This window comes from Xenopus laevis, chromosome 8L (assembly GCF_017654675.1).
Source record: "Xenopus laevis strain J_2021 chromosome 8L, Xenopus_laevis_v10.1, whole genome shotgun sequence".
Classification (NCBI taxonomy): Eukaryota; Metazoa; Chordata; class Amphibia; order Anura; family Pipidae; genus Xenopus; species Xenopus laevis.
In genome coordinates, this window is record NC_054385.1 from 18,026,051 (window position 1) to 18,170,229 (window position 144,179).

Sequence of the window (144,179 nt, forward strand, 5' to 3'; positions counted from 1 at the left end):
GGAATATTTTTTTGGGTGACAGGTCCCCTTTAAGTAGAGAATTGGGTGACATCAATGTACAACTTCTGAATCTCAAGAGAAATGAGGAATCTGTATGGCAATGCCTTGTTAACATTGTCTCCTCTATCAGGCTTAAATCTGCCTATGGTACTAAAAATGGAATAATAAATAAATCAAATTTGTCTGACAACTGAGAGACATGTGAGCCTAGAAGTGGGATCTTTAGAAGCCCCTCTTAAATACTGCAATACAGAGTCAAGGACACTATTACAAATAATAATGTCACAATAATATATTACTAATAAATACCATCAATAGCTACGTTGTATTTAGTCCCCTGCCTTTTCTGTCTGGACAGTTAGACACACTGTTCATCTTTATCTTGTTATTGTATATGTATGTCTGTCTGTGTTTGCAGTAGCAATGTGAATTAAAATATAAACTTTACAATTGCACTTTAATGCATATTTGCTCTGCTTCATACTTATGGAAACCCAACTTAAAGAACATTCGGTGGCCGATTTTTGACTGCTCAAACAATCAGGAAGGAAACCCCATGTGAATTAAGGAACTCACAAAAGGTTTTGGGGGAGAAAACTTTGTTAGTTTTAAGGGCTGATATAATAACTATGTATAAAAATATAAGGGGATCATATAATAATCTCTCTAATACTTTATTTACCAGTCCAGCTGAAGCGAGGTCACTCATTCCGATTAGAAGAAAGGTCCACCAACCAAATCTGTGTCAGTAATACCCTGACCCTTCTCAATACACACACACACACACATTTTTGTGGAATGTTGTCTAGTAAAAAATCGAAAACAAGAGTAAATAGAACATCCAAAGGACAACTTACCTGTGCAGTAAGTAGTCCCCATCACTCTTATGTACAAGGAAAAGCACTGATAAGAGAACAAGGACTTTACTATATTCCTATTTACACTAATATGCAATAAACTTGATTTATCAGTCTGCAGAGATTATGAATAGCATTTTAGAGTTTAAAGTGATATAACCTATGGGAAAATATATCTTGATAACATGAGATAAAGTTAGAACTACCTCCCACCAAATTCCATTATCTAAAACAATCCCAGGTGATCCCAGTGGGAGAAGTACATTAGGCCACCAGCTCTAAAACAGGCTTCACATGGAGCTGGTAAAGAAAATCATTTAAGCATTAAATAACCCCAATAGGATGGTTTTGCTTCCAATATGGATTAATTATTACTTAGTTTGGATCTAGTACAAGGTACAGTTTCATTATTACAGAGAAAACTGAAATAATGTTAAAAAATTCAGATTATTTAGATAAATTGGAGTCTATGGGAGACTGCCTTTCCTTAATTCGGAGTGGGTTTCCGGATAACGAATCCTATACCTGTAGTAGCAGTTGTCACAACTAAAAAATAGACAATAGTGTTAATTGACTTTGCTAAGATATCACATGTGTTTTAGCAGAGGCAATTCTCAGTATTGTATAAGACATTTTGGCGTAGTCACAACAAGTAGCTGCTACTAGTAGCTCCCGAGCTAATAGCAGTTAAGGTGGCCATACATGGATAGATCCGCTCGTTTGGTGATGTCGCCAAACGAGCGGATCTCCCTCCGATATGCCCACCTTGAGGTGGGCAATATCGGGCAGATCCGATCGTGGGCCCTAGGGCCCAACGATCGGATCCTAGCATTCGCAAATGGGCGGTCGGATCGCGGGACCGCATCAACGAACAGATGTGCCCGCGATCCGACGGGATTTTTAATCCCATCCGATCGAGATCTGGCCGACATGGGCCAATAAACTGCCGACTTGGTCTGTCGGCAGCTTTTATCGGCCCGTGTATGGCCACCTTTAGGGATGCACCGAATCCAGAATTTGGTTTGGGATTCAGCCAGGATTCTGCCTTTTTCAGCAGGATTATTCTTCTGCCCGGCCGAACCGAATCTGAATCCTAAATTAGGGGCAGGGAGGGAAATCACATTACTTTTTGTCACAAAACAAGGAAGTAAAAAATGTTTTCCCCTTCCCACCAATAATTAGAATATGTAAATTAGGATTTGGATTCAGTTCGGTATTCGGCTGAATCTTTTGCAAAGGATTCGGGGGTTCGGTCAAATCCAAAATAGTGGATTCGGTGCATTCCTACTAGAAGTAGCTACTTGTTGTGGCTATGCAGTATCTTAGCAAAGCCAATTATCACTTTTGTTTATTTTGTAGCCATGACAAGAAACTGCTAATAGACTAGGTCCCCCTTTTTGTTGCTCCCAACTAGCTCCCTTTCCCCAAATTACCACCATATTCTTAATCACAGCATCCGTGATCGCTTCTCGGCCTTTTGGCTAAGATCAAGTGTAGTGCTAGGCTTTTTGGCTAGGTACATCTTCTGTGAAGAAGGAAAAACACTCTGGCTGGCAAGATCAAGGAGGAGTATATGTTCGTATGATCCTATGTAAAGAACGGAGAAACACTTGGTCCTCTGGACTAGGCTGGCAAGCGGAAGCTTAACGAAAGCTGGGTTGCTGTGCTCCCATGAAGGAGGCACCTGATTTGGTTTTGAGTCAGGGGCTATGCACATGCACCTTTGCCTAATCATGCTTCACTTCCATTGCCCCGGCCATTAGGGGACGGGAAGTTTTTTCTTTTTCCTGCCACCAGCTGGAGCCGTACCAAGGCAATCAATGGCATTGCACCCGCACACTCCAGCACCTTTTTTGTGTTTGAGCACCCTGGATGGGTGGCATATTCCTTTGGGCTTGACCCCAGGCCAAGACTTGCGCCCTGGGGGAAGCTTCGGCAGAACCAAGGGTAGACGGGACTCCCCCTAGCTTCGGTGAAGGGGAGTCCAAAAGGCCCTCAACCTCTTCGGGAGGCGGGGATGGTGGGCCCTCCCTTGCTTCGGCGAAGGGGGACCCATCCGCTCAAGCTGTTCGTGGGCGGAGCCTGGGACACTTGGGCAATGGAGCCCATGCCTTTGGGTAGGACTCGGAAGGATGATTCAGTATCACCCTTTGCTCCATTTCTGCATTGCACTGCACATAAATGTTAAAACTCAAAAGTTTGTACTGGATTTTGCATGGCTCAGTTATGCTGGAATTCTGTCTTTTACACAAAAACAGCAGAATCCCTAGCTAAAAGAAATAAATAATTCTGTTCATAAAGTACAGGACAGGGTGGGTGAGATCTGGGAGAAAAGCTTATTTTTTGTCCTAGGTAGTACTGAAACTTTTTGTATATCTGTAACTATGGTATGAGTTAGGGGTGACCACTCGCCTTCTTTTGCTCCTGTATCTACATTAACTGGGGTACTGCATCGGCCTGTGTGCAGACACCTGGAGCAGATTTCAGCATGAAAATACATACTTGCACATTTCCTGCCCGAAACCTGGTGGTTTTTAATGCAGATACAGGAGTGAGTGGACACCTGCAGTTCAGCTATTGCCAGGAACAGGTATAGAGGAAGACAGCATTAATTTCAATGCAAACTGTGGAGATGTTTAGAGTATATGATGAAAGAAAATATTGAATTCCTTATAATGATTAAGGTTCTTCATTATGACTGGGGACATATTCTTTCTTTAGGGCGCACACATCAGACATTTTATGATTCATACATGATAACTAGGCTAGCATAAATCCATATTAATGGCAAAAGCATTGTTTTTGAATATTTACAATAGCTCATTTAAGCCTAGTACTTCAGTTACATTTTGAAGATGCTGTTCCCCATTGTTACACCAAGTGGCACCAAAGAGCAGAGAATGCTTTACTCTGTAACATTAAATATAAAATCTAGGTATTGGATCTGTTATCCGGGATGCTTGGGATCTGGGACGCAGGGCTGGAACTAGGGATAGGAAGCAGAGGCACATATCAGCATTGGTGAGGAGGGGGCACTACCATCCTAACCACATACCACTGCTGCCTTCCCTAGTTGAGATTAATTGAGATCAATTGAGCAGGTCTGGACTGAGAATCAAAATAGGCCCTGACATTTCAAGTACCCAGAGGCCCCAACAGGCCACACAGAGGCCCAAACAGCCCCCCATCAGCCCACTAAATAGTGAATGTCTATGGCATCTCACATCAGCCCCTCAGAACCCACAGATTGCCAGTCCGGGCCTGCAATTGAGATTGCTGTGGTGAGTGGGGTGAGGTGTATGAGCAGAGTTTGGGGGGTGGTGTTGAGTAGTAGTCACAGCTTGCCTTGGGCACCCTTAGCTTTAGACAGACCAGTAAATTTGTAATATTAGCCCCAGCTTTGGCTGCTATTCTACTGATCAGGAAGCACCCCTAACTGTGTACTGCCCCAGAAAACAGTAGCTTCATAAATGCTTGACAATAATCAACTTTGCCGATATGTTTACCAACTCCTGAAATGAATACAAGTATATCAGATGCAGTTCATTAAGCTTTTTATTGAAACAATGTTTTGCTTTTGCAGTTGAGTGCTGCAGGGGCTTTTGTTCTAGCGTAAACCAGATTTTCCACCTACAGAAACAAATGTTTCAAGTTGTTCCCTTCTAGAGCATAAATTGCTTTTGATTATTCCATGTTTAGGAAAGACTTTAACTCTGTGGATCCCAGTGACAGGGCAGCTGAGAAACTGAACATGCAATCATAGTTCGTAATCTACCCCTACCATAGCTGCCTACCTAGTTTTTTTTAAATAAAACTTAGTGTAATCCTACTGGAGAATCCATGGCTCCAGTTCAAATGGTGGTATGGGCATTCCCATGTGCATGAGTTTGTCAGTGACTATGCCTTTCCCAATACTATATGGTTAAAAACATTAACAATGGCCAAAACTCCCAAACAAGACTGATCCTGAAATCGAACAGTGGATTCACTCTACAAGCAAATTCAAAAAATCCTAAATAGGTGTTGTATCCACATTCGGCTGCTCCATTTCCCTCACTATACACCTACAAGATGCAACATTTTTACTTGCTCATTTATGCCAAAATAATAAAATAAAAATAAAATCTAGACCCTTCATGAATACTTTATAAAAAACTACACTTGTTCTTCTAAGCTAACTGTTTAAAACACAAAGGCAACTTACACCCTTAATCATAGCCCATTTCAAAGCAGACACTACAAAGTTGGACGAAGAAGACTACGGTGTTATTTTGCTAACAACTTATACAAAACCTGGACAGATAATGTTTTTAAAACCTCAGCCTCAGAGGCGCCTGGCGTGTTTATACAAAGACACTGTTGTTTTTGCTCCAGTTCCATATTGCCTGATGAAGCAGGAAATGCCTGCGAAACGCGTTGCAATACTGTTTTGTGAATAAACTATTATTGAAAATTACCACTTTCGTTGGTGTCTGCTTGGAGGAGGTAAGTTCATTACTACCTCCTCTGAATTACCCATTGGGTTTTTAAGTGCTATTAGCTATTTTTTATCCTTTTGGCGCCTCTGTTTTGTCTTACTACTATATCGAGTCCACCCCGAGTGGAGGGGTATCATCCCCTTTTTCTTCTTCTACAGAGAGCGACATTTTATTCCTGAGTGGGGTCAGGATAATCTCACCACCTGCCTATACAGTGGTTGCCTATCGGTAACCCTGGTTTGTGAGTATTAACTTGTTTACTCTACCATTACTCCCTGTAAAAACATATTACACTATTGGGGCTCTTGGTGTTCCTTTTTGTCTCAATTTTTAACCCTTGTCCAGCCTGTAGGTTATCCATCTTGCCAGGCCTCCTAACCAGGTCTGGACTGGGAGTTAAAATAAACCCTGGCATTCCAAGTACAGAGAGGCCCAATCAGCTCCTCACCAGCCCACTAAATAGTGACTTTCTATGGAATCTTATGGCAGCCCCTCTGGCATTTACTAGAACCCACAGACCTGCTGCTAACCCCACTGTAAGCCAGCCAGGAACCTGTGATTCATCAAACAAGTCTCCCAAATATACTCTCATGCCTCCTATCACTATTTATACTCAAAGTTGGTGTTCACATGACCCCAAACTGTTAAATCCCTTGCTTGCAAGTCCTTTATACAGTGATGTTGCACTGCTTCTTTAAAATGCTCTTATGTATTGTTCATAGAAATTAGTCTGGCAGTGGTTATTTGGGCAAGGACCAGGTGATAGGATGTTTGCTGGTATGTCCTTTATTATTATCTACTTTTGGATAGTCTGAGAAATGAACAATAATCGTCCAATGCTTTGCTTTTCTAGATAATTTTCAGTTCTGGCCTAACAATGACAATGGCAGCTTTTAGTTTCCTTTACACAGATCAACAAAAATACAGTTAAAATGAAAAAAAAGAACCTATAACTCTATAAGGCAAGCCTGTTAACTCCAAGGCCCCCAGCTGTTGGGAGCTACAAATCCCAGAGTCCTCAGCCAATCAGCAGCTGGGGTTTTTAGTTCACAGCAGTTGGAGGGTCTCACCTTTTGAGCTGTCAGTTAGAATAAAAGGGATAGCAACTAAAACATGGATAATATGGCAGCCTGCTGGGTGACTACAAAGTCATGTTTTTATACAATGAGCTTTACAAGGTCAGGGATAAAGTCAGGCACTTTAACATCTTAAGTGCCAGAATGGTGCATTGTTTAATCAATTAAAGAAAAAAAATACTTTTTAAATGATTAAGCGTTGGACCACACAGTCATGACAGGGGTCATGAGTAATACATTTTAATTTTAGGACACCTATGAAAAAAAGAGTTGAGGAATTCAACATTAAAAGCCTTCCGGAATAGTGGGCACTGCCCTATCTGGCTAAGGACTGGGGTTTAGAGGTCTTGTATCTCATAAACATTTGTTTTACTTGTCTACCTGGGAAATAAAGGAATGCTAGTTGAGCTGTAATCAGGTGAACCTTCTTTTTTGGATTCTTTTTTTTTTTTTTAAAAAAAAGTTGCAGGTGCAATATGTTGCCTGTGTCTGCAATGTACCCAGCTTCTGCTTCTCATTATAAATAAAGGCCCCACTGCTGGTGCACATTTAAGGTGTGCTGTAATGCAGTTGTGTTAAATGCATTTTACATATGTAGATCTGCTATTTGAGCAGGTGATGTCTAGATAAGCAAAAAATCACATCAGGGCATATTTATCCAAGAGTGAAAATAGACTTTGCCAAGCTCCACTAGAGGGCGATTTCCCATGTCTTAAACTTCCGTGGTCACTGCTGAGGCAAATCATTTATCAGAACTTCATTTTTTATATACAGGTTTTTTAGGTAAGAACATTGGTGTCTGTTTCATATTGAAATATGGGCGCAAAAAGCATGTGTACTGTATGTGTGTCTGATGCTGATAAAGTACCAGGGTATGTGCTGCAGCATCATCACTACAAGTAAAGCCATAGGGCAGTGGTGTAACTAGATATTATTGGGCTGCACAGCAAATTAAATTTCAGGCCCCCAAAATGTCTAGAGGTTAACCAGTTTTAGTAATATTTATTAAAATTGGATAGGAATTAGGGCCTCATGGGGCCACCCTGCAGCCGCATGGTCTGTTTCTTCTGTAGTAAAGCCCCTGCCATAGGGCACATTTTTGCCACCAAGCAATTTTTGAGAATAAGATGCAATTGCTGTAGTCACAGCATAACTGCGGCAACAGAATCTTGCAATTCAGATCTTCCTACTGTACTGAGATAGTATCTGCTTGAACTTCCCCTAAATGCAAAGGTAACCCTAGTGATCAAAATCAATGACTGGTTGAAGTTATCTTGACGATATCATAACTATTTCGACCTTGAAAGCAATACAGTAGCTCCTTCTAAGTAGTATGGATTCAAATATACAGAGAATTGTATAATTAACTGTGAAATGGATGCAACTTAGATGGACATTAAAAGCACAAGGGAAACTAAGGGAAACAAATACTACTCCCACATCTGGCAGACGCTCAAAAGTTATTTCTTTAAAGGCATGATAATCTCACCACTGGAGGGCACTCTTTCTTTAAAGCAACTTTTTGGGATCAATCAGATTTTTAGCCTACAACAACCCCCCCCCCCAACAGATCATAAATATAAATAAACTTTTTTATTTGCATTATAAATATATTTTCACATTATTCTGTATAGTTCCTTTTACAAAACAGACATGCTTCATACTTTATCACTTGGCACAGATTAGCATAGCAGTGTGTCTCAAAAGAGACCAGTCTAAAATGTAAGATGTTAAACATGATCTACCTCAATAATTTAAGTACAACCTTTCTATTATGTTGTTGTTTTTCTTTGTGTGATTGATATCCTGAATCAATGAAAAAAGGAAAAATTCTAAAAAATTCTAAAAAATAAAAATGGAGACCAGTCACAGTGGGGCTCATTTATCAACACTGGGTAAATTTGCCCATGGGCTGTTACCTATAGCAACCAATCAGTGATTAGCTTTTTAAAGCCAACTGCAAGTAGAACAATGAATGCAGCAATCTGATTGGTTGCCATGGGTTACAGCCTATGGGCAAATTTGCCCAGTGTTGATAAATGACCCCCAGTGTCTACAAGCTGGAGCAGAGCCATGTCGGATATCTTTGGACTGGGAGACTGGCAAATATGCCGAGTAGAGCAAGAGAACTTCAGTGTTGCTAAGGGCATTGACCTAGCAGATTTTAGTTGTTATTTATTTTTTATTCTTCGTTCATCTGGATCTCTAATATCCAGTCTGCCATTCATACCGCAGACTGACTGCTACTGTCAGACAACAGTACAAATGCCAAGCTTCCCAAGCTGGAGTAAAATGATTGAAATATTTTACAATAAAAGAAATGCCACAGGGCTGTACTGATTTCCTCAAACAGCAGCCCTTGGGCAATTAAATCATGCACTGTGATTAGCAGGGTCGGACTGGGGGGCCTGTGGCCCACCTGGACTGCTGTCCAGGGCCCTCTCTGGCCCCCCTACTGTGATGCGCCGCTCAGGTTGAAGGTGCTACTTGGCACACATGCGTGAACTATACCATGCACAAACGGTGTGCATGCGCAGACGGTGCTGCGAATATCGGGAGAGGGGGTCTGACCCGCCAGGCCAGTCCGACACTGGTGATTAGGGTTGTCACCTGCCCGGTATTTTGGCGGTCTGGCCGGTAAAAATGTTGATCCCAACGTTATTAATAGGGAAAAAAGATGAACATATAGGAAGGCCGGTATTTTTTTCCATAAAAGGTGGCAACCCTAACTGTGATATGAAACTCTATTTGGTCTCTAGATTCCCAATGCACAGGTAAGAATCAGCAAAGCTGAAAGCATGGATGTAGGTTTGGGGCTAGAGAATGGAGGGCATAAGGCTATCTGCCTTGTACTTCATTTAAAGATAAAGCATTTAAATTATTGCAAACCCTAATGAGATGAATAGTGTGCACAGTAAGCACCTATAAATTATGCTCTGGGGCTTGTTGTCCTTGGCTAATGAGACATGTTTGATGTATAAATGTATTTGATATGTGTTTGGGGGTCGGGGGATGAGAAAAGTTAAAGGGAATATCAGCAAGCAGTCATTGTTTTGGAAGCTTCTGCTGTAGGCACAAGCCAGATCTTTTTTGCTTCGGTAGGTGTAACGTCATGCTCCTCCTCTCTAACTAAACAGGCTGGGAAACAGCAGTCTGGAATCAGTTCACTATCAGAGCTCAGAGAGACAGACAAGGCAGCCTCCTCCACTCCTACCCATTTGCACTGACTGTGCACTGGCGTCTGGCTTACACACTTCTGGTTCCCTGCAACTGTCCTTCATCCAGCACCAGCAGCAATGTGGGAATATAAACACTTTCTGCTCCTCTCTCTGGCTTTTACTTCCACTGTAACAGCACTCAGCAAGGTAGGAAAACTGTCAGATATATGTCTGTGTCAGTTATGCACTGGAATATATCAGTGCACTTAACTTGTGTAAGTGTTTACATAAGAGTCCCTTATCTGTCTTGTATTATCAGCATTTTATGTTACTTTGTTATTACATCTGTAATCTGTCTTCTGGATATTAAGCAGATACACTTATAGCTGTCTCTGTATGATGCATTGATTTTACCTGTGGATTTCCTTCTGACAGTTCTAATGCAAGGCTGCTACTACCTGCAGCACCCGGCACCTTCTGGGTAACATGGGATTAGTAAGTAGGCTGCCCACACATAGGCATTGTTTATAGACAACCTCCACTTCATTATTTGATAAAGAGCATTCCTAAATCCTAAATCATTTAGCCAAAGTATCAAATTGTTAAAATGTCAGTTTTACAATGAAGTACTTAACTCTAATAGATATCTGTTCTATTTTTCGTAACTATATGTTAGAAAAAGTTAAAAAAAATAGTGTTTATCGTTATTTTTTTGAAGAATGTGGCAAAAGTTCTGCTGTCACAATGTAAGATTTAAGTTAATATCGGTCCCCAGCATTTTGTGTCCGGCATGACTTGAAAGATGCATGTAGTGGGTGGATTCTGTGGCAGTTACACTTCATTATTATACTGCTGGGCAGACTTAATCCCTCCATTTGGATGCAGTTTATATAGGGTGGATGTTGGTGAATCTAGATGGAATGTAGCTAGATATGTGGATGGATCACTGCATAGGCAGGATAGATAGGTAAAGTAGATGAGATAGATAGGTAGGTAAAGATATAGTGATAAAAAGGTAGTAGATAATAGATAAATTAAAAAGCAGGCATAGACTGAGCTACAGATACAGAAAGGTTGTTGGAAAGATATAGTGAAGTACCACCTCTTGTAATATATAAGGATATTTGGGGACAAATTTACTAAAGGGAGAAGTGACTAACGCGGTGAAAATTCGCCAGTGTGACTTCATTTCGGTACTTCGCAGATTTACTAATGGTCGCTGGCGTAACTTTGCTAGTGAAGGAGCAGTACTTTGTTCCTTAACGCCATGCGAATTTGCGCTCTGGTGAATGGACGTAACTCCGCAAATTCACTAAGATGTGGATTTTACTGAACATTACTCTTGCGCCAGACTTGCCTTCGCCCAGGAGTTCCTCAAAATTTAGTTGAAAAACCTTCTAAGTTCCAAAAAACGCTAGCGCCTTTTCCTTTTTTCAGGGTGATAGGCTGCAAAAGAGAGTAAATTATTTTTGGGGTAACTGGGTTCCCCCCTACATTTGCTTGCTGCAGTAACACTAGCTCAACTTCGCCGGTGTTCAGCGCCATGGACCGAACTTCGGATTTTAATGATTTAGCATTGTCCTGGCGAATCTTCACCTGGCGAAGTATTGCGATGTGAGTGAAGCTGTCGGTGGCGAATTTTCGGAGGTTAGTAAATTTGCCCCTATAAGTTACCGAGGAGTTCCATGACCATATAATACAGGTCATATTCTGCAACATGGGGTACTTTATTTATTATAATACACAAGTTTCAGTGAGTCAGGTGACAGAAATGACATCACTAAGCTCCAGTTATAACCAATGACATCACTAAGCACGGTTTATAAGGATATCATTTACATGACTCTTCTGTATTATATAGTGAGTAAAGTACTTCCTTATGTAAAATATAAGCATATTATAAGTTACTGAGGAATTCCATGACCATATAAAAAACAAGGTCAAGGCTGAGTGTTTTTATACAGGTCATGAAACTCTGAGGTGACTTCTAATATTCTTATTTGCAACAAGGGGTACATTATTTATTATAATACACAAGTTTCAGTGAGTCAGGTGACAGAAATGACATCACTAAGCTCCAGTTATAACCAATGACATCACTAAGCACGGTTTATAAGGATATCATTTACATGACTCTTCTGTATTATATAGTGAGTAAAGTACCTCCTTATGTAAAATATAAGCATATTATAAGTTACTGAGGAATTCCATGACCATATAAAAAAACAAGGTCAAGGCTGAGTGTTTTTATACAGGTCAACTCTGAGGTGACTTCTAATATTCTTATTTGCAACAAGGGGTACATTATTTATTATAATACACAAGTTTCAGTGAGTCAGGTGACAGAAATGACATCACTAAGCTCCAGTTATAACCAATGATATCACTAAGCACCATTTATAAGGATATCATTTCCAGGATGTTCATGACGCTTGTGTAATATAAACAGATATATGCAGACAGATGTACATAGGCAGACACCAAGACAGATCAACAGATAGATATGGATAAATTGATAAATGAATGTATTGTTAGATATAGATATGGATCTAACATGAATCTACAAACAAAGCCTTAGATATTAAGATTGACAGATAGATCCATGAATTTTTAGATATATAAACACAGTTACCGAATATAATAAATACAAACAAAGGTATTTTACATATACTGTAGATAGCTGTTTAACAATAAATGTGACTACCATCATAAAGTGTACTAATGCACTGAACTCCTAGTCAATGAAATTAAAGCTCATTAACCAGGCACATCAAGCCAATGCTCTGACATAAAGGTTAATGTAGTGCCCTGTATTGTCTGATTTATTTGCATAGCTACTTGAGGATCACATGTGATCACCTGCTTTATGTATCTGATGATATTAACTTGTGCTTTTTAGTTACCTGAATGAGGGTTGTTTGTTTTAAGCGTGCATTTGTTTTACATAGCTCATCAAGTTCGCAATGACCCTCAGTGAGTATATATATATATATATATATATATATATAAATATATATATATATATATATATATATATATATATATATATATATATATACAGGGCCACCATCAGGGGGGGACAGGGGGGACAAGCGTACCGGGCCCGGGCATGAAGGGGGGCCCGGCAGCGCTGCATTTTTTTGAAGATCCGGGCCCCCCTTACGAGCGCCCGAGCCGTACGTCTTGCCTCTTCAGTGCCGAATGCGGAAGTGCCGAAAAGCCGAAGCCGATGCGACGAAAAGACCCGAAGTCACGGAAAAAGCCGAAGTCCCGAAGTCACGAAGCGCCGAAAAGACCCGAAGTCACGAAAACAGCCGAAGCCGAAGTCCTGAAGCAGCGCAAAGACCCGAAGTCACGAAAACAGCCGAAGCCGAAGTCCTGAAGCGGTGAAAAGACCCGAAGTCACGAAAGGAGGCGAAGTTGAAGTACTGAAGCCATGAGTTCAATTCTACTGAACACCAGTTTGTGTTTTTTTTTTTTTAATCCCCTGGCCACCAATGTATTATTTTAATATTCTATAGGCCCCTGCCACCAATCTTTTTTTTAAAACTTTTGTTTTTGGGGCCCCAATTTTTTTTTAACTCGTAAGGGGCCCCTTGCCACCATTGTTTTTTTTTGGGTTTTTTTTTTAAAAAAAAAATTAATTTTCTTTTTGGTGGCCCCAAATTTTTTTAACTTGTAAGGGGGCCCCTGCCACCAGTTTTTTTTTTTTTCAAAAAAAAATTATTTTTTTTTTAAATTTTTTTTGGGGCCCCAATTTGTTTTTAACTTGTAAGGGGGCCCCTGCCACCATTTTTTTTTTTTTTTTCAAAAAAAATTTTTTTTCTCCAAATTTTTTTTTTGGGGCCCCAATTTGTTTTTAACTTATAAGGGGGCCCCTGCCGCCAATGTTTTTTTTTTTTTTTCAAAAAAAAATTAATTTTTTTTCTAATTTTTTTTTGGGGCCCCAATTTGTTTTTAACTTATAAGGGGGCCCCTGCCGCCAATGTTTTTTTTTTTTTTCAAAAAAAAAATTAATTTTTTTCAAATTTTTTTTGGGGCCCCAATTTGTTTTTAACTTAGAAGGGGGCCCCTGCCACCAATGTTTGTTTATTTTTTAGTTTTTTTACATTTTTTTTGTTGGGGCCCCAAGTTTTTTTTAACAGGGGGCCCCTGCCACCAATGTTTTAAAAAAAAAAAAAATTTAAATTTTTTTTTTTTGGGGCCCCAATTTTTTTTATAAGGGGGCCCTGACCATCAATAGCTTTTTACAACTTGTGTGGGGGGGGTGGTTACTTTTTTAGCGCTGATGTCTGTGTGGTCTTTTAACTGCGATGTGGGCGGGATATGGGGCGGAGCTTGGTCGTCAGTGTGGGCGGGGCCCAGGGGGCCCCAAAAATTTTGTTGTACGGGGCCCCGTGATTTCTAATGGCGGCCCTGTATATATATATATATATATTCATTCAGAAAATGCGCGCACTCCAATTCTTAATACTCCATTTAGTTTGATGTAAAACAGTACAGTAAAGTTTCGGTTGTGGTCTACAAAAATGTATTATCATCTAAACTTCACAACAATAGTCCATTTAAATATCTTTAAGCCCACCCATGTCACTGATGTCACTTCCGCCATGCCCCAAGCTAGGAATCATTAAGTATTTATTATACTAATTTATACTAATACTGTGTAATGTGTATATAAATATATATATATATATATATATATATTTATATATATTGTATCATGTTGATGGTCTCTACCCCCATTGTCCCAAGCACGGAGGTTGCTATGATAGCCTCCCTAGTTTAGATGGTAATACATTTTGATAAAGGTTGTAGACCACAACCGAAACGTTAATGTACTATTTTACATCAAAATAAATGGAGTATTAAGAATTGAAGTGCGCGCATTTTCTGAACGAATATATTGCATACAACTAAGTGCAGCACTCGAAGGGGAATTGAAGGATTGAGAGTGTCCGGACTGTTGGGGTATGTATATATACCCCTGCATTGAACAGCCAGAAAAAGATACAACGTTTCTAAAACTAAGAGGCTTTTGGCAGAGAACCCAGAATACATGGAAGCTGCACTTATATACATTTGTAACAATTAAAGATAAGCAAAGACACAATTGTAACAAATAAGATAAGCAAATCTCTTGGGAAAACTGTGACCTGCAGCTTAAAGGGCAATTCACAATCATTAGCAAAACTGTAATAACACAGAAAACCTGACCCTAAAACCCCCAGAAATCTGTTAAAACTTTCTATAACCTGCCAAATTTTGTAAAATGTATTGGGTATTTAGAGGGTGTGGCCATAATAGTGGGCATGATCAGATCTTTCTGTCCCTCTTTCTTTTTTCAAAATGTTTGGAGGTATGACATTCTACCAGTAAAAATATTTCTACCAATGCTTTTTTTGCCCTAAAGGTTATTTTAAGATTTAAAATAAAACTGCTAACTGCTTCCCTTATCGCAGCCATCATTTTCTCCTTTGCAACATCACATTGCAACATTGGCTATACAGATTGAGAAGGTGGGCAGGTGATGCAAGAGCTTACCACCTGATACGCTCTTGCAGAAAGCTATGTGCAAATCCCAGCTGGACTCATTTGCGCAGAATCATAGTCTTGGTCTGAGTCTTAACTGCGGGATTATGGTAAATTTACATCGTTCAAGTAAGAGGTATTTTAAGACATATGACTGTCTTACTGTGGGACCATGCAGGATTAGGAAGAATCAGCAGCTCATTTGACTTTTATAAAAGTAGGCTACTAATATAAGACTTATTTTTTTATTGGGGTTGCCTTGTCCTTTAAATAAACCCAATAGGCTGGTTTTGCTTCCAATAAGAATTAATTATATCTTAGTTTGGATCAAGTTTGGAACATGTTCAGAGAGGCTGCGACTGTTGAGGATAGTACACACTTGGAAGAGTTCACATCAACTGTGATGTGCTACATCACCAAGTGCATTGATGGTGTCACTATCTCAAAGACCATCACTATACGTCCCAATCAGAAGCTGTGGATGTCTGCTGAGGTATGTGAACTGCTGAGGTCTTGGAACCTTGCCTTCAGATTAGGTGATAAGGCAGCCCTAAATACAGCAAGGGCAAAACTATTCCAGGCTATCAAGGCAGCCAAACGTGCATATAGTCGAAGTAAACATAGCCGATTTCGAGACAGCGGTAACACCAGGCGCATGTGGCAAGGCATTCAGGCTATCACCAACTACAGGATGACAACACCAGCCTGTGGTGATGATGCCTCCCTTACAGATATGCTGAATAAATTCTACGCCCAGTTTGATGCAATGAACAACATGAAGGTGACGAAGACCTTCCCTCCACACAACGACCAGGTGCTATGTCTGACCAAGACTGATGTGAGGAACACTCTCCGCAGAGTCAACGGACGATGCCATCACCAATTCCCCTGTACTTGGCACTTGCTCATCTAGATAATAAAGACACGTATGTACGAATGCTGTTCATAGACTTAAGCTCAGCATTCAATACAATCATTCCTCAGCACTTGAGTGTTAAACTAAGCATGTTGGGCCTGAACATCTCTATCTGCAACTGGATCTTGGACTTCCTGACCAAGAGACCTCAGGTAGTCCCAATGGGAAGAAACATCTCCAGCACGATCACACTGAGAACAGGGGTTCCTCAAGGCTGTGTCCACTGCTGACTCATGACTGCATGGCAAGGCATGGGTCGAATCACATCATCAAGTTCGCTGACGATACAACCGTGGTTGGTCTCATCAGCAAGAACAATGAGTCAGCATATAGACAAGAGGTGAAATGGCTAACGGACTGGTGCAAAGTTAACAATCTGTCTATGAACACGAACAAACCAAAGGAAATAGTTGTTTACTTCAGGAGAACACGTGGTGATATAGGAGTTGCAACTCCTTTTTGCTTTAATAAATTTTCACTTTATTTTTTCATAAGCCCTGTGAGTGCTCGCCTTCTTTATGGAGATATATATATATAAATAATAGAGTACCCCCTCTTGTAAAATATAAGGATATTATGAGTTACAGAGGAGTTTAATTATACTCCGAGATAACTTCTAATATCCTCATATTTTGCAACTGGGGGTAGTGTATTTATTATAATACACAAGTTTCAGTGAGTCATGTGACAGAAATTACATCAGAACTCACTGTTTATAACTCAGAACTCAGCGTTTATAAGGATATAATTTACAAGATATTCATAGCTTTTGTGTATTATGTATGTATATATATATATATATATATATATATATATATATATATATATATATATATATATTAGCATCTGCCATCACAACGTCAACCAGCAGGGTCTTCAACAATCTCACTGCCTTCACCATGAAGAATCATGCTTCAAATGAAGGTTCAGATTTTTAATTATTGGTAATCCATACAGTACAGCCTCTAAATATCTTAAATGCCAAGTTATTGGATGATCTGTTGAAGGTACTGTATATATAGGAGTAGCTAGGTCTGTAAAGCTTAAAGGAGACGTAAAGCTTAACTGAAGAAGTAGCTATAAATGTTGTACATTATATTTTGAGCTTCTATACCAGCCCAAGGCAACCATAGCCCTTTAGCAGGGAAGATCTGTGTCTCCAAAGAAGCCCCAGTAGCTCCCCATCTTCTTTTCTGTCGATTCACTGCACATAAATATAGATTAGAAATAGAATATAAATGTCACAATATAAGGCTGATTAGTAATTAATACAGATAATTACTACATGGCAGCACAGAAGCCAGTGCAACTTGCATCAGAATTTAATAATCATCCTTGTAGCATCAGTTTATATTACGTGCCAATTTGCGACAACCCTTAAACATAGCTTCTCAACAGCTGCTTAGAGCCCACTGAGCATGTGAGTGTCACAGGCACTTTCCAAGATGGTGACCCCCTGTGACAAGTTTGAAGTCCTGGATCATTGCTGATACTGACAAGCTGAAACTTTAGGCTGGTACAACAAGTTCAGTATATAAAATATGACATTTCTGGCCATATTCATTTTTAGGGTTAAGTTCTCTTTTAAGGGTAGGAGTACAGCACATGGTAAATAATCCCTACTCTGCTTCTTTGTACAGTGCCTGGTGCTGAAAGTACTGGGTTACTGCTGCACAAATCTTCTCAATAAATGTTTGAAGCTATGGCCAGTCCTTGCTCTCTTTCTGTTTTTCTCTTTATTTTCTTGTTGTTAGGAAGTGGCACTGGTGCTGGCCCCATACAAGGTAATTTCACAGCTAACTGTAAGGCCCATCCATCACATTTTTGATCCACTGAATGGAAAACGAAATCTATCTTACACTACATCTGCGTGCTCAGTTCATTATATCTTTTCCAGTAATACCAGGTAATATAAGTTAAGCGGTTATCAGCTAGTGCAGGACATTTCTGAGTTACCCTAGACAGATAAACTTGCAATCTTAGCAATACTCTATAGGTCAAGCTACTTTTGCTATTTTACATATTTTTAACTTTGATTATACATACCACTGCCAATGTAAATTGAGCTAAGTTTTTTCACTTATAAAATATAAATATATACATACAAACTTCAGACTTGAACTTGCTTTTCAGACAACAAGAAAAAAAGCAACCTTTTGGACCCCAACTTGTATGGCACCCCCTGCTAAGCTAACGAACACAGAATTCTTGGCCATTGCTCCTCTTCTTTATATATACTGTATGCAATGGTCTATGTACTGTATATTACATGCATGGTAGCATGATATATGATGTGCATGATACCTCATGCCTGGCAAAACAGATTTTTTAAGATTCATATTAAGTCAATGTGTAATTCATTTTAGATGAATAATGTAGTAAAAAAGCTCTCCAGCCTTGCGGTTGACACTACTGTTATACACTGTGGTGTATTTATTTTTGTTTCTCCCTGAAGCATAATTTTATTTTGCATTTCTCCTTAGGCTTGGTAGCACAATGAATACAACTACAATCCCTCTTCTGTATTTTTATAAATGTCTTTGAATAACTGTCCTCTGTAACTCCTCCTATTGTTCAGTGATATCTTCCCACTTCTATAAGTCATGAAACAATTCCCTAAAATTTCATCCATCATCCTCTGTAATGTCTTGCCCCATCCTTCCCTCTGCATTACTTAGTTTCTTCCAATAAAACATTCAGGTGTTTCCCATAACTGCTCACTGCATTAATATCTTTTATTTGTACAATCTGTTATGCTCTCGCCTTGCGTGTAGAGATTTTATTTAGACATTTGCTTCAGCTGTACCTCTTGAAGTCCTTAGATCTCTAAATAAGAGTGTTCTGCGCCCACCCTCTAATCTGGAATGAATCCCTCATAAAGCACTCTGAACAACTGAGTCTCCAGTAGAAATCCATTCGTTTTGGACAGCTGTTCCTAACAAGTTCTACTAAAAGTAGATGTTTAACTTTTGCATTTCTGGAGAAGCCAGCAGAATGTGTTCTTAGATAAACAGGTTACCAGCAATATACTAACTTTTAAATAAAGGGCATACGGGAATATAGGCAAGCGATGGGAATATAGGCAAGAGATGGGAATATAGGCAAGAGATGGAACTCTTTTTTTCCTTGTATTTTTAATAATGTAACATTTAACAGCACTAAAACTGAGCAAACAGAGATAATGGGGAGAGGCATGACTGCATTGAGATAAAACTTTCCAATCTCATTCCTATTCATCAAAATGTCAACTGAAGATGGGGCACTGTGGATGGAACTGGAAAACAGCAGACACAAATTTTCTCACTGGAGATGTCTCTGTACTTATATGTATATAACTCACAGTCCTTCAGCTTAGGAATCTGCAACCTGTGGCTCGCCAGCTGTTGCTAAAGAATGCCCAGCATCCTCCAGCAGTTAGCAGGGAGGCATCCGTTCAGCAATGGTTCACTGGAGGAACTAAGTGGATAATTTACAGCATATCCGAAGAAAAGAGATAATGCACAAAGGGGTTATGAAGAGTTTTGTAGTTACTGCAAAGCTGGGTGCACACAAGCTTATGTTCATGTGGCCTGAACACAACTTAATTTTAAATTTGCATGTATACAGGACGTTCTTAAATGACAAGATTTGCACCACGGTTTGACCAACTTCAACCTGTTCGCGTGATGGTTATATAGAATGAGGTCTGGTGATATTGGCCTGTGAAATATCTCAACTGTCTGACTATCTCCTCTCATGTTTCTGGAAGCTTATATGGAAAGATACTGAGTTTGATCAATAAGAACACTTGGGTTTAAAAGTGCAGCAGCAGATAAAGCAGAAGGTTGCAGTAGCCCAGGATGGAAATAATTGGCAAATTTGTAGAAGAAGTCAGAACTCAAACAGCTTTGAGTTTCCAAGAAGAATTTTCTAAAGCAAAGGCCATGAACAAATCCTTAATTTATTTCTTCACAAAGAATTCAGTTATGCTGACTTCTGGAAAAAATCCAGTTGGGGAGTTAGTTCTTTGGCATCCTTTAAAACTCGATAATCCCTTATTGCCGTTCTTTTTGGGTACAGTGAGATCACCTACTGCGGGCCTATCCGAAATGCTTGAAGAAGTTCAGCAGTGCAGTCAGAACACTTTTGCTACTCTCAAGATTAGACTAGTGCATCTACTCTGTTTTTTGGAGACTCTAATGATAGTTTTGACATCATCTTATACGATCGTTCCCATCATATAATCGTAACTAAGCAAAGTTTGTACCACACCTAGTAACCAATAATACATATCACAAGACCTACTGCAAAACTTGATTTTTATTATATTAACCCATGCAGGTGTTTCCTTTACACTAATACACCAGTGATTTTATTTAAAAAAACCAAACAAAACCAAACCATGATGGCTGGTGTAATTTCAGCAACGTGTATCCTTAAATACCTGCATTATTGTGGTAGTTGGATGTTTTTGTAACTGAAGCATACAGTTTACATTTCATATTATGGGTCTTTATATTAACGTTCCAGCAGTGTCAGACTGTCCCACCAGGAAACCAGGAAAACTCCTAGTGGGCCCAGCTGTCAATCGGTCCTCCTGCTTTTAAACATGTGGCCTATTTCATGACCATTCCTTTCTATGACAACAAAGAGGCTAAATGAATGGAATAATAGATTATAATATGTAAAGAGAGAGACTAGGAGGAGAGGAAGAAAATAGTTCTGAGAGTGGGCCCATAGTCTAAAGTTTTTGGTGGGCCTCTGGTCTAAGGTTTTTTGATGGTCCCCTGGTGTGCAAATTATACTGTCAAGCAGGTCAATCCTGTATAACACAGTACCTGTCTATATAATATAGTCCCAGATTATAGTAGCAACCTCTACAATTCAGTACCAATGTATATTATTATAGAGTTTTAAAGCACCAGTGAGTTATTTTACAGGCTGCATATTATAGGACCAGTTTACACAAGGATCTGCACTTTCTGCAAAAATATGGTTTTCCCTGTGTTCGGCAGTGCTGTATTTTTAAGGGAAGAGTCGGGAGATGCATGTAGGCACTGACAAGGGCTGCCATCAACCCACTAGCAATTTTCAATCTGGTGCAAAGTACGTTTAAATGAGCACTATGAGGTGCAAACTTGTGCCGAATAGTGCCAGTTTAATAAGCGCTTGTGTCCCATGTCTGACTTAAGAAGCAATTCTGTAACATGGAGCACCATGTCTCTGTAAGAGCATTTTTGGTGCTTTTTTTTTTTCAATCTCTCCTGCCCGTTTTGGCATTATTTATCTCTGCTCAATTAACATTCCTTTCATTTTTTACTGAAAATGATCATTAGCAGAGAGGCTACCAATCAAATTTCATGTCTAATGCACGGGCAGAAGATTTCTAGTAATGTCTGTTTAATGAGAGTACAATGATGTATATTGCTGGAACTTCCATACTGTAGCCTTTAAGCACTAACTAGAGCAGAGGCTCAATATAAGTCTGCTCGAAGCAGTCAAATGCATTCGGTCAAATGATCACATCTATTTTCTGTAAACTCGTTAATCACTTTCTGACTGTCCGATAAGTTTTTCTATGAAAAAACATGAACTGCTGGAAATGCTTTTGGATTCCCCTATATATTTTATAAATCTGGGACATAGCTGGAATAGGAAAAGGAGTCTGTTTATATCATATTTACAAGGAATGTTCCATAGGACTTTTACCAGAGATCACAGACTAATTTCCCAAATTAGGTCTCAAAAATATAGGAGAGAACATATCTACTCACAAATTTACAATAAGGTAGATCTTAGGCCTGAGGGGTGTGATACTGTTTCCATATACCTCATGCATATTGATTTGGCTAAAATTTTTATCAGTTTCAATAAGAAAGTTGCTTTTAACAGTTGGGATATATCACACCTCCACGTTTTTCTGTGGCAACTACACAACCCAATGCAATGCATACAAATGATCCATGGAATTGTAAGGCATTACGGCATAATGCAACTCATTCTAGTTTTCAAGATAATTGTATGACATCATCTATCATCATATGACATCAGCTATCATCTGTGTAGAGCTGCATAGAAATCAGACGTGGGCCTCAAGCACATCTGAAAGATCTGTTCTACTTTTAGATTGTAAGCTCTGAAAAGCAGGGCCTCCTTTCCCTCCTTTATGAAACAGTACGAAGTGAAGAAAGATGGTTCCCCTGAGCTCCGCTATGCTGCTCTGCATTTTAGTGTCAGATTTTTTCAAACGGTTGTTTTTTGACTAATGCACAGAGATGGGAGAGGGGAGGGGGCAATGGCAGGCAGTTAAAGGGGCAGTATAGGCAGAAACATGCAATTGATCCCTCAATGTCCCTTTGGATAACCAAGCATTTATAGCACATATACAGCCTAATTCAGAGCCATATATCCAAACTTGCAGATAGCCTGTCTAAAGAGATTAATGGTATAATAGGGCACTTTTTTCATTCAGTCATATTAGGATTGATGAAAGCCAGAAAATGTTTTGTTGATCTGATGGATGGTAGCAGCAGACAAACCACTCCATTTGTGGGATTCTTTTTTTTACTAATGCACAGTGGTAAAGGAGGGAGAGAGGAGGAGGGGGCAATAGCAGGCAGTTTAGGGGGGCTTTTGGTACGGGGGAGTTTAGTTAAGGGATGCACCGAATCCACTATTTTGGATTCGGCCGAACTCCCTAATCCTCTGTGACAGATTCGGCCGAATACCGAACCGAATCCTAATTTGCATATGCAAATTAAGGGTGGGAAGGGGAAAACATTTTTAACTTCCTTGTTTTCCTTTGGTGCATCCCTAGTTTAATTATCCTAAAAAAGCTCCTAATTTTGGTCTGAAGGCAGTGCTATGAGTATAGGCATGTGTCTACTTCCGACAGGGTGCTTTGCATTCACTTATGGAATGAACAACGGTGATAGGTCGGAGAAGGGTGTTTTTTCCACTGCTGAGTCCCATTGCACATCAGCGGCAGACAGAATTCCCCGTATGCAATGGCCCTTATGCTGTAACTAGATATTAATCTGATACTACTGGGCAAGTAAATGTGGACACCTCTTTTTATGCGGGCCTCAATTGGCTACTACTAATTGTGTGCACCTTGCTTGGGTCATATGGATACTTTCTACTTACTACTGGGCAAGTCTTATTAATGATAGACTTCTGGGGTCACTTACAGGGTCTCAATCCAGCTTCTCGATATTCAAAAACTCCCTTAAAACTTGTCTGCGTAGTTATGGGAATCCCTTGTCCTGGCTGTGACTATGCAAAACATCAGCTTTTCCTTGCCATTACCGAGACTGCCGTTGGCTGTGTATCAGTTGACGTACACGAATATTTCCAATGCAGCTCGCCTCAATTAAAAACAACCCTATACATCTGAGATTTGAAGTATGCAAGAATGTACATTGTTTTAGTTTAATGGCTCAGTTTAGTGAAGTGTAAACGGCTGCTGTTTTATGCAAGAAAAGTTTCTCTAAACATTTCTGGCTCTAAAGCAGTTGCTCTGGGAGAGTCCTGCATGTTTAATCTGAAAGCACTTAAATGCTGTTGTGTTCTAAGAAAATAACTGTAATGGGAAATACGGCTCTGCTGCTTTTACCCACCCATAAAAGAGGTGGGACAGTGACTAAATGTTCCAGCTGAAGTCTCCTGGGTATAGGTGTTTCTTTGCCTGCTGCCTAAGTGAGGGTAGATATTATTATTAGACTTCAGAGGGGACAGCACATTAACAACTTTACTGCATGACCAGTTTCATAAGGGTTAATTGTTGGTTGGCTCAACACTCATCAGAAGCTGGGTAATTAAAATGTTGGGCAGGTTTTAACTAAAGAACAGCAGCTTCTTTGGTTGAAAATCAAATATACGTATAAAAGGGTGGTTCACCTTTAGGTTAACTTTTAGTATGTTTAGTATGACCAATTCTAACCAACTTTTCAACTGTTCATTATTTTTATAGCTTTATAATGATTTGCCTTTTTCTTCTGACTCTTTCAAGCTTTCAAATGGGGGGGGGATCACTGACCCCCATCTAAAAACAATGCTCTGTAAGGCTACAAATGTATTATTATTGCTACTTTGTATTGCTTATCTTTCTATTTAGGCCTGCTCCTATTTATATTCCAGTCTCTTTTTCCAATCAGTACGTGGACCCAAGCAACCAGATTTGCTGAAAATAAGAAACTAACTCAAAAACCCGCAAATATTAAAAATGAAAACCAACTACATCATAGTAAAAGTTAATTTAAAGGCGAACAACCCCTTTAATATTATGGTGGGTCCCTGTGGTCTCACTCAGTACAGTGAGCTTGCTTTCTATAATATGAAATAGTCCATGTGATAAGGTAAATAAGACAAGGCACATACCTAGTTATGAACCAATAATTGGATCGCAAAGATGTTTCTCTTAGGTGTCCTCAGAAGAAAAAAATACAGGTACTGTTATAAGGACCTTTATTCTTTAATGATGCCTAGATGCAAAATAGTGCTTTTATCAAGGTCATGGGACTTTTGATTTCTTTATATTCATGAGACACAAATGACATCACTAAGCAGATAGGGAAGCAGAGAAAATTAAAAAAAAGGCAAATACAGGTATGGGACCTGTTATCCAGAATGCTCGGGACCTGGGGTTTTCCAGAAAAAGGATCTTTCTGTAATTTGGATCTTCATACCTTAAGTCTACAAAAAAAGCTTTTAAACATTAATTAAACCCAATAGGCTGGTTCTGTGTCCTATAAGGATTAATTATATCTTAGTTGGGATCAAGTACAAGCTACTGTTTATTATTACAGAGAAAAAGAAAAAAAAAATTAAAACATTTGAATTATTTGATTATGATGGAGAGATGGAGTCTATGGGAGATGGCCTTTTCGTAATTCTGAGCTTTCTGGATAACATATTAACGGATAACGGATTCTGTACCTGTACAGGTTTAAGTAAGCTAGAGCCAACAATAGAACACACAAAGGTAGCGTATTAGGTATAGAAAAGTCAGCAGACCAGGCAGGGTGTAGGGGATATTGCATTACTTATTGCTCAGTTTGTGGGGCCACCACAAGCCAGTGGAAAGCATAAGAGTAGACCAAAGTCCACTATGACCAGCAGGAAGAGAACCCTAAGGAAAAAGTATGGCTGGAATAATCAGCCAATTAGACCAGCAGCACAGCCAGCAAGGTGAACAGATCAATGGGCAATAGCAATTGGTCAGACTGAAGTACATAAAGGGAAGGAATCGTTTGCACCTGCTGATCCCAGTTAGAAGATCCAGGGCAAGCACGGAACACAGACTACAGAGGTACATGTGGAAGCCCAAAACCTGTAGCCTGCTTCATTAGCACAGAGGGAATGTCAGGGCAACCCAGAGTATAAAGCCCTGGGTTCAAGATCAACAGCATGTTGTATATTACAGTACGAGAACTTTGAATTTATACCTATGTAGGTTTTATTGTCTAGTAAAGTTGCCACTTTGCTTTATGTCATACATGAGGTTTATAACTTTGATAACATTTGCAAACTGGGCTTAGGCAATTGAGTGTAGCCTACTGTGTCTGCAACGCATGCCCTGCAGACTCCTTTGCCTTTAATGATGTCTGTGTATGCGTGTGATGATACAATTGCTGCCTAATATAAATGAGAACAATAGCTGCATGGTCTTACAGCGGCACACTAGGCCTTGAAGGGACGAGCACATTTTAATTGTCGGATGCCAGATTTCCTGTCTTAAATACATGGCAATGGGAAGGTCTGTCTTGAGAATTCAACACAGACTCTAAGCTCAGATTCATTATGTGAAAGAATATATTGTCTTCTCCAACAACTGTAAAAAATATTAGTCAAGCCACTTAATTAGTAAGCTGTAAATCAGAGCCGATTGTCTATTGGACTTTTGTGCTTCTTAAGATGGCCGTACACGTAAAGATACCGTCTACAGACGATATTAGGAGTGTCCCAGCATTTTTCGTACCATGTCGATTGGTCGTTCAGTCGATTGGACAGGTTAAAAGATTTATATTGGCTACTGATAATATCTCTACATGTATTGCGTATCTGACTATATCAATGGGAGACTGTCACTACTATTTGTCAGACATAACTTTTGTGCGATTACTGCCTGGCAATGGCCCGAGCATAGTGAGATTTGTTCTCTTTACTGTTTTATTTTAATCTGAATGGTTAGCTGCAGGTCGAAAGATTGGTACGGACGATCGTTCGTCCGTCCAACGTAGGAGATAATCTGCACGTCTATGGCCAGCTGTAATTTTATAGTGGAAAGTACAATGTAAGGCAAGTTGCTGGTTTCAGTGTGCAAATTCCAAATGATATATTACTGTCACACTCCCCAAAGTAATCAGAATAATGTATATGACAGGAATAAACAGCATCAAGGCAGTATTTTCAAAACTGCAAGTGTTTCATTTATTAGCAGTGTCAACACTACATGTTTCGGGTATAACCCTTTTTCAAGTGACACTAATTCTAATTCTATCGCATTGTGATACTTATAGAATAGAATTAATCCTAACACATTATTCACTAACATCTTTTAAGCGATAAAAGCATCAAATAGTGCGATCGTTACAGTGAAATTTAACACCTCCTAGGAGTAGGCATTACTACTTTAGATGGATTAATAGAGGAAGATGTAGGGAGGAGCTGTAGGGAAGCAATTAAAGACCTTTATGAGGAACTGGAGCCTTACCTACCTCCATTAACACATTATCATGATACCTCGAGCAGGTCCAGAATGCACTGCGTTGTGTCATGGAAGTATATTACGTTTCCCAGGGAAAGGAATGACTAGAATACTATAAAAAGAGACTTCTACTCTGCCAGTGGTATCCAGAATGTCTTAGGTGCTATAGAATGCACTAACGTGTGACTATATCAAATGCCCTAAAATATCGCACAAAATAACGCATACTATAAAATACCCAACACAATTCAGCTAAAATAAACATAAAAATACCACTTCTGGCCTGGCCACACGGGCAGATTAGTCACCAGGTGACAAATGTCCTCTTCTTTGCGGCTACTTATATCCCGATCTACCTTCCCCTGGCTTCCGCCGGCTAACATTGAAATCGCATGGGGGCAGGCACACGGAGCGCTTCATTTTCTGAAGTTGGCCGTAATTGCCTCACGAGGAAACTTTGGGCGACTTCGGAAAACGAAGAGCTCCATGTGCCTGCCCCCAGGTGATTTACATTTTTGCCAGCGGAAGGCAGATCGGGGAGATTAGTCGCCGCGAAGAAGAGGAGATTTGTCGGCTGGAAACTAATCTCCCCGAATCTGCCCGTGTGGTCAGACCATTTGATAGACTTTAATGAATCGATCCTTAATTCCAAAAATATAAGAGGTGATGAAATTTTTACGCCGCTATAAATAACATTCTCTTTATCAACCTTTAGTGAATCAGCCCCATAGAGGCTGAGGTTAAAAACAACACATGTCCATCAAGTAGTTTTGCTCAAGTAAACCTTAGTTAACATCTAGATCTAGACAAGAGGAAAGATTGAGTGGCTGTGTTAAGTTAGACGTCATTGGCAAACACAAGTGCATTATTTTCAATGCCCTCCTTGAAGTCATTAGTGAACAGGTTAAATAAAGGTGGACCCAATGCAGAATGCTACTATTCCAGTTAGAGAGTGTTCCTCTGACAACTACTCGCTGTAGAAAATGTAGAAAATAGCTCCACCAAGACCAAAAGAGTCAGTTTAGAAATCAAATTCTATGTGGCTCTACTTAAAAAGGCTACATCTGTCAAATTCATAGGCCTATCATTACGTCAGCTTTACCTCAAGTCATTGATACAATAACACTTAAGAAGAGTCAGATATAAAAAAAAGTACTTGTCGATGCATTCTGAGCATCCTTGCACAATGAAGCATAATAAAAGCATAAGGGGCAGGGCATCCCCTGGTGAGCCATAACACTAAGGGGCAATTTGGAGATGTTTGCAGCCTTCCTGACATTTGAGTTTTATCGGAGAAAAAACTAGAATCAAGTCGCGGCACTTCATTTTCCGAAGTTGCCTCACGAGGAAAATTCAGGTGACTTCGGAAAACGAAGTCCCACAAGTGCGATCCTGCTGGCGATTTTTCATTCTAGCCGGTGGGAAGGCAGTTAGGGGAGGTAAGTCGCACCGAAGAAGAGGAGATTTGTCGCTGGGTCAATTAATCTCCCTAAATCTGCCCGTGTGCCCTGACCCTAAGAGTCCATGGGGAATATTAATCGAAGAGTGAAGTTAGAGTTTACCACAGTCCTCTAGAGTGAAATTCTGCCACTCTCCATTCATTTCTATGGGATAAATTACACCTTTCAAAATCCCCTAAAAATGAATGGAGAGTGGCAGAATTTCACTCTAAAGGACTGTGGCGATCTCTAACTTCACTCTTTGATAAATATATCCCTTATGAGTAAACTGCAGGAAGGATATACTAACAATAAAGGTGAGAAAGTTCAGAGAAAACACTACCCAGCAACAACAGCTTAGTCTGTGTTTAATTAACAGTGTCCTCCTCAAGGAAGGAATGTCAGAAAAGTATATATATATATATACACATACTGTATATTAAATATTAATTGACATACCATTTGTGTCCAACATTTCAGACCTCATTAGGACCTTCAAGGATACCAGCTAGTGATCAATGTGTGACTTAATTACTTAATTACTAGAGAGTGTATTTAGGTCACACATTGATCACTATTTGGTATCCTAATGAGGTCTGAAGCGCTGAACACAAATGGTATGTAAATAAATATTTTTTTTTTTACTTATCTAGAGTGTGCTGGTCCTACCTGCAAAACTGTATGTTTTTTTGACCATGCACCTCAAACAAAAAGCAGTGATAGAATGATAGAGACACTTTTTTTCCCAATATATATATACTGTATATATCAAGATTTGAGGCAGCACCCACAAAAGTAGGAGACTGGTTCAGAGGTCAAGCGTTTGGTCACGCGCTCACACACACACATATATAAAATCTACGGTATCAGTAATATAAATTTGAATAAAATGCGTCTTTGCATATTTCCATTACATATTATGTAAATTACATATGATTTTGGTTTTGCATTGAGAACTTATAGATAAAATAGGGTCTCCTTGCATGATAGCCCCTTATAAAGATATGCGGAGGTAATAAACACTACATACTGTACAAACAGGCCGTTATGTATTGCAGTAGATTGCAACAACATAATGTCAACAAACAACAAATCCATTATTTTTCTATACTAAAAAAGCACAATTCTTCTGCATACAGGATTTCAAGAAAACCAACATTTCATTATTATTATGTCAAGTGTTTCAGCCCTATCTCAAGAGAGGCCAACTAAGGCTAGAAGTAAGTAGCAGTGATCTGCTTGGACATAAGGCCTGGTAACCAGCAGCCAATATAAATCCCAGCTTCCTCTACTCATTGTAATGCTGCCCACTTTCCCTTGCCTTCTCCCCGCCTGAAACTAGACACAAATACTCACTGTCAAACAATAAAAACAAATCATAAAAATGTCAAGCAGGGCACTTTTCTTTTATGTTTTTTTTTTTTCAGAAGGAAGAAAGTATTAAGTGTTAAGTGTTTTGACATAAGTGGGCCCTAGGGGAGAGAAAATAGTTTACAGCTATATGTGAGCCAGCTATTGCTGAACTATAGCTCACAACATGCAGATATAGAATTGCTTTTCCCCAATGAATACAGCTCTGCATTCATTCAGCAGCACTGCATGCATAAGGAGGGTCGGGAAGCATACAGGTGAACCTATGCACTTCATGCCAGATGCTTGAAAAAAAGTAAATTAGTGAACTATAATAATGTGTATTTATCTATTAACTCTAATAATGACAAAGTATTATAAGTCTTGGTGTGCTACAGCGCATTGGTGCTCAGTCTTCTCTTGCCACGTACAGTTCCCTTACACAATTGAGAACACACATCGAACACACTTGCAATTGAAAGGCTGCTGGTCTTATCAAGCACATATGACAAGTGACTGAGGAATTTGGCAACACACCCTTTATAGGTTCAACCAGACAACTCAGAATTTGTATGGGATCCTTCCAGATGAAATCTAAGCAGTGCAGATACTGCACAGATTTTAGGGCAGAACTTCCAACTTGCAGGTGCATATTTTTTGATATCCTTAGCTTGATAACAGGAGACTCCTCTGTATAAGTATGGGTTCATTTCCATTTGGGTTTTCCTTTAAAAATCAGTGAGGTATGAAGGCATAGCTTAATACACTGAAAAATTAATTGTCTGTATTTGGAAATGCATTTGGAAAAAGGAGACGCAATATTGCTTACTTTTGGTAAAAACAACATATAGTTGTAACCCTTACTGTGCTATCTATCCAGAATTCCTCAGTCTAGGCAAGAACTAAAGAAAAAACTAAATAAAAAGCTAAGGACATTAGGAAAAATATGAATAAGGAAGCTTACCGCTTTCCATGTAGGATCCGGGTGCTCATACTCCAAACCCTCAGCAAGGGGGAAAAATATAGGCAAACACGAAAAATAGAGATGGCACTATTCCGGTATCCCAAAAATATAATCTAATCAAATGGAATCCAGGAGTCACAAAATATTAATAAAGTAAACTTTATTAACTCCTTTATTATTAACTTTATTAACTTTATTAATATTTTGTGACTCCTGGATTCCATTTGATTAGATTATATTTTTGGGATACCGGAATAGTGCCATCTCTATTTTTCGTGTTAGGCAAGAACTAAGCCGTACTCTAAACATTATGGTCTATGTAATGGTTCATTTAGAAAACAATATAAGCTTCAGTTACAAATGTAGTGCAGTTTTTTTCCCCCTAGAAATCCAGCGTTCTTGTAGCCACACTCTGAACTGCACCTGATGCAATTGTGCCTGCCATTAATACAGCATTAGCATGCAATTATATGGGCACAAGTCTGGTGGAGCTATCAACACAACCCACTGAAGGAAACCTGAAGCTACTGCTACTTCCAGGCAATGTTCTAGGTACTAGAGGCAAATTGTGGTATGCACAACGAATTTTGTCTGAAAAGACAACATTTTGTATCAATTTTGAACTGAGCACACAGTTTTTAAAAACTGCGCATACAAGTTTAAAATTAAAAAGAATTTCTTTGTGCAAATATCCGAGAAGGAATTAAAAGAAACATTGCTTCCAGGGTTCCCCAGTTTCAATAGGTGCACTTGCATACAATTCTTTGTGAGTATCAAATGAATAAGCGCTCAATGCAATGTGAGCATGTTAAGGCTAGGGCCAGATGATTGTGGATCTCGGTCTGTAGAGGAACCCTTTTTATACACACATGCAGTTGCATATATACTGAATTACTTGTGAGACAGGGGACCAGGGATTGTGCAAGGATTAATAGCATGTCAGTTGCATATTTTATTAGCCTAGAGTGCTCCCACTACCCCTCTTGTATTTTTGTAGAGGAACCCTGGCCAAGAATCCGCTTCCCACTGCTCCTGCTCCTCTTGGGTGCTGGCAGGCACGGGTAAATTTCGGCACAGAGCCGTAACATTTTGCATTTCGCTCCAAAACCCGCAGTGCCTACATAAGAGAAGGGGAGCAGCCAGCCAGCAGGCGAATAATCCATATCATGTAGCCCTAGTTTTAATGAATAGTGTCAATACAACATTTGTGTTTGTTTTAGCACAACTGCACTTGGTCGTAAATTACATAAATGCTTGTAAATATGTGTTGAATGACCTTTCTGGGCATACAGTTAAAGTGGTCATACTATGAATGAAAGCAACTGACTTGGTTCTTCCTAACCAAGTGGTCCGCTTATTGGCCCAGAATAGCTTTTGTTAGAACTGTCCTACTTTTTCTATGTTGTGGGTTAATTATTGTGTTTGCAGTAAAGTTGTGTGAGCAGTTTGAGGGCCATAAAAATATGCAGGCCCACCAGCCTTCAGTTTGAAACACTACAAAGATTTTAGGTTAAGGTAAGCTTTGCTTATTAATATTTCTCTCATTCACTGTTCATTCATATTATTTAGGGGCATTAGTAGAGGCGTGGTGGTGTTTGTTTTGGTGGAGCGTAGTTGGATGATTCAGTGTTTTTGGCAAAAGCCTCCATTTTTATTAGCAGTCTTTGTGTGCAGAGATTATGTTTATATCCCCCTCATTTTCACTTTAACAAGCAGTGACTCAGCCTTCTCCACCTCAAATCTGGGAAACAGAGGTTAATTCGAAGGTCCCAAAGGAAGTCTTGAATTAGCTTCTTCATTGTCAGAAAAGACTGCAGGTTTGGAAGAACTGAGACGGGATGGGCGAAAAGTAAAATATACCCTTTTATGACTAGTGCTTTCCTTTCATTACTTTTTTCCCTAAAGTAGTTAAATATCAAGAATTACCTTAGTGTGCACAGTGCATTCTTTCTTTGCAATTTTTAATTACATATGAATGGGGCTAAGAAATGGTCTCTAGAATCTCTCTCTCTCACTTTATATATAAATATAAATAAAATGTAAACATTTATTTCTGTGTGCACACTGTACTATCATCTACTGCCGGATACACACATCATACATGGGTTACTAGAACGTAGGTGGTGGTAAGGAAAGACTGGGGGCACGGATGGGCATGGTCAGAACATGTCAATTTGGAAATGTTAGGTGGAACATCATAGAAACCTACAAGTAGCAGCTACTAATCCCCTGCGTAATATAACTCCTATAACCAAATTACACCAGACTGGACCGACCAGGTGATATATATGGTTTTTACCTATTATGTACATTATGTTCCTTAAGCCTCACCAACAGACCATTTTTAAAACAGCACCAGTTTTATGGAAATTCAATTACTGAAAGATAATATAAAGCTGAACTGATCTTGTTTTTAAAACCGGAAAATTTAACAAAAAAGTGTTGGTATGTATAAAAGCAGTGTGAGATGTCATATTGATAATAATCCCCTATGAAAGGTTTAAAGGTGGCCATACACGGAGAGATCCGCTCGTTTGGCAATGACGCCAAATGAGCAGATCTCTCCCTGATATGCCCACCTTGAGGTGGGCAATATCGAGCTGATCCAATCGTGGGCCCTAGGTCCCAACGATCGGATCCTAACGATGGCTAATGGGCGGTCTGAGGTTTTCCATTGTCTTGTTCCAGCACTGCATAGCTAAATGCATATCTTTTGTTTTCTTAGGTGTTGGGAGATACAGATCAGGTTCAAATGATTTCCGAGGGCTCGGATTGTCGATGTAAATGTATTATGAGACCACTAAGCAAAGAGGCCTGTTCCCGTGTTAAAGGTGGCAACATGCGCGTGGATGATTATTATACAGTGGAAACGGTCAGTTCGGGCTCAGACTGCAAGTGTTCCTGTACAGCCCCTCCATCATCTCTCAATCCCTGTGAAAATGAGTGGAAGATGGAAAAAATGAAGAAACAAGCTCCTGAGCTATTTAAGGTACCAAAAAGGATTATTGACGTCACAATTACAAGCTCTTATGGTTTCCCCGAGATTCTAAACTGTTGGTTTAGTGAAAACTCTGCAATTTCACTCGATACAGAAACAAATCTAAGCCATGCCTGTGGAAAGACAACTCAAATATGCGTCCCTGCGCTTACCAACTAATTTTATCCCTTTCACAGAAAGTCATGGGAAAGCCTCTGCGATTAATGCTTTATCCCATAAAACCACAAATCTGTTTTCTGGGCTAACTCCCTAAGGTTCATCTTAACTCATCTGTCAGAGGATGAAGTCCAACCCCTAAACCTTCTACTCTTGTTTAAATAAAACTGTCTTGCACAGTGGGAAAACGATAATCCATAGCTCGCATTTGCGTCAATCATCTATCTTAAATAACATTTATTTCACTCTCCCATATGTTTATAAGAATCATTCCGGCTGAAATGTTTTCTCCCTGAGGGATCTTTAATGCAGTCATGGCCTTGTCAGATATTTCTTGTAATGTCTTGTAATTTTTTCAAACTTAGATTATAAAGCAGATTTCTACATTAAATGGGAAATAAAACCAAATCTAGCTTGAAACTTCTTTATAATACTCCATGTATTATTATTATCTTTGATGTAGCTCTGGCACATTTATTCAGCACATTGTTCATTAGTCCCTGCCCCAGCAGAATTTATAATCTAGGGTCACATTCATAAGGAGCCAATGTATGTATGTAAACTGGAGCTCCTCTAGGAAAACAAGGCAGACGTGGGGAGAACATACAAACTTTTTGCATTAAAGTTAAAGGAAGCCTTAATTCACAGAGGGGGGTGCCAATACGTTAGGCACTTCCAGATAAATTAAATAGCTATGTTTGTAGAATTTTGGAAAATCAGGTGAGATGGCCAAGCATCACTGCTTCAGAAAGACTTCCGACTAGCATATTTTCCCAAAGAGTGGCGGCCCAAGGAAAAAACACAGCAGTTTCTTTATATAAACTATAGTTGTGTTTCTGAAGCAAAAACATCCGTTTTACAATTGCAGTGCAACAGTACATTATATAATAAAGCCTTTAACCTATGTCTCTGCCCTGCTGCAGCCACTGAGGAATAATCCGGTTTCAGGAGAGGAGACTTATCTGATATAAAATGTAGAAGCCTCATGTTATCTCTCTCCATCTCATTGTACTACTGTAGTGGCTGAAGGGACTTCTTTGGGTCAGTTCAGGAAATAAAACAGCCACAGTGCAACAAAAAGCAGTACTGAGTGCGAGACACAGATTCAGGACTTTGGTAAATTCCACTTCATGGCAATAACGGTCTAATGTTTGGGATCTACAAAGAAGCCTTTGAAATCCAAGTGTGGCAAATGTCACAAGCTCTTACTAAACGCTGTGCTCTGGAAAAATACATGCTAAAGATTCTTGTTTTTTCTCCTGCATGTCCTATACTGAGAATATTAACAAGATTTAAGCATCAGCACACAAAAAAGCAACATAAAACAACAGTTTTCAAAGATTTGGAAAATCGAATGACAAAACCTGCCTGCAAGTTTAAGGCATATTTCAATTTGCAATTTACTAAAACTAGTAAACGTGTAGGAAAATAAACACAGGCCATGGTCTAAAAATTTGTAAACCAACTCCCATCGATGCAGTGTAAATAGAAGCGGTATTGCAACAATTTCTGGTTTGGCAAGTGGCTTATTACACTTGTGGCATATTCCCCCACCCACATGAAAATACCCCAACATATTTTTATGGTTAGGGCATTACCTATATTATTATGAATGACAAATGGCAGGGAGCAGACCAGTCCCTGGATCAACTGGTACTATGAGCTATCTTCCATAACCCTGTATTCCCTCACTTGCTAAAAAGCCACCCAACACCCAAGTATTAGAGAGATTATTATATGATCCCCTAATATATTTATACATAGTTATCATATCACCCCTTAAGCGCCTCTTCTCTAGTCTGACCATCCCCAATTTGGGCAGTTAAATAACTTTTGGTTTGATATACCCTTGTGGTTGCGAATATACTCTTTTGGCAATTGCCATATATATTATTGGATTGTTGCTTAGTTTACTGATAGAATTTCGAACAAGATTTTCCATACCTTTTACCAACTTAGTTGCCCTTCTCTGGACCTTCTCTAATACAATATTATGATTATTATTATTATTATTATTAACATTCATTTATATAGCGCCAGCGCTGTAAAGTAAATGTGTTTATACTAAATCACATTAAAGGAAAACTATACCCCCAAAATGAACACTTAAGCAACAGATAGTTCATATCATATTAAGTGGCATATTAAAGAATCTCTCCAAACTGGAATATATATTTAAGTAAATACTGCCCTTTTACATCTCTTGCCTTGAGCCACCATTTCGTGATGGTCTGTGTGCTGCCTCAGAGATCACCTGACCAGAAATACTTAAACTCTAACTGTAACAGGAAGAAGTGTTGAAGCAAAAGACACAACTCTGTCTGTTAATTGGCTCATGTGACCTAACATGTATGGTTTGTTTGGTTTGTTTGTGAGTACAGTGAATCCTACGATCCCAGGGGGTGGCCCTTATTTTTTAAAATGGCAATTTTCTATTTATGATTACCCAATGGCACATACTACTAGAAAAGTGTATTATTATGAAAATGGTTTATTTACATGAAGCAGGGTTTTACATATGAGCTGTTTTATGCAATATCTTTTTATAGAGACCCACATTGTTTGGGGGGTATAGTTTTCCTTTAATTACATACATAGAACATATGGAGTTACAGTTAATAATGTCCTGTTTGTCCTGTTATTTATAAATAGTTATCATATCACCACTTAAAGGGGATGTTCACCATTAGACTGGAATATGAATAGGAGAGGCCTGAATAAAAAGATAAGTAATAAAAATCAGCAATAACAATAAAATTATCAGTCTTACAGATCATTTGTTTTTAGATGGGGCCAGTGGCTCTCATTTAAAAGCTGGAAGAAGGCAAATAATTCAAAAACTATTTAAAAAATGAAGACCAATTGAAAAGTTGATTAGAACTGGTTATTCTATAACATACTAAAAGGTAACGTAAAGGTGAACCACCCTTTAAATGCCTCTTCTCCAGCATGATCAACCACAACTTGGCCAGTCTTTCCTCATAGCTAAAATTTTCCATACCTTATACCAGCTTAGTTGCCCTTCTCTGTACCCTCTCTAATTCAGTAATTTCCCATTTGAGCGCTGGAGCCAAAAACTGTACAGCATGTTGTAGATGGGGCCTTACCAGCAGGCCCAGAAATAGGGGTAGACAGAAGAGGCACCTGCCTAGGGTGCAACGATAGGGGGGTGCTGGGCAGGTACCTCTTAAACTGTCTTCTGCCTACCCCTAGCCCATTATCACAGCTCTCTTTGGTTTCCCACCCTTTGCTGCTCTCTCCCCTCTGTCGCTCTCCTCCCCTGCGTCCCCTCCATTGCGCTCACCTCTTTCACTCTCTCCCAATCCTGCACATGCGGTCCATTTGGGGCGTATGCGTTCACGTGGGGGGGGGCAGGGATGCTTAAATAAAAGATTCTTAGCATAAGAGAATACACTAATTTAGTCTAATTTGTTTATAGGTCAACCCCTCTAAAGATTATATATATCTTCAGTAACCGCACTCCAATCAAGCAATCTCAGGGGTGCACGGCCAATTCTCAATCATATAATCAGAATTTGGAATAAAGCATCCCTGGGCCAGCACTTCCCTTAGTAAATATATATATACTTTTTCAGAAAGTACCCGCTCTTTTTTGTAGTCCAGTGGTGGGTGCTTGGTCAAGAGTTTAGCATAGAAAGTTCAGATTGAACCTGCACTCCAATTGTGTTTAAATTGATTTTATTAAATCATCACTCATTTTTTCCAATGTTTCAGCCCCCTTTTGGGGCCTATATCAAGGCTTACGTAGGAAAATATGATTTAATAAGATCAGTTTAAACACAATTGGAGTGCTGGTCCAATCTAAACTATATAATATATATTATATATATATATATATATATATATATATATATATATATATATATATATATATATATATATATATATATATATATATATATATATATATATATATAAACACAAGAGCCATGAATATCCTGTATCTGGATATCCTTAAAAACAGAGCTTAGTGATGTCATCGGTTATAATCTGAGTTTAGTGATGTCATTTCTGTTACATGACTAACTGAAACTTGTGTATTATAATAAATAAAGTACCCCCTGTTGCAAAATATTAAGATATTAGAAGTCACCTCGAAGCTCCATGATAGGGACCGAAACGACGGTTTTACATACCATGTTTTTTCTACAAACCCAAGACCCTTGGTGCTGGCATTTTGTTCGTTTTGTATATGAATTTGGATCCGTGCACAGGGGCAGTGTAACATATATATATATATATATATATATATATATATATATATATATATATATATATATATATATATAATACACAGACACAAAACACTAGCCTTGTATACTATGCATGTCCTAGAAGTAAAAGAATGCCTGTCAATAATGTTAGTTGTTCGTTAGCAAGGTGTTGCTTACCAACCCCTTGGATGATGCTCCCAGTGGTCTCAAAGCAGGTGATTTTTTTTTTTAATTCCTGGCTTGGAGGCAAGTTTTCATGTACTACCAAAAGATTATCCTGTAAGCTGCCAGTCCACATAGGGGATACCAAATAGCAAATCACAGTCTTAATGTGGCACCCCAGGAACTTTTTTCATTCTCAGGTTGATCCCCAACTCTTTTGAATGTAGCTCACGAATAAAAATGGACGTGGAATGCCTGTCAAGCTTACTGTTCTTACAGTAAAGGTCCAGTTGCGTTGCTTTAAAAATTTTATTCATCAAGATAGAAAGGATAGATTCTTTTACTCTTTTCCAGCGGACACACAATGACATGCACTTCCAACCTCCAGATTAATACAGCCCCTCTTAGTTATATGCTTGAGTAAAGTAGAGTGGGAAAAGCTCTGTGCACAAAATAACACCAATGAAAATATGATCTAGTTAAAAATGCTCTCAATGTTCTATCAAGACCTATGACATCATCTTTCTTCTCTGAAAAGCTGATCCCTCATAATGAATCATTCTATTATGCTAATTTGTTGCAGTTGCAATCTATGGTTGACCTCCTGGAGGGAACGTTGTACAGCATGGACCTAATGAAGGTGCATTCCTACATCAATAAGGTGGTATCACAGATGAACACTCTCGAAGAGGTAAGATTGATTCCCATGGGCTTCCCTGACCGATAACTGGCGATCGGACAAGTTTAAAAATGCAGTTGGATTGAGGAATCCTTGCTCCTTCTGCCTGCATTCCCTGTGTTGTGATCTGCTTGTTGGGCCTTAGGGACAACAATCGGAACAACCCAATTTTGCCCACTCACGGTGGGCATATCAGGGCAAGATCCTCTCATTTGGTGACCTCTCCAAATGAGTGGATCTGCCCATGTATGGCCACCTTTAGACTGAAAAAATTAGACCCTCAAGGTTTGGTGGAAAGAAAAAAGTCTTATGTGGCTTGGCAGGGGATTTTATAGACTGGGCGCAACCCAAGTGAGACTTTGTGGGAAAGAATGTGGGGAAATAATAAGGAAGGAAGAAAGACAAACTATAGAAGACCTTCAAAGGCACATACAGGAAAGATGTTGAAACCTGAATTTCATCCTCGTTATAGTTAAATTAAGCAGCAACAACAGAAAATAAAAGAAGAATATATTGATACCTTTAAAATACATATGTCTAAAAGGTTTTATAGGAAGTTTGAGGTAGCAGTTTTCACTTGTGACTTCCTAGTATGCTGATCCAAGCGTTTGGTTTGGGTTAAATATAGGTAGTGCTGAATGTTATAGGTGTAAGGCCTGGCATGGAAATAGGAAAGGGCTGATGAAAACGGTTATCTGCTAGGCCAGTCCAACCCAGAGTTTGCCTCATTACATTCATTTCTCTCAAGGCATGGTAATGTCTTAGTACAAACATATTTGTTGTTATATGTTTTCTTTATAAGTGCAGCAGCTTTTGTATATTAGGAATACTGTTACGTGATGAATTCTAATCACTGTCTTTGAAGACATGCATATAAATCTCGAGTACTAAATCTACCTTCCCTCCCCTCTGAAACCAATTGTTTTTTATTGATAAATCAAAGGCTCTGTGCCAGTAAATCCAGAAAAAAGAGGCTATGGATTTTGACAGGTAATTTCCTTCCCCACTTAAAAGCTGTGGCATATGCTTATTTTGATTAGAAAAATATGAGGAGTGAGCTCAACAGCATTCATAAAGTGCAAAATAATAAGAAATATCTGCTGGTGCTAACACGCAAGTTAGAATGGTAACATCAAGAACTATATTTATTATGTAACTTCGCTTAGCAAAATGGGTGGTTTGTATAGAAAGCATTTTAGGCAAAACATTATAAAAAAACTTTCTTTAAGAAGCTGTAGTACAAGGAGAGTATTCTTTCTTCTTGCAACGCCTCACCATCCGAGTAGGAATGAGTAGACATTTGGGTGCAAGCAACATCTGATGCATGCCCTACTGTAATTTGACTCTGATGTCTTCAACTGTAGGAAGAGATATGTAGGGGTAAGAGGTATTGTTAAATGGGTAAAAGACTACAGTATAATCCCTACATACTATATTTTCTAGAATATCAGTAACACATTTTAGAGCCAAACATTATATAACACCAGCACAGGAAGCTTTTTTTTTTTCTCAATAAATGAAGATCATTGTTTACATCCTGTTTTTCAGGCCCCCACACTTTTGTTCCTTGGCATCACAGACAGATGTGTTTTTCTATTGTGAGAATCACTGACATCCTAAATTGGAATGATGGACTGTGTTAGACTTGTTTTTGTGCCTAAATAAAGCATTGGAGAGGTTTTTTTGGCAGAAGTTCTTTTAGATTATTGTTTTTTTACTCTATTAGAAAGACACATTCTCTCCAGGCCTTTTAAAATAGCAAGTATCATGTGACTTGAATTTAGCTTCATATAATGCGGATATATTCAGCAGTGCTTTACAAATCCAAATTTCTTTTTACAGAGATGAATATTAACTGAACGTAGCAATAGTTTAGCTGTCAACTGACTAAAGGTTTAAAGTGGTTGATGTCAACGTAAGGATTACCGTGTAGGCTGAATGATAAATGAAACTTCACTAGCTCCTGCTGTTTGTGGACATGATAATTTAAGCTGGCCACAGAAGCAAAGATCCGATAGTACGAATAAATGTACGATTGGACTTTCCCATCTCCTGACCTGCCACTAACCATTCATATCAAAGTCTTTCCATTCCGACCAAATAAAGTAATTAAAGAACAGATCAGCCGATGTTCTGCCCCTGACAGCAATCGTACGATAGAAAAGCTAGTGACAGTCTCCCACTGAAAATCGCAATACACACAGAGATATTACCCGCAGCCGACAGAAATTTTCTAACCTGTCCGATCGACCAAAGACCGATCTCCGCCGAAAAATGTCAGGACTCTCCACACACGTACGAATCCTCGATTCGTACGATGAGATCTTTGCGTCTATGGCCAGCTTAACACTTTACTTATATACACAAGTCTTTAAGATAGATTATTCAAAGACAGGGGTTACTAGACCAGTGCAGACCTTTTATTAAATTACACGTAAGATTGAGTTTTGTGGAACCCTAAGCATAGGAATGCTGAAGATGACTTTGACTTGACTGATCAGTGCTTGAACTAGTATTCATATTGCACGAACATTATATGCAACACTGTACAAAAGGAGAAGTAGGTATATAGACAGTGCTTTAAAATTGATGCAGAAAGTAGATAACTGTTGGTGTCACATAGAGAATAAGGTATGAGTGGCTAGTGATAAGCTGAGTCATATAATGAAAATATATTTGGAATGGCAAAGGGTCAAGCAAAATCAACAGTTCAAGTTTTTGGGATAGACTTTAGGACAGGAGTATAAAGAATTTTTAAACAAAAGAGAGAATTGGCGTGACATGGGGGTTGGGAAGAGAAGAAAGGCTTCTTTAGACCACACAATTATTAGAGTGTGCCTGAATACAGAGGGAGATAAATAACACTAGCAGGACACCAAGGTTAAAGAAGTGAGTGTTCAGTGCAGTGAGGCAGAGACAGATCCAAGGAAGTGGGTTAAGAGGGCAGATAGTGAAGTGACAGGTTGAAAAGTGCTTAGTAAGCTCATCATCACAGTGGGCAGTTTTTCTATATTTTGCTGACATTTTTTTTGCTGCATCCTTTTTAATCCTGTGTTAGTTTTGTCTTTAAATTGAGAGTTAGTTGCAAACGGGAGTACTTATGCCTCTAAAACAGTTGTATTCAGGGCCAGATTTACATAGCAGGCACTACTAGGCCCACTGCCGGTTATTGCCCCTGTCTCCTCCCCTTTATTTGTGCAAATTTTCATCCTCGGGAGCAAAGGGTATTGGCGCATTGGAAATTTAACACTGCACAACTCCAGTGTTTTTAAACCAATGTGTGTGTGGTTGGGCAGCATGCCATCCCCTAACATCCTGCCGCCCTGGTGGCCTTTCCAAAAATCCGGGCTTGGTCTTTGGCAGGACATAGTCATTGAGTAGACAATGGAATTCAGTTTCAGATGAAGATAGGAAGGGCCTCAGCATCAGAATATTTTTGGCACCCTTAACCAAATGCACTGGGCTGCAGTAAAAGCCTTGAATCAGTTTACAATAATTTCATTACAAGGTATTCTACATACATTTAGAAAATTCTGTTTCTCTTTTATAGACAATAAAGACAAATTTAAGCCGAGAGAACGACTTTATGAAAGAAAGCGTTGTGAACCTGTCCAACCAGATGAAGAAATATGAGAACTATTCTGAAATCATGCTGAGTATAAAGAAGGAAATTTCAAACCTGGGGTATCAGTTGCTACAGAAGGATGCACCGGAGAACAAGGCACAGGTACAACAACTATAGTTCTATTTGCACCCATCGTGCCTGCTACTAGTGATGGGCGAATTTATTCGCCATGCACGAATTTGTGGCGAATTCCCGAGATTCCGGCGTGTATTTTTTTACGCCCCAAATTCGCCCATCACTACCTGCGACCTAAGTATGCCCACTGCTGCCAGTGGTGGAGTTCTTTTATACTGTAGTTTCACGCCTGCTCATCTCCGCCCCTTCCTTGACATCAGAGAGGGGTGGGTGCTTGTGTATAGATACACATAATCTCCTCGGTTAGGGTTGGGTGCGGGTTCCAAAAGGTCAGGTTAGGGCCGAGTGCAGGTCAACTTTTTGTCGACCCGCTCATCACTATTTTTCACTTCTCTTGTCTCAAAGCTTTATTGAGCAGGCAAGGCTAAATTTCAGCTGTAATGCTTGCAATTATATTGCAGTCATGCACCTCCTATACAAACAGAGAGGGGTTGGCAGAGTAAAAAGCGATTATATACTGGCAGTGGATGAATCTGTACAGGGGTACATGCACCTGGTGTTACTAATGGTATAACTGTCACTGCTTAAATCTCTTAATGTGTTTTATTCCACTACCAGAAGTCAGGAGATATCAGTTGTTATTGACTCCATTAAACATCATTTAGGATGTTCAGAAGTCATCACTCAAAGGCCATAAAGCAATTGCTTTATCTTGGCAGAAGAATTCTGCTCATTAATTGGATTTATGATCTGCTGCTTTCGTTTCACAAATGTTTCCCAGTAGTGCTACACTTGAATGTAAAGGCTTAGCCCACATTGCTATTTCTTGACAATGTATTTGCAATTAATCCTTTACAGATAATCTACTATTTTTCTTCAGAACACAGCAGGAGTCAAACGTCTCACCAAATTGTCCAGCAACAAGAAGAATGAAGCAGAAAAGGCTTTGCCTAAAGTTACAAGGGAAAAGCCACCAAAAGCAGAAAAACCCAAAAAAGAAGTCGGCAAAACCAAACAAGTTCCTCCTCAGCCAACACCAAGGCCCAGATCCCCTGTCCTTCAGCCTGTGGTTATACGTGGTGTAACCTATTACAAAGCCAGGCGCCAGGAGGAGACTGAATATGCTGCAGGCAACAGAGGTAAGTACATATTCACTTGAATGTGTTTGTTTTGGCAGATACTGAAAAAACGGAACTCCCTAATATGTACCTATCAATCTCTATTACTAAATTGCATCTTCCCTTAAGCTCAAGCAATGGGACTTGCAGTTTAACGCTAAGTAACCTGCACATCCTACACACACCTGCCTTTGTCTCAAACTAAGGGCCCCTCCTGCCATGAAGCATGGATAGAATCTTGCCTCAGGCGGCAATGAGCAGCCAGTTACCAGCGGCGGCAAAAAGCCGCCTCCTGTAACTTTAAGAGCTTCTAAAATGGAAATTTGGCTAGTGCAAAGAGCACTATAGTGCTCATTGCACTAGTGATGCGGCCCCCCTTTGACCCACTCAGTAAAGGAACTAGGTGGGGGCGGGTCCTGGCGCGGGCCGTGCAGCCGGGCCCCCCCTCCACCCTCGCCCGTGCGCATTTTCTTTTCGGCTGCAGCCGACTCTAGCCGGCTGCAGCGCACACAATCTGCCGGGGGGGCCCTGGCCCAGTAGTTACACCACTGGACCCACTTCGACGTTGCTGTTTTAAGTGCAGATTGGTGTCAGCAGCCCTAGGATCACCCCAGCTCAAACTGCATTGTTTCTCTGACAACTATGAAGTGAAAGGAAACGAAAGCTGTAAACAAACATGTGGCTTCTGGATTATATGTGGCTTCTTTCCACATATAATATTATAAAAAATCGAAGATTGCCCTGGTCTAATAACCTATAGCAATCAAAGAGACAATTCATGTGTTCTGTGTATAATTTATGCTGTAGCGTTGAAAAGCTGCTATTTTAGTATATGAACACTGACCTTTTTTATAACCTTTATTCTAGAGTTAACCAGCTGCTACATACAAAATACAGCCATTATTTATACACTATACCCTGTGTTAATTATAAAATAAAAATGACAACAATGAGGTCCTAGTACCAAATACATAATTTCATGTGCCATGTCAAGGTCCCTCATTATATGGAAGTCCTATACCACCTATTGGGGGACTAAATCTCAAAGTGCATGTTAAATACTTATACCCCCAGCAACCTTGTGCATTAAAGTATAACAGAGCAGTGGAAGTCATGGTTACTTTCCCTTTACCCAGGAGCCCCAGTGGGACCAGAAAATAAACTTTAACTGATTAACCATACACTTGTTATTGCAGCTAATATGAGGCTACAATATGTAGATGACAGAAAGAGAAGTGCAAGCCATCGGACATGTTCCTAATTATCAGTGCTCTGGATGGTGCTCCCACCACTAATGTCACCATGCAGGTTGCCTTAAAGGGATACTGTCATGGGAAAATTTTTTTTTTCAAAATGAATCAGTTAATAGTGCTGCTCCAGCAGAATTCTGCACTGAAACCCATTTCTCAAAAGAGCAAACAGATTTTTTTTGTATTCAATTTTGAAATCTGACATGGGGCTAGACATATTGTCAATTTCCCAGCTGCCCCAAGTCATGTGACTTGTGCTCTGATAAACTTCAATCACTCTTTACTGCTGTACTGCAAGTTGGAGTGATATCACCCCCCTCCCTTCCCCCCCTCCCAGCAGCCAAACAAAAGAACAATGGGAAGGTAACCAGATAGCAGCTCCCTAACACAAGATAACAGCTGCCTGGTAGACACTTTCAGTTACATTGAGAAGGAAAAACAGCAGCCTGCCAGAAAGCATTTCTCTCCTAAAGTGCAGGCACAAGTCACATGACCAGGGGCAGCTGGGAAATTGACAATATGTCTAGCCCCATGTCAGATTTCAAAATTTAATATAAAAAAAATCTGTTTGCTCTTTTGAGAAATGGATTTCAGTGCAGAAGTCTGCTGGAGCAGCACTATTAACTGATGTGTTTTGAAAAAAACATGTTTTCTGATGACAGGATCCCTTTAATTAACATGTACTATGCACATCTGACAACTTACAGTGGCCTAACAAGGATATGACAGATGCTGAACCCCTAACCTTGCAGAAGGCAAAATATGAGAATGGTGCACAAATGCCAATTCAATTGTAGACACTACCTAAGTATGTTATAGTCTAGTAGCAATAGTAGACAAAAGATTAGGGAAAAGAACTCACAGTTCACCCCCAGTCTAACGGTGCATGTAGTACAAACCAAGAAAAGTATATTCCCAAAAGTAACAAAAAAGGTTTAAAAGTAGAAACACATTTGTTAGGACATAAAAGACAAAATCTCACTGGGGCACTTACTCGTAGTCTTGCAGAAGGACCACTGGGATCAATTGGGTACCATGGAGCATATATAGAGGGAAATAGCACCCCATTCATAAGACTTCATGCTATAGAGCATATTATCTTAGGGCTTTAATAAGTGTTATCTTAGGGCTTTACATGACCCTAACAACTGATATTCTTTACAGGTCAATGCTTTAACAATCATTTTATGTTCCATTACACGGAACATTTAATAGCTTTCTTTCCAGGGAACAATTTTTTTCTGCATAATTGTTTTTATGCTTATGAGTAGGACATGCTATATTACTGTATTTGTCTTGGCAGAGGCTATGGCAAAGGTTTTCTAATGATCATAAATATTCCGATTTTGCTGTGATCTGTGAAGAATGCCTCGGCCAAGACAAACTACTGGTATGGCACATCCCACTTATGTATAAGGGCAATTATGCAGACGTTAATGTGCTGCATGCATGCATAAATTTGTTCTTTCACGCTGACCCATTATTTATGGCAAACCAATTAAACAGAAACCGTATTAAAAGGGTATTTGCCTCCCTTTAAACAACGAAAATGTTATCCAGAATGCTCAGGACCTGGGGTTTTCTGGATAGCTGATCTTTCCGCAATTTGGAACTCTCATACCTTAAGTCTTTTTAGAAAATCATGTAAAACATTAAATAACACCAATAGGCTGGTTTTATTTCCAATAAGGATTAATTGCATCTTAGATGGGATTAAGTACAAGGTACCGTTTTATTAATAGGGAAATCATTTTTAAAAATTTGTATTATTTGGATAAAATGGAGTCTACGGGAGACGTACTTTTCTGTAATTCGGAGCTTTCTGAATAACCGGTCACTAAGATTTTTGTATGCCTCCATTACAGTTGCGGCTGATGCATAAAAATGAGTGTGCACATGAACCAGACAAAATTTCACTAAATCTGCTTGGCATCACTTCCAGCATTAACAACTGAAATGACGTCTGCTCCTAATTTTTTAGCTGCAAGCTCACTGTGGCAATTAATCCTGGACACATAAGGAACCCTTTGGAGGTGCCGGGAGCTCCAAGGTTCTCTGTGTGCACTTGCAGAAATTAAGTAGCAGGAAGCGGGGTGAATGTTGCAGCGCCAAGCAAAGCCAAATGGAAGTGCAAAAAGTTGCTTTAGATGCAAATACCTTTAAAAATGTAATTGTTTTGTGCAACTGGGTGAATTTTACTTGTGCATTTTACATGACTACCACCATTTAAATGCTAGCACTTAATTTGACCTCTAGTGTGTAAAACCAGTGTTATAGCACCTTAAATGTAACATTTTTTCATCTATGAAGATATTTAATTTTTTATTACTTTAACTGCCCTTTTAAGTCCTTGTTTATTTCTCTTTGTGCCTTTGTTGGGAGTGTGCCAGATGTGCACGCTCACTGTCCAAGGGGCAAACTTACTTACCTTCAAAGTTGCGCCAGCATTGGCTTTGACGTACTTCGCCAGGCGTAGATTCGCCAGGGCTGCGCAAATTCACGAAGATCCGAAGTTGTGCACAAGTTACCGATCGTTTGTGAAGTTGGGCTAGTGATGTTACGATCAGCGTTCGAAGTTACGCAGGCGAAGGCAAATTTGCATACGGCGTGCAGTTAAAGTACAATGGCCATATATGCAGCAGCAAACACATTACACTACACAAGGCCAGGGAACCTTAAATGTGTTCTAATGTCCTACACATGTGCCCACAGTATAGTTTAGGTTCCGTATGTTATCAAACGTAGGGGGGAAGGAGGGGACCCTAAAAAAATTGTGATCTTTTTCAGCCTATCACCCTATAAAAAGTAAAAGACGCCAGCGTTTTTTTCGGACTTAGAAAAAATTTCAACTTTTTTTGGACCATCCCTATCTACTCTATTGCACTTCGTCTGGTCTGACGTGGCGAAGTAAATTCTGGTGCACGAGTTAGTAAATTGGCGAAGTGGCAAAATGACTTGGTGAATTTTCGCTAGCGTTAGCCACTTCGCCCTTTAGTAATTTTGCCCCCAAGATGGCAAGCGCCTATGCACAAAATCATTACTTTTATAGAGGTGTTGAACTTTAAGCTGAACTAAGTTCAGTTTATGAAATATGGCAATTCTATCCAAATTTATTTTTTAGTTCACATTTTATTTATTGAACTGACGATAATACATATTTATAAAGTACTAACATACTGTGCAGTAGTGATGTGCGGATCGGGATTTTCAAAACCCGCCCTCCCTTCACCCACCGGAGCACGACTTCCGGGTTCCTTTTAATAGACCCACAGCATCCCGCCGATGACATCAGAAAAGGGGCGGGGCACACATCTATAAAAGCTCAACCCAGAAATCGGAAGCTGCCATATGTAAGGTCGGACCCACCCGTTACCCGGAAAGGGGGGGTGCGAGGTCGGCCCAACCCGCCGGATCGGTATCGGGGCGGCCCGCACACAGCACTGTACAATAAATGGGTGTAGATGGTGAACAAACAGATTAAATACTAAAATATACCAATAACAAGATACAAGACTTGAAGAGAGGGCTTGGCCCAACAGAGCTCTGATACCATTTTTGCACATTTCTCAATGGAATTTACCTGGCTGTAAGGTGTGAGGTTGGCACTATACGGGGAAGGGACAATAAACTAGAGTATGCTTGTGTATTGGACATTTATGCTATTTTAAGGAAAGCATAGTCAAAGAATTTCAAAACAAATTCCTCATAATGATTACATTCAGAGAACGATTTCTATATATATATATCCAAAGTTATTTTTTGTAAATTTCTTATTTCCTGGAGTTTGTATATAGTAGAAGAGGAATGTTTGTTAATCTCTAGGTTAGTTTATTTTGCATTTATCTATTTGCTAGTATTGCCGTGAAGGGAGTGATGTAAACCATGATGATTTTCTAGGGTTAATGCCAGGCAGCAGACATTCGTGAGCATAATCCCTAATGAAACAGAGCTTCCTTTTAGTTTATTTCCAGTATGATAAAGCCCTTTGTAAAATTCCAGCGCAACGATGGTGATGGGAAATTCACAGATGTTTCTTTGCTGCTACAGTCAGCTGTTTCTGCACATTTAATAACATACTTCTACTATTGTCTAAGAACTCTGTATCTGGGGTGTAATCTGTATGTAAGTAGAGCCTGACGCCTCGGCCGCGTGCTGCCTGTGGGCGAACAGTTGCACGATGCCTTAGAAAAGGAACACTGAAAAGATGATCCAAAGAGTAGGATGACTTTGAATCCTTAACCTTTCCTAGGCAGTTCTAAAAACAAGACACAATCAGGCACTGATAATGGTAATCCAATCTAACAGTTGTTGGTTTGACATTAATATGGAATGAAAACTCCAGTCCTTCTAGAGTAGGAGTGAGCAACCTACTCTAACTTAGCCCAATCGTCAATTTTGTATAAAGTTACAAAACAGCAAACAGCTGAGCATTAGCACTGCAGAAAAGTTATCCACAGTATCGCTGTTCAACTTGTTGTTATGTCCCTCCAACAAAGCATGTTGTCTGGGTTTCATTACAGGAAAATAATGAGCCTTGTTCATAATCTGACTATGTCTACATGCACAACATTATTTTCTCTTTGCCCAGTCTAGTGAATGATCACATCAGAGCCTATTACATCTTAGTTGTAAGGCCTACTAACTCTTCAGTATGTTCCTTGACCTGTATACTTCATGAAACATTTCAGTAACACAAGCCTATTGTAATGATGTTTGCACCAGGTTTACTAGTCAATCAACAAGTATCATTTACTGGTTTGGAAGCAAACTTTTGATTGGTTGCAATGAGTTAGAAGATCTAGTTGAAACGATTACCTTACCTAAGTAAGTATGGTAAGAGATGTAACTTTTTGTGGGTTATGCACACTAAGACCTATTGAGCAGGTTGAGAACTGGGATCATGAAAACTCTTTTTCTCACACCAATAACTTGTTGCCGTGTACATTTATGTCTTTAAACTGTTAAGATTTTTTTTGTAGGTTTTTAGAACCCCAGCCAAGTGAAAATGCTTGGCACATTTTTTATGCACCCTTTTCTTATCTTGAATATTTTAAAAGAAAAAATGTTAATATAGATGGCCAAAACAAACAGACACACAAAGGTTCTAAATGGAGAAAATATGCTACATTTTTAAGCTACACATAATCTGGGGAATATGCAAGACAGTAGATGTTAGCCCAACCACATTTTCTTTATTTTAAAAATACTATTTTATGGATGGAAACCCGATTGGTGATTTGCAGAGCCCTTTGTGAGAAATGAATGCAGATAAGAGACAGGGAGGTACTTTGGAATTCCTATAAACAAAAATTGCTGGGCAACAGAACAAAAAATGTATGATTGAAGTACCTTCCATTCATGCACATTTTAACACAGGAGCAGCCATAACAATGTATTTGATCAATGTGACTTGCACTTAGACTGGATATTATTACTAATTAGTAGAACATTTGTTAGCCAATTTTTTATTCCTATTACTGAATACCAAATGAGCACACAGCAGTTTTTAAGAGTCAATTGAGTAATACCATAATGCTTTCAGTGTTCGGGTTCTTAAAAGGAAAACATAATCCACAGAAAAACAACAATATCTCCGGTATAACTTATATTACTCTATTGTTAAATGAAAATATTGCAGGCCAGGGCTTTTGTTGCAGCTCAGTGATGCAAGTGAAAACTTGTAGAACATTATATATATATATATATATATATATATATATTCTTTTACTTCATGACATAACTAGTCTTTTAACGTTTCTATATATTACACAGAGACATTGTCCTTCCTACTATTTATACAGCAGAGATTGAAGATTCAAGAGTAGTTCTATATTCCAACAACATTGCAAGGCATGTGGAATCTGAATTTATTGGTTTGATATTATTATAGCCATGGGGGGTGCAAAAACCTTTCATTTGAAATGTGTGTTATCAGCACAGTCTGGCTCTATACACAGCAAAGACTATGTTTACAATGCCTGAAGGTATGAAGATTAGCAGATAGTCTGTTTCCTGTATAGAAGACAGAGTATGTTTTGGCATATCAAGAAGGCAATGAAGTACAGGAAGCATCAAAAAGTCTCTTGTGACCTTCCGTATTTCATTTGTTTTCGATCACTCATGTCTTACTGCACAAGCTCAGATATGAACCTTACTTTATGGTCAGTTTTCTAGATGTCTTTACAGCCATCAGCGCTGATCTCAAAATCCACCACTCATTTCGCAGAAGAATACTTAGCACGCAATACACCTCTGCACAGAGAATACACAGGAAGGCAATGAGAAAACAAATACCACCCCAAGTCATAATACAGAAAATATAATGGGCTCTTCAGATGGAGATACTATTTATGGGGAATTAATACCCTGCCAAAGACACTTCTGCTATTTTCATTACATTTACAGGGACGATTTAGATGTTTGGTGACAGTTCTCCCAACTGCACATGGTGGAATAATCAAGGCCAATGTGGTCTCCAGACAGTGTGGAATCTGCTCTGCAAACTATACAGTGGCCAGACAGAAAGCAGAAATACATGACAGCAAACATTACAACCCCCACACCTGTATACTGACCAAAGAAATCAATCCTACACCAAACCACATACAGGAATTCAACTCCCACACCAATTTGTATCCAAGCATAGCACATCAACACCTAACTGTAACTGTTCTTGCTGCAGAAATATGTTTGGACATTTGCACAGGGCAGAGAACTCTGTTTTCATGATATGCTTTAAAAAATAAACAAAAACATAAATATACAGTAAGTAAAAAGCACAGTCCCAAAGAAACATTTTAATATTTGTCTGCATTTTGGAGGAAGTAGCAGAAGTGCCTTTCTAAAGGAGAACTGACCGTAAAAAGGAATATAGCTAGCAATCACATTTTATATGCCGAGCCTAGTGTAAAGGCTCAGTCTCTATAACGATAATGAGCCCGGCCTTCAGTTGGACACAGGAGTTCCCCATCTTGGAATTTGTTAGGAGTATCTGTGATGCATGCTCAGTGAGCTTTAGGCAGCTGCTGAGATGCTAATGCACTTGTTTCTGAGCTGCCGTGTAACTAGAATCTGAATAAATTACTAATCAGCCTCACATTATATTGTGTGTCTGTCCTGAAGTAGCACATAGGATGTGCTGTGAATCCAGAAAAAAAGAATATAGGGAACTACTAGGGGAGGGCTACTTATTGGAGGCACAGATATTCTGTACTAAAATTCTATGGTTGCCTTGGTCTAATACAGATCCCTAAACATAATGTGCAGCATTATTTCACATTCAGAGCAAATATGGGTGTTCTTCATGGTTATTAATAAATATGTCATACAGCCATGTCAGAAAGCTCCGAATTACGCAAAATGCCATTTCCGGTAGATTCCATTTTATCCAAATAATCCAAATTTCTTTTTTCCCTGTAATAATAAAACAGTTCCTTGTACTTGATCCAAACTAAGATATAATTAGTCCTCATTGGGAGCAAAACCAGCCTATTGGGTTTATTTAATGTTTACATGACTTTCTAGTAGACTTAAGGCGTGAGATCCAAATTATGTAAAAATCCATTATCCGGAAAACCCTAGGTCCTGAGCATTCTGGGTAACACATCCTGTACCTGTATCTAATTCACTAGTAATTTATTTCTACCAAGATTTTATTATTTTAAAATATAGGATAAGCATCCCTCAGCTACAAGAAGTTTTTAAGAATATGTGCTGCCCTTGGACCCTAGGCCATACCTACCACATTGCTTGCGCCTCCCCTGTGCCCAGACTAGGGTAGGAAAAGGGCAGGATGTTTTAAAAGTACCATATATCTGGTTTTAAACAGAAAAGATTCAGCTGTTACATGTATCAGGGGTGGCATTGGAGGTGTTATACGCATGCAAAGAAAACATACATCTGCAACTAATGACTTGCCGATAGTAAAAACACCATGCTGCAAAAAATACAGGTCTATGATTTCAGGTACTGACCATAGTGTGCACAATTTATCATTATCATGAAGATTTTTCATAGCAAACAAACGAAAAGGATTTTAGACGTTGTCACAAAAGCTGCTTAATCGTCCATTTTTAATCTTTACTGTAATGCAGTATTTGAAGAAAAATCACAGCAGGTCTGTTTCTATTGGTTATGCCATTGTTGTGAAGTTGTTATTGGATGACGTTTGCCAGAAATGAACAGAAGCAATGATTAATAGATATGGCTTTACATGCAAGCTACTTGCCAGGTAGAAGTTTAACATCTAATAAAAAATTAGAAAAAAATGTAATTCACAATAAAATGATGACTACTTCCAAATTCTCTCAGAATATTAATATCTACATCAAACATGAGATTCATTTGCTTATGATTTCTCCCACATCCCTCTCGAAAGGCAGATAACAGAGTTCTCTCCAAAGCATGGGACAGTGTCTCTTTATAGTTTTTCTTGTACACGTAGGTAGATATACTGTAGGATATATTGTATGTATAAGAAGCAGACCAGTCAGTTGCAGTGTCTTCTCAAACTACTCACTGGCTTCTACACTAATATTTCAGTAGTAGTAATGTAGATCTTACCTAAAAATTCCTATACGTGATCAGACACCACATGATCAGACACCTTGGCATAGGCCAAGGTGGCAGCACATTTGCCTATGAAGGAACCCAAAACTATATCCTTCTCGTTTAATATTGAGATAGGTGTAAAATCTTAAAGGGCAGTGTCAGACTGGCCCACAGGGATACCAGGAAAACTCCTGGTGGGCCAAGGTGTCAGTGGGCCCTGCTGCTTCTAAACATTTGGCCTATTTCATGGCCATTCCCTATTTCTATGAGAATAAAGAGGCTAAATAGATGGAATAATAGATTATAGTATGTAAAGAAAAGAGAATAGGAGAATAGAGGTTGAGTAAGCAAAGGAAGAAAATAATACTTTGAGTGGGCCCCTGGTTTAAAGGTTTTTGGGTGGGCCCCTGGTCTAAGGGTTTTTGGTGGGCCCCTGGTGTCCCAGTCTGACACTGTTAAAGGGTGTTCAATTTGGTGTAGCCATTGGCCTGTGTACTGAATTGTCAAATCTTACAATATTAGCCAACCACTTGGCTAGACAGATGGTTGTCTTCACCATGTGCCTCTATTCAACTAAATTAGTATCATCTTTTTCCACTGAAAAGAGTAACGTGATATAATGTGCCTTGATTTCTCATGTCAAATAACACACAAAAGACATTTATAGCAATGAGCAGGATCTTCAGCAAGTACAAGCATATTTAAATTTCATTGCTGAACTGCGAGATTTCTGTGTCTGTGGAAAAATAGGCACAAACATGGCAGAGGAGAAATGACCATTGTTTCTCAAAGCATTAGTTTCCCTAAAGACCAGATCTATAGATGACACATCCCAATGGGTCACAAAGCAGTAGCTGTTAAAGGCCCTGGAGAAAATGATTATGATGCTCTTATAAAGAAAGCCTACGTACATGAAATTAACCATAGCCTCAAGATATGAATAAATGGCACCATTGATTTTTTTTCCCTAATACAAAGTCAACTTCAGAGAGAATGTCTGGAGAAAACAGGCTGTCACTACATAATTACCCTCTTTAGTATAATAGCATTTCATTTTGTACATGAATGTGTTCGTTTTTTGTTATTTCCTATCAAATTAGGGGTTTAGATTTCATTTATGTATATACAGTTTATGTATTCGCTACATCTGTTTACTTTGCCTCCGCTATGTCTTTGTTAACTCATAGTCATATTCATTACAGAATAGAAGTGTAGTAGATGTAGCCTTTTAGATAAATGGTTATTGAGCTTACTTTGTCCTGTGGGACACTCATTCTAATACTAAAATCATGCCAAGTATTCTTGCCGTAAAGTACTGGGAAGTGAATTCCTTCATCCGAGCATAAAAAGTGACTTTTCAAGTAGTAAGTAAAACATTTTTTCTAAACTACCCTTCCTTACACAATGTTGTGCATCATTTTCAAGAAAATACCAATACGGCTATTCTAGTATCCCTTTAAGTGAAGGTATGGATTCCACAGAACATTACTACCATTCTAGTAACATTAATCATATATGGTTTGGTCTTTGAAAATTATCTGTTTTCTAGAAAGAGGGCAACTGTGTTCAGAGGCCATTTGATTTGGCCTACTCAGTACAAACAGTAAATGCCTTAATAGGGAAGACTTTATTCTGAAAACAATGCATGTGATACAGCCAGCCTTCTCCTCCTCACCCAGGGGAAAAATGTGGAGGAGGATTTGGATCGCACAGTTAGAAGCTATAATGTATGTGAAGGGGAGGACAGATGATGGGATTAAAGGAAAAATATACCCCTCCCCTTCTGAAATGAGCTCATTCAGTTGAGGTTATGTAAAAAAAACATAAGCACTGCCTCAACTTGAATATGAATCTGAACCAAAAATAAATGTATTGACTATATACAGATATACCTGATTCTACAGATTAAAATGAGACTGTCTCTGCTTCCTGGGACCTTTTTCTCACCCTCCCTTAGGCTCACAGTGTAATACAACCCCTCCCTAACCCTGCTCCATAGTGAAGTGATGAATTCTGCATTCCATAGAGTGTGGTGCACAATTATATTTATTTGTAGAAGTTCAGATAGTGTTTATGCATCTTTATGGTACATAAGAACAACTGAATGAGCTTATGTTAAACAGGGAGGGGGTATTTTTTCAGCCAGCCAGGTTGCCTAGGGCACCTAGTCGGCTTGGCTGGGCCCTGCAAGTGTGCCTTTATACAATGAAAATAATGGATGTTTTTAATGTGCCATCAGTTGCCCTTAAAAAATGTAGTTCAACAAGGTGCTTAAAGATACTGATGCTGTAAATATTATTTCTGATTTATAGAAAAATCATATTCAAGGGGTCAGGCAGGACCAGTATTGTAACTTGCATAGGATGTGATTGCAGGCAGTTTACAGGCAGTTTTACAAATACACCAGATAGTGTGGAGCTGTAGAGTAGAAATGCAGTAAGAATTATGGGGACAAACCACCTGCTGATATAACTGAAACCACCCGGTGATACAACTCAGGAGCAAGAAGCCAAAGCAACTAGAACAGTCCAGGATCGTCCTCCTGATATAGCTATATATTACAATATGTGTACAGGATGTATAAAACAATATACAAAGATTCAGAGAAACCATGGCTCAAGTGGTAGATCAACAGTTTTTAATGCATCAGAAACACTGTGAGTAGATCAACAGTTTTTAATGCATCAGAAACACTGTGAACTAATTAGACCTTCTTTCCTAAACTTTTTTTCTAATTTAGAGACTGTTAAGGGATCACACAGAGGAGTAAAGCCAGAGATCAAACTGGAAGGGAATATCACGGAATCCTATTTAATTAGAGAAGAAAGGATTACAGCCACAGAAAAAACAACACCAACAGCCACACCCACCACAACTCCAACCACCACTCAATCAACAACAACCATGAGAACCACAATTACCACAACTACAGAATATCCACTAACTACACTTTCATCTACTGTCCTTGGAGCTGAAGCAGAGACAAATAACAAAGGTCAGTAACATGGAAATACCATATTGAACAGTTTTTATAAAGTGACGGAATGATAATCTATCAAGCGTATTTTTTGACAAAGAGGACTCCTTGAGTTTGAAGCCTATCTTTGTCCTAAAATGGGCTGTATCGTGATGAAGAAGTCTAGGGGTTACAATTTGAAGCAGACTTAATTATAACTTTGAACATTTTCAAAAAAAATGACAAAAAGAGTCTTATTGAACCTTTCCGTATTCTGCGTAGTTTGAAAAACACCAGATAATCCTTGTAAACATGGGCAGTCAGGGTCTTAAAACATGGTTCCAAATCAATAACACAAATTCTTTGTATAAAATTCTATTACTGCATTTTTGTGGGTCCCATATCTATGCATGGTAAGTATAGACTATTATGGGGTGGAATCACTACAAGTAGCAATTTAATGTGTTGAATTCTGACAAGGTCACTGCAGAGCTGTGGCAATACTAAAGATGAAGCAGACAATACTACTGTATACAGGAAATTTGTTAAGGTTCATTCAACAGTCTGCACCCTTTTTCTACAGTTAGGGAAGGGGAGTGTGAAGGGACCATTGCTTCTGTGGAGACACCAAAAAAACATCACAGCTATGGGCGCAATGAAGGAGCATGGATGAAAGATCCCACAGCCAAAGATGGAAGGATCTATGTGACCAACTACTATTATGGAAATAACCTTGTGGAGTTCCGGAACCTCGACAACTTTAAGCAAGGTAGGAAATGTTCAGAGACAAAAGATCAATCTGTTTCATTTAAGTGAGATTGTGAACTTCTGTTTCTAAAAAGGCACTGTTGCTTTGCCCAGTTCTTTTAGCTCAATCACTCTACTAACGCAAGGTATCAAAAAACCTGCTGTGATGTAAATAACGAGTTTCAATTATGATATTGGACCATGGGGTCAGAAATTTGATGTGATCATTTGGCCCCTGGGAAAGATTGGATGATTATATTATAGTGGTCTATTTAGAGATTTTGAAAGGCAACCACATAGTGGTCCTCACTCAGTGGTATACAGAGAGGATACCAGCAGTGCAGACTGAAGTTTTGGCTAGTAAATTGTCAATTAAGTCTAGAGTGCCCAATTTTAAAAACTGACCCTCGAGATGTTCAAATTCAGGTGAATGGGAATAGGCTGCTGTTTGTCACACAGTTTTTTGTGCCGTAATACGGTATATATGCAGTAATACTTGAAATAAATTTTGTGAGCAGGTGGTGCTATATTTAGAGTGAGGCACAGCTCTTTGGCCTCCATTAACTGTTAACACTGGAAGAGACTATTGGCGTAGAACAGAGTATTGATTACAGTGGTTCTCTATGCGAGGAACATAGTGTTGATTGCAATGGTTCTCTATGTGAGGACAGCATTTTTCGACCACTCCTTCACTAAATATTTTATGTTTAAAATCACCTAAAATGATTTTAAGATGAACTGGAAGTCCTGCATTTGTACAGCTGCACTGACTTTAGGCAATTTGGAATGTGATAGTGTAACCTCTCTCTCTATGATCCATATCAGATTTCAAGGTCCAAGATCTCTAATCTTCAGGTCTGATCTAACAACTCAGCGCCCCACAAGACAAGTGGGAATTACAGAGCTTTCCACCTCACTGACTTTGCAAAGATTATTTTACTCTTGAAAAAGAAACATATCATTTGGAAAGCTTAGATTTATCTACGATAAGCTATTTTCTTGGTTATGTAGAAGAGTTTATGAACCAATGTGCAAACAGTTTGTATACAAGAGAAAAAGATTATTATATATCCTAGGAAAGCAATTATGTATTTCCCTTGTATAGTTAGCCTTTAGCATTGGAGTAAATACATGTAACCGTATTGTTCTTTTTCTGTAAATCAAAGGTCGGTGGAGCAATCTTTACAAGGTCCCTTACAACTGGATTGGGACTGGACATGTGGTGTTCCAAGGAGCCTTTTTCTACAACAGGGCTTTTACGAAGAACATCATCAAGTATGACCTAAAGCAGCGCTTTGTAGCCGCTTGGACCCTCCTGCACGACGTAGTATATGAAGACACTACCCCTTGGAAGTGGAGAGGTCATTCTGATATAGATTTTGCCGTAGATGAAAGTGGCCTTTGGGTTATCTACCCAGCTGTGGATTATGATTATTCTCAACAAGAAGTCATCGTTATTAGCAAGCTTGATCCTAATGACCTATCCATAAAGAAGGAGACAACTTGGAAAACAGGGCTTAAACGCAACTCCTACGGAAATTGCTTTATAATTTGTGGAATCCTCTATGCTGTCGATGTCTATAATCAGAAGGAAGGAATGATTTCATATGCATACGACACCCACACCGACACAGAAGCAGATCCAAAGTTACCTTTTATCAATGAATATGCCTTTACTACACAAATAGACTACAACCCCAAAGAGAAGGTGCTATATGCCTGGGACAATGGACACCAGTTAACTTACAAGGTGAACTTTGTTGCATGAATGAAAAGCTGCCTTGTTAAGACACAGGTCAGCCTTCCAGAAAGAAAGCACTTTTAGACATCGGTCACAATGTGTTGCTTGGGGAGCAACTAAAGTATCTTCTGGCTATTAGGAGGTGAAAATGTCCCAGGCAAGAAATGGCTTAGCAATGTGGTATATGACTAATCCATTGTCAAGCAAGAAACCCCAACTGTAAAAGACTGACGAATGGGCACTGAGCTGAATGCCTCAAAGGAATAAAAGAGATCCCATTTCATTGTCAACATTCTGACATCCCATCTTATTTTTAGTTAAACCTCAATGACTTTTCATTTTCATGAATAGGGGAGACAAAATGAGTTTCACAATACACTTGTCAATAAGAGTTTGTCCAGGGACCACCAAAGGCAGGCTTCCATATACCACCCTAAGGCCAATATAAATCTGTAGATAGACTTTTTATCCTTATCATTATATAGTTATTTTCATGTTTCATTCTATTCTTAATGATAAAGAGCAATTTTTTTTTACATTGAATTAAAATATTTGGTTGTGTTTTCTGATTGGCAGCTGGCTTAAGGTGCATTGTATTGGTGAGATCTGAAGAAAGACAATTCAGTATTACCTATAAACATCGTGTACTTTAAAGGGACTTTTCCAGTTTTAAATCAGCCCACTTATTTTCACCATTAATGTGTTCAATTGTAAACGCGTCAAGTCAGACCAAACGATCAGTGTTATTTGTTATAAAAACAGAACCATGTATAGTTCAGCTTGCTAAAGAAGCCTGTCCTTTTGGTTAGTAGCTTTACTTGACTGGATCCAAAATTTTGAAATAATTCATATTTAGGAAAAGGGAAAGTTATGTTTTAAGTTTATTGTTACTTCCTTTTGCAAAACAACAGTTTTTTAACAGGTATTACAAACTGGTTTAAAGGGGATTAGTATAAATTGTTATGTGCCATACTGTATATTGCAGGGGTTTTCCCTTGCAAAAGTGCTTCTTCCAAATTTCATAAAAAAAATCAGATTTTCAAGGGCCAGATTCCAAAAGCTGATCATGTGGACAGCTGTGTTTGGCATTTCGGTCATGCAGCACTAGGGTCCTGGGTTTTATTCCAACCAAGGCACTGACTCCAAGAAGTGCACATTTTATGTCTGTGTTTGCTCTGGGTATTCCTGTTTCCTTCCACACTCCAGAAATATGCAAGGCAGAATAATTGGCTACTGTTTAAATAGACCCAAGTGTGGGATATTGAACTTAGATGTAAGCTCCTCTGGGGCAGGAACCAATATGAATAGGGCACAATACATACACTCTATTTGTAGCTATGGATCAACCGTAATTGTAGTAAAAGAATTCCATCTTTATTTTCATCCGTATAGGACCATTACATTTTGACAAAGGTGCAGTGCCTCAATTAACAAGCATCTAGATGCTCTGAGGAAGTGACCCTTCGAGGTTACGAAACGCATCAGCAGCTTGTTAATTGAGGCACTGCACCTTTGTTAAAATGTAATGGTCCTATACAGATGAAAATAAAGATGGAATGCTTTTACTTCAATTGCAGTTGATCCATGGCTACAAATAAAGAGTATGTATTCATATACTGTGGCAGTGGAAGTGGCCAGGAACCCGCGAGAGGAACAGGCGCTTGGTGTGTTGGGACTCCTCTGTCACATATCAGTGATGATTTGGAATAGGGCACAATCTCTGTAAAGTGCTTCATAAACTTGTTGGCGATATATAAATAAAGGATAATACCTGTAATATCATTCAAAGATGTCCTTTTTTAAGGCTGAGGCTGCAAATACAGCACCTTGGACTTTAGGACGACAGCTTTGGGTTAAACAATTTCAAATTCAAAAACTTTATGTACAGTTTAAAAAAATAAATATATATTATATATATATATATATATATATATATATATATATATATATATATATATATATATATATATATAGTGGAGGGATGAAGTAAAAAAGGCAAGTGTGCCTCATGCTATAGTCATCAAAGCAACACTTTAATGTCAGTTGTGACAAATAGCTTCTATGGAGAAAGCAGAAAGTTGAGGTTGGAGTAGGAAGCTCCAAAGGTATCCGATTATTAATTACTTATGGAACACTGCAGATGGTCAAATATGTATACAGACCCAAAAAGTGAGGCAATAACAATGGTGCAAATCACTTTTTGTTTAACCCCAATGAACAATTGTTTCCCAGAATTGCAAAACTCTGTACTTAATTCCAAAGGTGCAAAGATATACGACGGGTAGTGAATAGAGAGCATTTGGCTGCAAATTGTACCTACCATGTATGGTGGCACAATGGCATGACATAGGCATCCACCTGGACCCCCTTAATTGCATGATATGAAGTAGTGCAAATCACTAACCCCCATATTTAATAGAATGCACTAAGTTTGCCGAGGGCAGTAACCCAAAGTAACCGACCCGATGTTTGCTTTTAAACAGGTGCATCAGTAAACGCTACCTGGTTGCTATGGGTTATTGCATCTGAGCAAACTTAGTGTAATTTAACTAAGCACACTGAATAGGCATAATGAACACAATCATGCAGTGCTATTCTGTAACAGAGGTAGTGCAAGCGATGCTGAATACTATTCCTAGTGCTACATATAAATCATTAGCCCTGTAGTGCTTCTTTCCTGGATGATTGGCTTTGACTTTGCTGACTTCTTCACTATGGGATGCTTGGATTTTAAGTTAGGTTTTATAGGTATGGGATTCATTATTCTGAAACCCGTTATCCAGAAAGATCCGAATTATGAACTCCATTTTATCCAAATAATCCAAATTTTTAAAAATGATTTACTTTTTCTCTGTAATAATAATATTAAAACAGCACCTTGTACTTGATCCACGCTAAGATATAATTAATCCTTATTGGAAGCAAAACTATTGAGTTTATTTAATGTTTAAATGATTTTCTTGTAGACTTAAGGTATGAATATCCATTATCTGGAAAACCCCAGGTCCCGAGCATTCTGGATAAAAGGTCCCATACCTGTACCAGATTTACCAGAGGTCAAACAGATCTTTAGTGAATCATAATCCACTTTTATAGGGGCATTATACACAAATGTCCAATACGAGTTTATTAATTAATTATTTTTTTAACAATGTGTTTGCTGTTTAATTACAAAAATCTCTAGTCTTTGTTCTTTACTTTAAAAGAAATGAGGTTGATTGGTTCCAGTTTAACCCCCCCCCTTATTATTTATGGCAGAAAGCATAGTCAGAGCAAAAAACAAATCATAGACAATTTATAAATACTATAGATGAAGGCAGAACACAGTTTGAACACAAGGCATATTTTGGGGGACTTTGCTTTTGAAAACATATGTATATGTATATGGCAGGTCTTTGAACTCAACATGTGATATTTATTATATAAAACCAACAAATAATACCAACTGTAAATAATTAAAGAACAGTTACAAAAAAGGATTAAAAATGCATTAACCAAAGAAAAAAAAATGAAAAAAATAAATAAAACGAGTGGGTCTCATGTTTACCATGCATATCTGTTGTTCCCAAGTTGAAATCCCACCAAACTCCTTCCATGATTTTAACTCATTTATTAATTTTGTCTTAAGAAAATTGGAGCAACCAAACGTCACAACAAAATGAAGCGTCAATTTGTGTCATATGATTGACACTGAAAACTTGATTTTATCGACTTTTCACTGCAAAAAATCAACTTTTTAAGATTATCAGATGACAACCCCAATTTTTTTAGTTCATCCAGTGCAGATCACAATGTCAAGAAACAACTTAAAGGAGAACTAAACCCCCCCAATAAGAAAAGCCCCTACCTACTACCCTAGATAGTCCCCCCCGCATAGTTCATTACCCCTGAAAGTGTACGAAAGATCCGAAAGATGGCACCCATGTGCTCCGCTGTGTTAACTCTGCACCGACACTGCAATGTATTCAGAATATTCAGGGGGTAATGAACTCTGCGGGGGGAAGCAGAATGGGGGGGGGGACTATCTAGGGTAGATCTACGTGACCTCGACAAGTTTTAGATAGCATATTTTCAGATTCTGGTTTTTAGCATCTTTGGGGTATGATAAATCTCAAAAAATTCTAGGTTTTTTCCATGAAATATTCAAATTTTCTCCCTAAAAACCTCAACCAGAAAAAATGGAGGTTTAATAAATGGGCCCCCTAAGAGTAGTTATGCGAATGCCTGATGCTACATTGGGTGGACATATATGTGATGTTTGGATCAGCTGGCCTCTTTCTCTGCAGGTTTGCTTGTTTACCAAGTGAGCAATTAGGCCACTATGTAATAATGACACTGTTGGGCACTGTCTTATCATCATTTTAGAGTAGGGGCGCCAAAAAGGTAGGTTGTGAACTTGTGATCTAACAGTAGAGTCAAGCTGGAGACCAAAACCACAAAAAGCTCCCTTAGATCATCCTTCTTGGTACCTCCTATTGATGAGAGCCCAGTGCTGTGGAAAGGGATTTGAAGTGAATGGGACAGAGGCAACCACAGAATAGGGCCAAAGGAATAATGAATCCACCCCTGACTTATTGCAATGATTTCTGTAAAGAAGACCCCAGGAGAGTGCAAAAGTACAGTATAGTTCTCTGTGTTTTAATTACTAGTAATTCTGCTGAGCATTACTAGAGCATATGCTAGAATACTATTTCACCTCACTTCTAAGAATTGCACGTACCTGTTAGTAGATGAGCCCACAGTACTATGACCAACAACTTATAGCGGTTCATATAAATGGGTTTCGACTAAAAGAAGTTTTAAAAAAATATAAACTGCCTGCATTGCTTTCTTACCTTTTTCCATAATCGGGGGTTAATAAATGTAATATCCTCTGGTTGCACAGCATAGATCCCATTTTAATAAAAGGAAATTGCAGACCATAAAATGCATTTTTTGGTTTCTAACGTGCCATACTTTCAGATTTCCCCTTAAACAAAGTCATGGTGGCAATACGTTATTTTTCTTGTAATAAATATGTGTCAGCAGTAGGGTTTTCTGGGTGATATTTTCTGCCAAACTCCATATTTGCAGGAAAGATGTTAAATATTATGTTGGTTCTAAACTCCTGCAGAAATATCTGCTAGAGTTTAAACATGTAAGGGGTAGGTAAATGACTAATACAAGCCTATGGAGGCTATTTTCTCCTTTGTGTCCCATAAATGACTTTTTGGGCTTAATGCAGAGCAGGAAATTGCACTCCATTGTTACTACAAATATAAAGCAGATAACCAATGTTGTTTCTAAACATCCATGGCAGTATTATTTTAAAGACAGCAGGCACCAGCTAAGCTCCCAATAACATTAACAGTGGGAAAGAAGACAGAATTCTCATTTGGCTAATTCAGTTGAATGAAATTGCATAATTTCAAGGAAGAGGGGAATTCATTTTGAGGCATGTTTTAGACTAGCAGGAGCTTACTTGAAAGCCAGATCATTCCCAGCCCCTTTATTGTATCATTACAGTACAACCTTCTAGCTGTTCTCCTCTTACTAGACCAGAGAGCTTTCCGGGAGAGGATTCCTGGGCAGATGCCTACAGTTTCTATTAGTGATTAAAGAATTGGTTGTATATGAATTTGGTTACATGAAATAGCACTTTATACTTCATTAAAGGCGGAACCTTTTTTTGCCTACTGAAAGAAAATGTTATTCCAAACAGCTTTCCAATATAGATGAATCTGAATATTTCGGTGGTTATGAAGTTATTTGTAAATGCAGTTGCTGTTGAAAGCAGTATCTGTCTCACTCTTGAAATAGTGTAATGGAAGCAGGATGATTAACAGACCTGGAAGAGAACTGATTCCATTTTTTAAGGATACTTGAACACAACTACTAGTAACTATGACTATAAGCTAAATATGCAAAAGATATCAAGTAGCACTGTCCATAAATTTTATGTTGATACTCCACCACCCAAATATTGAAAAGACAAAACAGTTTTCACGCAAGCCGCACTTCTACTGCAACAGTATGTCCACAGGGCTTAGTGAATTTCAAACTAGTTGGTGCAGCTACACTCTCACACAGGACCTAGCAGGATCCCTAAAAGAAAGTCATAAGTACAATGCTTCATGAGCACATACATATATGCCGCAGACCAGCAATGCAGTTGGTCTTGGTTACCTAGGAACACTATAGCTTATTTATAACCACAAGGACCTGCCATTCTGCAGTATACTAAGAAAAAAGTCCTTAGTACATGGAAGCCCCCTAGTATAGCCATCTTTAGAGACAGAAATGCTGACATTAGGGCACTATTATTGTACATGCAGGTTCCTTGCTATGAAATTCCAATTTATTGCGGTTTTGAATTGAAGCCAGGAACATAATGCTTGGGTAGTGGATCTTCTAATGAAATAAAGCAGTCCGATAAAAGGTTAGCTATCTCAGAAAGTTAGAGGAAATAAATAAAAGTATGAGTGGAAAATGATGGATAATGGATACATAAAAGCATTGCTCATTCCATGAACACCCTTGGGGGAGCAGAAATGAATAAAAATGCTGCAAGTAACTCTTAAATTCAGATAGAACACCAATTAGTATGATATCCTACGGAAATCATTAGCCCCAAGTACTATTTATCTGTACATGGAACACTGTGTGATGTGCAGAGACACTGATAATCTCCGGTCTGATCTGGTTAGCCCTGCTAATATGTTTTGTTTTTCTATTGTGTTTCAGTGGAAATGTTAGAGAAGAGCATTACAGGTCAGAGAGCCGGATTCAGTAAGGGCTCCCGTATATAAATAATGCTAATGCCACGTCTAAGGACTCTTTTGCAAAATACAATAGGGTAGCAGATCCTGTGACTTCAGAGGGGAATAGGGTTTTAGGGGCCTAGTAGTGTCCTGACTGATTTGCAGTTTAAAATATATGTTTGTTAAATATGTCATATACCATCAGGACCACTTCTAACTGAGGCCCTGCTCTAGTATAAAATATGCCTCTTTTTCAGTAGTTAATTAATACTGGTCTGCAATGCCCAATCTAAAAACTGGACCTCCTACCCCTGATGGATGACGTGTTAACTTTATGGCTAAATAAGCACAACAGATAAGAATGTGTTTTATATGATTAACACTCAGTACCTTTATGGCTCCCCGGGGGCCATTTTTACTTGACGTCCAATAACCAAAAAACAAAAAAGTTAAGTGCCTTTGGGTTTAAATTATGAATCTGATACAATAATCAACCCACATTTTTCTGATTCCCTGGATACAAATTTTAGATCTGTTTGATATGTCCTTCCAGGGGGTAATCCAAAATCTGACAGGTGGTAATCGAAAATCTGCCAGGTTGACTCACGCACTCCTTCATGCTCCACTTCTGCCTAAACTAAAGGAGCTAGCAGGGTAGGGTTATTATATGTCCGGAGGGCAGTTGTGGGGAAACAGTAGGGCGTGCAGGTGCTTGGAGCTGAGCAGGATTGTAAATTAGCTGGGAGTGAAGGAGTTGGTCAGATTTAAGGGATGGAGACAAAATCAGCTGCTCAGGCACTCAAATTGTAGAGAGAAGGTACACTTGATAAAGGGTGTCTACCCGAAACATGTTGTGTCACCACAACCTGGAATGAAAGTTTTGCAGAGATCCTGCTGGAGTTCTCCTTCCTTTATTATTCTGATTTACTGAAATTGTAGAGAAGGCAGAGATGAGGTTGGTTGGGAACAGGGAGCAGCTTGAACACCTGAGTAATGAAACTCGTGGGAAATATGGAGAGTGTATTGCAAGACTTATGCAGGGGAGTCTGGGTTTTTGTAACTATTTTGTCCTAAAGAAATGAAAAGAATAATGTACCCCCTCTAAAATAAATGTTACTATGGAGTTTTGTGACCATTATAACAACACTTTGCCTGCAGCCTTGCCTTTTTTTATACAGTCATGGAGCTCACTGGTGCCTTCTGCTAGATCTATATAATACACAAAAGCCATGAATATCTTGTAAATTGTATCCTTATAAACGGTGAGTTCTGATGTCATCAGTTATAAACGGTGAGTTCTGATGTCATTTCTGTCACATGACTCACTGAAATTTGTGTATTATAATAAATAAAGTACCCCCAGTTGTAAAATATGAGGATATTAGAAGTTACCTCGGAGTTCCATGACCTGTATAAAAACACTCGGCCTTTGGCCTCGTGTTTTTATATGGTCATGAAACTCCTCAGTAACTTATAATATCCTTATATTTTACAAGAGGGGGTACTTTATTCACGATATCATTATTCGGTATATATACATGGATGGGATCCGTTATTCAGAAATCCTTTATCCAGAAAGCTCTGAATTATGGAAGGCTGTCTCCCATAGACTCTATTTCATCCCAATCGTCCAAATTTTTTAGAAATGATTTCCTTTTTCTCTGTAATAATAAAACAAGTGCCTTGTACTTGATCCCAACTAAGATATAATTAATCCATATTGAAGGCAAAGCAATCCTAGTGGGTTTAATTCATGTTTAGAATTTTAGTTTAGTATACTTAAAGTATGAAGATCCAAATTACAGAAAGATAAATTATCAGGAAAACTCCTGGTCCTGAGCATTCTGGAAAACAGCTCCCATACTCACAGAACTTTGGAAGAAATGCCTGTGCTGCACATTATGGAACTTGTTTGTAATTAAATCGGCTGTAAATAATGCAGAACATGAACACCATTACTATCCTCTTCCAATCTCTCTCTCCCCATACATACACACAAATATAAATATATATTGTAAAAAAATCATATCATTCTATCATAAAAAAAGTCATATCATATCCTATGCCACATTTTCTGCAGAGTCTCTGTGAGAAAGTTCTTGACTAACCTATATACATTTAACTGTTGATGACAATGAATAATGTACCCCCTGCTAAAATGTATAAAGATATTAAAAGCCACTGAGGAGTTACGTGACCTGTTTAAAAAAAAAATCATTGAGACTGTAGCCTCGTGCTTTTATATTATCTTGTATTTCCTCTGTGACTTATTATGTTTATAAATTACAGTGTACATTATCCCCTATATAAAGCCATATACTGTATAAGTTGTAAAATATATGTAAAACAGTGATATTACTGAACTTACTGAAATGTGGGTTATTATAAGTAATAATGTCTCCCCTACTATATATACTATTTTACCTTGAGCTACTGGACCCATATAAAAAGCTCCATATTGTTAGCGAACTTGTGCGTAGTTACTTCTAGTAGCTAGTACTTTATGTCTAAAATATATTGTATATTAAAGTATGGAATATTATACTTAAACTGGAAATAGTCATCTATTTAAATATATGAAAACTTGTCTTTTAACGGGTATGGCTACATACAGTATTCTTTATTTTAATCCCTTGCTTTATGTTTGTACTATTTTAGAACCTTGTAATATTCGCTGAGTGTTGTTCAGTGTTTTGGTAGTTTGGTTGTATGATTTGTTAGATGGCTTCAGGGTCGGACTGGCCCGGCAGGACACTGGGAAAAAACCCGGTGGACCTTAGGCCAGACCCCACTCTCCTATCTCCTGGATTATAAAAAAAATATTTTTTTCGGCACCGTGCAGCAATGTGTGGCTCTGTATGCGCCCCGTGCGCCTCCTATGTTTTCCGTGCAGCTCCTGTGCGCATGCGCGCTGTGAGATTCCTATGAGGGCTGTTCGTCTCCTATGCGTGCTTGCGCATCGTCGCTGATGGGGGCCAGGGGGTCCGGAGGGGGCCCCTGGACAGCAGTCCCGGTGGGCTCCAGACAGACTCTGGATGGCTTCACCAATTATAATTTATGTTTCATTTTCCTATTAGGCATTTTTGCCATAACAAGTTGTATAGGTGTGCCTCATTGTTCAGATTTGATCTTTTGTTAAAATCCTGCTTCTTTAACTTGCAAAACAATAAAACATTTAAAAAAAACTTTTAACAATTCTGTCTTTTTTTTTGCATAAAACACATGTAGCAGCTACATGTTCAACTATGGTCGAAAGGCTGCAAGCTATAAATGCCTGAGCTGGATCATTCAGTCCCGGAGTCTTGAATGTTGACAGTAAATTAGAAACCATTTATATAACAAAAAATGCATGGGTGCTAAAAGTGTGAAGAAGAATATATAAACTAGAATCATATTTCTAGAATGAAATTACAAAACTGTCATTACATTTATGATAAATGTAAAGTTAAATGAAGAGTTGCTTTTTGTAAGCAAAAAGAAGAACTCATCTATGAAATCTGTCTGGTTTATGCTATGGGGTGTTAAAGTAAGTCAAAGTCAATGAAGCTTGTAGCAGCAGCTATGTTTAAAGGAATGCACAGAAATTAATTAGTAACATACACACAGACATGTTCCATATGAAAACCTCTAATTATAGCACAGGTATGAGACCTGTTATTCAGAATGCTCGGGACCTGGGGTTTTCCATATAATGGAACTTTGTGTAATTTGGATCTTCATGCCCTATGTCTACTAGAAAGTCATGTAAACATTAAATAATGTAGGGATGGTTTTGCTTCCAATAAGGACTCATTCTATCTCAGTTTGGATCAAGGTACTGGTTCTTCAATGCTAGTATTAGTAAAAGTGGACTAAATTAAGGGTTTCTGAAATTAACTCTTAAGACTTTTTTCAACCTCATCTACTAAATCGAACTTCCTCTCTTATCACCAATAAAAGGGCAGCCAAATCCACCTATTGCCGAGGGCTGTACTTCTTAACATCCAACAAGCAGACAAAAAGAATATCTAAATAGAACTGTTACATGCAATAAGAGACCAAATTTCAACAATGCTTTTTCGGGAAGTCCTGTTCTGGCCTGCAGGCTGCATTGCAGATTTGTTGTTCTACAATTCTGTAATCTATAACATGTACAGCTCTATGAGAGTCTGTTGTTGAGCCTTATCTGTTGTGGAGCCTTAATAATGTTATAATATTTATACTGGTTTTTTCCTTATTCTGCAGATAAGAACACATTTTGGTGTAAAGTGCAGGGCCATGATAACAGTGCTAGCCTGTCAGAATTGTTTAAGACATTATATTATAAACTTGTTGCCCAAGCTCAGATGTTCAAAATTTGTCCACACCAGCTCCCATCTTGAGATCTTGTTTGGCACATGTTCTCAGCATGCTCTGGGCTGCTGCCATGAAAGGTATATTTGAATTAATCCAGATATTTTTGTATTGTGAATTTGAATTTGTGAGTATGGTTTAGGTTATGTTCAGGTAACTGGCAGCAGCCTGTAGTATAATCTGTGAATTGGTAAAAGATACTGTGGGGAGCTACTGGGAGCATCTGGTGGACCATGGTAGATTTGTCTAGAAGACCTTAACATAACTTATTTTTCTTCTAGACTAATACTTTGTTGAGGTTAGGGCCAAACATCACACATGCCAAACAGTCTTTACTGGGGTGCAACATATTATGGACTGGTCAATTAAAATTGTTGTGTAGGTTTGCACATAACCCGCAGCCTGAGAGTAGACTGCTAATAATTACTATTTCAGTTGTGGCCCCCTAGGAAAATTTCAAAGAAGTTTCAAAACTTGGGACCATAACATTTAGGGGCACATTTACTTAGCTCAAGTGAAGGATTAGAAGGAAAAAAACTTTGAATTTCTAAGTATTTTTTTGGCTACTTCAACCATCGAATTGGCTACTTCGACCTTCGAATCGAATGATTCGAACTAAAAATCGTTCGACTATTCGACCATTTGATAGTTGAAGTACTGTCTCTTTAAAAAAAAAAACTACTTCGCCACCTAAAACCTACCAAGCACCAATGTTAGCCTATGGGGAAGGTCCCCATAGGTTTCCTAGCAATTTGTGATCGAAGGAAAATCGTTCGATCGATGGATTCAAATTTTTTCAAAGGAATTGCGGTAAATCCTTCGGCTTCGATATTCGAAGTCGAAGGATTTAACTTCGATGGTCGAATATTGAGGGTTAATTAACCCTCGATATTCGACCCATAGTAAATGTGCCCCAGATGAGCAGTAGGGGAGTGTCAACTTCCAGTAACAAAAAATGTTTATGCATACATAATGGAGTAAGAGAGCTTTATAAATTTGCTAGAAGTATTTGTTGCAGCTACAAACATTAAACTCTTACTTCTGGGGCAGAGAAAAAGCAGCCTGTATGGGACGGGACATGTATTGTATGCTGTACTTAGATTACCAGCATACATATAAAATAGTAATTGAATGCTATTACATTGGGAACTGCCTATTCTACAATGTTTTACTATCAGTGTAAATGTAACAATTAAATAAAAATATTTTATAGGATGAGATCTCGCAAAATATGCTAAACCTGGGTAAATAGAGCGTTTAACTAGACCAAATAATAGCTATGGGAAATTGTAATAATCTTTGATTTTGGGGCTAGTGGAATGGCTATTCTACAATGTTTTACTATCAGTGTAAATCATTTACTGTAAATGTCTTTTGCACAAAGTAAAAATTAAAAAAAATATATATAGTATAGGATCATATTGCAGATCTCACAAAATATACTAAACCTGGGTAAATAGAGCGTTTAACTAGACCAAATAATAGCTATGGGAAATTGTACTAATCTGTGATTTTGGGGCTAGTGGAATGGCTAAGCATTACCAGAACAAAGACTATTTATGATGACATTAGCCTAAGGCCTACAGCACATAACATTTTAGATGGTGCAGAGAGGCATAAGGTATATTTCCCCCACTGGTAACAGGCAGTTTCCATGCATGACAATGACAGCCAGCAAATAGAATTATCAAGAGCTTGTCCACTGGTATAGACACACTTTGTGTACCATTACCTTAAATCTTATCTTCTTCACTAATGATCACAAGATCTTGTGGTCACTGAACATGCCCGCTGGCAGAAGGGTGTAGCATCCTACACAAAGGAATCTGTGCCCTATCAATGATGTTATTGTATGTTAGCTTTTAAAAACACAGTTTTATGGGACCTATATTGTAGCTCATATTTCAGCAAGCAAAAACAAATCTTTCTAAAAGCTTTAGAAAATGATGGCTGGGATCATGTGTTCTCTGGCAAGGGTACGGAAAATAAATGGTCAGCAGTTTAAAAGATTATTAGAGGATGAATAACAGCAAAGAATGAATAATATTTATTTAGATTAACATACCAAGGTATTCCTTTATTGTACTTGTAAAAAAATGTTATCTTTTGGAGCTGGTTTTTATTATAGAGTATTCGGTTAACTGATCTGTAGCTGCACGCAGTTTGGTGTCAGTCCTCAACCCTTCCATCTCATATCTAATGGGTTTCTGTAGAGGGCTAACACCAAAAAGTAAAGAGAGATAGATTATGATTTCTGGAAATAAAGGTTTTTTTTGGAATTTTAAGGCCACAATTAAAGTACAACTGTTTTTTTCATTCTTGGGTATTGTCACCAAAGAATATTTTTCTCAAAATGTACAAGGTTCCCACAGACTAATGTGATTATTTTCAGTTGAAGCCCTCTCCTTGGAGTTACAACCTTTAGTCACCACCCTCCTTAACTTGTAACAAGGTTGTAGATATAGTATGAGCTACATTCAAATGTAAAAAGAGATTTGGAGAGCAATGCAAGCATGAAAAAGAGTTTCTGGGGATGCCAAGTAAGGGCCGTGATTGGGTATTTGGTAGCCCCTAGGTGGACTGGCAGCCTACAGGAGGCTCTGTTTGGCAGTACACCCATTACCTCCAAGCCTGGAATATAAAAATAAGCACCTGCTTTGAGGCCACTGAGAGTAACATCCAAGAGGTTGGTGAGCAGCACAACAAATGCGATTTACCCAAATTGTAACCCTAACTGACCTTCAAACTGAGCTTTCAGTATCTAGAAGAAATAATGGTATTTTCTACCTAAATCGCACTGTAACTAGTATTTAGTCTGAGCCACCACCCCAACCACTGCTCCGAGCACTTCATGGGTCAGTCATACAGTTTGTGAACCATTGCCTAAAGGTTGCCATATACCTAACAGTTTTAATCCATCCTGCGACCCTTGGTTTTCATTAGAAACGTTAAAAGCTGATTCATCAGGAAAACAGGTAGAAACAATAGAATTCTATGTCTATCCAGTGACTCAGCAGTGTGCCCTGATCAATATGCGCTTCAATATCTTCCATCTTGGCTGATCGACAAACCGACTAATATCTAAGCCATTTGCCAATATCAGTCAGCTTGTCTTCCGTCATAACCTCACCAAATATCATATGAAACTTTACGATAATATATGCGCATGTAGGGCCACCTTTAGACTTTGATGTTAAAACAACCTGATAATGTTCAAGTAAGCCAATGGAAAAAAAGATTTCCATTCAACTCTGACATGCCCATTGTAAATTTTTGAAAATGAGATGAGAAAAAAATGTTAACTGTATTTAAACCTCAGTAACTAGTTTTTTTGGTGAGATAGAATTACACATTACACATGGATTTGGAAATATATCAGGCTTGGCAAAAGGTACTATATTTCTCAAAGAAACAGATATTCTACCTGGCACGGAGATGAGTGGTAAGTCTGATTTCTGTCGTAAGGATGCAATGTCTAATTGAGAGATTTTACAGCAGTATATCACAAACAATGACAATTTAAGTTAGCATGTTTCTGAGGGATTGGTCAAGTCAGAACGAATCCAACACATATCGATGAGTGAGAAAGCAACAGAGGAACAAGAGTGCACTTGATGAAATATATTTCAACTTTGCTAAGACATGCATGAATACTGCAGAGCAAAGCAAATCTGTAAATGGATAGACATTGAATTCCAGGATCATTGCAATGGCAAGCAGGAATTGCACTTAATAACCAATTTGAAATTGTGCCATCATTTCCGTTATTTGGCATTCAATAGAGCTGTGTAGCCTATTCTTTAAACATAAGTGCGCTCCCTTATTGACGCAGAGCACTGAGGGAATGCTGGAGCTACCATCACCTCCTTACCAGATGGTTTCTCCAGGGTTCCTTCAGAACCCTCCTTCTATAGACAAAGCACCATTCTCTGTATCAATAGACACTGCAGTGCTCAATTTACAAAAGGAAGGCATCAGCCACAAGCACAACTATATGTAAGTGCAAGGAAATTAGCACAAACACCACTGCGCTGGTGGACATAAATAAACCCTTCCATCTCTATCTTATCAATCTTCTTTGTTTGTGCTTATTATTATGATCTGCTTGATTGAATGACTGTGCCAAGTTTTTCCTAGGGCTGCTTAACCAACTTAGGTGCTAAACTGCACAAATGCAATAAGTATCAACCAATCAGGTCTTCATTTTCATTTTCCATTGTGTAGCAGTCAAAACTGACTGCAGATTGGTTGCAAACTAAATTTGCACATAATTTGGACCTATGTTAGTAAATTCAATTTAGCCACCAAAACTTTTGTTGGAGTCAATTGTGTTTGTTGGCGATGGTATTGTATTGTCGTCTCAGTGCATTTTTCTATAATTCAGTGGTGCAATTGTATTTCCAATGGTGGATTTTCCATTTCCTGTTCACTATACTCATGGCAGTGGGTCACCTGTATGTATCCCTGCCCCCGCAGGATTGGACAGCTACTAATTAGCATAGCAATTAAAACCTCCTCCTCCCCCTTCACCTTCAGTTCTTTTTTCTGTCCCGCGTCAAGGATTCAGGCTCACCCCAATTATTGATCCGACCAGGTCTCAGGCTCTCTCTCCCTGGTTGAAGCCCTGGGACTAGCGCTGAGTGCAACCGCTGCCCAGGGGCCCCTCCTGTCATTCAGGTGCGATCAGGGGCTAAGGCAGAGTAAGGATTCATTTCTGCCAAAGCGCCGTATGCTTTCAGTAGCAGGCGCCATCTTTTGCAGGACGCGTTGCCATGGAGATGCGCGTCGAGCGTGATGACGTCACTCGCATGGAGTTTTCATAGCCGGTAAAACTCAGAACGCTCCTGCCACAATCTGCAGTCATCCAGACGCTAACAGCCATTCTAAGTTTTCCTGGTAAGCAATATCCCTGTAAAAGGGAATCTTCTATGCAATCTACATTGTATTGAAACTCTGTATTCCTACAGCTTGTGGATTCTTTGTATTATTGATGAGCTATTCTTTGGAGGCAAAGGTTCTGGCAAGGAGGCAAAAGGTCGCAACTAATATGGAGGGGTGAGTCCATCTTAAAGAGAGAGCAGGATGGATACCTTTAATCTTAATTAATTAACTATTTATTATGCTGTGTTTTATAGGCATTCTGTGGATCAGGAACAGTCTGAAAGAGCAGCAAAGAAATCTAAAATCTGTAGATCCTGTGATAATCCTGCATTACAAGGCAGAAGACTATGTCAGGATTGTATCACTCTGGCTTCAGGCAATATGACTAATCAATTAGAAGAATTCATGAATAAAATGTCACAGTCAGTATCTCAATCTATTGAAAGTGCTCTATCTAGAGTTACTGATAAGCTGCTAAAGAAGCCAAGGCTTCAAGAGGAGATTTATTCATCAACTGATTCTGATGTGGATCATTTTATTCAAGTTTCAGAAGGGGAACTAGAGGATTCTAATGAAGAATATGAGGCTACTGAGCAATCAAATTTTGATCTTGAATTGGTCTCACCCCTTATAGAGGCTATGAATAAAGCCTTGGATTTAGATGATCCACAGGACAGCAGTTCCAGGAGAGACAAGTTGGCTGGTCGCTCTCTCAAAAAGCAACCATATTTTCCTATGCATGAGATATTTAAAGCAGAATTACAGAAGGAATGGAAAACTCCAGATAAAAAGTTCTTCATTTCCAAACGTTTTAATAAAATGTATCCTTTTCAAGAAGATATTATTCAAAATTGGGTCACACCTCCTAAAGTAGATGCCCCTATTACCAGAATTGCCCGTAAAACTACATTACCTGTAGATGATGGTGTGTCTTTTCGTGATGTTATGGAGAAACGTCAAGAAAGTACATTGAGAAAAGCATACCTTGTGGCTGGTGCTGCCTGTAGACCAGCTATTGCTAATATTTGCCTTGCAAAAGCGTCTAGAATCTGGCTGAAAAACATTGAAGATGCTTTGTCCAGAAATGTCAGTAGATCCAGAATTAAAGATGCATTAAATGAAATTAAATTGGCTTCTGATTTTATTATAGAAGCAGCAACTGAGAATCTTCACCTGGCAGCAAAATCTATGGCACTGTCTGTGTCAACTAGAAGAGCATTATGGTTGCGGCAATGGCAGGCTGATGCTGCCTCAAAACACAACCTTTGTGGTTTACCATTCGAAGGCAAGTTACTTTTCGGGTCAAGTCTCGAAAAGATAATTTCTAAAGTTACAGCAGGCAAAAGCCCTTTTTTGCCACAAGATAGAAGAGGTAGAAGATACCAATTTCTGAATTCAAGGACCGAGAGATCTAACTATAAAGAAGCAAAGTTTTACAGGCCAGGTAAAGTTTTTCCGAATTATCAAGCATGGAGATCTGGACAAGCCAATCTTTTTCGTGGCCCCAGAAGACAGTTCAGGGCGAACAGGGCAAAGTATACATGACGCCAGAAGTTTATCCCAAGACCCAGTTGGGGGAAGGCTTGGGAAATTTTGTATGGAATGGGAGAAAACCATCCAAGACAGATGGGTACTTCAGGTAGTATCTTCGGGATACAAGTTAGAATTCAGACACAAACATTTGAGGACTTTATTTCAGCAGTCCAGGGCTCCAAGGGATCCCAGAGCAAGACAAGCTCTTGTAGAAATTTTGAAGAATTTAGGCAAACAAAACGTAATAACACCAGTTCCAGAGCATCAAAAATGGCTTGGAGTTTATTCCCCTCTGTTTCTAATAAGGAAAAGGACAGGAGAATACAGAGCAATTCTAGATCTAAGAATTCTGAACAAAAGTCTACGCATCAAAAGATTCAAGATGGAAACTTTAAGAAGTGTGGTGCAAGAGATAGATCGAGAAGATTGGTTGGTTTCAATCGATATAAAGGACGCCTATCTACATATTCCTGTGGCCAGTCCTCATCAAAAGTTTCTTCGATTTTTTGTGCTAGGAAAGCACTTCCAGTATCAAGCCCTCCCTTTCGGCCTAGCAACTTCGCCAAGGACATTCACGAAAGTTCTGATAACACTGATCGCAGCCTTAAGAGAAAAGGGTATACAAGTCTATGCATATCTGGACGATATCCTAATCAAAGCAAGAGATCCTCAACTATTGATTCATCAGAAGAATTATGTACTGGAATTTTTGCAACACCATGGTTGGAAAATAAACTTTGGCAAGTCTCAATTAATTCCAGTCCAGAGACTTCAGTACTTGGGAGTAGTAATCGATTCCGTTCAGATGAAAGTTTTTCTGACGAAGAAGAGGATACAGGATATCAGAAAATCAATACAACTAATCAGACGGAAAGAATTTTGTTCGGCAAAAGAATGCCTCAGTCTGATGCTGTCGATTGGGCTCATTTTCATCGTCGCCAACTCCAATGGGATTTTCTGACCCAGTGGTTCAGAGATCCGTACAACCTCAATCAAAAAATTTTTCTGAGATGGCAAACCAAGGAAAATCTAAAGTGGTGGTGCCTTTCGTACAATTTGCAGAAGGGGAAACACATTCTTTTACCCCAATGGCAAGTCCTTACTACAGATGCCAGCAATCTCGGCTGGGGTGCAGTCATCAACAACCATTCAATCCAGGGCTGGTGGCCAGAAGAGATGAGGATTTGATCTTCAAATCGACTGGAACTGCAGGCTGTTTGGGAAGCCCTTCAGGTATGTCAAAAATTGTCTGTGAATGTCCATTCAGACAATACGACGGTTGTGAGTTACCTAAGGAGACAAGGAGGCACAAAATCAGTGTCCTTGATGAGATTGACGGAGAAGATTTTCCAGTGGGCAGAGAGCAATTTATGTCACCTGACAGCGACATATATTCCGGGGCAACTGAATGTCAGAGCGGATTATCTCAGCAGATCCAAAATCCATCCAGGAGAATGGTCGCTGGACCCACACATATTTTTTCAGATAGAGAGGAGATGGGGACCAATCGAGATAGATTTAATGGCCTCATCATACAACCGGAAGAAGCACAGATATTACTCCAGGAGTTGGGATCATCAGGCAGAAGGGAGAGATGCTTTCTCCATACCATGGAGGTTCCGTCTGGCGTACCTGTTTCCTCCAATACCATTGATCCCAAAGACCTTGATAAAGGTGAGACAGGACCAAGCTCAAGTAGTCCTGATAGCTCCTTGGTGGCCCAGGAGGCCATGGTTTGCTCAACTCCAGAACATGTCAATAGATCAGCCTTGGAAATTGCCACTGATCCCGCAGCTGCTATCCCAGGGTCCGATTTGTCATCCAAACCTTCGAGGTTTACAATTGACGGCGTGGCTATTGAAAGGAGGAATTTAGAAGAATCTGGGCTGTCAGATGCAGTAGTAGAGACTTTACTGTCAATCTAGGAAGTCTTCAACTTCAAGCAAATACTATAGAATCTGGAATATATATAAAGAATGGTGTAAACAAAAGAAATTTGATCATACTGTGTACTCAACTGTTCATACAGTAGAATTTCTTCAAGCTGGTCTAGAAAAAGGTTTAGCCACAAATACTCTGAAGTCTCAGATTTCTGCTTTATCTGCCCTTTGGAATAAACCATTAGTGACAGACCCGATAATAATAAGATTTATTCAAGCAGCAAACCATATAAATCCTCCAATAAAGTCTAGAATACCTCCATGGGATCTATCTGCTGTCTTGCAGGCTCCTTTTGAACCGTTACAGGCAGTATCTCTCAGGAATATGACGCTTAAAGTAGCATTTTTGATCGCCATTACATCAGCCAGAAGAGTTAGTGAAATTCATGCACTGTCCGTGGCAGAAAATTGTCTTGTGTTCCATCAAGATAAAGTGGTCCTGAGAACTAACTCAAAATTTGTGCCGAAGGTATCATCTTCATTTCATTGCAACCAAGATATTGTCCTTCCAGTCTTTTACAAAAATCCTTCTAATGATTTAGAAGAAAAATTACACAAACTGGACGTTGCAAGAGCACTATCAATATATCTTCAAAGAATGGAAGACTTTAGGAAGTCAGATTCATTGTTCCTGATCCCAGATGGTCCCAAAAGAGGTACTCCTGCCTCCAAATCTACTTTAGCAAGATACATTACCTCCTGTATCAAAGAGGCTTATAAATCTCTAAAATTGCCAGAACCAGCTTTAATTAAAGCTCACTCTACTAGAGCAGTGGCAACGTCATGGGCATTCCGGTCTTCAGTGAGTCCTGAAGAGGTGTGCCGAGCGGCAGTCTGGTCTTCAATGAATACGTTCATTAAACATTTCCAGTTGGATGTAATGTCATTGACAAATGCTAATTTCAGTCAATCTGTTTTGCAAGCAGTGTCTTTGTCTCAATAAATGTTTACTGCATTAATCCCTCCCTTCTTCGCTTTGGTATTTCATACAGGTGACCCACTGCCATGAGTATAGTGAACAGGAAAAGAGAAAATTTAATACTTACCGTAATTTTCTTTTCCTGGAACGAACTCATGGCAGTGGGTCACGACCCTCCCTATCTTGACTTTGGGAAAACCTAGAACTGAAGGTGAAGGGGGAGGAGGAGGTTTTAATTGCTATGCTAATTAGTAGCTGTCCAATCCTGCGGGGGCAGGGATACATACAGGTGACCCACTGCCATGAGTTCGTTCCAGGAAAAGAAAATTACGGTAAGTATTAAATTTTCTCTTATATATATTACGGGAAGGCCATTTCCAGTAGGCTCCATTATAATAAAATAATTAAAAGTTATTACAATCCTATTGGATTTAATGTTTACATGATTTTTTAGTAGATTTAAGACATTGAAATCCAAATTACAGAGACATCCCTTATCCGGAAAACTCCAGTCAGTTGAGATTTTAAAGTGCAATGCAATTTTCACTTGCGGTACACTTTTATACCGTGATTAAACGCAATCGCATCTGACCCGTTTGCAATTTATCTTAAATATGCTAGCAATCAGAATTGATAAATTGGCTTCATATTTTCTGTGCATCATTTAGGTCTATACCCAAGGTAAACCAGACCTTCCCCATTTTTCTCCAAAGCTCTTGCCATTTTATACCCCAGAATTTGCAACTTTCCCAGTGAAAGTTTAACAGGAATTATATAATATTTTAATGCTCTCTACCTACTAATAGTCACAATACCTAACACGCCGAGTACATTTACAAATTGAAACAGAGCTAAAAAAATAAAATAGATGATTACACTTTCCCTTTGAATAAGTAATACTATAAATCACCTATGAAAACATGGAGCGCTTAAGTCATCTTAAAGCTTCCAAACTAATTTTCTGAAGGAAGAATTAATATAATATGTAACTGATCTCAAACAATCAGGGCTTGAATGGTGCATGTTCAGACATTCATTACTGGCAAATTGACTTTAATGAGCTGAAAGACATTTAAGTGTAATTTGAAAAAAAAATGGTTTTACCTAAGAGGAACATGCCAGGAGGCCTGCTCCCCCTCACCTGCTCATCCTTAGGCTAATCCGGAAACCACTAAATTTGTCTTAATTAGAGTTTCCTAGACTGTTTTGAATGGGAACTCCTGCCTCGGGAAATAAAAGCACCAGTAACATTGTGAAGTAAAAGGACCAGTAACATGAAAATATAAAAATGGATTTGAATTATTATATTGAATTGCATGCTCATTCGGAATCATTTTTAGAAAGCTGTAAGCATTTGCTTACTAAACTGAGATATACAGATATAAACTGCAGTAAGGCTACTGCCACATGTGGTTATTTGTCTTCCTGACTGGTGATGCTTGTCAAAAGGAACACAGAACTTAACCCTTGAAACAAATATGGCTAAAAATGCTGTATAGTAATGCTGATCAGTTATCCGGAAACCCATTTTCCAGAAAGCTCCAGAAGGCCATCTCAAATGGACTCAATTTTAATCAGATAATTCAAAGTTTTAAAAATGATTTCTTTTTTCTCTGTAATAAATAAAACCGTGCCTTGTACTTGATCCAAACTAAGACATAATTAGTCCTTATTGGAAGCAAAACCAGACTATTTGGTTTATTTAATGTTTATATTACTTTCTAGTAATAAATTACGGAAAGATCTGTTATCTGGAAAACCCCAGGTCCTGAGCATTCTGGATAACAGCTGCCATGCCTGTATTTTATATACTGCACTTATGCCCCAGCCTAAAGGTTCAGCATCTGCATAACAGTAATGATTGAGGTCTCTCTCATACTATGGAAAGCATTTGATTTCAAATTTTAATAAAACTACTCTTTAGGAATCTGCTCATTGAGAACCCTGCAAAAGGTGCAGACATTGAGCCATATCCTTAAAAGATTTGGTTCAACACAATTTCTTTTCCTTCAAACATAGACAAATTCTTATTATTTCACCCCCTCTACATTTACAAGGGCTCTTACACACAAGGGTTCTTCTATTCATTCTCCTGCAGTGGATATGCGCCCTATCACAGGGACACGCAAGAGGAAATGTGGCCTCTTGTTTCTATGCTCGTGTAGAAGAGCCCAAACAGGTAAGGGAGAGCACCACTTGCTTTAAAACAATCCCACTATCAATACATTATTAATGGGGTAAAGATTGCGATTGGCTGTGTGGTTTATCAAGACATTCTGATCCATTTTTCCTGAGGCGGCAGTGCCTAGTAGGCCCTCAATTCTACTTCCCACCCTCCATAGCTTCTATTCTTTAATGGGATGGGGTTGAATTTGCAGAGTGTAGAGGAGGAGAAGTCAGCACATCGATTCTCAATTTTCTTTAGAGATGGTGCACAGCAACACCAACTCTTCAAGTAGTTAAAAAGCCTTTATTAATGCTTTTGTGGGCATCACCGCAACGTTTCAGGCCATGCGGCCATTTATCAAGCTTGAAACGTTGCGGTGATACCCGCAAAAGCATAAATAAAGGTTTTTTTAGTTACTTGAAGAGTTGGTTGTGCTGTTGAATTTTCTAATGTACAGGCCACTGCTGCACTCTTCTGCAGCTTTAGACATCACCCAGAAGTACCAACTTCTCTTAAAGGGATGGTTCACCTTTCAGTTAACTTTTAGTATGTTAGCAACTTTTTAACTGACGTTCATTTTAAATTTTTTATAGTTTTTGAACTATTTGCCTTCTTCTGACTCTTTCAAATGGGGGGCACTTACTCCATCTAGAAAACAACCGCTCTCTAAGGCTACACATTTTATTATTATTGATACTTTTTGTTTAGGCCCTCCCCTATTCATATTCCTGTCTCTTATTCAAATCAATGCATGGTGGCTACAGTGATGTGGACCCTAGCAACCAGATTGTTGAAATAAACTGATGAGCTGCTAAATAAAAAGCTAAATACCTCAAAAACCACAAATAATAAAAAATTTAATTCGAATATTGAAGTCGAAGGATTTACCACAAATACTTTGATCGAACGATTCGAAGAATTTTAATCCATCGATCGAAGGCTTTTCCTTTGATCAGAAAAAGCTTAGAAAACTTATGGGGAAGGTCCCCATAGGCTAACATTGTAGCTCAGTAGGTTTAAAGTGGCGAAGTATGTAGTCAAAGTTTTTTTTAAAGAGACTGTACTTCGACTATCGAATGGTCGAATAGTCGAACAATTTTTAGTTTGAATCAAAGCCGTAGTCGAAGGTCGAAGTAGCCTATTCGATGGTCGAAGTACCCAAAAAAAACTTTGAAATTCGAAGTTTTTTTACTTCGAATCCTTCACTCGAACTAAGTAAATGTGCCCTAAAAGTTAATTTAAAACAACCCCTTTATCTGTTCACTGACAGTATACAAAATGTTATTTAAAAAATTTAAAAAATATATTTCTTATGTTTGAACTACATTCCCATAAGGAGAGCAAACCACCCAACAGCATTCCTAAGTTGTTTCAGTTTACTTTTTTAGTGTAAATCCTGCTAATCCTGATAAAGGGATTTATCATTTGTGATGGTCTTTTGATACTTCAGTTCATATCCAGGCATCTGAATATAATCTTCTTTATATGTATTGTTATCCTAAATTTCAAACCAGAGCTGGCACTCTTGACCCCATAACTAAAAATGTAAAGGGCACAGAGTTTGTGTTGTTATTAAGGAGATAATCTTTATTTCAAAGCAAATACTTTTTTAATTGGAACAAAGAATGCAGGTGCATAGTATTAAATCTTGAAAACCAACTATTTGCATTGAATCTGAACCTGTTGTATTCTTTTCCCCCAAGAGACTCTGTAATCTATTAAAAATGTTTGAGAACAGAGGAAGTTATTTAAAAAAAAAAAAAAGCCAAAAAGAGATTTGGAGCCACTGAAGTTGACAACCTTGAGAATGTTTTTTTTTTTTTTAATTGTGATACCGTGCAATATTTGGCTAAATGTATTCATTTTCAAGTAACTAGGTCTTCACACGGAACCTGTTTTAAAGGAAGAGTTCATTAGAAGACTAGAATCTGGCAAACTGTAGTTGACGATGTATACATAGTTAGCCACTCCATCCACCTAATGTAATGCATTATGTAATTTGTAATTGTAATTTATATTGATGTTGTTAAGTGTGCACTTATAACACTGTTCCACATTACTGTATAGGAGAGTTCAAAGCCTACAAAGTTACTCTAGACCCTGATCACAGCCAACCTGAGGGGATTTTGGGATCATCTTGTTGGCAATAGCATTGAATTTCCTACCTTCAGTTTTCTCCTTCTATAGTCTTCTTTGTTAACCTTGGATCCCCAGATGGTGCTGTGCTACAACTCCCAGAATTACTTTACTCTAAGTATTTATTTTTGTAGAATGATGGGGATCTTAGTGAAGCGACATCTTTAGACCCAAGGTACAGGGAACTAGAGTGTATCTTCTATGGATGGATGGTGTGCTAAATTCCCTGCAGTCCCATATCAGAGGGCTCATTTACAAGCAAGTACAAGTTGCAAACTGTGTTCACGGTTTTTGCCCACAATACTGGCTTGTTTCTCGAACTCAAGGTTAATTGCAGTGTCCACAATGTAGCATTTGCAGCAAATTGCATGTGAATTACCAATGCTGTTGCTTATGTTTCCATATTGGTAAATGCCGCACAAGTTGCGTTTTCATTATGGTCATATTAGTTTGGCTGCAAATCCCATCATTCTCACAGTGGTGATTCTGGAAGCTAAAATGGTGTGTCACTCATAAGGTACACATCCATTTGTATGTACTCCTGAAAATAACTCTAGGCCAGGGGTCTGCAACCCGCGGCTCCGGAGCCTCATGCGGCTCTTTATCCGTCTTGCTGAGGTTCGGTTTTGTGGCTTTGCCGTCTTATGGCTTTGTCATCTATAAAGCCCTCTCACCTGCTAGCGGCTTCTTGAGTGTGCGATCGCTGTAAGCTAATGGTTAGCTTACCAGGGTAGCACACTCAGGAAGCAGCCAGCAAGTGCGAGGGCTGTATAGTCATCCCAGGAGTAACAGGGGGTTGCACACTCAAGACATAACATCGACCCATCCCTGCTGAACATATCCGCATTCACAAGGTTAAGTCAGCCCAATCTTGAAATTGAACTGGCTAACATAGCGGATAAAAGCCTGACAGCGGATCTCGAAGAAATCACTCAACAGAAGGGGAACTCTCGCTACAGAGCACAAGTGGAATGATATTGAAAAGCTCCCCAAACCCGACAAACTTGTTTTTAAAAAACTCCATTGGAGTGCCATTCCCGTCATGTATATGAACATGAAAAAGTATACATTTGGAGTACTGTCCATCTTTGGCTCAACATATGTGAGCACGTTTTCTCGAAAAATATCACTCCCACTTAAGAAATGAGAGCCTACAGTCCTGTGTGAAGATCAAAGTCAAATCTTACAGCCCCAACATAGGGAAAATCAGCATGGAGCTTCAGAAACAGAAGTCACATTAAACAGATGAGAACACTAGCATTTAATAGGGCTATTCAGTGTTTAATTTATTTCAATGTAGGCCTATACATACACCCTGCTTTTTTGTTGTATTCTGTTGTTGTAACAGTTAAAATTAAAAAAAGGTTAAAACCTTTAAAAGTTTATAAGCTGTGTTATGTTTTGCTGCTCCAGACTATTTTTCTTTAGTGGAAGAGCGGGCAAAATGGCTCTTTTGATAGTAAAGGTTGCTGACCCCTGCTCTAGGCATTTAAGCAGGGTTGGACTGGCCCTGTGGGACACCGGGAAAAAACCCGGTGCGCCCCCGACCCTCATGGCCCCCCGCCGGACCAGACCCCCTCTCCCGTTATTCAGGTTGAAAAAAGAAAATGACGCATGCGCGCTGAGTTGCGCATGCACGTGGCGCTGTTTTGGGCCCTTTAAGGTATTCTACCGATTAAAGGGGTTGTTCACCTTTAAATTAACTTTTAGTATGTTGTCGAGAGTGATATTCTGAGACAATATCCAATTGGTTTTCATTTTTTTGAGATGGGGTCAGTGACCCCTATTTGAAATCTGGAAAGTCAGAATAATATCAATTAATTCAAAAAGTATAAAAAATAAATTAGACCTATTGAAAAGTTGCTTAGAATTGCCCATTCTATAACATACTAAAATTGAACTTGAAGGTCAACCACCCCTTTGAAAATTCTCTCTCCCCCCTTTTCTAAGACTTTCAGATCCAAGATCTGGCAATATGTATCACAGCATCACAGCAATATGTCTCATCCCAGTAAAATGCTTATTTTTATTTTTATTCATTTTAACATTAAACAAGCCTGTTGTTTGACCAATAAGTTTATTGCAGAGTTAATAAAACCTAGTCCTGGTTTTACTAAATATTTCTCCCTTTTATGGTTGCAGCTCTATGGCTAGTTGCATGTTCCATGGCTAATTAGCAATGAATGCTGCATGGCTTTGTGGAATCTAGTCTACAGCAGGCACCCAAATTAAATTGTAATTAACCATGCAGAATGTAGAGTCTCTGCTCGAATTCTGTTTAATGTTCAATTTCTGTTAAATGTGTTGCATTTTACTGACACTTCTGTCAGCTTTTACCAACGTTACCTACAACTTGGCGCTGAAGGTTTTTTTTTGATTGAACAGCTGTTATACTCCCAATTTAGATTCCTTCAGCAAAACAGATTCATCATGCTACAGTTCCATTGTGAGTAAAACTTGTTTTAAAATTGATTTAATGTGTAGCAGCATTCCCAGGCATGTTGTGCACAGTGATAACTATTCATATTACAAAACCCTCCAGAATATTTACGGTTTCTTGATGTCATATTTTTAAAGAATGCATGTCCTGTTCTAAGGAGGGGGGTTGTTTGTTCCCTTTAGGGGTGAATACAGTCTGCCTAGCACCCCTGTCAGCAGTATAATTCCCAGACATGTTGCAGAGCTGAAATAATTTATTTTAGAACATTGTCATTTTGTATATGAGCCATATTGTGTTTTATGTGCTATCAGACAGAATGTTGTATTTAAGGTCTTATCTCAAAACATGCCTGTATAGTGTGCCTAAACTAACTCACCACGTTGCAGGACATATATTTAGGAGAAAGAGTAAACCATGGGTTATTCGCTTTTATTTTCTTGCCATTCCATAAATGTCCATTTTGACACAGACCTTCTCTTTCATTGCCCCTAGACTCTGAAGCATGACCAGTCATAATATCTACCAGGCTACTTTATCTCAATATTTAAAACTTAGTTTTAAACTAGATCGATTTTAGTAAAGAATTATTATCCTTATGTACCAGTCTTATCACACTCTTAGTGGTACTGAGATATTTGAGTTTTTCAAAAGAACCAGTCAATATCACATAAAAACAGACCATCCCATCATCCTCTTGGATTGCAGTCAAAACAAGCCATCTGCAAGATTAATGCACCAGAGGCCACCCCTTTAGACTTGAGGAACTGAACTTTCATTTGAAGCAGAGTAGGTGGTTCTTCACATTGAGAGCAATTCAGTTGGGGGAATATCCTTCCGGGTGATGATATGGTGCCAGATTCTATGAATGCCTTTAAGAGTGAATTTGATGATTTATTGACCAAGTATAACATCCAAGGTTATCGTGATCTTTAGATCTACAGTAAATTAGTGTATGAATTAGTGTATACAGTTTATATATGTGAGTATATAGATAGGTCTATATACGTATATTTGCACTTGAGTTGGAGGGGTTGAACTTGATGGACTTTGGTCTTTGTTTTTTAATCCAACTTAGCTCTGTAATTATGCAATGCCCCTTTTTTGGCAGGTGACTAGGTCATCGGCATATAGAGTAGGGACAGTGTCGGACTGGGCCAGCGAGACACCGGGGGAAAAACCCGGTGGGCCCGGCTCTTGTGGGCCCCGCCGGCCCAGGTCCTTATCCATATCTACCTATTATTTGAGGTCACGGCCCTTTATTGGAGGTTGCGGCAAAAAAAATTTAGTGCGCACTCGCATGTATATAAACATGGCGCCGCGCGCATGTGCAGACACGTAGCACACACGCCGGCACAGAGACGCGCCACACAAGCTGGCATGGCAGTGGGGCCAGAGGGGGGCCCTGGGGCAGAAGACCCGGTGGGCCTCGGGCCCCCCAGTCCGACCCTGAGTAGGGATGCACCAAATCCAGGAATCTGTTCCAAATTCAACCAAAATTCAGCTTTTTTTAGCAGGTTTCAGATTCAGCCAAATAGAATCCAAAAAGTTTGACTTTTGGTCACACAACAAGGAAGTTGAGCTCAGTATTCGGCCAAATCTTTTGCAAAGGATTCAGAATCCTATAATAGTGGATTCTGTGCATCCCTAATATAGAGAGGTGAGAGGGGCCATAGCTTCTCCTTGCTGCCATTCAGAGCTTTCATGTCAACCAGAAACAACAGAACAATGTCCATCCACATAGATAGACACATGGCTCAATACTGATCCCTTTGTTCTGCAGGCATAAAAGTTACCATAACCATTTTTTAGACCATTGTTAGTGGACCACATTCCATGCCAAGTGTGTACCACAACACAACTTTTACATTTCACTTAACTCATTGAACTTTTCCAGGTAAAAAAGTGAAGTTCTAGCGGAGAGGTTTCTACTAAGGCGTTATAAGTTCTCACCAGTGAGAAATATTATCCGTGGTTTTCATGTTAATCTATGACATATCGTTCCACGTGTCTTAGACATATGTGAGATCCATTACTTTAGTGAAGTATTGTCATCAAATTAGAGTTGGTAACATATTCTCACAATAACCAGTCCAAGAAAGTGCAGCTGTCAGACTATAAATCATAGATTAGCCAACCAATAATTACGTTATTGAATGTCCATCACACACACTTCTTAGACTCAGTGTTCTATCACATTTTTACAGTTGGGTGTAAAGCTTCTGTTTACTAGCCAACAGAAGTGCACTAAAGAGATGTCTGGAAAAATCTGCTCTGTTTGCAAACAGGAACAGTCAACTGATTCTCCAACTAGTAGAATTACTGTCTGTGTATTGGGAGGACATATAATTCTGTTTGGAAGCTTCAGACTAGATATAAATTGTATAGGGGTATTGGCAATAGGGCCACCTTTCAAAGAAAGCAGAGTTCCGGTTTTAGATGGTTTCTCCCTAATTTTGCTGATGGGTTGGTTCACCTTCATGTTATAGAATGGCTAATTCTAAGAAACTTTTCAATTGGGCGGAATTGTTTTCTTCATTATAGTTTCTGAATTATGTGCCTTCTCCTTTTGACTCTTTCCAGATTTCAAATCTTAAAACAAATGATCTGTAAAGCTGGCCATAGACACAAAGATCTCATCCTCGATTCATACGATTTTCGGAACGTGTGTGGAGAGTCCCGACATTTTTCGTCCGGCGGAGATCAGTCGTTTGGTCGATCGGACAGGTTAGAAAATTTCTGTCGGCTGCCAATAATATCTCTGTGTGTATTGCCGATCGTATGATTTTCAGTGGGAGACTATCACCAGCTTTGTCTATCGTACGATTGCTGTCAGGGGCAGAACATCGGCTGATCTGTTCTTTAATTACTTTATTTAGTCAGAATGGTAAGACTTTGATTGGAATGGTTAGTGGCAGGTCGGGAGATGGGAAAGTCCGATTGTTCATTGATTCGTACGATTGGATCTTTAAGTCTGTGGGCAGCTTAAGGCTAAAATGTATTGTTATTGCTACTTTTTATTAATTGATTGTTATTGCTACTTTTTATTGGAATACAAATTCATATCAATGCATGCATGGTTGCTAGGGTATTTGCTGAAATTCCAAGCAGGAGAGCTGCTGAATAAGAAGTAAAACAACTGAAAAACCACAAATAATGAAAAATTAAAACCAATTGCAAATTGTCTCAGAATATCACTCTCTACATCCTACTAAAAGTTAATTTAAAGGTGAACGAGTCAGACTCCTTTATGAATTGATTATTGATGGTGTAAAATCCAGTCAATAATTCTTCAGCCCCACTAATGTATATCAGAGTAAGACATTCAATTCAAATTACAAACAGGTACCCTGTTTCATTCAGTAATGTTCTGTCTTTAGCCAAAACTGTGCTTCTTGCATCGCTCCATCTGGGAGCATCTGGGTGGGGTTGGGTGGGGCAGAGTTGCTGGGATTGGAAATTTTTCTGTGGCTGCCAATCTATTCTCAAAACTTATTAATGCTTTTGGCTGCATAACTGTGGCTTGGAATTAGCTTTAGACAAATTCATCAGTGGTTTTGGTTGTTCAAGAAAGTGTTCTAATTGTCTCATTATATTTAATTGTTTTTAAATGGAGCAAAATACACATCTAAGAATGTCACAGTTGTCAAGCATCTCGGATGCCACGCGTCTGTCAAAGTATCTCTATTATCTCCTTTATAAGGAAGCTATGGAAGTGCTGAGGTTGTCTTTGTTCCATACTTTAGGAGATGGCCAGATATCTAATAACTCTGGATTCAATCAACATAGACTGTTTCAGATAACAAGAACACATCTGTGGCTATAAAAACGAATTGTACAGAATATTGGATTGCTAGAAAAACGCTGTCTATTGGGTTAGAACCACCTTAAATAATCAACATTTTCACTACTGTGACTTAAAAGGGACTTATTAACAAGAAGCGAGTTTTGTGTATGTTACAGTTTTTTACACCTCGAATGACTTTGAATGAACTCACAATTCGAATAGTTTCTTATTTCAGAAAAAACTTGATTCACCGTTCATGTTGCAAAACCCGAAAACTCTAATTATTCGAGTTTTCAGCGAAAAACTCGACTTTTTGGGGAAAACCCTCCGAAAAAAACCTCAAACATTATGACATTATTATAACATCTTCAAATGGATCCCTGCCATTGACTCCTACATGAACTCGACAGGTTTTAGATGGTGTATTTTCTTATTCAAACTATTTCCAGGTATCGGGCCATAATAAATCTTGAAAAATTTGAGGGGGTTTTTTTTTAAAAAAGTTTTCTCGAAAACTCAAATTTTTTGGGAAAACACAACACAAACCTTTATAAATAACCCCCTACGTGTGATGAAGGTTGACTAAAATTGATAACCAGTAGGAGATATAAATGAGATAATGTGATGACAGCATTTTTACAATATTACCCTTTCAATACACCCGAGCATGCTATGATATGTAACTTTTTTACAGCATCACTGTTGTCTACAGGTCTATGAACAATGTAAGCAGACATGCAGGAATTTGTGGAAATATATCAGATTTTGCTCCAAAGTGTTACATAACACAGAATCAAACAACAATAAAAAAAATCCACGGATCACAATTTTTTCCCTATTATACATGAATTAATATATTTTCTAAATTTTTGGCGGTACTGGCTAGAACATCACTGTGCTACTGTGCATCAGCTGAGAATGCAGAGATCAGTTAGATGTTGGGGGCTGCGGCCTGTAATTACATGTATGTAAAATTCTACCACATATTCCATAGAAATGTTTTTAATGTAAAAATAATTTAATGCTCTTTCAGTAGTGAAGTTTAAAGGCAAGGTTCAGATTAGTCTTCAGTTAGATTGGAAAGTGAAGTCAGTTTTCCCAGGCTTGGTGTCTGGTATGTATGTGTGTTTCACATGGTGGGTTGGTGTAGGAGCTGTAAAGTCTCCACTAAACAGCCACATGTTCCTTAAATGTATTAATTATACTAACCATCCCATATTCTTCACTGGTATTATCATGTATCCCTTTGTGGTACCAGTTTAATAATGCATCACAATCCCTGAAATTTGCATTATTTGTATTACCATACCCCATCCATTATTCTTAAAGGAAAACTATACCCCCCAAACAATGTAGGTCTCTATTAAAAGATACGGAGTAAAACAGCTCATGTGTAAAACCCTGCTTCATGTAAATTAACCATTATCATAATAATATACTTTTTTAGTAGTATGTGCCATTGGGTAATCATAAATAGAAAATTGCCATTTTAAAAAATAAGGGCCGCCCCCTGAGATCGTACGATTCCACATGTAAGGTCACATGAGCCAATTAACAGACAGAGTTCTGCCTTGTGCTTCCTCACTTCTTCCTGTTACAGTTAGTGTTGTAGTATTTCTGGTCAGGTCATCTCTGAGGCAGCACAGATAGAGTCACGAAATGGTGGTTCAAGGCAAGAGATGTAAAAGGGTAATATTTATGTGAATAAATATATATTCCAGTTTGGTAAGATTCTTTAATATGTCATTCAATTTGATATAAACTATCTGTTGCTTACTTTAATGTAAGGGGCCCAAAGGCTCAGCCAGGAGTAGCGGACCAAGAAGGAAGCACAGTTCAAGAATACATGGTACAGATAGGGATAATGCAGAAGAATGTCGAGTCCAGGCAATAAGGTTGATTCAGGCAGCGAAGGTTCAATAACGATAATCAGGCAAGGGTCAAAACACAGGAATCAATAGAAGGAATCAGAATAGTGCACCCAGGAACACACAAGGTAGAACCTATTGTAGGGCAAGTTCAGAAGCATTCTGGCATCTTAAATAGCCCTCCTTTGGCGCCAAAAATGGACGTGCTGGTGTCTTCATGCTGGCGTTCTGATACTGGCGTCCAATCAGGGGCTAGCGTCCTTTCCAACGCTGGCGTCACAGCACTGCGCCCCGGCAAACCTCATGGGAGAACAGAACATAATGGCAATGTCGCAAACATAACATCCTCAGGCAAAGGGCCTATCTGTCGCAATATTAAATGCACACACAATTTTGATAAAAAATAATCACAATATATTTAAGTATTAGTGCCACTAAATGTATCACTGGCAGCAGTAAAAGTTCAGATGTCTCGATAACCTGAAGCCTGGGAAGCAAATGCAATTATTTTCAGCAAGAGTCTAGTGACAAGTGTTTGTTTATCATGCAATTCCATTTGGGAATTCAGCCCTGTTAACAAGTATTTTCTGTGATTTCCTAATTGGTTCATTGAGGCAACAGATATTTATTTAATTATCATGTTAAAATTCAGACATAATTGTATGTATTTCAGCCTGGGGTGACTTTAGAGACACTTTTATTATAACACACAAGGGGATCAAATATTGCGGCAAAGCCTGGAATGGAGTTTTGTTTAATCAGCTCAAAAATGCATTTGTTTTTACAAATATACTCCTCGCCAGTCTACTTCATACAAAGAGACGTTTCAGCTTAAAACCCTTCACCTCCCATTGTCTACTAGTAACTGCCATTTAAACCCACTCGGACGCTCTGCATGCCCTCAGACTGGCCTTGGAACACACCAGGCTTTCATTTATTTAATTTTCTCCTCTGTAATTTATGTAAGACAGCAATGGAAAAAAAATAGAGGGTGAAAAAAGTAAGAGAGTACAAAGTTGATGGCTTTGTATTTTATACAAAAAAAGCATTGTGCAATTGTTCAGCTCAGTAGCCATTTTCCTAGACAATTCAATTCACATATTATCTCTAAATACAATGTTTAGCCATACCGCGACTGCCTGGGCAGTTGGCACAAATCCTATGAACTTATTTTTCCCTTTGGCAGTTTCCAACTATTACAATGGTGTGGGAACTGGTAACTACTGTATATTCTGCCTGGGGTTAGGTGCTACCTCCCTGCAAATTTACTGGGACATAAATAAAATAATGCTGATGTCCAAATGCAACTGAGAAAAAGTTAACTTTGTATAGCTGGCCGTATATATCCCAAACAGAGACAACATGAAATTGAATACAGTCAGTTCACTGTAGCCTTGGATATTATGCTTGTTCAAGAAATCATCCAAGCCATGCATAAAGGCATTAATAGCATCTGCCATCACAGCATCACTTAACTCACTGTGAAAACACGTTTTCACTGCTTCAGTTACTCAAGTATAAAGGGGACCTCTTGTTCTGCGATATCTTTGTAATGTCATCTAACATCTAAAAAATATGTGTCAAATCCGTGAAGGAAAGATCGCCTTTTACATACACCGAGTCTCAAAGAAACAACACCATATACAGGAGGAAAATGTAATTTCCGAGTATGTAAAAGTGGGGTTCCACTGTACTTGTAAAGATTAAATACATCTACCTGCAGGGCTGCTCCTGCCATGAGGCAAGGTAAAAACCTTGCCTTAGGCAACGAGCGGCCAGTTATGAGGGGTGGCAGAATTTCCAGGTTAAAAAAAACTGAATTTGACGTAGTCTAAAATAATGGCATCATTTTTGGAGTAATTTTGCTAAAACCATTAAAATTAGTTATCGTTGATAACTTTAAAAAAAATGTAAATACACCATTTCTACTTGCACGTTATATTCATTTAATTTCATGACATCTTGGATTACCCAGTTCCAAAAACGTTCTGAGGTTATGTTATAGATTTCTTGAGGCCACCAGTGCAGCCACTGACAAGCTTTGGTTAGCAAATAATTAAAATGCATTCTCCAAGACTGCACAGAAGCACTGCAGTCTCCAGCCTTTAGGGTAACCATTTTCTAATTAGCCGTACAGGATGTCAATTGTGCCCAGTTTGAAAGGGGCAGATGTGGCATCTGTAAATGATAAACTTCTCATTGATTGCAAACACATCCCGGCTAGAAGCCTGGAATTGCAAAGTAGACTTTGGGAAAACCACTTGGCATATTGACAGTTAGTAAACAAAACATGTCACCCACACACAAGTTTCCTGCCATTGGGTAATACATGGAATCTTTCTCCCTGTGCATTTAGTTCCAAGGCCACCCATTGATGGCAAAAACAATAGTTTTAACACTGCACTGTTGTTTCTCCATTGCTGCATATTGTAGTTTAATAGCACATTTCCAAACCATATATATTACCTACCTCATTTTACTACCAGCTAGTGATGGACGAATTTGTGCGGAACGGCGAATAATCCGCGGAACGGTGTCGGCGTCTCGTTTTTTACGCTGGCGCCCGTTTTTTTACGCCGACGCCCAGCGCCGATTCGGACCTAAGCGCCGCCTGAGGCGGCTCCTGCAATGCCGCCCCCCCTCGCCGACTTACTTGTCGGGAGGGGAGGCAGGAACACTAATGCGGAGAGCGCAATTGCGCTCTCTCGCATTAGTAAAGCCGAATTTCCGGTTTAAAAACCGGAAATTCAGCTCTTAAAGGTGCAGGAGCGGCTTTTTGCCGCCCCTGGAAACCGCTTCGGCGTTGCCGCCTGAGGCGATCGTCTCAGCTCGCCTCATTGGCGGCGCGCCCCTGCCCACGCCCGTATTTGGCGCCAACTCCTGTTTTTCTGGCCGGCTTCCGTTTTTTTTTTGAGCGCTGGCGACAATTTTTTTTTGACGCCAGCAAACTTTCACCAGCGAATTTTCGCGCCAGTTTCGCGAATTTATTTGCGCCTGGCGAATAAATTCGCCCATCACTATACCAGCAGAACCGAAATATAGTTGTTAAAGGCAGGTAATGGAAAAAGAATCTATATATTTATTCTTGGTATCTCAGTTTAGATCATTTAAATGTGTTTGTGCTGTGGCACATTTGCCCCCTATTGTTAATGGATATGTGAGGCTAACAGCTTGGGAGTAGTGATGGGCTAATGTATTCGCCAGGCACGAATTTGCGAGATTCGCCGCCGGCAAATAAATTCTCAAAACGACAGCGAAAATTCGCTGGCGTCAAAAAATTTGTCAAAAATGAGACGCCGGCGCCGTTTCGTGAAATTTTTCGCCATTTCACGAATTTCGCGGGGAATTCGCAAATTTTTCAGCGAAGCGCCGCGAATTTGCCCATCACTACTTGGTGAAGTGAGCATGGTGACCCAGCACTGAAGTCCTAGGTTTGATTATAGCCAGGGCATTATGTTCAATGAGTTTTTAATGTTCTTCCTAAGTTTGTGAGGATTTCCTCCCACATCACCCAAAACACATACAGGCAGATTAATTGGTTCCTAATATAACTGACCATAATGTGTTATGTGAATGTCATAGGAGCCTTAGATTGGGGCAGGGACTGAATGATATAATTTCTGTAAAGCATTGCAGTAAATGTGGGCACTGTATAAATAAAAGACAATATGAATGATGATTGGCAACCCTTAATCAGTGGTGTAACTGCCTGCACCCCTATGGGCCTTTGCATTTTACTTGTTATTCAAATGATTTCTTATGGGTGTTTAATTCAATTAGAGTAACAAAAACATTGCCTATTTTAAATTTAGCTTTATCCTTAGTGAATCAGTACACAGGGCAGAGAGGGGCTCGTTGGTAATAAATACACCTACAGTTCATTAGCTGCAGATCAATCATGCATTTTTTTTTTAAGACCTCACTTTACACCCCCCCCCACAGCACCAGTGCAACTTTAGCATAGCCTTGAAATGTAAACTTAAGTGCACTCAAGAATTTTCCCTTTAATAAACAACATACATGTAATGTCCATAAAAGGTATAGATAGTAAATTTGCTCTTCTGTACTCCAACGGTTACTTAACCAACTTTCATGTATATACTATCATCATAATCCATAGGAGGGTGTCTCTGTCACTTTCTGACTACAGAATAATATAGTACTCCCCCTCAATGCACAGATCACTTATATCCTCCCTTTCTGACATTCTTTCTTATTATTTAGCAATGAAATATTTTAACACGTGTTGTACTAAAACTATACTTCATGTGCTGACAAGCTATTATTTTCATTTATATACTTAACTAAAGATCTAGCTAAAGACTTGACGATTTACAAAACTGTCAGTTCTAATCTGCTGTTCTAGCCACGACAAGCCAAACAGGGAGAGAACACACTAGATACTGGGCAATGATTAGTGCAAACATGAGTATGAATGTAAAGAACAAAGCAGGGACAGACTGGTGGTCCCTAATCAAAAGTTCAAATTAAAAACAGACAACCAAGCATTAAATGGATTTATAAAATGAGATAATGACTACGTAATTCACATTTTTATCAAACATAAAGACTTCTTAGTAAGTTTTATTGAAGGTGTACAGTATAATAAAGCATTTAATTGTAAAGTACAATTGAAGTTCAACTGAAATACTCCCAGTGGTATTGCTTTGGGCAAGGCAAACTATTTAGTCTATGTACTCAAGTCCAAGGGGCATATTTAATATACATTGAACTGGGGAATCCATCAGGATTCTCAGCACTTCCGGGAGTTTTTCTCCATATGATCTGTTTTTTAAACAATTGATGTATTTATCGAAAAAGATACCTGTGCCAGTTCGCTGGAATAAGTTTGGCTGCTTTGAGACAGGCCCGGACTGGCAATCTGTGGGTTCTGGCAAATGCCAGAGGGGCTGCTGTAAGGTTCCATAGACAGTCACTATTTAGTGGGCTGGTGGAGGTCTATTTGGGCCCCTGTGTACTTGGAATGCCAGGGCCTATTTTGACTGCTAGTTCAGACCTGCTTTGAGCAGGCTCCGTTTCCCATGAACCCCTCATGTGGCCCCCCTGGGGCCTGCGTCCTCTGTAGTTGCCAGTGAAGAAGAGATACAATAAAAGAACAATTCAGAAAAAAATCACATTGTTTCCTATACTGTATCCTATACTTGTGAGTAGGGTTGCCACCTTTCTTTTTACCTTAAACCGGCCTTCAGATCAAGGACGGGACTATTGCAAATGGGGCAGGAAAATAGGAAGGCTGGGTGGGAGGAAAGTGAATGGGGCTTAAAATGTATGGGGAAATGGGCAGGCCTGTGGCTAGAAGGGGCAATTGACAGTGGAGGGGAATAAGAGAAGGGAGGGTTTGACGGGGCAGTTTAAATTTACTGGTCAGTACATTGCCGGTGATTTTGTCATACCGATGCCGGCCCTAGCTGGTGAATTATCGGCAAGGCCAGTTAAATACCAGAGAGGTGGAAACAATTAGTGTGAGACCTAAAATAAATGGATTAACAGGGTTCTCAGTAACAAATGTAATCCAGTGGGAGGTCAAAACTGAATGCTGAAGGGTCCCCACATAAAGGTAAGATTTTCCCAATTTAGCTATATGCATGTATAAAGGGGTTGTGCATAAAAATTATGTTTTTTTTACTACATGTACTAAACAGTGCTAGGACTGAAACTTCTTGGTGCTGCTGAGTCACTGTTTGAGAAGGAGAATGAAATAAAACAAGTTACTGTCACTGATAAGCCCTCTGTATAACGAGAAAACTGCCTCACGAGGAAACTTCGGGCGACTTCAGAAATCGAAGCGCCACGAGTGTATTAGCGCAGGCGATTCTTCATTCAAGCATACGGAAGGCAGACGGAAGGCAGTTCGGAGAGATTGTCGCCACGCAGAAGAGGCGATTAGTTGCCAGGCAACTAAATCTCCCCGAATCTGCTCATCTGCCCCAACCCTAAGGAGTACCTCTACAAGGGAGATAGTTCAGAAAAAAATTTATTTGGCGGTATCACTCACGGGACAATAAGCTGGATTTATGTAAGTTACTCCTTGATTTGAGAATGGTGCCTCTCAACCTGTATGGGGTAGCTCCTTTTATTTTGCAATTTGACACGATGAAGGTAGAGGAAGAAAGTAACAGTCTTGTATGTATATTTTTATTTGTATAGCGCTCCTTGAGGGCAAAGCACTGTACAACAAAACAATAAATTAAAGGTAACAAACAAGGGGTCATTGAAATAAAAAGTAGCAATAAGTGCATTATCAAAAATACAATTCACGTAAATATAAAATATATTTACAATACAGATTACGTGCTCAGTGTCAAGGAGACAAAAGGCTGGAGCACCCTACCCCGTAGGGCTTATAGTCTAAATGGGAGGGTAACAGACAGACACAATTCGGAGAGGTATTAAAGTGCTGTAGGTTACAGTTTGTTACACTGTTATATAAGTGCTAGTTCCCAGTTCAGATGTTATCCAGGTGCTCCCACGAGGTAGTCTTTGAGTTTGGTTTTAAAAACATTGAAGGAGGATTCTCTCCGGAGAGTTTCAGGAATGACATTCCAAATATAAGGAGCAGCAAGAGAGAAAGGTTTAATACAGGAAACAGTAGTAGTAGTGGGAGGGTACAACCAAGCGGTTGCTCTCAGAGGAACGTAGGTTTCGGCCAGGAACATATAGAGAAACAAGAGATGAGATGTAATTTGGTGCAGAGGAATGAAGGGTTATGATGGGGAGTTTATAAGATATTCTTTGTTTTATAGGAAGCCATGATAAGGACTTCAGCAGGGGAGGGGCCTGTACCCTTTTGGATGAGAGGAGGATAATTCTGGCAGCAGTGTTTAATACAGACTGTAGGGGGGGGGGAGATGGTAGTTAAGGAGGCCAGTAAGTAGAAAGTTACAGTAATCTAGTCCGGATAGGATGAGAGCATACATGAGCGTCTTGGATGTATCAGGTGAAAGGAAGGGACGGATTTTGCCAATATTGCGCAAGAAAAAGTGACAGGTTTTGACAGTGGTGTTAATATGATCAGAGAAGGAGAGAGAGGAGTCAAAGATTACCCCCAGACAGCGTGCTGAGTTGACAGAGTTAATGAGCATGCCATCAATAGAGATAGCAAAAAGGGGAGTTGGACCAGGTGGAAAGATGATAAGTTCAGTGTTTGTTAGGCTGAGTTTGAGGTGGCGCTGGTTCATCCAATTTGAGATAGCCAGGAGGCAGTTAGAGATTTGAGCCTCTGTTTCAGCTGTTAATGAAGGGGTGATAAATATATTTGGGTATCATCAGCATGCAGATGATAATTAAAGCCAAGTCTTGCTTTTTTTTTGACAGATCAAATATTAGTATTATCAAAAATCAGTGAGATCTAATGGAGCTATATATATACCATTCAAAACCCAGTCAGGTTAACAAGAAAAAAGACCTATACTAGGACACATTAACCTAAGAAGGGTGAAGGTTATGCTGGTTCAACTACACTCTCCATTAACTCCAACCACATACCCCAGATATCCACAAATTTGTCTGGCCAGCCATTGGCCAGATACACTGCCTTCAATATTTTTAACATCCTAGCACTTTCCACACTGTAAGGAAAGGTTTTCTTATATGGCAAAACAATTGCAATGTTGGCAATCTCTTCAGGATTTCCCAGGTCAATATATCACAAATCAGCCCCCATGTTTTATTATTCAATAATAATTTGGTTTTGATATTTAGCTATGATGATTTCTCAAGTTTCAATGATTTCTTTTGTCTGAAATGCGCAGAAATAATGAAAATGCCCCTATACACCAGTACATACTTGCTGCCATTTCTGTAGTTCATATGAGCTGTATTTCTTTAGTCTCACTCTTTGTTGTAAAGTAAGTAATACTCGTGACACAGTGTTGCAGAAGCACCATGGCAATAGTATTTCTTAGCACTCAATCCTGGCAAAAAAACAAACACCTACTGACACACTCAACCCTCTTTTGTCCACAGCTACAATCTGGCCATTGACCATTCAGGATGATGTGAATAGGCATACAGTCTAGTTCACATTCAAGGTGTGCTCACTGAATCTAAAACATACTGCATCTGAATAGGGATAAAAATGTCTTTGGTTCATTGTCCATGTGTGTTGGCATGCAACCATTTTAAATTAGGCCCAGATTTTAATACTCAATTTTTGGCTCTTGGATTCAACTTTCAATGGATGTTCCGGAGTGGTCCCCGCCTGTTACTAAATTGCCAGATTTTAATAAATTAAATGAACTATTAACATCACACTCCACTCAGCCCATTAATGTATTCAAAGGGAAGAATTACCCTTTTTACAAAAAAAAGACCCTTTAAGCTTCCAAGCGTGGTGCCATATTGTAGCCAAACAGCAACAATAGAGGGAACCGCAAAGCAACTCCCATAACTATTTTTGCAGATGATACTAAATTGTGCAGAACTATAGGTTCCAAAAATTTGCCGCTGGCGAAATGTCGCTGATGCCCATTAAAGTCTATAGGTGGCAAAAAAAAAATTTTTGGACGAGCGGCAAATTTCTTTTTTTGTCGCACAACGCCATACAAGTCTATGGGCGTCATTTCTGCGGCAAAATCCTACTCATAATGGCAGTCAGAATTGACCACTCCCTGTTTTTTAACCATACCCACTTTAAACCACACCCCTGAAGAACTTTTAAGACTTTATCCACATTAATGGTGGTAGCACACCAAAAACACAAATGGTGCTCAATTTAGGCATATCACTCATCACATATGTGAAACAGGTTTATTAAGTCATATTACGACATAGCCTTAAATCCATTAGCCTCATCCTGACCTGTGGATAACAGCAACCCTAAAGTTTATGATTAAACACCTTGGGGACCCCTAACAAGTATTTCCAAATGCTAACAAACCCTCACCAGGCAGAGTATGGCACACACAGGGAGCATAGGGCAGCTAGAGTATCACACACACAGGGAGCATAGGGCAGGCAGAGTATGGCTCTCATAGGGAGCATAGGGCAGGCAGAGTATGGCACACACAGGGAGCATAGGGCAGACAGCGTATGGCACACACAGGGAGTATAGGGCAGGCAGAGTATGGGGCACAAAGGGAGCATAGGGTAGACAGAGTATGGCACACACAGGGAGCATATGGCAGGCAGAATACAGCAGGAGACAGGGAAACCTATCAGGACCACTCTAAGATGAAGAGTTCATACTGTGCTACATACATACAGATGTGGGTACTTTCAGTCTGAGGTGTGAACGGTATAGGGCTTTAGAGGTGTGAACAATAGAGGTGCCACGCGTGTGAACAGTTATAGGGTAAACTATGGGGGGTTAAAGGTGTGAACAATGCAGGATTCATAGCATGAATTGGAGGTGTAAACAATGCAGGGGCCAGTTAATCTTAGTACTGATACCTTTTAAATATACACAATAGAAGTAGTCACATCAGGCAGACTTTCATATGGGGGGCCCATGCCACTTATTTGACAGCACTGTTTTAGACCATGAACAAATGCAATACAATTGCTTAAAGATGCATGGATTTTATGGACTACAATTAGGGGTTGCCATCTGGCTGGTATTTCAATGGCCTAAGTGCTACTACTGCTTAAGGCTAGAGTCAGTATTAAATTACATACTTGCCAACATTTATCTTGCTTGTAAATTGGTTTGAAGATGCTTGTGTTTTTCAGTACAAAAGAGAATATGCTGGTTATGGAGTACTAAATTCTTCGAAAAAGTAATGTGCATATCATTTAGCGGAATATGAATGTAAAACACAGAAATATATCTATATAACAGTAATTATTAGTATGACAGGGCTGATGTAATATAATGACATGACCGAAAATTTAACATGTGTAAAGTGATATCTAAAATGAACAATTTGGCAAAGAATTCCATATGGGTGGTCTGTTCCATATCACATACTGCTCAAATCTTTTCTACGATCATCCAACACAAATCCCTCCTTTTTGCTCCCTTGTGTCTCTTTAACATTGCTGCCTTAGCACATACAGTACATTATGTCTGTGATCCAACAGATGGGCCTTGTATGATAACAGAGGGGATGTCTCAAAGGCTACAGGACAAGTAATTATTGTTAATCTAATACTAAGGATGCTAAGGATCTTTTCTGAGAATCCCTCATAGAGTTACAGGTTGAATATCTGAAGTCTAAAGCTGCTACTTTGCAGTATATATTTACTGTAAAGCATTCCTAGTAACTAAGAGAAACTGGAACTGTTAAGCCCTACTCCTCAACTAACGACTCAGGTCTACAAGATTTAGAACACATTAGTATAGCTACAAAATTCCAAGTATAAAACAAAACTGTGCTTGCATTGAGTTTGCATGGGCTATAATATTCACAGACACCCTAGAGCAGCTCCCACATGGCCTGTATTTCTGCAGCGTCTGTTCATTCCTCTAAATAATGGCTATATCAAAGCACGCAGCAGTGCTCCTATAGGGTGCATCTTATCTCAGTATGACCACATTCTTTCCTCTTATGGCTTTCTTGTGGTTTAACATGTCAGAACAGACGTTCTTTATCATGCTTAGAATTGGGAAGCCTGTCTCCACTCCATGTGTGTATTTCACGTTCTTCTGCAGTATGGATTATCATTTCATTAGAATGTTCAAGGGCCACTTCCAAACATCATTATATATAATCATGTACACGTGGATGCTTTTGTGAACTTTACGATGAAAATATTTAGCAGAGCGCCATTTGGTTCCTTGTTGCTTGAACCCACACCGATAGTGTCAGCCAAGTCTTTTGCAACCTTGTTAGCATACGGACGCTACTGGGGAAAATTTAATTATAATTACAAAATATAAGTCAAAGAGGGAAAGTTGGCCCAGCCTCATTGACCCATAACAAGCAATCACATGTTTGATTTCAAATAGGTCACTTGTAAATGCGACCTGCTCATTGGTGGCTATGGCAAAAACATTGGCTCCTTTATTATCTTACAAATTATCCTCCTATTTGCTCTAAGTTTCCCAGTGGGATCAGGATCTGTATGACATCACATGAGGTAATTTAATGATATGCCCCTGTGTCCACCCCTCTCAAAAAGCAGATGCTTACATTAAAGTGCATGAAAGTATAATGACTGCAATAATTTCTTTTACAGACAGCTACACCACTGCCGAATCATCTATTATGATTGAATCACTGGCCTGAAGGCTGAAGGTAACTACCAAGCCTGTTTGATCCACCTTGTGGTTGGATTTTTAACTGTATAATTGCTTAAATAAAAGTACCAATGTACCAAAACATTATACAGGTATGGGACCTGTTATCCAGAATGTTCAGGATCTGGGGTTTTCTGGATAACGGATCTTTCCATAATTTAGATCTTCATATCTTAAGTCTACTTCAAAATCATGCAAACATTAAATAAAACCAATAGGCTGGTTTTGCTTGCAATGAGGATTAATAATATTTTAGTTCGGATCAAGTACAAGGTACTGTTTTATTATTACAGAGAAAAAGGAAATATATTGAATTAAAAATATTGAATTATTTGGATAAAATTGAGTCTATTGGAGACAGCCTTGCCATAAATCGGAACTTTCTGGATAACAGGTTTACAAATAAAGGATAAAAAAGAAAAACTTACACTCGCACACCCTGGCCGTCCGAAATCACACGAGTTCCAGGTGCTAGATGTGTAGAGGAATTGGACAACCTCGAAAGCAGCATAGACACAAGACACACCAGCACAGCATGGATACTTCTAGCAGGATTAGACCTTGCTCGTTTATTTGCGGATGCAACGTTTCGGGGCGTAACCCCTTTCTCAAGCATGCTTGAGAAAGGGGTTACGCCCCGAAACGTTGCATCCGCAAATAAACGAGCAAGGTCTAATCCTGCTAGAAGTATCCATGCTGTGCTGGTGTGTCTTGTGTCTATGTTACAAATAAAGGATTCCATACCAACATACATCCATACAAGTATACAGATAGTATTTATAGAGCATATGTTTCTAAAAGACTGTTTCTTTTGCTTTTGGACAGTGTATTGTGGTATACCTAAGTTATGTCAGAAGCAGAGAGAAAGTTCGCTGCAAGGTTAAACATATGTTGTCAATACATATACCCATTCTTGGCTAATTTCTTTGTGAAATTCCAATTCCCTTCTATATGCAACACATATTCTGCAATTTTCTGGTTAGATAACTGAGGGTTTCCCCAAGACTTAAAAGAATCTATATGTTTTGTAAAGGAAATGTAACCACCTGATAACTGATATCTTGATATGTGAGTGATCAAACAATCGTTCAAAGTGAAATGTTCTGGATGCCCCCTCACAAAACAAACAAAAAAATAGAGGTTGCAACACTAACCGGAAGAAGTAAAGACATGCCACTGTCCATTTATTGGCTGATGTACTGTTATAATTTATATATCCATCTCTGATATAACACGTCTGCTTGTCTATAAATAGTGGCTGCCAGAAGCAAAAGCCGGCACAGTAAGGTCTCGAGAAAGTAGAAAGAAGAGTTCAACCCACCTGCTACCCGCAAAAAGTGTGCGGAAGCCAGCCCATACCTGTCTAGTTTGTGGGTCCTGCGAGTTTCAGCCTGGCCCGCACATCGCTAGAGCATCATTAGAGCGCATCGACTCCAGTGAGAGAAATAGACTGTAGTAATTAGTAAATAACTAAATTATATAATTTGCTAAATTAAACTAACAATTACTAAATCACTTAGGAGGAGGTCTGTCACCCAGATATAAAAAGCTTTATAATTAAACACAAAAGCCACATTTTTTTTTATTATTATTATTATAACATTCATACAAGTTATAAACTAATCGAATCTTTCGCTGTCAGTTATATATTGACTGTCCCTCCTTTATGCCTTAGGCATAGAGGCAGGTAATAACTTTCAATTTCTAGCTTGCATTTTAAGAAGAGCGTACAGAAAATGGCTGCTGCCTGCTTGATGTGATTATGATTTCCAATACTAAAAGAAACAAAATTGAAATAATTCATATATTGTAAGTGAAGTATATTTTGCTTGCCTAACATAATAAAATAGGATTTGGAATTGTTTCTTAGGGTGTCAGGTCCCCTTTAATGTAGGGTTAATAAATGTATATGCAAATATAAGAGGGCTCATTTACCGATGCTAGAAAGCTAAAGCACTAAAGGGTGTGTTAGTTGTGCACCTTGGGCCCCACTCATGAAGCACATGCGCCAGTAGCATTAAAGGGTCCAAAATGCACAAGGAAACCTTGTACTTAATTGGCTCTCTTTGGCAGGCACTTATGATTGCAAAACAAGGTGTAAAACTTTTGGTTTTATTAAAAATGCTATACATAAAAATACACATTTTACCCTATAGAAGAAGTGAATCCATTAGCTTTACCACTCAAATAATAACTGTAAATATAAATAATAATGTAATACATAGTTCCCTGATAATGTTCAGTGAAACTACCACTGGTTCTCTGCAACATACAAGAATTGAAGGAAAAAGGATGCAATGTTGTGCACTGTGTGAAGTCAAAACAAAGTTTTTTGTATCTTCACGTGTGACGATGGAGACAGCAGTCTTACAGCTTGCTTACCATCCCAACAAGTGTATAGAGGCCCCTTTGGGAGTCCTGGCTGGAGAAAGATTTCAAAACTGATTTATTTGGGAAGGTCTCATACCTGCAACACTTGTGCACCAGCATGCAAACCCTGAAGCTGGAAGATAAACAGTAGTGATATAAGAGTCCCCTTCAATGTGTTTGAAGAGTTGTCCATATGCAGCTCTAATCCTTGGTGATTTATTAGAAGCTGCTATTTTATGTAAAGATGGTGCAGCTGTGCATGGAAAGCAACTCGTTTGTTCTTCACAAGAGACCCTTATTAAAGCAGCAACTAACGTTTCATCTCCAAAACTATCCGCAGATTTAGTGCACTTCATCCAAATATGCCATGGGAAATGTGGACACAGCAAGTTTAATTAAAAGGCTAAATGTAAAGCTTAATTATCTGGACATAAAGTGATTTATATTTAATTATTAAAGAGGCACAAGTGATCGGGTGCCAACATGTGTTTATGTTACAAAAAGAATAATGCAATATTGTTGACATAAGTCTTGAAAATATGGACAGTCTAGAGCTCTTAGGATTACATTCTAATTAACCTATATTAGTCTCACAGGCTCCCTGCTCTAGTCAACAACAACTCTGTGCACAACAGATGAAGGGCTACACAATGACCTTAAAAGTATTCATAATAAAAGATGTACTGCATTGGTTCATATGCTATTTGGTACATACAGTATATACATTCTAGCTTCAGTTTTTGTATCACGGGGATGGATGGAGTCACCTCTACACCTCCCACTAGACATATAACTCTGAAGATGAAACAGAGTTAGACCTAGTGGAGAAGTAGGAGGAGTGTCAGATTAGCCCCAAACAGAAGAAGAGGATGGGGCCAAGGTTCAGGGCAGGCAGCCAGAATAAGACTCAAAGAAACTAGGTAGAAGTCAGCAATGGAAAATCCATAACAGGTAGATGGCTCAATATTACACACCAGGTAGGCAAAGACAATAATGGAGATGACTGCACTTAAATACCCATTGCACATGTGTACTACATCAGTGCTTGCATCATGAGGCACTGGCATCAATCCATGAGTGGCTGGTGTCAGTACTGTGTCCGTAGTGTTGTTCTGCATCAATACACAGGTATTATTTGGAGTCAGTATATGTACCTATATAAATGTGCACTTGCTAGAATATATAAGCCGCTTGCAAGTATAACAATGTTATTCGAATGCAAAGCTGCTGTCTACGCTCTATAACACTGAACTGCACTGAAATCCATTTCTCAAAAGAGCAAACGGATTTTTTTATATTCAATTTTGAAATCTGACATGGGGCTAGACATATTGTCAGTTTCCCAGCTGCCCCAGTCATGTGCCTTGTGCCTGCACTTTAGGATGGAATTACTTTCTAGCAGGCTGTTATTTCTCCTACTTAATATAACTGAATCAGTCTCAGTGGGACTTGGCTTTTACTATTGAGTGTTGTTTTTAGATCTACCAGAGAGCTGTTATCTTGTATTAGTGAGCTGCTATCTGATTACCTTCTCAATGTTCTTTTGTTAGGCTGCTGGGGGGGGATGTAACTCTAACTTGCAGTACAGCAGTAAAGAGTCATTGAAGTTTATCAGAGCACAAGTCACATGACTGGGGGCAGCTGGGAAACTGACACTATGTCTAGCCCCATGTCAGATTTCAAAATTGAATTAACAAAATCTGTTTGATCTTTTTCAGTGCAGAATTCTGCTGGAGCAGCACTATTAACTGATTCGTTAAAAAAAACATGTTTTCCTATGACAGCATCCCTTTAAGTGTCATTGAATTACCGTGACAGTCATGGTAAGAGACCCGCACTTGTGCATTCACACTGGGAGAGTAGAAAATATTTTTTTTATTCCATGCCTCTGCCTGTGAACAACCAGAATGGACCTAGTAATTTATTATCAAGTAACTTAACAGATAGCATGACTGTTTTGCTTCAAGCTGAAGCCTTAAAATTGCAACACTGATCATTGTCGAGTTGATTTTCCAGATGGGGGTACAGAACAACAACAACAAAAAGTTGAGTTCTCAAATACTGGGAAGGTTTTCTGTGGATCAGGTAGTCACTCCAGTGTCATGCAAACTTTTGAAAGGTGGGGTACATTTTTCAGAGACCCTCGACAGCACTGAATAGTCATTATGATATTACATAATTACAAGAACCCATATGAATAAATATGTTTTGCTTTATTAATCAGTCCACTGACTTATTATTATTATATGCATGCTCGGCAATGTAAATTGTGAAGGAGATCCATTCTGATTACAAGTGTCCCATAAAAGTTTGAGCTAGATGCAAAACAGATATTTGGCAGCGCTGCCAAGAGATTTTTGCAAACCCAGACATTTCATACACACACAACAAAAAAAGGAAATTAAATAAAGCCACAATATGAGAATATGACACAAGAACCTCAGAGATCTGGATATCTGTTTAGATTCACTTGCAGATTAGATACATGATTTGCAATGAAAACAAGCTTCTGTTTTAGTAAAATTAACTCAATCATGCATAAGCTAAACAAAGAAGTCCATGAATTAGACAGCTGAGCTAATGAATTCTGGTGCCTCAATGTTGTTGTGCATTCTATCAACAAGTCCGGTCTGAAATAGATAATAACTAAAGAAAAATAAAATAAACCGCCTATTGTTTTGAAAGAGGTACTCAGAATCACAGAGGTTTAGGACTGTGTAAATATCCTGGTCGACATTGAGGGGATAAATTAGCTAGCATCACAATTACCTATGTAGACAGTCATGCACATATTATGCATCCTCTCTAGTTCATGCCAGCCTGTGGAGTGGATTAAGTGTGTTGTTTCACTGTGTGCAGTGTGTATTTCAAAAGGGATATAGGTATTGAATCTGTTATTCATTTTAATCAAATAATTCACATTCTTAAAATGTCCTTCTTCTGCAAAAGTAACACAGTACCTTGTACTTGATCCTAACTATGATAGAATTGAACAAAATGAATTTGCCTTATTGAAGGAAAAACAAACCTATTGGGTTTAATTAATGTTTAGATATTTTTTTAGTAGACTTAATGTATGGAGTTATGGAAAGATCCCTTATCTGAAAAACCCAAGTCCCAAGCATTCTGGATCAACATTCTCAACAGGTCCCATATTTGTATAACTGCTTTTTGTAGATTCTAAAACTAGTAATTTAAAGGGGATTTATACATTTTTACAATACTTTAGGGTGGTGACACACAAGAAGATTTATTGCCTGCAGTAAATCTGCGCTATTGCAGGCGTCAAATCACCAGAAAATGTCTTTCATTTTGCCTAACCTTTAGCTTATTTGCTGGAAAATGCCTTCTTTTGCTCATCATGTGTCAATATCCTTAATTATGCATCTTCTACTGAAAGTGGCATTGGGATAACTAGACTGTAGAGCAAGTGTGCTGAGAAATAATTTACTATTATCAGTTCTGAAAATGGAGCCAAAGGCTTCACATCTTGGACGCGGATAATTTAAGAACACTTTCTGTCGACACCAGCATCTGTTTGCTGGTGACCCAGATACTTCATAGACTTAAGACCAACCATCATAGTTTTGATATGTTGATAATTGAAGAGATCTTAGCTCGGCAGGATGATACTTGGTACAACAGATTTTCCAGAATTGTATCTGAAAGGAAGCCATTGTGTTGGTCCCTTATCAGCTTCAAGCTCAATCTAAACAATCCTAATCAGCAGGAGATGTACAGGTGAAACTTTTACTGGCTAGCTAAAGTAATATCCACAGTGAGCTTTCAGAACAATTCAGTTCTTTATACTGGTTAAAGTTAAATGGTTCTGGTTATAGCCTGACAAATGGCCTGGAGTGTATGGTTTTGGCAGATGCCAGGAGACCTTTACCTGCCTGAATGCATAATGCCAACATTAAAGTTTGTGCATGAGGAAAATTGGTCTGGAGCCGTTTTCCATTGTTTGAACAAAATCATACAATGACATTCTTGACAATTCTGCACTTTGTACTCTGTGGCAGTAGTTTAAAGCAGGGGCCCCAAAGCATTTTTACCCTTGAGCCACATGCAAATGTAAAAAAAAGTTGGGGAGCAACATGGAAAAAGTTCCTGGGGTTGCCTTTGGTAACCTCTATGTGGACTGTCAGCCTACAGGAGGCTCTGTTTGTTTTTTTGCAACCAAACACATGCCTGGAATTCAAAAATAAGCACCTGTTTTGAGGCCACTGGGAGCAACATCCAATGGGTTGCCAATGAGCCCATGAGCCACTGGTTTAGAGCATCTCTTGCCTGTTTCAGCACAATAATTCCCCCATGCACACAACTAGGTCCATACCAAATGAGTTTTCTGTGATAGGAGTTGAAGAACTTAACTGACTTGCAGAGTCCTGACCTCAAACTTAAAGATCACGTGATGAATGAAATGAATGAATGAATGAATGCTGACTGCAAGAGAGGCCTCATCAGTGTCCAACCTATATATACTGTACTTATGGTGGAATGAAAGCAAATCCAACCTAGTCTAGTGGAAAGCCTACAGAAGAGTAGAGGCTGTTGTAGTAGTAAAATGATGAGCAACCACACTTTAATACCTGTGGTTTGAGAATTATATATTTGATAGGCAGATGCTGGATACTTTTTACCATATAATGTATGCAGAGTTCATAGATGTAACAGATAAAAGTAATGCTTTAGGCATAAACCGAGGTGCAAAAAACTGACAAATGGGGAGAAGGGCTGCGTAAAACAGACTCATACATGGGATTGGTATCAAAGTTGCAGAACAAACATTGGAGTGTGAAATGTTTAGACAAACATGAACAGGGCCTGTCAAGTGTCTCCATAAATGTTTGCATTTATAAGTTGATTCTGATCTCAATAATGTGCCACAAAACCAAGTCCCACATTAAGTCCTTTCTCTAATGAATTAAATATTTTCATCAGGTTGTATTTCAAGACTTTCCTTTTATATGTTCTGAAATAGTTCGAGATCAACAATATTTTCAAATCTTTTAGGCTGTGGTTAGGCTATTGAAGTGAATCCCAACTGGGGTGTGTAGTTTCCTTTGCTGTTTATAGCAAAACGATGGTGTATTTCTCTTTTTGTGGATTTGTACAATCTCTCCTATATAAAACAAATTGTATTATGCATGCCGTAAACTTTATTAAGTAAACTGAATTTGAAAATGAATAGGTGCAGCAAGAGTGATGCTGTACTCTTCGGGAAAGGGTATTTGTCTTACAAAACTATATGATAGCACATTTTGTGCTAGGGAAATCGTTGCAATAAGCCTCAGATTCAGGCTAAAAATACAAGAAGAAGGGCCTCTAGTATTCAGTGTGTATTCTGGGTTGAGTTTGTATGTACTAGAAAGCCAACATGAGTGGGAGAGGATTAGTTGATGGCTGGTTGAATATTTTTAAACTGTGAAAGAAGATGAGTTCTACCCATATCATAAAGATGTACAGTAAGAATTTTATACAGTGGAGAACTAATCAGGGAGCTAGAAAAATAATTTGAATATAAGGAATATGTATAGGTTCTATACTGTCTTAACAAGTAGAGCCCAGTGGGCCCCAGTCAAGCTTAATTCCCATCCTGTCTGCTTAATTTCCCTCATAGGTCTATATAACACCAATATCAATTAGCAGTAATTGTTCTGATTGGACTCTAGATATCAGGCTCTTTTGCATTATTCTGTGGATTCATCAAGAAACATAGGGCTTGTTTTTAATTATTTTAATTGTTTACATTCCTTTAGTGTGATTGTAAATCATAACGGTGACAATAGTTGTAAAAATGGTGGGAGGGTGTAGGCAAACATAGGTGCACCCCCACTTAAATGGTTCATTCTGTATATCTATCTGCAGTGCTTTGGGCACAAGTGCTAGTCAGACCCAGGAGAGCTCAGAGTCTCCACTTTGTATGAAAGCTTAAATAAATAACTGGACTATTTCCTGAACCATATGCTTCTGGGACTATCGCATTTCAAATGAATAAATCCAAATGATTTATTGCAAAAGAGCTTATCTGAAATGGGGATATTTTCTAGAACCGAGAGTATACAGTTAGGCAATATACAATGCTTGGAGATTTTACACTAGCTGGTAAAAAAATATTGGCCAACCCAAGTGTGTGACTACTGGCCAATGCATGAAAGTATGCTTTATTGGTTAACTAATAACTATAACGAATAAAGCAACGGACAGTAAACATGTTTGTTGAATTAAAAGATCAATAAAATGTTCATTTTCCTTGATAAAGCAGAACTTTCTCATTTATGTCAAAATCCTGCCCTTTCCTGCGAATTCACAATGTATTATTCCTTTGATATTTTGTTTAATGTTGATCTGTTGGACATCATAATTTTGACATTCCTTTTCCACTGTACAAACAAATACAGGCCATTGTGTGTGCGTGTGAACAGCCTTTCAACGATTTATCTGATGTGTTTTTACACAACTCCTAGAAAAGAACACATATGAGTCTGGTTATCAGCAATCTTTCTGTTTGTTTTAAAAATATAAGGCTGATGGCGTTTACTCCACTGGTGTAATTAAACTGGCAGAGCCCTAAACTGCCCCTCACCTCCTATTTGTTTGAAAGGTTAATGTCTGACAGCGCCATTATTTATGTTGCTTCTACACACTACCTCTTAAACGCAAATCATTATCTATAATTTTAATCGGATTTCTTAACTTGATATAACAGAACCAAACCAGCCTGGACCTTACAAGATGTGTTCAAGTACTCAGATAAAAGTATAATGATAAAAGTAATGGTGTGACTAAAGAAAAATGCAGAATTACCTTTGCCAATGAGTTCTGCTAAAATGTAGAGAGAAAAAAGAAAGCAAAAGCAAGCTTGCATTGGGTTAAAATATCGATCATGAATTGCTGCCAGTGGCACGTGTTCAGTTCACAAAGTGGCTTCCGACAGGACCATTCAGAACTGGCACCACTTGGAAGGCACACAAGTAAACTGTAAATCTGTATTTCCCTTAATCCCTTATAAATGGGTTTATAAAGCCACTGACTCGATTCAGAATTAGCTGGTGTCAGCCCTTTTTTCCTCTTTTGTAAAGTGTGCCATTCAAAGATCCTGACCTTTCTTCTGCTGATAAAACGCCCTGCAGGGCCATGAGGTTTTCATGTGTTTGTTTTTCTTATACATGTGCCACCATGGATTAACAAGATAGAGAGCTGCAAAAATACTGTCCTTCGGCTGTAAAACACCCTACAAGCGATCTCTAAGTGTGCATGCCCAGACTTTTCATGTGTGTGTTGTACGCATTCTCTTTTTAAAAATGCTAAGATTTCTATATGTTGCATCACCTTCTTACTGGCAATGTAATATATCAAAAGTGGAATAGGGAAACATGATTCCTGATTCACAATGAGAAATGGATCATTTACTGGGTCAACCTTATACTTCCAATAGGTATCACACAGTAACATAACTTATTAATGGGGTTGAAATGCTTCCAATATAACAAAGCGTTCCATGGACTTTTTTCAATGCCTTCTCTAAACTATTGATGTTTATTTCTTACGGGCTGTGGTTTTTGGTTTGAATGTGAGTATGGCACTCTCAGTGTGGAGTTTGTGTTTTTTGCCTTTTCTTTGTGTGAACTTTCTGCCACAGATCAAAACCCTACTGGTAGGTTAATTGGTTTCTGATGAAAGAGACACTATTGTGTGTGTCTGTGGTAGGGAAATTAGTTTAAAAGCTCCCCTTGCAGACAAGGACCAACAGGAACAATTATATATCACTCTGAAATGCTATGAAATATGTTGGTGCTGTATAAAAGATAACAACAACTACAGTCCGCAGTAATGTGAAACTTTTTCGGACTTATATACAAACACTGAATATATGATAAAATATTAATAGTTTCCCTTTGTGACCTTTACCCCCGACACCTTTTTTTTAGAGATGCGTCCAGTCTACCATGTGCTAAACTGATATAATAAGCGCTGGAGGCTGGGAATTTACAAACAAATGTGGGTCTTTGTACAGAAATGCCTGCTGTCTACATATTCAGACAAAGATGTGCCTACTTCCAGCCATCACACTCAGCTTGGTGACAGAACTTTCCTTAAGGGGGCTTAATGTCAATGGGCTAACACATAAAGACAAGGAAAAGAGGGGGCAAAGCCAATCATCAGTCATACACTGCACGAGCTGCCTTTACTAGTAGCTTCATTCATACAGATATAAAGGAGGCTTTCTATATTGCCAGTCTAGAAGTAATTAACCTTTAACACCAAATATTGCTCTCCACCACAGACTAGCAGTTGGAATGTCTGCTTGGTGACACAATGCCAAATGAGAGCTGTAGGAGCTGTATCCATATTACTGAAGTGTTTAAAGGAGAAGGAAAGGCTTGGTGCACCTAAGGGTGTATTGACTTACCAGAAACCCCAGGACGTTGCTCCTATCAGTTAGAAAATTGCACCGGCCTGGGTTATATCAGTGAGCACCATGGATCGATCTTCTTCCGTCTTCCTCCTGCGCGGCTGCACATGTGTAGTAGAACGAAAAGCCAAACTTTAACTAAAAAGTTGGCTATTTCGTTCAACTGCGCTTGCGTTTGCCCCGGGAAATATGAAGAAAGAAGAGGACGGAAGTGGATCGCTCCATGGTGCTCACTGGTACAACCCCGGGCCGGTGCAGTTTTCTGCTGATAGGAGCACCGGCCCGGGGTTTCAGGTAAGTCAAGTATTAAACGTGCAGCCTTTCATTATTACAAAAACCATGTAAAGGGAAAATAACAAGAGGACACAATATAAATGGTTATCTGGAGTCTTTCCAAATAATTCCACACACACTCACAAGTCAATGTTTATTGTACACTAACTTTGCATGCAAGCTATAGTTCTATTATTTCCATCATTTCCGATTCAATATGGCCTCTTAAATCAGAAAGCTTGATGTGCATAGAGGCAGCCACCATATAACCATTAACCACCGTATAACTATTGTACAGGTATGGGATCTGTTATCCAGAATGCTCGGGACCTGGTGTTTTCCAGATAACAGATCTTTCCATAATTTGGGTCTTCATTCCTAAAGTCTACTAGAAATTCATTTAAACATTAAATAAACCCAATAGGCTGTTTTTGTTTCCAATAAGGATTAATTCTAACTTAGTTGGGATCAAGTACAAGCTATTGTTTTATTATTACAGAGAAAAAGGAAATTTGGATTATTTGGATAAAATGGAGTCTATGGGAGACAGCCATTCCGTAATTAGGATCTTTCTGGATATCGGGTTTGAGGATAAGGGATCCTATACCTGTACCAAATTTTTTGTTCTTTTTTTCTATTTGTCTAAAGTAAATATTTTTAAAGGGGGTGGTCCACCTTTAAGTTAACTTTTGGTATATTAAAGAATGACAAATTTTCACCAACGTTTCATTTTTTTTTTTATAGTTTTTTAAATTATTTGCATGCTTCCTTTTACTCTTTCCAGCTTTCAAATTCAAACTGACCCCCATCAAATGCTATCTAAGCATACAAATGTATTGCTATTGCTTCTTTTTATTACTCATCTTGTTATTCCGGCCTCTCCTATTCCAGTTACTTATCCCAATCAATGCATGGTTGCTAGGGTAAGTTCAACCCTAGCAACCAGATTGCTGAAATTGCAAACTGGAGAGTTGCTGAGTAAAAAGCTAAATAACTCAAAAACCACAAATAATAAAAAATGAAAACCAATTGCAAATTGTTTCTGAATATCAATCTCTACATCATACAAAAAATTTATTGAAAAGTATATTGAATATATTTTTCTTTTTTGCACAAGTTTCTTTAAAAGTGTTACTGACTTACCTTGGAGTTTAAAGGTGGCCACGTGCTTGGCAATCCTTTATTGTATCTGACTGAGCAACTTAGCTTTCCATTGTTCTGTTCGTCCAGTTTATTATTAATAGCCACATATTCAGCAAACTTTCCGCTATACCTGAGCTTAAAAACATTTCAGTTCAGTTAAAGAAAAGTACAATAACACGTTTGATGCAAAAAGCTACGAGAAATGCCTTCTCCTTTAAACATTACAGGACTTTGATATAGTTGGCAATGTTGAATTTATTGCTATACAAAAGGGCTTTTGGGGAAGGCTTAATATTTATTTTTGTGTTTGTGTAAATGATGTGGTAACACCCTTCTTGCACCTCCACTCCTCAAATTTTAAAATGTTTAGTGGTTAGGAAAACTTTCCCTTTTGCTATTAGGAACAGAATGAGTTATGAGCAGTTGTTTTACTAAGCTGTAGATATTTTGTTGAGTGAAATATTTAGTAGGTACTTTTTGGTGTGTGTGATATGCTCCACACCTGCCCATAAACAGCTGCCATATTCTCACGCAGCTGCTCTACCACTTCAGGAGTTTATGAGCTATAAAAATCAGCCAGATATATGGCACCAAATGTTGTTTTTTTCTTACAAAGTATTTTTTCCTTTTCATGCTTGACTTCAATCATTCCCTGCTAAGAAGAGCAGAAAATGTGCTGAGTGTATAATATTTGTACCCTGGCAACATAAGAGCTTTGTCTCTACAACACTCTAATTTCAGCACTAGCTGGTCTCCATGCATGTACAATATATATAATTGCTTTTATGTTATTATTGATAGCTTAGCTTAATATAAATCATGTGCAGAAATAGATGTCCGCTACTGTATAATACACACATATTAAGCAGTGAACCATGATACAAACTGTAAAGCCTGGATAACACAGGACTCTGTGGCCTGGATAACGCAGGACTCTATGGCCTGGATAACGCAGGACTGTATGGCCTGGATAACTCAGGACTGTATGGCCTGGATGACTCAGGACTGTATGGCCTGGATGACTCAGGACTGTATGGCCTGGATGACTCAGGACTGTATGGCCTGGATGACTCAGGACTCTATGGCCTGGATGACTCAGGACTCTATGGCCTGGATGACTCAGGACTCTATGGCCTGGATGACTCAGGACTCTATGGCCTGGATAACTCAGGACTCTATGGCCTGGATAACTCAGGACTCTATGGCCTGGATAACTCAGGACTCTATGGCCTGGATAACTCAGGACTCTATGGCCTGGATAACTCAGGACTCTATGGCCTGGATAACTCAGGACTCTATGGCCTGGATAACTCAGGACTCTATGGCCTGGATAACTCAGGACTCTATGGCCTGGATACCTCAGGACTCTATGGCCTGGATACCTCAGGACTCTATGGCCTGGATAACCCAGGACTCTATGGCCTGGATAACCCAGGACTCTATGGCCTGGATAACCCAGGACTCTATGGCCTGGATAACCCAGGACTCTATGGCCTGGATAACCCAGGACTCTATGGCCTGGATAACCCAGGACTCTATGGCCTGGATAACACAGGGCTCTATGGCCTGGATGACACAGGGCTCTATGGCCTGGATAACAAAGGACTGTATAGCCAGGATAACACAGAACTGTATAGCCTGTATAACTTAGCATACCTCCCAACTGTCCCTTTTTTGGAGGGACAGTCCCTCTTTTGACAGCTCAACCTGCAGTCCCTCATTTGTACTGGACAGTCCCTATTTTCTCTACTCTGAACAGCCAGTTAATTGGCTTTTAGCAGAGAGCACAGAACAGCCCCAGGTGCAAATAAGATACTTATTGAGACACAAAAATAAGACACAAAAAAACAGTTTAGATAAGGTAGAAATATTTTCAAACTTTCACAACCAGCCAAATTCTGTAAAATGAACATGGTAATTAGGCCACAGAAAGGGGCATGGTCAAAAAAAATTGCTGTGTCACTCTTTTTACTTCCAAAATGTTGGGAGGTATGACTAAGGACTATATTGCCTGGATACAATAAGAAAGGACTGGATAGCCTTGTTATAGAACAGTTGTACTAACACACTAGTAGGCACATTGTCTGTCCAGGCAGGGTGGTGACCATTTCAAAGCCCCGCCTAAAAATAATTATAGGTTAGACCCCTAAAGAGCTTTCTGAAAAGATTTCCACTTTTGAAAATTGTAGTAATTATTTGGGAACCAGATTTTGTGCCCCAACCAAAAAGTTAAGAATAAATGCATTAAAATTTTTACTTTTTGAAATTGGTTTTAATTTTTTGTTATTTTTGGTTTTTGAGTTATTTAGCTTTTTATTCAGCAGCTCTCCAGTTTGCAGTTTCAGCAACCTGGTTGCTAGGGCCCAAGTTACAGGAATTCAGTGATCCATTTGTTCAAAATCCACTGACGGTTACACAAATTACTTTATGTATCCAGAGCTCCCCTCTAAGTGATACGGGTGTGTGCAGACTGCAATGTCACCCAATTTGGGATAAACCAAGAAGGAGCTGCATGTTCTATTTCTGGGAAAATAAAGATCCAGCTTTTGCCTAAAATGGAAATAATTTCAACCATGTCCGCTCCTATATGCACAAACTGGTGTAATTAGAAATATTTTAACTCCATTATAATTTGCCATTTTTCATTATGACTTGTTTTCGATGCCCCACGTATGAAAATGCCATTTGCACACTTTGATGGAAAGCAGTTGTCCTTGCAATTGATACCTTGACTTTGGGGCAGCAATTAAACATGAGACGATCCTTGCACAGCATGTAAGTATGGATTAGTTAACAGAAATTAGAATATTAAAGCAAAGGCTTCCAAATTCCAGGGTTCTGCTATACAACTGCCCCACTTTTGGCTTTTTTAGTATTTTTTATATTATTATTATATTTTCGGTTATGTTCAACACAGATATAATGCAGCAAAGAATTTTCACAGCAAGCATAATAAAATCTCACGTCTGTGCTTGAGAAGTTAACTAAAACCATCTCTGGTTTCTGGGAAAGACGCTTATGATGTGATCCTCGTGCTGAGAGGAGTATGGGGGGTGAATATGCATAAAGCAGTAGAAAGCAGCTTTTCTTCCCACAGGGTTTAATGTGAATATTCTCTATAGGGAATGACATAGTTTTTCCATTGCTCACCCTTAGAACTAGATTGATGATCTAGTGGCTGGACACTGAATGGCAATTTTAGCTCAGAGATACAGTTAAGAGGCTAGAGCATCTAAACACCTGTGGGGATACAGTATACACCAACAGATGCTGGATGAGTAGTTATCTCATAGCAAGTAGTTTGATTTTATTGCCTTTGTTAGAATTTAAAGGGAAACGGTCATGAAAAAAAATGTATATAACCATTATTTCATGGAAATAAGAAACGTTCTGAAATGATAATATTATTCTTTAGTCTTCTTTCAGCAATTTATTGGTGGTATAGTGGTTGGCAAATGTTGCCTTGTAGCACTTGGGTGCTACTGTAGTCAAGGTGTTTTATGTGCTCCCCATGCTTGCTTCCTATTCTTGCACTGTCTGCAAGAATTTCGTAGGGTTCATTTTCTTTGAGCAGGGATGCAAATGTAAAATCGCACGTATCATAATATATGTGCATAATGAGCAAGCCGGCTGGGACATTACTTGTTATTTGTGTCCCAACAGGACATTTTCTGCCCCAAATAGTAGTTTCCCCCAACTGGCTCTATGAACCCACACTTCCAGTGGGGGAAACAATTTTGCTATAATAGGTGCCCTTTAATTTATTAAACTTTCTCATCCATGAATCACAACAGACGGTGTACAGCAAGAGCCTTTCCATACTAGTTTTATGTGCATTTTGCACTTATTCATGAAGTGCGCACGAAAGACTATTTTTTATTACATGGCCAAAGGAAATTAGAGGGAACATTGCCTGGGGTCCTGTCCCATAAAATTACTTATACACCAGCTCCATGTTGCACCTCTGGATAAATTCTTGGTCATACAGGAACAATTCTTGTTTACATAAACAAATGCCACCTGCCTGGTTCAGAATGAACATATCCCTTAATATTGTATTAGTAGTCCCAATATGAAAATTTAATTGTATTAAAACTAGGTTTGCTTTTTTTTTTTTTTAATTGTGTGTATATTATTTTGGTTAACTCAATGAGTATAACTGCAACAATATAAAATATTATATTCCAATATAATTATTGTATTGTTGAAAATGAATAAAAATTGTCAGTAAAAAAAATAAAAAACTAGGCTTGCACGTATTGGCATATTGCCATTAACCAAGTCCAAATGGGGGGGCCTGGATTGGTATGAAAGTAGAGAGACTTCCCCCTAAAGGATAAGATTTTTGTGATTCAGCTACAGCAAACTGTAGAGAGCTGCACAGCTATTTTACTTAATGGGATTGGATTCAGCTAAACATTAAGAATAAAAAATACTTCGAATTTCAAAGTATTTTTTTAGCTACTTCGGCCATCGAATTGACTACTTCGACCACGACTTCGACTTCGAATCAAACGATTCGAACTAAAAATTGTGCGACTATTCGACCATTCGATAGTCGAAGTACTGTCTCTTTAAAAAAAACTTCAACCACCTACTTCGCCACCTAAAACCTACCGAGCACCAATGTTAGCCTATGGGGAAGGCCCCCATAGGTTTTTCTAGATTTTTTTGATCCAAGGAAAATCGATGGATTAAAATTCTTTGATTCGTGCGATTCGAAGGATTTAATCGTTCGATCGAACGATTTTTCCTTCGCTCGTTCGAACGAATTGCAGTAAATCCTTCGACTTCGATATTCGAAGCCGAAGGGTTTAACTTCGATGGTCAAATATCGAGGGTTAATTAACCCTTAAAAGTAGATGATTTAAAAAAAAATTACGTAAGGATCCCTTATCCGGAAAACCCGAGGTCCTGAGTATGCTGGATAACAGGTCCCATACCTGTATTAAAAAATTATTATATGTGGTGTAAATTTCACAGGTTTCACAGGCAGAACAGGGTATAGGACAGGCAGAGTATGGCACATACTGGGAGCATAGGGCAGGAAGAGTATGGCACACACAGGGAGCATAGGACAGGCAGAGTATGGCACACACAGAGAGCATAGGACAGGCAGAGTATGGCACACAGGGAGCATAGGACAGGCAGAGTATGGCACACACAGAGAGCATAGGACAGGTAGAGTATGGCACACAGGGGGCACAGGGCAGGCAGAGTATGGCACACAGGGGGCATAGGGCAGGCAGAGTATGGCACACACAGGGAGCATAGGGAAGGCAGAACAGATCACGAGACAGGGAAACCTATCAGGACCACTCTAAAATGTACTACATATAGTGACACTGTGCTGGTGCCTCTTCAGAATTTTGCATGAGATGTGAACAGGTGAATTTAAAAATGAAGACCAATTGCAACTTGCCTACAGTATAATAAAGGTTATTTTTGTCTACATTACAATACAGTTTATGGTTGTTTCAAAAATTCTTATTCAAAATGATAACTCCAAGCTGATTGTCACGCAAGTAAAAAACATAGTTCAATTTTACTTACTTATGACAAGGCATTGCTGCAATTATACATGCTAAATTTCCCATAAGATTTCCATGTCAGAATCATGTAACACTATATAATGATCTTCAATTTAAAACAGACCCTGTTGCCGCCTTGTTAATTCCTTATCCATTTAGCTATAAACTGGTCAATGTTAAACCAGTCATTATAGCCGTGGTGAGAAAATCAAGAGCATAATGATAAAGTCTCTCCCTCCTGCAAATTCTTTCTTAGATTGTACCCAGCATTTCATGCTCTAATCACAGGGGATCATTCTTTAAGGGCGGTTATATATATATATATAAGTAAAACAAACAGACTCCACAAAGTCAATTAGGCACAGATTGTCTATGACTGGGGTTAGAAAAATCATCCATTCCCATGAAATATTTCTTCCACTCTTGCTACAAGCTGATTTCACAAGGATGTAGAACATGGGAAACTGCAGTAAAAATTCGCAAAGATTGGCCAGTTAACTGAAAAAAAATAAAAAAATAAAAAATAAGTGTTTAGAGGTTTTTCTTCAGCCATAATTCCATGGCATCTTTACAAAAACAAGCAGACTTGCTTGTGCTTAGAGGTCCTGATTTTGTTTAGAAGGAAAGGATTAAGTCTGAGAAAACAGAGCAGGAAAAAAAGATCACTGTTAAGGTGTTAAAAACAGTGTAAAAAACAGTGTAAATTCTTTACACATTTCACAGGTCCAAATTACCCTAGCAACCGTGCATTGATTAAAATAAGAGACTGGAATATAAATAGGAAATTACCTGAATTACAAAGTTGAGTAATAAAAAGTAGCAATAACAATAAGTTTGTAGCCTTACAGAACATTTGTTTTTTAGATGGGTCAGTGACCCCCATTTGAAAGTCGGAAAGAGTCAGAAGAAGAAAGCAAATGCTATAATTCAAAAACTATTTAAAAAAAGTTGCTTAAAATTATCCATTTAATAACATACTTAAATTAAAGGTTTACTTTAAGGCTAGATAGTTAGTGGTTGGGGAGCACCGTCCATCAAACACAGAGGATGGTGTGCAGGGTCAAATGGTAATAATAATAAGAAAGAGAGAAAAAAGAGCTGACCCATCCAGCTGCACCCTCCCATCCGTTAGTTCCGAAACTAAAGTGAAGTAAATAATAAAACTTAACCTTTAATAAATCATTAAAAGCAAGATCTAGATCGCAACATTAAAATTGAGGTTAGGTATAGGAGGCTGGTTGGCTAGGTATGTTGCTATCTAGATCTTGCTTTTAATGATTTATTAAAGGTTAACTTTTATTATTTACTTCACTTGAGTTTCGGAACTAACGGATGGGAGGGTGTAGCTGGATAGGTCAGCTCTTTTTTCTCTCTTTCTTATTTTAACTTTAAGGCTAGTCTTCCTACTGAATGCAGCAATGCTGTAATACTACAAAATTGTAAGTCTTGTGTAGTCAAGAGCATACGCCCCACAGAAGTAAGATTGTGAGGTTTATACCTCCGGTGATATCCACTAGCCTGGGGACCCCATACTGTACACTTAGGGTAGAGGTAAGAATAAGTAGAAACGCTCACCACATTGTTTAGTGCTTTTTGTTCCAAAGCTTGATCCAAATAAATCACTCCTGGAGGCATAATTTGCACCAAACAGTGACATCGGTGCTCCTCTTCTATTCATTCTGATAGTATCTAAAAAGCAATCAGGCTACAAAGCACTTCCACCAGTCATAGTAACTTGTCGATATTTCAACTAAACTGTACCTGTATTGAATCCTTTCTTTGTCCATTGTTAGTGTAGCAGTCCTCTCTGGTTGCCTTATCCAGTGGCTGTAAGAAATAAAGATGACAATGAGTAAAAGTAATGCAACCCATATTCATGTCAGTAGCATGGAGCTGTTATTTCTCAACATTTCTCAACTATTTCTCATCTGTAGTGCCCAATTCTACTCTAAGACGGCACAGAGATCACACAAAACCGTTAATACAAGAGAATCCAATTTAAGCGTAATAGGTCTGGAATGAAACCCATTCTCTTTGGGAGTTAAGTGGCATCAAGGTTATTTTGGACTACAAATGCCCCTAAGTCTTTTCCTAGCGGACCTTGTACCTGGCAGTTGATACATGACTTTCTAATGATGTACAAAATACAGGGGGGCCCAATTCCATTGTGCCACATATACTATGCTGTATATGTAATGTTGGCTTAAAAGAGCACCATTCCTTTCACTTCATGTTTCTAGTGCAAAGCACTTGGTCTGGGGGGTGCATCTCTAGTGCAAATAGTGCAATTACACTTTATCACACTAGAAAAACAATCCTGTTTTAAAAAATGGAAATTCGGCTCTTAAATGTACCAGGAGCACCTTTTGGGCTCCTGGTAACCTGCTCAGAATTGCTTCGCATTGGAGAATCGTTCCTGTTTTCACCTTCCGTATAGAGTTGCCATCTTTGCTGGAAAAAAATACAGGCCTTCCTATATTTATAAAGTATGGGTCAGGTAGCAAACTTAATTCAGCGTTGGCTGTAAATGAGCTTTTGTGTGTGATCTCTTGTTGTCAACTATAGAAATTAGTGGAGTTTCAGGGATAATTTGAGGTCAAAGGTCTTAAGAGCAAAAGCCAGCTAGTGTACTAGAATATTTTGGAAAGTTTACTCTTCCACCTTTGACAAGCATGCCCCTTTGTTCAAGCCAAGGCTCCCGTATGATTGCAAAGATTACGGGAAAAGCCCTAGCTTTAGAGGACAACTTGATTGGGCACCTAAAGATGTCACTGTTATTGCATGGGTAAGGTTGCCACCCGGCCGGCATTTGACAGACAAAAATACAACTTGACAAATACAAACTTGAATGGGCACGTAAAAATGTGCCCTTATACTGTCACTGTTATTGCATGGGTAAAGGTTGCCACCTGGCCGGCACTGTTATTGCATGGGTAAGGTTGCCACCTGGCCGGCATTTCACAGACAAACTGCCAGCTATTCCCGTAATCTTTGGTTAAGGTTGCCACCCGGCCGGCATTTGACAGACTAATCCCCATCTTTTCCCGTAATCTTTGCAATCATATGGGATCCTTTGCTTGAACAAAGGGGCATGCTTGTCAAAGGTGGAAGAGTAAACTTTCTGGCTTTTGCTCAGACAAAAATAACTGGCAATATATTTGCCAGTGGCAACTCTACCTATAAATCCCTCCCTTCATTGCCCCTCTCCATGGCTATGTACTCCCTTTAGAGCAGAGGCCAGCCTCCGTCCTGCCCATTTCCCTGCTCTATTCGCCAGTTCCACCACCCAGTGCACCGATTTTGGTATTATCTGCACAAAATCCGGCAACCTTATGCACAGGTCACATCATCAATTCCCAGGTATGCCGGCAACATTACAGACAATACTTGTGGCCACCAATTACCTCCATATCTACATCACATACTACTAGGTCAAGTCCTTAAGTCACCTCTCCTGGCAATGTTATCCATATACCCACGCATTTGTTAATGTGTTATTTTTGTCATCAAAACCTTTTACAGAAATATAGAAAATGGTCATATCAGTAACCATGATATGATTCTTATAGTATCCAGGAAAAGAAGTAATCATCTCTCCCTAAGTAGACTTCAGGCAGTGCTTCTAGGAATATCTAGGAGACCATGAAACATTTGACCCCGTTCAGCCTGGGCCCTTCATATGCGATGATAGGACCATTTATAGATACTCTGTTATTGACCAATCGAATATAATTTACAATGCAGCTACAGCTCCATTGTATATTCTTCCAATGTTTTGAGAAATCAAATGTGCTGGACCATTAAAGCAGAGTGCTATGCACTGTACTATACATCTCCCCTTTGGTTTGCCGGCATTTTAGACGTACATTCCTCCCATAGTGAAAGCATTCACACAGCATAGATTTACATTAGAATTCAAATCAACAGCTGCATTATGTCAGTTTTTGCTCTGGTATGGCTACAGTGTTAAGATATTCATCACCACAGAAAAAAAACTACTTCTAATGTTTCTGTCAAATATACAGTCCCAAGGGGCCCATGTTTTATCAGACTGAAGCCATGGTGTTGTAGTGAATGGGTGAATATTCCATTTTCATCACTTCCTGAACCTCAAATTAAAGCACAAGGGAGTAGGAAATGAGATTATTTTTTTTCCATTTAAAACAGATAAATGACCTAGCAACTAAACATGGTTCAACAATGGGAACTGGAATGTATTGTAATCCAGTAACCAGAGCAGTGGTTTTCAGAGGTTTAGGACGAACAAATTTACCGGCACACAAGGCTTAATTATGCAGGATAAAACCTTTTTATTCGTAGTGTAGAAGTGCAACGTTTCGGAGCAAAGCCCCTTTCTCAAGCATACGGAACCGTGATTCAGAGAATGTAAATAATGTAATCAGTTAACAATTTTTGCATATATACACATTATATAAACATTGTGGCACTATATACAATAAAACTCCTACAAAAGCGAAGTGATATAGATAGTGACTAATAGGTCTATTTTCAAAATATTACCAAAAGAGTCCAAGTAAAATATGGTCAGTGAAAAAATCTTTTTGACAAACTCCTCGTGAATTTGTACCATGAAAAAAAGTGAGCAGCAATAGCCACTATAAAAAATAAATGCAACAAAGTAACAAGCAGGAGATAAGGAATTGAATTAGCAATTAATGTAGCCGTTTGTAATTACAGCTTAGGTACAAAGTATATAACTCACCCTGTAAGTATAGGAAAAGGGAAATTGGAGTTTTACCTAGCCCTGGATGATTATCGGGGAGATTTTCTTATCTATTAGAAAAGAAAGACACTTTATTTAATAAAATGCAACAAACACCTCAAAGGAAACAAGACAAATTGTATTCTTCATTAAGCCCCTTGGGGCACCTGGATTGAAGTAAACAAATCCAGCAGCACTCTCTCTGTAGTAATCGACACTTTTTGCCTCACGAGGAAACTTCAGGAGACTTCGGAAAACAAATCGGCGATTGTGCTTAGCGGCGGCGATTTTTCATTTTAGCCAGCGCAAGAGTGAGAGAAGGCGTTCAGGGTCGCCGCAAAGACAAGGCGATTAGTGGCCAGGCGACTAAATCTCCCCGAAATGCCCAGTGTGACCTTACCCTAAAAAGGACAGCATAAAACCTGAACAAGTGGCTTAGCTTGCACCTCAAGTAAAGCAAACAGAAAGTCTCTGCTTAATTAAACAACCCATTCTAGAGTAAGTAGGTGGGCTAGACGTTAATCTACTGGTGTTTTCCTTATTTTGTTTATTCTTAGAAGAATAGTAGTATAACAAATGGTCTCCAGTAAAGAATTGAGTGGGCTTGTTTTGCGGAAGAGGTAGTACAAATATATATTATGGAGGATTAATGGAAGACATCAGCAAACATAAGGTAGCAAAGTACAAGCAAAAAGATATGTAAACATGGCCTCATTTAGGAGACTTGACTTTTCACCCACTATATTGTATTTGGAGGGGTTAGCCCACAGACTAAGCACCAAGCTAAGGTGCTAGGGAGTGTTGTGGCAAAAAATGTTGTTGACATGCAAACAAAGAGGTCAGTTGGGATCAGGAACATCAATTTATGCCACTATCATTATATCATCAGATTGACTAAACACAGATATTGTAAGTCAAACGGACCATCATTTTCAAACCTCCCAATGCCAATACTTTAAGCCTACTAGAAAATCCTGTAAATATTAAATAAACCCAATAGGCTGGTTTTGCTTCCAAAAACGATTGATTATATCTTAGTTTGGATCAAGTACAAGGTACTGTTTTATTATTAGAGTAAAAAGAAATCATTTTTAGAAATTTGGATTATTTGCATAAAATGGGATCTATGGGAGATGGCCTTTCCATAATTCGGAGCTTTTTGGATAAAGGGTTTACATATAATGGACCCCAAACCTGTACAAGGATGTCTCTTCTTATCATTTATTTGACGCACGTCTTGAAAATCATTTGAAAACTTTATATCTGACTATATTATCTATGTATGAGCATGCTTACCATTGTGCCCTGTATTTTCTAGTTTTTCTTTTTCTTTTTGAAAGGCATAGGGAAGCTTTTTTTGCTCAAACCTTGATGACAGGGATACCCTCCGCAGGTTATTGATGATCAAATCCACAGAGCAACTCAAATACCCAGAGACACACTCTTGGATTACAAAGAAAAGACAGAAAACAACAGGGTACGTATTGTAGTTACCTATAACCCACAACTGAACATTATTAGAAAATAGCCAGAGTCTTGCAACCCATGCTCCATACAGATACCAGACTAAAACAAATATTCCCGCAACTACCTCTGTTATCTTATAGACAACCACCTAATCTGAGTAAAATGATTGTCAGAAGCATTCTTCCTAAAACAAGTAAAGCAGGTGCATTTCCCTGCAACAGATGTGAAACCTGCAAATACATCCTGCAAAGATCAAGTTGCCATTCTAAATACACAAAAAGTCTACACCATTCTGGACCACTATTTGGGTGCTTCATCCAATGTGGTATACATGATTACATGTACCAGGTGCTCTACAGGAGGCAGATACATTGGTGAAACAGGACAAAAATTGCGCACCAGGATGAACCATCACAGACATAAAATCAACAACAAATCATGTGATACACCAGTGGGGCAACACTTCTGCAGTCAAAATCACAGTCTTCGGAACATGCAGGTCTTGATTCTAAAAGGGAACTTTAAAACTGAACGGGAAAGGAAGATTTATGAATTCAAATGTATGGAGTTATTTAACACATTAAGACAGGGTCAGGTTTCATGTCACACTATGTAACCTGACTGAATCCAGACTCCTGGACTATTTACAACCCACCCTAATTCATTGTATTATCTCTACAATTGATCTCTATCTATCTGTAACTTCCTAATTTATTTCCCATGAATACCTTTCACTGATCTAACAGAATATATGCTGTGCCTTTCTAGCTTTCATTTTTTATTTTGCCCGACGAAAGGGGCCTTGGTGCTCCGAAAGCTTGCAATGTATTTTTATTGTTAGCCAATATAGGTATCACTTCTACAATACTTTTTGTATTCGTTTGTTTTTTTATTTGTTATTTTTGCTACTGGCTTACACGGTACCACAGTTTTTGTTTTGTGCTCTCCCTATAAAAGAATCACTCAAGGATGTCCCAAACTAGCAGGTAAGTGCAAGAAAAAGTGCCAAAAATGTCAGTGTGAGAGTATTAGTAGTACAATTGTGTATATTTCTGTTAGCTTAAATGTAATTTTTGGATGCAAAAGGTAACACAAACCAGTGTTTGAGTAATATTGTACCTAGAATGTTGCCTAGAGAATTGATCTACTTTATGTGTTGTGCCCTTTCAACTTATCAGGCTTATAAAAGCATCAGAAGAGCAACACAGAGCTTTGCCCTTTGTTATTTAATGTGTGCCTCTCTAAACATCTGGATTTCTACCTCAATGTTAAACAATCAAATTCTAACACAATTAGCATCACCTATCAGTGTGCTGTTTATTGTTATGGCAGCTGTGCTGGCTTGTGTTTCATCATTCAGTGTTTTGGTTTGTATGGGAATTTGCTGAACATTGCACAGTGCAACCGGCAAATCCCAGATAAAGTCAACATTTCAGCAAATTTCCCATCAAGCAGCTCATCCTCAGGGGGGCTCATTATTTGTTTTAACCTGGAACAACACCAGAATCCTGACACTTAATACAGAAGTTAATGCCCGAGTTCTAGAAAGACAAGACATAGCCCAAAACAAAACATCATTAGGGTGATCAACTATTTTGTTACCCCGCCTTCCTTCCTTCATTCTATTCCAGGTCACAGGTTTGACCTCTCCTTTGTTGGTACATTTTTTCAGGAAATAAGAATGAGGTCAGGAAATGTACAGTATATGTCTATGTATGTAAGTTTGTAAAGGACACAATGAATTTTGGAACGTTAAAAAAAAAACACATTTATCAGAATGACAAATTTCCAGTAACCTATAGAGTGAACTGACAAAGCAACATGGAATAAATATAAGGAAAAATAATTGTTGTCACATGGTCTACAGTATTAAACATGAAAGGTTCAAACCATATTTTATGTAATCACATTTTGTTAAATAATGGGACCTATTAACAAATGGTCAATGAATTGCCACATGAATGTGATATGAAAAAGAATACTTATCTAGTAGAGGTTTTGTGCTTCAGCGACTTCTTTACTTATTACATAAATCCTCGCTACTCAGATATTCTGTGATGATGTTAAAAACATTCAACATATAAAAGTGAATGCTACCTTTAACTTTCTTATTTAAACAGAAAGTATCCTCATAGAGCCTAATACTAGCTTTTCCTTGTGCCGATCTCATCATTCACAACTCGTATTTCAATATATAGCTATAAGTACATGCACACATTCAGTTTAACGTCAAATAAAGACAAATATGCAATACTATCATAAATCAGAATTGTAAAAGTCAGCTGAAGAATTCATCACTGAAAGGGTCTGACAATGAAATTTGAAGAATCAAAAGAATTTGAGAACCTGCTTAAAATCCTAAAAATATATATATATATATATATATATATATATTATATATATATATATATATATATATATATATATATATATATATATATATATATATATATATATATATATATATATATATTCATTCTCCTCTTTAAAATATGTTTGAATTTTATGTGTGGGGATACTTGCATGGAACTAGTATGCATCTGTTGCAAAAATGGTTTACAGATGGAAATATTTTTACCTGAATTCCACTGCATATGGGCCTGGTCACATCCAGCCCAAGTTTTCTGGAAGTGGTCACTGACCAGGAGCATGCACAATGGAACCCACGATAAAGTTGACTTCCAGTGCACATATACTTACTCTGAACTCATTAGCAGGGAACCTGAGACCAGAAGTGACACAGCCTAACCTGTTGCAAAGTTCTGCATGTGGAAACCAGTTATGGGGTGCACATTGCTTTTGGCCTGTTGGGTTGATTCCGTTTTGAAGAGGGAACAAAGGCCTGTTTGTGAGGTCAGTAGTAAAAATTCATAGGAGGCCCTCTTAATTACAAACACAAGGGTGTGCCTAAATTATGCTCATAATGCAATAGTACCTTCTAAATCACTGATTCTTTCTGATAATAAAGCATATTAAGATAGGATAGGATATGAAAGGTTATACATTTTCTCATTAATTCTCTGAAAATCTAATATCATTGTAAAGTGTTTCTTCAGTTCTACTTACAGGCAGGTCCAGACTGAGAATTAAAATAGGCCCTGGCATTTCAGGTACACAGAGGCCCAATCAGACCACACAGAGACCCAAACAGCCTCCACCAGCCAACTAAATACTGACTTTCTATGGGAACTTATAGCAGCCCCTCTGGCATTTGCCAGAACCCACAGATTGCCAGTCCGGGCCTGCTTACAGGTACCATTTACTGGTCTGCTGTTTAAAAGCAAACATTTATTTTGTTATTGCATTACCCCATGAATCTCCTCTTAACTTTCCAGCAAAATGGAGAATGAATTAGACCAGGGAATGGAGGCACGAACATTAGGGTCCCAAAAAACAGCGCTGCCCAACTGGAGGTTGGAAATGACTACAGTTTGCCCTCCCAGGGCACATAGCCTATAATCATGTGCTCTATAGGCTTCTATTTAAGGTAGGATTGTTATTAATTGAACATAACTTTCTCAAGTGCATCAAATTTTGATGCCAAATTTTGTCCCTAGAGGAAAACATGGAGGTTAACAGACGACACAAACATGTAAAAAAAAAAAACAAGGATTATACATTTCTATCTCTGCTTGGATCATTCCTAGTACACTTCCCATGTGCCTCTTATAAAATGGGGTGCATTAATGGGATAATCCTACATCAAGCAAATGTTTGGCTGTTAATCCTCCTCAACAGCCCGTGGCACTGGGACTTGGCCAAGGTATTCTTGGAGTATCCTGATCTGCAGGTGCATAACACATGAAGGAAAGATCCTTGATATTTATTATGAGCCGCTCATCTGTTTTAAGTTTTCTGGTTTTGAAGAAGCTAACTTTTCTTTGAATCAGCTTTCTCAAGCACCTTCAGTCCAACTCGGACTGTGCTATAAAAATAGTTAGGGATATAAAAATAGCTAGGGTTTTCAGGATATCTTCTCCATATCTTCCATCATGTTATATGTAATTTGCTAATAATAAAGGCAGGAGCACTTATGTTTCCAACACAACCTCTACGGAAGTACCAATATCTCGCAATTGAGGGTCAATGTTATTGCTCAGTACAATTCTTTCAAACAAAATATGGAGATGAAAAGGCTCTTCAGTATTAACCAAAGCTCAAGATATTTTTCTTTAATATATTCTGAAAAATAAAGTACCTGCAGAATTATGGTTATATAAAGCCCACAAATCAAGGGACCTGTTATGATTTAGCCATTCATATTCTAAATGTATTTGGAACTGGTTTTGTTTTTTATGGCGTTTGAATTAATTGGATTAATTTTTCTTCAGCAGCTCTTCAGTGTGGCTTTTTATCTGGTAGATATGGTGCAGTTTACACTAGCAACCATGCAGTGGTTTATATGAGAGACAGAGATGAATAGAAGAGGGTCTGAACAGCAAGAGAATAAAAAACAGTAACAACAAAATTGTGGCCTCACAGAGCAAACATTTTTTTGGCTGCTGGAGTCAGTGATACCCATATGACAACTGGGAAGAGCTAAAAGAAAAAGATAAATCAAAAAATAGTTCATTCTCTAACATACTAAATAGCCCCTTTAAGAATCAATAATGAAGAAAAAGAACAAAATTGTGGCATGAATCATAAAACTTCACAATCCCATATACCTAATATCATAGAGGTGGGTAAGGCTGCTAATATTTTCAGTTTTCCTTTAAATGGCTTTACAGACAAATGTCATATATTCATCATAAGACCTAAAGTGTCCATTACACTTTCACTTATGAATACAAATAATTTTCCAACAGCGAAAGGGGAACTAAAAGCACAAAAGATTAAAGTAAATGGAACATTGGGCTGCTAGCCCTGCACAGAAAGAGAGAGCATATTTTTCCTTAAAACCACTCATTACAAAATAATTAACTGCTAAATTATTCAGGGGTATGTTCTGTGTGTTTATGACTAGAAAAAAAACAATTATATATTGGCTTTAATTCAACAGCAGCTATTGTTTCAGTAAATAATACAAAAAAAACAAAGACTACCAGGCAGGTTCTCAAATTAGAGGTCACCCATTCTGATTAGAAGAAAGGAGGTTCCGTCTAAATATTCAGAAGGGGTTTTTACAATGAGAGCTGTGAAGATGTGGAATTGTCTCCCTGAATCAGTGGTACAGGCTGATACATTAGATAGCTTTAAGAAGGAGTTGGATGGTGTTTAGCAAGTGAGGGAATACAAGGTTATGGGAGATAGCTCATAGTACAAGTTAAACCAGGGACTGGTCTGATTGCCATCTTTGAGTCAGGAAAGATTTTTTTCCCCCAGTGAGGCAAATTGGAGAGGCCTCAAATGGGTTTTGTTTGCCTTACACTGAATCAACTAAGAGTTAGGCAAGTTATATCGTCTTAAAATGTTGAACTTGATGGATGAGTGTCTTTTTTTAACCAAACTTACTATGTTACTATGTGAAACAGACCAGTGGCCTGATGGAAGCAAATTGTAAATGCCTTGAATATTCTTTAGAAGTCAGAACATAGTTATAGTTTTTATGGATAGAAGTCAATCATGCAAAAACTCATAAATGCACTACATTGCAAGGATAAAACCTACAAAGGCAGCAACTGCAGCTCAGAAAATAGCTTAAATAAATATATTTCTGACAAAGTTTTCACATTGCATATCTGATAATATCCCAAGAACCTCATAAATCTATCCTTTTATGTACATTGGGGACCAATTTTACTGGCAGGGGACACGACCCAGGTTACAATGGGCTAATAACTATGGTGCCCTGACATGGGGTAAAGGGTCCTGATAACTTAATAGTATGGGGCCCCTTGATTACTAATGGCGGTCCTGTAAAAATGAAAAAAACAAAGAGGAGCTCCAAGTGTGATATTATAAATACATTATAAAATGTTTTTATTTGATAGTTAATCAAAAGACATGAGTAAAAGACAACATCTCAATATCCCCTTCAACCTCAACTACCAGTGCACCACAAAGTTTTTCCATATTCTAAGGGTAAGGCCACACTGGGCGTTTTGGGGAGATTTGGTCGCCTGGCGACTAATCGCCTCGTCTTTGCGGCGACCAATCTCTGAAGTCGCCCAAAGTTGTCTAATGAGGAAACTTCGGGCGACTTCGGAAAACGAATCGCCGCGTGTGATTAGCGCCAGCGTTTTTTATTTTAGCCAGCGCAGAGTCAGGGAAGGCGTTTGAGGAGATTGGTAGCCGCAAAGACGAGCGGTATGTCGCCAGGCGACCAAATCTTCCCAAAACGCCCAGTGTGGCCTTACCCTAAGTAGTCTTTGCATGGGCTTGAGCTAGAGGGAAGCACAATATGGCAAATATACAAGTCTTGGAGGCTAATTTACTATAATTAAATTTTCTGAAATCGAGAAAAATGCGGCACAAACACAAAAAAATTAATATTATTGAGGCCATTCTTCAGAACCTGGAATAGTTGGTATTCAATACAGAAAAAAACTCACTGACACGGGTTAATAGAAGTCAATGGGCATCGTCTCTGAGAAATGTATTTATTTTCCCATTTCATCAAAACGTTTGAAAACGGAATAGTTTGATTGTCACTGGCAATTCTGCAAAAAAAGCGTGCTGGGTTTTTTCTTAAATAAGATAGCATTTGAGAAAAAAGGTGCATGAGATTTGTCACAGTTTTTTTTTTTTTTTGTGAGCACATTTTTCCCCCCGCCTCAAAAAAAAAGTAGGGATTAAAAACACACAAAGACTATTACATACCAGGAAACTACCACTCTACATTATTAATAACTAAATAATCTTTCCCTCTGCTCGTGAACTCCTGGTTCTGTTTCCTTTTCCCTGCAGGAGGGAGGTTTCCCTATTGGCCCAGCGATTGTGACTATTTTGTGTACATCGGTTACATAATAGGAGGGAGCACATAGCTCTTTCTCATAGTTTCCACATAGTACCTTGGGTGGGTGTGCTGGAAGCCTGGAGTTTAAGGCCTCATTATCAAGCTTGGGACCCTAAAAGTCCAGCATCCTCAGATTGGGGAATAGGGACCTTATGAACAAGGTACAGATACTGAATAGCAGTTTATGTAATAGCACACTCATAGGAGTTGTGCCAGATTATCTTAGACGGAGCAGCATCAGCTCCACCAAAGACAAGCCATGTGCATATACTGTAGCTCTCCAAGGTGACACATGCCTAAGTATAGGGACCACAGAATAGTAAATGGTTGAGATGCTTCCACTATGGGGATTTAGGGAGGGAGTTACAGTTCACCTTCCTAAAAAAAACGCTTCCTTTACTAAACCAAGCAGGCTTGGCTGAGCAAGAGGACAATAAAAATAACAGTGTTCTACTTAAAGAGCAGCTAGAAAAAGGTATACTTACTGTGTCCCCCGTCCCCCCATATTCATTTAAGGCTGTAGCACACCATACACTTTCCCCTAAGATTCTGGTTTCTGGTAGAATTTAGTGCCTTGTGTCTGCAGCTTTATTTACAGAGGAAATATTGTCAGTGTATTAGGAAAATATCCTTATGCCTAGGCCAAACAGCTTAATACAGGGGTTAAAACACTCAATAAAATTAGTGTCAGTATCTCCTAGTCTATCCTTCCTACCAGAATCGTAACAACTGTAAAAGAAGCAAAGCCCTGATCCAGCCTCTGTATACTCTCCAAGTCTACAAAGTGTCAGCTGCTGTGCAAGATCAAATGGCCTTATCATGAACAGCCTAATTCCAGAGTGTAATGCGATTATCAGTGATTTCTCAAGAAAGCAGCAGGAAATAAGCCTAAGCTTTGAAGTTATTGGGAAAATAATATATGCAGAACTGGACATGCAGCTATTCTTCGGGAGGCCGAATTACCTTGCGTTAAAGATACTTGATGTGGGTGAATATTCTGTATCAAAGGTAATCCTCCAAAATTGCACACGTGTTGAATAATGCCTGGCTTTCTTCTCAGTCTTTATAAGAGGATTTGTGCCATGTGTTCAAAACTAGAGCTTTGTTTTATATCGGTGTTCAGTGCAACAAGGTGCTCAGTTTGGTTATTAACAGTTCACGCTAAAGTAATCAAGCTGATGTGAGGCAACTCAGTCATGTAACATTGTCTTTAGTCCTCCACATTCATTGTCTCCCCTACATTAAATGATCATAAATTAAAGAAGTGATGGACAAGTTAACACATGAGCTATTGGTCATTGGTCTGTTATAACTTGATTAGAAATACGTTGCTTTGTTTTGTAAAGAGCAAACCACTTGCGTGTCTATCTGGATAAGTGCTACAAGGATACCCAGGTTAGTACCCCTAGATATAAAGATAAAAGGAGGTTCACTAAAAACAGGGATCTAGAAGTGGTGGACTAAGTGGAAAAATTAAATAGAAACTTGTATAGCTATTTTGGATCTTGAGCACTCCTGGGAACTGAGGACCTTGCTCGTTCTTACCCAACTAAGACTTGGCAAGTCAAAACTCCCTGCACCTCCTGTTAGAGCATGATTTACAAAGGACTCTCTATCAGGTGGGTGCTTGCTGTAGCATAGAGGAATCACTGCCCTTGATGACAACACACACACACAGAACAGATCTCAATAACTTGAGCACCAATGGTTCTCGAAAACACCTTGAATGGCCAATTCAAAGCAACTTTTCAATAGGTCTTCCTTTTTTCATTTTTTTTTATAGTTTTTGAATTATTTGCCTTTTTCTTCTGACTCTTTCCAGCTTTCTAATGGGGGTCACTGACCCCATCTAAAACGCAAATGCTCTATAAAGCTACAAATTTATTTTCATTGCTACTTTTTTATTACTTGTCTTATTTTTTTTATTACTTTTTTTATTACTTGTCTTATTCAGGCCCTTTACTATCCACATTCCAGTCTCTTATTCAAATCAATGCATGGTTGCTAGGGTAATTTGGGCTCTAGCCACCCGATTGCTGAAATTGCAAACTGGAGAGTTGCCAAATTAAATGCTAAATAACTCAATCACATAATATCAGTCTCTACTTCATACTAAAAGTTAAATTAACATACAGTGGGGGTACAAACCCGTCTGATCTAATTACTACCTTCAGCCTGACTCTTTCTCCTAGATTGACATATTACAGAATATTTTCTTATACTAGCTACTCCAACTGAGGTCTTCTACCATAGGCTCTCCTGCATCAACCACCCCCTACAGGATGTAGGGTTCAGAAATACAGAACCACGTGATAACTCCCCTTGTTAAGACTAGGGAAACCCAACACCCCTAGTACTTTTAACCTGGAAAGGGAAACAGTTCCCTCTACCAAATCTGAAACATACAGTAATTAACCATTATGGGGACTGATTTAAGTAAAGGGTCAGAAAAAACCTTTATACCCCCCCCAACTAATTTTTGCACAATAAAAGAGAACACTGCTTTTCAACAATGTTGAAAATGGTTTTGAAGGGGTTGTTCACCTTTAAATGAGCTTTTAGCTTCTATATAAATACATCAGTAAACCCTCAAAGTAATGCTGCTCTGAATCCTCTGTAAAAAGAAACACCACATTTCTTTCCTTCTATTGTGTACTCATGGGCTTCTGTATCAGACTTCTTGTTTTCAACTTAAACCTCCAGGGCTAGGGCTTGAGCATGCTCAGTTTGCTCCTCTCTTCCTCTCCATTTTCCCCATACCTCCTCCCCTCCCTGCTGTAATCTGAGCCCAGAGCTATGACTGAGCAGGGAGAGACTCAGACAGGAAGTGGTGTCACACCAAGTGAACATGGCAGTTGCTATCCTAAACAAACAGAGAGCTTCTAGAGCTGTTTACTCAGGTATGGTAAAGCATTCTCCAGATTAAATATAGTGTTATAGTTTGCACTATTGTGGCTAATCTATTGGCAATAAACTTCTTCGGAACTTTCCTTCTCCTTCAACTTTTAGAGAATTAAATTCTGTGTTTTTTGAGTTATTTAACTTTTTATTCAGTCTGGTTGACAGAGGCCCAAACTACTCTAGCAACCATGCATTGATTTTAATAAGAGACTGGAATATGATTTTGGAGAGGGCATGAATAGAAAGACAACTAATACAAAATAGCAATAACAATACATTTGTAGCCTTACAGAGCATTCACTTTTAGATGTGAAAAGCTGGAAAAAGTCAGAAGAAGAAGGCAAATAATTAAAAAACTAAAAAAAAAAAAAAGAGAATACGAAGGCCAGTTGAAAAGTTGCTTAGAATAAGCCATTCTGTTACACACTTAGGTGCAGATTTATCAAGGGTCGAATTTCAAAGTAAAAAATACTTTGAAATTTGACCATCGAATTAAAATACGTCAAATCCTATTATCGAATGCAAACTTTTTTCATCGAATTTGTGTATTCTGCGGTCAAAGTAAAATCGTTCGAATCGAATTACTTCGAATCGAACGATTTTAACGTACTATCGTACGATTTTACTTCGACTTCAAAAAACAGAAAAATGCTGTAAAAGGTCCCCATAGGCTAACATAGCACTTCGGCAGGTTTAATTTGGCAAAGTATTGATGTTAGAGATGCACCGAATCCAGGATTCGGCCTTTTTCAGCAGGATTCGGCCAAATCCTTCTGCCCGGCCAAACCAAATCTGAGTCCTAATTTGCATATGCAAATTAGGGGCGGGGAGGGAAATCACGTGACTTTTTGTCACAAAACAAGGAAGTAAAAATGTTTTCGCCTTCCCACCCCTAATTTGCATATGCAAATTAGGATTCGGATTCGGTTCGGTAATCGAATTCGAAGGAGATTCGAAATCGTAGTATCCTATTCAATGGTTGAATTATCCAAAGAAAATTACATCGAATTTCTTTCTTTTTTACTTCGAAAATTCCCTCGAATTCACTTCGAACCTTGATAAATCTGCCCCTAAAAGTTAACTTAAAAGGTGAACGACCCCTTTAAAGTTATTTACAACAATTGCTATTGAAAGCAAGTATATACGAAATAGGGGGGAGAAAATTAGAAAGAACTGGCCCTCATAGTTGCACCTTCCCATATGTAACCTCCGAAGCATTTAGAAGTGTTGAAATTAAAACGTAACTTTTAATATATATGTGTTAAAATGTCCAGATCAAAGAAAATATTAAAAAACCAGCGAGAAACAGGACGTTGATTGACTGATAAAGGAGGGTTATCACTGATCGTGCTAAGTCACACTTATTATAAAATATCCTATTGATGTGGCTATCTGAGGATCTCTATGTCATGGTTATACATGGATGTAGGTTTACTAGCCATGATAAGAAAATAGTACCTATTTAGTACTCTCTTAGAAACAGGATTGTTACCATTCCAGTTCTTAAATGGTTAAACAACTAATGCATAGACTGTACCTTAAGCCCACTGGTTTTCAACCAATATGGGTTAATAAGCTTTATTGTAAATTGAGTGTCAAAAAACAACAAAAAATATAGTACAATATGGATACATTTATGGCTGGGCGTCATTTCTACAACATTGTTGCAATGATCTGACTGGTGCAGAAAGTCTAGCTACATAGGGATTCCCCTTCAGAGCAGCCTTACGGATGATAGCAGGGAGGAGACGGTATTGGCTGTCTGGCCTCCAGCGTGACGTCCTGCAAGATGATTGGCCGGTTTGAATCTGTACCGGCTGATCCGTAGCTATATCTAGCAGTGCACCACCGGCCTCGCAATCGCCTTTGACAAAGCTCGCATTTGGCGAGTGAAACGCACGTCAGGCGCACCTTTTAGTTTCAGTCAGGCAGGACGGGTTGATAGGGACTTTGTTTGTAAAACGGATCGGGAGGGGTGCTACAAGGGTGAAGGGGTTGGCTTTGGCATACGGATCCGCGGGTCTGGACTCTAACTCTATGTAGAAATTAAGCACCTATACAATACTGTATGGCTTCTTGCAGCGGGTGGTGAATCGGAGGGTGAAGGGGTTGGAAACGGCTTTTGAACTGTGGGCTAGAATTTATTATTAGTGCTAGAACTGATATTCATCAGCAAGGCAAGCTGGCTATTTGTCTAATCAAGCCCTCAGTCTATACCAATACCCATTAAGATCAACCGTCGCTGGGTTAAATGGATGCTTAGCACGATCAGTGATAACCCTCCTTTATCAGTCAATGAACGTCCTGTTTCTCGCTGGTTTTTTAATATTTTCTTTGATCTGGACATTTTAACACATATATATTAAAAGTTACGTTTTAATTTCAACACTTCTAAATGCTTCGGAGGTTACATATGGGAAGGTGCAACTGTGAGGGCCAGTTCTTTCTAATTTTCTCCCCCCTATTTCGTATATAATTGCTATTTGGCCTTGCACACCATATACTGTGATTGATGGTTGGTGCTCCCTAACACCATATACTTTTCTCGCTATTGAAAGCAAGGTCTATCTGTGCCATTTGTCTGCTGTTTCTGACTATTAAATCTATAGCAGAAGCCATCTGACCTTTTTCCCTGGACAAGATTATTTATACTATATCTAGTCATTGTACAGTGATTTGCTTGTCAGGGGAACGGGAGGGCGAGCGGCTGCTTTCTTATGTACGTAAATGCATTTGAAGCTAGATATCAGGGAGGTCATGTACATTAGGATGGGTGTAAAATCAAAACAAAGAAATGTTGACAGTTGCTCTAGAAGCACATTTACATTGCGATAAAACAAGTATTTGATGTCTCTGTTCTTGTATGCACTACTCTGTGTCACACCTATAGTATCTTACCAGTGGCACCCTTTGCTTCCTAAACCATCTCTGCCTGTTAAAGGGAAAACATACAGTGTTTACAACAAATTCATTTTTTTAATCTCTTGGTTTTGCATTTGCAATTGGAAAAAAAGCAGAAATAACAAAAGAGTGAAAAAAACCAAAATCAAAACTGCAGTATTATTGAACATAGAGAAAAGCATACAGAAGCCATCTTGGGGTAGGAGTAGTTACATTAAGAAACGATTCTCAAAGTAGGCATCACAAATTTAAAGGAGAACTAAACTCCCCGTACCAAAAGTCCCCCTAAACTGCCTGCCATTGCCCCCCTCTCTGTCCTCACTGTGCATTAGTCAAAAAATAACCTGCAGAGCAGGGGAGCTCCAGGGCACCATCTTCCGCCGATTTGTATTTTTTTGGGGCTCAACGCCAGTTTGAGCATGTGCAGTTGAAGCAGATTCCTGATTTGGCGTAACTGCGCATGACTGCTCCCCCAGGCTTTGTATCAGCATTGAGCCCCAAAAGAATATGAATCAGTGGAAGATGGTGCCCTGAAGCTCTGCTGTGCAGCTCTGCATTCAGCGTTATTATTCCAAATAGATCAAATCTACAACCAATCTATATAGTGACTTATTTATAACCTATAAGTGGCCACTCCGATAATAGATGTTATCGTTCATATTGATCCAGTATAGCTTTTAATCCTTATTTTGCACACACACTGATCCAGCATAGCTTTCAATCTTGCACACACACTATGGTCAGTTTCATAACCCTAGCCCACAGAAGCATATAACCATGCCTGGGCTAGAACTGATCCCACCACCGCAGCAATACTTACTAACTACTGACCCATTGTACTGCCCATGAAAAGAAACTGGTTTACATTTCTATATAAGATATTGTGTAAACAGAATGAGCAATCACTATTTCATAAACTGGATTAGCCCCTCCATCAACTAGGTGGTGAGATGTACAAAAGTCATACTGGAAGCTGTGCTGGCAAACAATGTTCAGTAGGTGAAAGATGGCCGGATGATGGCCTGAAGTGTAAGGCTATCGGCACACATAAAAGTCAATGCTTTCCTCTTCCGCTACTAAATGCAGGATTGTAGCTGCATTATAAACACTGTCAATGTGTTAGATGAGTTAAGCCAGAGGTCTTCAATCTTTTTTACTCATGAGACACATTCAAATGTAGAAAAAAGAGTTGGGGAGCAAAACAAGTATGAAAAAGGGGGTGTCAAAAAAGACTGTGATGGTAGCCCTATATGAACTGGAAAGGACCTGCATTACACTATAGCTTACAATGGGGCAAATTTACTAAAGGGCGAAGTGGCTAACGCTAGCTAACGGTCCCTGGCGTAAATTCGCTAGTGAAATAGACAAGACTCTAGCAGTACTTCGCATCCTTACACCAGGAGAAGTTGCGCTCTGGTGAAGGGACGTAACTACGCTAATTCACTAAGTTGCGGATTTTACTGAACATTACCTCTTGCGCCAGACTTTACTTCGCCAGCTCAGACCAGGCGAAGTGCAATAGAGTTTCTCTAAAAATAGTTGAAATTCTTTCCAAGTCCCAAAAAACGCTGGCGTCTTTTACTTTTTCCAGAGTAATAGGCTGAAAAAGATCGTAATCGTAATTTTTTTTTTGGGTACCCTCCTTCCCCCCTACATTTCCTAACATATGGCACCTAAACTATACAGTGGGCACATGTGTAGGGCAGTATAACACCTCTATTTTATTTTATTAAAATTTCCCGGGGTTGTGTAGCGTAATGTATTTGCTGCAGCGTATACATCCATTAACTTGGTGCCTTATGCAAATTAGGCATCACTATCGTAACTTTGCTTTGCTTGACAAATTAACGTTAGCGCAAACTTCACTGCGTTTGGCTCCCTGGACGGATTTTAGTGAATTTGTGCTGCCCTGGGGAATCTAAGCCTGGCAAAGTGTTGCAAAGTGAGCGAAGCCGTCGACGCAACTTCAGAACTAAGTAAATTTGCCCCATTGAGTTTTCTCAGCCTGTGTAGAAAGGCAGACTAAAAGCACAATTTGAAGTCTTCTGCTATTTGTTCTGAATGAATTGTGAAGCCCTGCATCAGCCTATCGGCACACACATGGACCAAATTTCACTGCAGAAACACTAAAGTATGTATTTTTTATCTTCTCCCTGTGCCTACCAAGAGGTCAGTGCCGTGCTTGACAGTTCGTTTAGAACAGGGAACATTTAGAACAGGGAATGTTAGAGACTAAATTGGCCTTTTCTCTGCCTGCCTTTCTACATGGGCCAGCGGGACACCAGGAAAAAACCTGTGGACCTCGTCAACACAGACCTGCTCAGCCCCAGAAACCCTGGGCGCTGCACCTTTACCTGCCCCCAGCACGATTACACAACACACTTAAAATAATGAAGGGGGGAGAAGGGGGGGTTGTGGCTTCAGCGTGGGGTTAGGGCGGTGTGCGGACGCCTGAGGTGGCAGCGCTACTATGCCCTGGACCCCCAGTCCGACACTGCATGCAACTACAATACAGATTCAATTATCCTACCCCTCTCCTTTGAATGAGCACAACCCCTGGACACCACACATGCAGGTGAATGCATTCTATCTAAAAAAGATAGAATGTGATTTCAGTGCAAGCAAACAGCAGTTGGTTCATAGCTTTAAACTGCAGAAAGCCAAGCAATGGAAATACCCCTTTTTTGTAAAAAAGAAAAAAAAATCTTTAGGGATTCCACAACTGCAGCCAGCTGTTGTATTTATCAGAGACAGAAGCGATCTTCTTGATCTGAATTTTCTTGACACATTTTCACTTACTGTTGCACGGCAGGCCTAGTTTTATGTCCCAGGACTAAACAGAGCAGAGACAGTTTTAGTACATCGTGGCTGTTTGCCAGAGTTGGGCTCTCACAACATCTTGCAGTTACATGATCAGCTCAGTAATTGGCTATAGAGCATTTATGGATCAAAACATGTGGAAATATGCTTGAAAACGGAACATTAATATCTTGTTCAAGCAAAGGACTAAAGCTTTCATTGACAGGAACCTATTGCTGCAAGCGCTGTGTAGGTGCTGTGTTTGATCAGTAAACATATTTGTGCATTGTACATATTGACCCTTGTTATACAGATAATTTGTGTAACAATCTGTGACATTCCACTAAGGGGTCCAGAGAGGGTAGTGGAGATATATTGGCCTATGAGACAACATTCCATCCCTGACAGGAATTTCTACCTCGAAATAAATGGTCCTTAAAATATGCTACCCTAAAGTGTGTGTTAATTGATCATACTATACACAAGCAGGAAGGGTAACCCTCAAAATGACAAAATTGGAAAACTGGAATAGTGAACACCCAACATTAGGCCTCTACTATACAAATATGTATAATTCATACAGTAAATGTGCCCTTCAACCAGGGTCGCTCCGCCAATGAGGCGAGTTGAGGCACTTGCCTCAGGCGGCATCGCCCCCTTGGTTGCCAGGGGCGGCAAAAATGCCGCTCCTGGTAACTAAGAGCCAAATTTCCCGTTTTCAACCCAGAAATTCGGCTCTTCTAGTGCAGAGAGCGCAATTGCGCTCTCTAAACTAGCGAAGTGGACCTGTCCGGCGCTGAAGGTTTGAGGCAGCAAAAACTAAGGCCGCCTCGGGCGGCAAAGTGGGCAGGATCGCCCCTGCCTTCAACTGCCACCCTTCTCACACCCTTCCAAAAGTTAAAACTAAAGGTATAATCAGTGGGGGGTGCCAAAATGTTAGGCTTCCCCAGTAATCATAATAGGTCACCTAATACCCCAGGCCTGAGTTAGCAGAAAAATGCACTGGCCCCGGCTGTAGAAGCTCATTTGCCACAATATTCTACCTCTTCTGTCTTATTTTCTCTGGGTTATGCACAGAGTGAAAGAACTGACTTTTTGCATCTACCTCCAGATTTTACTCTACTGCGCATGAGCCTGACCAGACTTGACGGTAGACAGGGTGGAAAAAGCTGAAAACGATAACGACTGGGACCTTTTACAGGAATACCTTGTGCTGGTGCAGTTTTCTGCAACAGGAGCATTGGCCTGGGGTATCAGATAAGCTATAATAACCACTGGAGGGTGCCTACATTTTGCCACCCCCAGTGATTATATCTTTAGTTCTTTAAAAATGCACTTTGTTGCGTTGAGCAGCTGAGTTAGTAGGTGGCATCCAATTCAACTCCTTTTCCGGTGGAGAAAGCAGAAAACCTCTGAAAAACTGGAGTAAAGTTTTGTTTTTTAAGAAGAAGAATGCTAGCCCAGGGAAGCAGGTAAGTGAGTACCATAACAGGGTGCCTAACAACTGGGTACCCCCAGTGATTTTACCTTTGTGCTTTTATATGGCTATGGAACTCTTTAGTGACTTATAATATCCTTGTTATTAAGGCGGTTTATGATGTAGGCTAGTACAGAATCTGGCTCATTTGTTCCCTGTCCTTAATAGGTCTTTGGATTGTTATTATTAGAACCTGAGTTACTCAAGCTCTAATAAAGGGCAAAATGCAGAAACTAGAGGGTAAAATGCAGAAATTCCTTTTAAGGCTAAAAACATCCCTCCCAGATGGTAGCCTATAACTGGGTACTATGCCAAGTTTTTAGTATTTCTTCATGTCCAGCTAAGTCTTGCTCTCTTACTAACATTCTTGTCTAAACATTTTTAGTTTCTTTTCACTACTTCACTACTAATTTGTAACTCAGGTTAGTAAATTAACTAAACCATACTTATGACTAGATTTAGGTTCCATTTTCCTGGACAGAGGCATAAGGTACCTCTCACTGAGAACACACAAAATCCCATTTTGCTTATTCGCACTTATATGGCATATGATAACGTAAGTTTGAGACCATCATCAGATTGAGGATG

At 38.9% G+C, this 144,179-nt stretch overlaps 1 protein-coding gene across 1 annotated transcript; it reads left to right on the forward strand.

Annotated features, from left to right (window-relative positions):
- Positions 1-9,557: 9,557 nt before the first annotated feature.
- olfml2a.L (olfactomedin like 2A L homeolog) lies at positions 9,558-59,292 on the forward strand. Its single transcript, XM_018229566.2, has 8 exons — positions 9,558-9,776; positions 33,183-33,446; positions 38,592-38,699; positions 42,238-42,414; positions 43,268-43,526; positions 56,046-56,300; positions 56,845-57,030; positions 58,175-59,292. Exons 1-8 carry the CDS (start codon positions 9,708-9,710, stop codon positions 58,774-58,776), a joined length of 1,920 nt encoding a protein of 639 aa, XP_018085055.1. The 5' UTR covers positions 9,558-9,707; the 3' UTR covers positions 58,777-59,292.
- The last annotated feature ends 84,887 nt before the right edge of the window (positions 59,293-144,179 follow it).

Bases quoted from the DNA above. Each gene is read 5' to 3' on its own strand.
- olfml2a.L (XM_018229566.2), top strand. From the start codon at position 9,708: ATGTGGGAATATAAACACTTTCTGCTCCTCTCTCTGGCTTTTACTTCC. The intron at 33,447-38,591 runs GTACCAAAAAGG...AATTTGTTGCAG, and splicing joins AAGCTCCTGAGCTATTTAAG to TTGCAATCTATGGTTGACCT. The intron at 42,415-43,267 runs GTACAACAACTA...ATTTTTCTTCAG, and splicing joins CACCGGAGAACAAGGCACAG to AACACAGCAGGAGTCAAACG.